Raw genomic sequence first — 144,179 nt, forward strand, 5'->3', positions numbered from 1 at the left:
ATAATTGAGCTCGGCCATATGCCAAATGGACAAGGGTTGAGAGGCTTAGCCCGTTAACTAGGTTGTGCCTAAAGAGTCTGGCATGAGCCATATTATAACTGATTTAAGCTCGACCTGAGTATGAGTTAGGCTTGACAGACCTTTATGGAGCCTTAGTTGAGCCAATGCAGCCCAGATCTGATAAGGTAATCGGGCCGGACCCGTTTGGCCTGTTTATTGGGTTGGGCCTAAAAAGTCTGGCCCCAGCTCGTGTATACGTAGGCCGGGCCGGCCAGATGTCCACCCCTCAATTTTCACCCTTCTCTCTCACAGCAGAAAAATATATAAACTGGCCATTTTTTCTTCTGAAGGTGCAAGCAGAAAGAGGCGTGAATGAAACACTGAGAATTCCACCGACCGTACGGGCCCAAGCCCCCCCAGGAAAAATCCACCAATCATCTCTCTCTCTGGTTCCGTATTTTAATTCGTTTTCCGCTCAATGATCTCCCGGCCGTACGGACGGAACGCCAACCGAGAGCGCCTTCACTTCCCTGGCGACCTTGCTTGGGTCTCGCTCTTTAAACGCCCAACGGAATCCTCCTGAGGCGGAGAATAAAACCAAGCAAGGCAAAGAGGGGAAGCTTTTCCATTTCGCGAACGAGGGAGTGCTGTGTGTGGCTGTCTCGGAGAGAGATGGCTGCGAGCGCCAATCCCTCGCAGGACGGGGGAAAAGGTACCGCCGCTTCCAACGGCCAGGGCAACCCTAACGCCCCGCCCGCAGCGGCAGCGCCGCCGGAGAATTCGGGCCCTGCCCAGGCACTCAAGCATAATCCAGGAATCGCCATCGATTGGAATCCCGACGAGCAGTCCATCCTTGAAGACAACCTCGCCAAGTGAGGCCTTTTCCTTCATTTCGATCCATTTCTTTTCGAGTTAGCTTTGGATTCTCTCGATGTTTTTTTCCCTGAATCTTGTGCGATTTTTTTATTCTTGAATTGGCTACATTTGAATTTTTGTTTTCATACAACGACTATGGCGGGAGGACGATAGCATTTATTAGTTTCTTTTGCTTACAATCTTGTTGTCATTACTGTTATCGTTCTTCTTTCTTGCTCCTCTTCATTATTAATATTATTATTATTATTATTTTCTATTAATATTGTTATTGTTATTATTTTATTTTGTTAGTAGTAATTGTGCGAGGGCATTACCTATTATTTCTTAATGAGGCAAAAAATTCTCCGTTTTCTTTTAACAATTTTAATGTATGTTACATTAGATTTGATGCATAAGAATGTCGAATTATTCTTTCTTAAAGAATCGCTGAGAAAAATGGTGGAAAGGAGTACTCGGTGACAATCTGTTGATGTAGTCTTATGGAATAGTGATAATCTGTTAATGTGCGCCTTGTGCTCGAAGGATACCTTAGATGTGCCCTATGTGCTAGGGTTTTTCTGCCTAAATAGCATTGAGAAAGGACATCACAGAGGAGTGTAAATTGTTTATATTATTTGAACAATCGAGCCAGAAAAGAATACAAAATTTAATGTGGTAATGATGACGAGAAATCAAAGAAGAAATAGATCATGGAGGAAATAAGATGAGCAAGACGGAAGTTTTCAGCAATAGAACTAGACCATGAATTTGCTTAGTAAACGATCAGCAACATCAAATCAAACAATTTCCTTCGATTCTAAATATAAAACACGGAATAATGATGGAACTAAGATTGACCTTTACACTGCATTTGATTCAGTGGACAAATGCCACCTGGATACACCAGGTGATGTTTGTCCAGGACCTGTGAGTCGTAACCCCAGGGTTGCAATTAACAAGTCCCATGGCATTCCTTTGAAATAAAAGGTGTGGGAAGAAAGCGGTCCACACTGGGGCCGCTTGATTCTAGTGCATCAAACGCGGGATAGCACCCGGGCCCTGGTCAGTCCCTGCTCAGGTGCATCCCGTCATTCAAACACGCCCTCAGTAAGAAAGTTGATTCAGGTGCTACATATTCACCATACTTGCAAATTGCAATGGGCTAGTCTCATAATTCTCTGTTCATAATGCATCGGGATTTCCATGCTTTATTTACTTTTGTCATACATTCTCACAGTGTGCATTTTGCCTATGAATTCTGGCGGTAACGCCTTCTCCTTGTATCTTAGATAAAGTCATAGTAGTCCTTGTTCAGAGAATAGGATCATCATAACCTTCCTTGCTAGAGTGATCCTTGTCATGTGTTTGTGGCTCAGATTTTATCTTCTTAGATGTATTCTTGATGTTGTAGGTGCTTAATTGCACATCTTGAACAGTCTGCTTGTTCAGATAACTGTAGTCTTGCCAATAGTGTATTGGTTGTGACCAATGCACTGCTAAAGATCATTTTGTTAGGCAAGGTTGGTTTTTGGACATGAGAAGTATACTGTTACTCAACTAGCGCTAATTCAAAATGATGCCTATTTGGCTCTTTATCTGGATTTAAGTTTTCAACCTTGTCTACTGATATCAGATTCTGAAAACTACCTCCAACAATGATTCATGTTTCAGATTTTGTCTCCAGAAGTAGCGCTAAGGCCTTAAAGATACTTGATTTTGCTGCCTTCATCTTTGTAATTTTTTGTACGATTACAACCTTCACCCTTTCTTTTGGTTTTGAGTCTTTTGACCATCTACTTCCTTAGTTTATGCAACAATCTGTCAACAAGTTTTGATTTCATTCATCTTCTTCATCATCATCAAGCCTTATCCCAACTACATGGGATCGGCTTTGTGAGTCCTATTTTTCCATTCTTATATATTTAAAGCTACAACTTCAGTCATTTTACAATCCTTCATGTCACATTTGATTGCGTCTTTCTAAGTCTTTAGTAGTCTTCCTCTTTTCCTAGTTTTTTCTACTTGTATCATGTCAACTTTTCTCATAAGAGCCATAATATGTCTTCGTGCAACATGTCCAAATCATCTTAAATAACATTCACTTATTTTATCTTTTATTGATCCGACTCGTAGGCGCATTTTAATATATTTATTTCTAATTTTATCCTTTCTCGTAACCTTAGACATCCATCTTAGCATACATATCTCCTCAAGATGCACTCTGTCTTCTTGTCACTTGTTAGTCTCCAATAGTGCTGGTCATGTAGCAGTCTTGTTGAACTGTCCATTCAATCCTAGAGGTACTCTTTCATCACACAGCAAGTCACTAGCCTGTCTCTACTGAACCCAACTGACATTAATTCTATTAGTGGTATTTTCTTCTAATCTGCCATTTTATTGTAATTTAGATCCTAAATAATGAAGCTTATGGCATTGTTGAATTCTTATGGCATTGCTCCCCCTAGCTTTTGTATTAAACTTGCATTCCATATATTCAAATTTTGTTCTACTAATTCTTAAACCATTTTTTTCTAGTATGCTCATCCAAAGTTTTAGTTTTAGTTGCTTCTATATATCGTCTCTATCTTGACTAACAAGTCATATATCATCTACGAAGAGAATACACCAAAAGACTTCTGCCTGGATAGAAGACACTATTTTATCTATAACTAAAGCAAAAAGGTATGAGCTTAAAGCGAACCCTTGATGTAAACCAACCTAATTGAGAACAAACTTGTCTCACCATATGTAGTTTTAACAACTGTAACTGCTCATGCATACATGAATTATTTTAATATATCTATAAGGGATCTCTTTCTTCCTTAACATGTTTAAATTAAGTTCCTTGAGACTGTCATAAACTTTCTCCAAATCTATCAAAACCATATGCAGATTTCTTCCCTTCTCTCTAAATCTTTCTATAAGTTGTTTTAACAATAAAATAACTGTTATCATTGATCTTCCTAGCATAAAACCAAATTGAATCTCCGACATATTTGATTCCCTTCTCAAACGTTGCTCTATTATCCTCTCCCACAGTTTCATAGTGTGAAAAGTTCTGAATTCATTCATGGTACCATAACTGAAATAGCCTTCTTTGGAGCATTTGCTTCTATCTTACATTTCTCTTACATGGTTAGCAATAATATCGTATCAGGCTGGATACCTTTCATATCCATTGTGTTTTACCTTATCCAGCAATATACGTAAATGCAGTGATCTGTGTTACAAAAAGCTTTTGTCCTCTTCTATCTGAGCTTTATGTCAACTTGTGCCTTACTGTAAGGTTTGATCCATATATTAGAATCTCATCCTTGCATCCATCTTATATAGTTTCTTTGTATATTAGTATTTTGCATTCTCTTGATTCAACTAGTAAAGCATTTAACAACTGCATATAATCGGTATGAAGAATCCTCAACTTTAAGATTTGTTATGTCTATTTCCTTGAAGCTATTAGCTTCAGAGCTTGAGCATATCTTGACTTTTTTCTGACAATATTATCAGATCTATGCCACTTTACTACTCTTCAAATTGTTTGTTTTGTATCCTTCTGGGAATAATGGTTTAGGTCTATGTCACATGGGTGCGGGTGCGGGGGTGCGGCAGGGGCAAAAATGTAATATATATATATATATATATATATATATATATATATATATATATATATATATATATATATATATATATATATATATAAGGGGGTCCGGGGGTTCCCCCGACGCGGGTTTTTTCAATTTTCATTTTATATACAGCTGCACGATAGCATACCCATCTCGTCAGGAGAACAGTGAATACTGAATATTAATAGCCAGCAAGGCTACCACCATCATTATCATTTATTATGGAGAGAGAAAATCCTTTACGAAAAAGAAGGATCAGCAAGACTACCACCATCATTATCATTTATTATGGAGAGAGAAAATCCTTTACGAAAAAGAAGGATCAACAAGGCTACCACCATCATTATCATTTATTATGGAGAGAGAAAATCCTTCACGAAAAAGAAGGATCAGGATTGAAAAGGCAGGAGCAGCAGCAGCTGTCAGCAGAATTTTTTTTAAAAAAAAAATTTCGCAGCCCATTTCATAGGGCAATTAAAAAAAAAAAATCCAAAAAAAAAATGGACCTGGGTGCGGTCAACGCACCCAGGATCGGGTTGACCGCACCCGGTACCGCACCCGCACCTGCGTCGACGCGGGTGCGGCACCCTGCTAGCCGAATCCCTGTGACATAGGTTTAGGTGCACCAATGTTACTTTCCATGCTCAGAAAATATATTGATGATTTGGAACCCCACAGCATTGACTGGAGTAAGGGTCACTGTTTACTCTTGGAAGCAGTTCATAATCCATATTTTTGGTTTTGATGTGATAGATCTTTTAATATTCCAAGGGCGATAAGTTTTGTCTGTCCACTTATTAACAGTTCAAGTGTATTCAAAAGCAAAAGTGCTGCAAGTCATCTCAAAGGGGGGGGGGGTAACAATTTGGATCAACATCTTAATGGGGACTTCTATCACAATGGCGATCAACAAGTAACCTGACAGATCCTGTGAGTTTTAAGATGGTTAAACCTTAGGAGGTAGAAGAAGCTGATTCAATGTATTCATCAACTTATCTAGCATTTTGATCTTTAGTTTCCATAGTTATGTTGATATCAATACCTTGAGATGCCAAAACTCTTATATCATGCATGGGCAGCCTCACCTTTGGATCTTCTTCTCAAGGTGCCAGATTCTTATCTCAATTTGTTCTATTGTTGGTATGAACTATGGTGAAGGGCCTATAAGATGGAAATTCTTCACTGATAGATTCATATATGAAACAAGCAAAACCAAATGCTGTTTCTCCTACAAATTGAAACCTAACACTGGGAAAGACAAATAGACATGTTTGGAAAAAGGATTCCTTTCACATACTAAAGTAAATTATGGTACCTTTTATCTCTATGAATTAGTTTTGTCATGTTTTCTTTGCATTACATCAAAGATGTTGGATGTTTGTTTTGTGCTATGGAAAGTTGGATTCAAGCTAGATCCTTACCTTTTCTTAAATTGGATAAAAATAGGTTAGTGTCTAAGATCATCTTAGATGATGGTCTCGTTATCATGATCCAACCAGTTTACATTCCTCATAGAGGTTGAGGAGGAAATCGATTGAAGCGGGATGAAGCAGGAACAACAGCACACTCCGTTGGCTTGAGTGCCTTTTGTTTGGCGTTACTGTTACATCATCAATTTATTTTTTTATTATTTTGAGAGTGTTTTTTTGGGTGTTAATGTTACATGAGAAAGTGTTTTGTTTCATCTGAAAATGAATGAGTTTCTCACCTTATAAGTGTGCCTTGAAAGTTGGACCTCCTTTAATTGCAACAGAACTTAAAGGAAGAAAATATCAAGATGAAATGTTATTCTCTGCCTTTACAGTGCTGCTGTGTCTGTAACGTCCCAAAATCCCGAACTTATAGACTTTTTAGAAAAAATTTGAAGCTTTGCAATCAATCCTTTTTTCAGAGTTTAAAATGGTAGTTCTAGTGTTTGAAATAACAAGTCAACGGACCTTGAGCGCATTACAGACAAACTTTCCTTTACATAATGGATTTGTATCTCCATACAAACATTGAAACCACATAAATTCAAAACAAGGTTTTTGATAATTAAAGTTGATACAAAAGAGGAATTTCAAAAGAAACTCTTACAAAAAATTACAAAACGTGCTCAGGAGCAAAACAACAGAGAAAAAGTGGGATCTTGATATCATCACGTCATCGTGCCATTGCCTGCCATATTGATCTAATCATCACCTGTACCCCATAAAATCGGTCAGACTTATAAAAATTTGGTAGGTACATAAATATCAAAATTTAGAACAAGACTAACATATGCGTTGTTCATTTCGTGATGTGCAGTTCAAAATAAGTAAAATGAACATGGTAATTGTGTTTCGATAATTAACTGACCTGAGGGTACGCACAGGATAAACGTAGAAACAATAGAAACTGTCCGGGGTTTTGTTATTCTATGTATTTTGATACCTCGAACAACTAGCTGAGTCCGCTCTTAAGGGGGCGATCTGTGACCGAGAGAAAATTTTCCAGAGGCATAAATGACAAGGGATGCATTTGAATTTCTGCAGAAGCCAATGAAATCTACCATCTAGGTTAATTTTTGGTAGCCCAGTCCCCTAACTCCGATGACCAGGGACACTGAGTCATTGCTACTCAAGGCGCGTAGTTGTTAACAACTTATCCATCATAGTTTTTGTACCATCTCATCCTCTCTCTTTACAGAACCAAAGAGACGAATGGGTATGTCAGGTCTTATTTAACTGATGACCCATTCTACATGTTCTGCTCTTTTAAACCAAATCTAGCATCTTGCCTGTTAAGGCGATCATCACCATTTATATGGTTTTCTTTTAACCATCGTGCATTGTCACACTATGAGGTTATCATAAACCTTGAGTCCAGTCATCATAGTACTAACATGCCGTGCATGTCTGATAGTACCACTACAATGAGAAGTATATCGGTTTCTCGAAAAGAAATCCCATCATTATTTAGAAAGTTCAAAGTTTCATGCTTTAGGCCAGAGAATATCCGAATCATTTCAGATACCAAAGAAAAAGATCGGACATACACACTACCTAGGGCTATGTAGTCGAAGCCTTTTCATTATGCTGGTTCGAAGAGACAACTCAGTTGCGAATACACAAACACAAAACACTTATTTTGCTTTTTGATACAGCGAACAATGCGAGTTTGAAATCTCGCATGTGAAATCTTTTAAAAATTGAGACTCGGTGAGGTTGTGCAAATCTGCATATTTAAATACATGTAAGCATAATTTTAAAGTAGCCAAGAGTATGCAAAACTACATACTTTATAAAATTATATATGTATATAGAATACATATATAGTAAAGCATAAGCTTGTGCACATTATAGCGCGGCGGCAAAGTAAATGATATAAAGTAAGACTTGATGTGTGAAACCACACATCGAGCTACATAAATTATTTAAGCGATGACTGGTATACGAAACCGTACATCGGGCTAAATAAATTGCATAAACAGGAGCCTATGCACATTATAGTGCGGCGACAAAGTAAATGACATAAAGGAGGGGTCGATGTATGAAACTACACATCGAGCTAAATAAATTACAGAAAGCTAGAGCCTGTGCACATTAAAGCGCAATGACAAAGTAAATGATGTAATTTAAAATGGACAAGAAAACGGAAAACTGTGTCCTCAAGTTAGAAGCATATGTATATATATGTATATATATATAATATAATATGTATAAGTTAGAAGTATTCTGACATTTGTTCTTGTATGCAAATTTTCTCTACCTCAAATCTTTGACGATTTCGAGCGTAGGTTATTAAAGGCTTGTGCCTTGGTAAGTGTGTCATGTTCGTTGTGCCGAATGGTGCGCTGGAACTGGTTTTTATCGTACTGCGAATAGAACAATGTAACAAACTTAATTTAACAGAATAAGCAACGTTTGTGTCACAGGGGTTGAACCTGAATCCAATTCGAGTCAACCAGACCAAGACGAGTTTTGACTTGGTTAAAAAGGGGCACAAAGACTGAGTCGGGCTAGGTCGACTATTGAGCTGGGCCCGGTTTCCTATCGAGTCGGTCTTGATCCCTAATCGACTAGGGACAGAGCTGAACTCGATTGGGCCCGAGCCAAGCCCAAGGCAACACTAGTTGCTGCTGCGTGCGAGGGGCAACAATTAGAAGAAAAAGGGGGGGGGGGCAGGGTAGTTTAGTGGCTCTACTGACAGAAATGGGGAAAACGAGGGGACAGGCGTAGTGGCGCCTGTCTTCCAGCCAAAAGCACAGGGAAAAAGGGGACGGAGGGGCAGAGGGCTCGGCCATTACGCCGAGTCGGGTCTGCCCCCCAAACGAACCGAGCTCAGCTCGATAGGAAAGTACAGGCAGGGGGCGGCATGCACGCAGTCTTGCACAATGATGCGGGTCTGGTGACAATAATGGCGAAGGTGGTGCGTTGAAGCAACAACAATCAGTACTATCCTTAGGTGTTGCCGTAGGTGAAGGCAATGCTGCAAGTAGTAGTAATGGCCTGCACCACTAGTCAAAAGTCACCACAATGGCATGGTCGGCTACTGCAACACCCGTGGTGCGACAGTAGGACAGTGTTAAAATATATATATATATATATATATATATATATATATATATATACATATACTTATATATATATACATCCGTATATATATAAGTATATGTATACATATATGTATATATATACATATTCTATTCTATTGAAATACCCGATAGGGGTATTCTTGTAATTCTGCCAATGTACCTTTTTATTTTTATTTTTTATCTTTTTCTTTTTTCCTTTTTCACTTTTTCCTTTTTTGTTTTTTCATTTTCTTTCTTTAGGATGACCACAAGGGGCCCCACTCTTGTAGTCGTTGGGGCCCCAACGGTCAGATTTCTGACCGTTGGAGCTCCCAACGACTACAAGGGAGCCCCCTTGTAGTCTCTTCTTTAGTGCCTCCCTCCTCTATAAATAGAGGAGGTGTTCTCCTTCTCATGTATGGGTTTTATACCCCTCTCTTCCTTTCTTCATTAATGTTCAACTTATGACTTTAAGTCATTTCCATATTTGAGAGTTTTTGTGTGTGCACATTCGGTGTTTGTGTTCTTGGCTCTAGTGGTCACTCTTAAAGAGTGACATTTGCTCTATTGGTGCTTCCGCCTCTTTTCATTACATGGTATCAAAGCAAGGTTGGTGATTGACCTTTTCTTTGGAACGCGTGACTCATTTATTTGAAGAAAGGAAGGACTTATTGGTGCCGATGGAACGTGACTCTAAAGTAGAGCTTTCTTTTAAGCTAAATGGGTCCAACTATCTCATGTGGGCCTCCGCGATGGAAAATCATCTTAGAGGTAAGAAACTTTGGGGTTTTGTTATGGGAACTACTCCCGAACCCTCTCTTGTTCTCACCAAGATCGAAAATGAAGTTGAAAAGGCTTTAGATGGCGATGAGCGCATCAAAGCTATTAATGATCATCAATCCAAAATTGAGGATTGGGAAAGTAACCATGCCAAAATCTTGGCATGGTTTATGAACAATGTTGACCTTAAAAATTGTGCTAATATAACCAAATTTAGAAGGGCCAATGAGGCTTGGTTTTTCCTTAAGAGTATGTATACCCAAAAGGATCTTGCTCGACAATTTTTTTGTCAAGAAAAAATCCGTTCCACCAAACAAATGTACATGAGTGTCCGGGACTATTTTAGCTCTTTAACTCCCCTTTGGGATGAACTTGCTCTTCTTGAGCCTAAGTGGGTGGCTCCGGAAGATATTGAATTAAGGAGGGAACAAATTGAGAAAGAACATTTCTTTCAATTTCTTCATGGTCTTCGCCTGGAGTTTGAACAAGGGCATCTCTTCTCCATAGAAGCAAAGCCTTACCTATTGAAGATGCCCTCGCCGAGATATGTCAAGAAGAAACTCGACTTGGCTTAAGCATCAAGAGTGATGAAGTTTTGGCCGTTACTAGGCCCGGATCAAATGTTAAAGCGTATAGACCTCCCCATTTTAACAAAAATAATAATGGGCCTAGAAGGGGAATAATATGCCATTATTGTAATGAACCGGGTCACATTAGACCGGCTTGTCCAAAACTCAAAGGAAAGGTTGCCGCGGTTGGGGAAACTTCTCCGAAGAAGGATGAAAGTACCAAAGAAGGAGATATCAAAGAAACTCTAAATCACATCTCCGAAGTTCTTCAACATCTTCTCAAGTCTTCTCCTTCAACATCCGGGGCCGCCATTGCCTACTCTTCATCACCTCCAGGTATGTGGATACTAGACTCCGGTGCTTCTTTTCATATGACATCTCATAAAAATTCTCTTTCAAATATTTTTTCCGAACCTATATCTTCTTGTGTGTCAACGGCCGATGGTACATCTCTAAGCATTGAAAGTATTGGATCACTTGATTTTAAAATTTTTTTTGTTCCTAAAGTAAGAATCGTTCCTAAAATAAATTTAAATCTTTTTTCCGTATCTCAAATCACCGATCATGGATGCCAAGTCTCTTTCTCACCTAAGGATTGTACCGTGCAGGATCTCCAGTCAGGGAAGCTGATTGGGCAAGGCCATAGAAGGGGTGACCTCTACTTAATGGATTTTTTGACTCTTCCATCTAAGCCATTGTGCAATCTTGTAAAAGACAAAAGTATTGGAATATGGCATGAGAGACTTGGCCATCCAAATTTTGTAAAAATGTCTGTTTTTCCGTTTTTGAACAATACTTGTAAAGACAATCACATGACTTGTAAAGATTGCATTTTTGGGAAATCTAAAGCTATTCCATTTCCACAAAGAAGTTACTTTACTACTCGGCCATTTGAACTTATTCATTCCGATGTGTGGGGACCTTCCCCTATTTTGTCTAAAGGAGGCTTTTCGTATTATGTGGTATTTATTGATGATTTTATTCGATTCACGTGGATTTACTTCCTAAGTCGCAAATCCGAAGTTTTCTCCTTCTTTAAAGAATTTCATGCCATGGTCAAAAACCAATTTTTGAGAAATCTATCTATTCTTAGATCCGATTCGGGAGGCGAATATATGTCCAATGATTTTCAAAACTATTTGAAAGAAAATAGAATTTTCCACCAACGTTCTTGCCCCAACACTCCGCAACAAAATGGACTTGCGGAAAGAAAGCTTAGGCACATAATAGAGACCACAAGAACGTTGTTAATCTCAAGACACATTCCAAAATTCTTTTGGGCCGAAGCGGTTCTAACCTCTACATATCTTATCAATAGAACCCCTTCGTCCTCCTTGAAAAATCTTTCTCCATTTGAAAAACTTTACAATATGTCTCCCGATTATAAAAGACTAAGAAGTTTTGGATGTAAATGTTTTGTTTTAACTCACAAGAATGATAAACTTTCCCCTAGGGCTATTGAATGTATTTTTTTAGGATATGGCGAAAAACAAAAAGGGTATCGATGTTTTGATATACTTAACAACAAGCTTTATATCTCTAAAGATGTCACATTCCTTGAAGAGGAAAGTGGTTTTTCGCACCAACCGAATGAAAATATTGATTATTCATTTTTATTTGACTTATTGCCTAAAGAAAACATCATAGATGATCATATTGATCTTAATGAATCCCTTAGTGAAGATCTTGTTGAACATCCAAGCAATGATCAAAACTTAGAAGAAAATGTTTCAAGACAAATTCAAGTCTACCCTAGAAGGAATGAAAGGAATCCTCCTTGTGCCCTTGAAAATTTTTCCCAAAATGAGTCCATCGAAGAGATTTCTCAAAGAAGATCAAATCGGATTCCCAAAATACCCAATAGATTTGTTTCTTATGATTCTTTTTCGCCTAACATTCGGGCATGCCTACTTGCTCTTCACTCTTTTCATGAACCATCTCATTACAATGATGCTAAGCAATATGCTCATTGGAATGAAGCTATGCAACTTGAACTTAATGCTCTTAAAAAGGCACAAACTTGGGAAATCATCGATCCTCCCAATGGCAAGAAACCCATTGGATGTAGATGGGTGTTTAAAGTAAAAACTAAGAGTGATGGTTCATTGGAAAGATATAAGGCTAGGTTGGTAGCCAAGGGATATGCCCAAGAGTATGGGGTAGACTATGATGAAACCTTTGCCCCCGTTGCTCGAATGACTAGTGTTCGAGCCCTTATTGCTATAGCCGCAGTTAAAAAATGGTCAATTTTTCAACTTGATGTCAAAAATGCCTTTTTGAATGGTAATTTAAATGAAGAAGTGTATATGGAACCTCCTCCAGGTATGGATTTAAATGGAAAAATTTTGAAATTAAAAAAGGCTTTATATGGTCTTAAGCAAACACCTAAAGCTTGATATGATAGGTTTAGTAACGTATTAATAAATTTAGGATTTTCTTCTTGTTATACTGACACTGCTCTTTTTGTTAAAAGGACAGGTGACTCCATTATTTTGCTTCTGTTGTATGTTGATGATATGATCATTACTGGGAATGACAGAAAGGGAGTAAATGATGTAAAGTCTATGTTAAAAAAAACTTTTGATATGTCTGACCTTGGTTATTTGAGATATTTTTTAGGGATTGAAGTGGCTTATTCCCCGCGAGGATACATCCTATCTCAGATGAAATTAGCTGCAGAAATTTGTGCCAAATCAGGAATATCTGATGAAAAGAAAGTCGAGACTCCCGAAGTCATTAATGCAAAACTGAGACTTGAAGATGGTGTTCTTCTTGAGGATCCAACCCCCTACCGTCAATTAATCGGATCTCTCACCTATCTATCCATCACACGTCCAGACATAGCTCATGCGGTTCATGCAGTAAGCCAGTTTCAGCATGCACCTACTTCGGTTCATATGGCAGCTGTATTGAGAATTGTCAGATATATCAAAAATACTATATCAAAGGGACTCTTCTTATCCTCTTCCTCCTCCCTTGACTTAACTGCTTTTACTGATGCTGACTGGGGAGGAAATCCCAATGATCGTATCTCAATAACGGGTCTTTGTATTTTTTTAGGTGAATCTCTCATTTCGTGGAGATGCAAGAAGCAACAGAAGGTTTCACTGTCATCCACTGAAGCTGAATATCGGGCCATGGCAATGACAACTATGGAAATCGTATGGCTCAGAAGTCTCCTTGCTGACATGGGCGTCCCCATTTCCACTCCCACCAAGCACTGCTGTGACAACAAAAGTGCGATTTACATTGCTAGTAATCACACCTTTCATGAGCGGACCAAGCATATTGAAATGGACTGCCACTATGTTCGAGATGAATACCTCAGAGGGACTATCTCATTACCATATGTTACTTCAGAGCATCAACTAGCTGACTTCTTCACCAAGGTGCTCCCAACTCCACGATTCATGTTTCTCCTTAGCAAACTTTCGGTCTTCTCCCCGTAAAGTTTGAGGGGGCGTGTTAATATATATATATATATACATATACTTATATATATATACATCCGTATATATATAAGTATATGTATACATATATGTATATATATACATATTCTATTCTATTGAAATACCCGATAGGGGTATTCTTGTAATTTTACCAATGTACCTTTTTATTTTTATTTTTTATCTTTTTCTTTTTTCCTTTTTCACTTTTTCCTTTTTTGTTTTTTCATTTTCTTTCTTTAGGATGACCACAAGGGGCCCCACTCTTGTAGTCGTTGGGGCCCCAACGGTCAGATTTCTGACCGTTGGAGCTCCCAACGACTACAAGGGAGCCCCCTTGTAGTCTCTTCTTTAGTGCCTCCCTCCTCTATAAATAGAGGAGGTGTTCTCCTTCTCATGTATGGGTTTTATACCCCTCTCTTCCTTTCTTCATTAATGTTCAACTTATGACTTTAAGTCATTTCCATATTTGAGAGTTTTTGTGTGTGCACATTCGGTGTTTGTGTTCTTGGCTCTAGTGGTCACTCTTAAAGAGTGACATTTGTTCTATTGGTGCTTCCGCCTCTTTTCATTACAGGACAGAGCAAGTGGTAGTCGTCACCTCTATAAAGAAGGGTGCCATAATAGCAACTAGAGGCAAGGATGGAGCTTGACTCGGCTGACCGAGCTCTGTCAGAGGTTGTTAGGCCAAAGGGCATTTGGCTAAATCGAGCAGAAATGAGTGGGGATGTCCAGCCACCTGCTGAACCAGCAGGTGTGTTGGTGTTTCCGGCGACACCCGAACGAAAAGGGCGGGTGCAGGAGGGGGGAGAAAAAGAAAAGGGCGACACCTGAGTGGTGCCGCCACCTCTTAAAAAAGCGGGGAAGAACGCCACCCGAGTGGTGCCACTACTTTCGGTAGGGTGGCAGTATCGAGCGATGCTGCTGCCACCAAGAGAGAGAGAGAGAGAGAGAGAGAGAGAGAGAGAGAGAGAGAGAGTTGGGGTCGAAAAAGGCTTACGTGGAGAGAGTGGCGGGGCGTTGGGTCTCCAACGTGAGAAGTGGGGCTCCAACGTGAACAAGAGAGTGAGATGGGAGGAAAGGGAGTCGGCGTGAGAGAGGGAGACGAGGGGCAGGAGGCGGAGGGGTTTGCGTTAAAAAGAAACCCCCTCCTGGGGTTTATATAGGCTAATCAAGGGGGGGGGTGGTGAATGTCGATAATAGAGTCGACTTCCCTCTTGGATCCAAACAATTTTTTTTTTAAGAACATGAGTCTTACATTCTACCCCTCTTAAAAGGATTTAGTCATCGAAATTTTACAAAAGTTAAAGCTTAAAGAACAAGTCAGCGTATTTTTCCCTAATGTTGGCTTCTGGTTCCTACGTGCATTCCTCGATTTCATGATGTTGCCAATGAACCTTGACTAGAGAGATAGTTTTTGACCTTAGCACTTGGTCTCGTTTGTCCATGATCTCTACTGATCTTTTTTCAAAAGTTAAGTCTTTTCGAATGTCCACGTCATCATATTCAATGACACACGGCGAGTCGTAAACATACTTCCTTAGCATGGATATGTGAAAGACGTTGTGGATATGCACATACTGAAGAGGCAGTGCTACACGGTATGCTATTTCACCAATCCGATCCAAGATTTTGAAAGGTCCGGCATATTTGGGACTTAGTTTCTCATTTTTCCCGAATCGAAAAACACTTTTGGTCGGGGATACCTTGACAAAAACTCTATCGCCAATAAAAAAAGTGAGTTTTCTACGTCGTTGATTAGCGTAACTCTTTTACCAACGCTGGGCAGTCTGCAGTCTTTCTCGGATCAACAGGACTTGTTAAGTATAGTGCTGTAGTACAATTGGTGAATCCATCGTCCGCTCGCCAACCTCATCCTAATAGACCGGCGATCGATAATGCCTCCCATATAATGCTTCACATAGAGCCATCCAGATGCTAGCATGATAGCTGTTATTGTACGTGTATTCTGCAAGACTTGTATGAGAATCCCAATCCCCCTTTTAGTCCATCATGCATGCCCGAAGCATGTCTTCAGGCGTCTGTATTGTTTGTTCAGATTGTCCATCGGTATGAGGATGAAAGGCCGTACTAAATTTTAATATCGTACCTAAGGCTAGTTGTAACTGTCTCAAGAACCTCGAAGTGAACCGTGGGTCACGATAAGAGATAATCGAGATCGGGACTCCATGCAGTCTCATAATTTCTCTGACATAAAGGTTCGCCAGACTACCCAATGATTGGTTGATGCGGATCGGGAGGAAATGAGCAGACTTGGTGAGTCTATCAACGATCACCCAAATCGCATCGTGTTGCTTTCGAGTTCTTGGCAGACCCACAATAAAATCCATAGTAATATCTTTCCACTTCCATTGCGGAATCTCCATTTGCTGCAGCACTCCGTCAGGCCTTTGGTGTTCTACCTTGATATGTTGACAGGTTAAATATTTTGAGACATGATGTCATATCTTGCTTCATACCATTCCACCAATATCTTCATTGAAGATCTTTAAACATCTTCGTGCCTTCCAGATGAATGGTGTATCTGGATTTGTGAGCTTCTTCTAGAATTTCGTCTCTCAACTTAGGGTCATTTGGAACCCATAAACGATCTTTCCGCCATATACCCTCTTCCACTTTAAGACAAAAAGAGGTATCCTCTTGCTGTTAAAATATATGTAATCAATATATTTATATATATATATCTATATATATATATAAATATATTTATCACACTACCCGATAAGGGGTAGTTTTATAAATTTGCCCAATAGGGGCATTGTAGTCTTTTTCCCCTTTCTTCTTTTTTCCTTTTTTTTTCTTATTTCTTTTTTGTTTCTTTTTTGTATTTTTTGTGCATTAAATGCACATCCATTGGGGCCCCCAACAAAGAGTCGTTGGGCCCCCATCGGTCACAATTGTGACCGTTGGGAGCCCAACGACACTTTGTTGGGACTCCCAATGGTGCCTCTCTCTTTCTTTTCTCTAACTCTCCCTCACTCCTCTCTTGCCTATAAATAAGTGGGGTCTCCCCCTTTGTAATGTGTGGCTTCTCCAAGCCTCTTTGCGCCTTTATAAGATTTTATGCTTTCTAGCCATTATTGGCTTTTGTGTATGTCCTCTTTTGGACTTGTTCTTTGATTTCTATGTGTGAATGTCCATTGTAGGACATACATTTCTTTTCCGCATATTTCATTACATGGTATCAGAGCCTTGGTTGTGCTCTTGATTCGTATAGCTAGTTGACTAGTTATACCTCTCTCTTGGTTTGTCCTCCATTCTTGATTATATGATGGAAGGAGAACAAAAGATTGATCTCTCCTTCAAGCTTAATTGTACTAACTACATGATGTGGGCCGCCGCCATGGAGAACAACCTCAAAGGTAAAAAGCTTTGGGGATATGTTATGGGCACCATTAGGGAACCTCAACTTCAACTTACGAAAATGGATGGTGATCAAGAAAAAGCTCTAGAAGGAAATGCTCGCATGAAGGCTATTGAAGATCACCAATCTAAGGTCGAAGATTGGGAAAGTAAGCATGTAAAAATTCTTGCATGGTTCATGAACAACGTAGAGCTAAAAATTTGAGCCAACATTGCTAAATTCCGCCTAGCAAATGAAGCATGGTTCTTTATGAAAGGTATGTATACTCAAAAAGACCTTGCTCGTCAATTCTTTATCCAAGAAAAAATCCGTACCATTAAGCAAGGTGAAATGAGTGTAAGAGATTACTATAGTACTCTTGGACCTTTATGGGATGAGCTATCCCTTCTAGAACCAAAATGGGTATCTAGTGAAGATGTGGAAATGAGAAGAGAGCAAATGGAAAAAGAACACTTTTTCCAATTTTTACATGGGCTTAGGCTTGAATATGAACAAGTTAGGTCCTCCCTTCTTCATAGATCTAAACCTCTTCCATTGGAAGATGCCATAGCCGAAATATGCCAAGAAGAAACGCGTCTTGGCATGATTAAAGGAGGAGATGAAGTTCTAGCCGTGTCTAAACCCGGCAATCATATGAAAGCTTATAAGCCTCCATACTTTGGGAGGCAAAATAACTATAATGGCAATTATAGAAAAGCCATTTGCCATCATTGTCAAGAACCGGGTCATATAAGACCTAATTGTCCGAAGATAAATGAACCTCCAAAAGGTAAAGTTGCTATTATTGAAGAAACCTCACAAAAGAAGGAGGGGCCAATGAAAGGGAAAGAGTCCTTTTCCCTTGCTCAATTATCCGAAGCACTTCAAATTCTACTCAAATCGCCGTCAACTTCGGGAGCCGCCATTGCCTCTTCTTCTCCTCCAGGTATGTCTTCTTGGATTCTTGATTCTGGAGCATCTTTTCATATGACCCCTATTGAAAATGGACTATCCAATTTATGTACCAACTCCAAAAATTCTTTTGTTTCCACCGCCGATGGTACCTCTTTACAAGTTAACAGTTTTGGAACTTTAGACTTTTCAAAAGATTTTTTTGTGCCAAACGTAAGGGTAGTACCTCCTCGTTTCATGTTTCTTCTCAACAAGCTTTCGGTTGTATCCCCGTAAAGCTTGAGGGAGGGTGTTAAAATATATGTAATCAATATATATATATATATCTATATATATAAATATATTTATCCCACTACCCGATAAGGGGTAGTTCTGTAAATTCGCCCAATAGGGGCATTGTAGTCTTTTTCCCCTTCTTTTTTCCTTTTCTTTTTCCTTTTTTTTTCTTATTTCTTTTTTTGTTTCTTTTTTGCATTAAATACACATCCATTGGGGGCCCCAACAAAGAGTCGTTGGGCCCCCAACGGTCACAATTGTGACCGTTGGGAGCCCAACGACACCTTGTTGGGACTCCCAATGGTGCCTCTCTCTTTCTTTTCTCTAACTCTCCCTCACTCCTCTCTTGCCTATAAATAAGTGGGGTCTCCCCCTTTGTAATGTGTGGCTTCTCCAAGCCTCTTTGCGCCTTTATAAGATTTTATGCTTTCTAGCCATTATTGGCTTTTGTGTATGTCCTCTTTTGGACTTGTTCTTTGATTTCTATGTGTGAATGTCCATTGTAGGACATACATTTCTTTTCCGCATATTTCATTACACCTGCTGGGTTTGAGCTTTTAGCTTCTCGTAAACCGTATCATTTTTCTTTCCAGCAATAATCTTGGCTAGTATCTCGGGTTGAATAGTGATATTTAATAACCTGATCGAACCTTGCTTGCTTGTAAACGACTTCCATGCGACTAAGTCCTCTACTAGCTTCCATCCAGTGCACAAAAGGTTGGTCAAAGCGCCTGAAGTCTTGCGGCTGAGGGCATCGGCTACAACGTTCGCCTTTCCCGGATAATAGGAGAAGATAAAGTCATAGTCTTTGAGGAATTCCAGTCACCGTCATTGTCTCATATTAAATTCCTTTTGAGAGAACAGGTCCTTGAGGCTCTTTTGATCGATAAAAGCTTCAAATTGTTCTCCATACAATTAATGTCGTCAAATCTTCAATGCGAACACTACCGCTGCTAACTCTAAATCATGAGTCAGATAATTTTTCTTATGAATTTTAAGTTGGGGCGAGGTATAAGTGATCACTTTCCCGTTCTGCATCAATACACAACATAAACCCGTCCTAGAGGCATTGGTGTAAATAACAAACCCACCCTGACAAGAGGGAAAGGCTAAAATAGGAGCAGTTGTGAGTCTTTTCTTCAGCATTTGGAAGCTATCTTCGCACTTGTCATTCCATTCAAACTTAATTCTCTTATGTAAGAGTTTAGTTATTGGTAGAGCGATCTTGGAAAAGTCTTGGATAAATCTTCGATAGTATCCAACTAGTCCAAGAAAATTGCGGATATCACGAATATTCTTCGGTTGCTCCCAACTCAGCATTGCGTCTACCTTGGCAAGATCCACAGACACTCCATCTTTAAAAATAACATATCCTAAGAACATAACCTCCCTGAGCCAAAACTCGCACTTGGAGAACTTGGCGAACAAATGTTGCTTCTGTAAGGTCTCTAGAATAATGCTCAAGTGTTCATGATGTTTTTCCAGACTTTCGGAGTACACCAAGATATCGTCGATGAACATGATCTCAAAGGTGTCCAAATATGGCTTGAACACCCTATTCATCAAATCCATGAAAGTTGCAGGCGCATTGGTGAGTCTGAAAGGCATGACGATAAACTCATAGTGCCCGTATCGGGTTCGAAAGGTCGTCTTTGAAATGTTATCGCCCTTAATTTTGAGTTGATGATATCTAGATCTAAGGTCGATTTTTGAAAAGACTTTAGCTATTTACAGTTGATTAAACAAATCCTCGATACGTGGTAGCAGATATTTATTCATTATTGTGACATGGTTGAGCATCCAGTAGTCTATGCACAACTACAATGATCCATCTTTCTTTTTCACGAACAATACAGGTGCTCTCCAGGGCGATACACCAGGACAAATAAATCCCTGGTCCATCATCCCATGTAACTGCTTCTTGAGTTCCTTGAGCTCGATTGGCGCCATCCGATATGGTGCCTTAGAGATTGGCACGGTGCCCAGTAACAACTCGATGTTGAACTCAATTTCACGATGCGAAGGAAGTCCTGACAACTCTTTTAGGAATACATCAGGAAACTCTCAGACTACTTCCAGATCTTTGATTGGAATAAGCATTGGTTCTGACAAGATAACACTGACTAAGAAGGCAGTGCATCCATCTCGCAAGTATTTTTGTGCTTTAATTGATGATATAACTCGGTCCGTAAGGACATGCTTTGAAAGTTTGAATTCTACCTTAGGAACACCCGGTTGAGACAATACAATCTTCCCATCACTGCACAAAACCTTGGCGTGATACTTATGCAACCAATCCATACCTAATATGACGTCAAGCTCAATCATATCAAGTAAAATTACACATCCAGGCAGGCAGATGTTAGTCTGCCAAACTACGTCCAGATTCGGCACATAGGTTGCACAAACTGTGTTTTTCCCGATTAGGTTGTACACATCGAAGACATTATTAAGGGGTTTTGCAGGTATTTGTAATTGGTTAACAAATTTAACAGCAATGAAGGAATGCGTGACACCACAATAAAAAAGTACTAAAGCCGCTTGCCCAACGACTAGAATGGTACCTTGAACAAGTTTTCCTTTGGTCAGCTATTCGATCGTGGTGGCATATACTCGTCCTGCCACCCTCTTTTGGGTATTGAGTTGCTGTTGTCGATGTGGTCGGGGGGGGGGTACTGTGGCATCTCTCTTAAGGTCATTTACTTCCTTTTTGCAGCACTTTGGTATGTAATGGCCCATTTTGCTACAGTATAAGCATCCTCCTGTCTCACGGGGGCATGCTTGTCTGCTATGCACTCGTCTGCATTTAAGGCAGACATCATTCGACTGTTGCCGGGGTTGAGGACCACCTTGTGATCTCTACCTCTTGGTTGGAGGAATGAGCTTCTTTCCTCTGTTGTTCTGCCTTTGGAAAGGTGGTCGCTTAACTTGGCCACCCGAGGGAACCCTTTTCAGATTGCCACCGATGGTAGGTGGTTTCTTATTCAGGACACCCTTAGAATGCTCCCAATCGTCATTTAAAAGAGTGGCTGCCGCAACAGCCGCAGAGAAAGTCGAGGGCATACTGGTGAGGACCCGATGACGGAGTCCTTCCTTCAGTCCTCAAATGAATTTTCCAGCCCGCTCGCGATCATCTTCGAATAGGCTCAAGCAATATCGTTCCAAGTTCTAAAACCTCATGGTGTAATCCACCAGACTTGAGTTACCTTGGCATAACTCCAAAAATTCTATCTTCTCCTTGTCTCGCGCATGTGGAGGAAAATATTTCGCCAGAAAAGCATTATGAAAAGCTTCCCAAGGTATAACTATTGCTCCCAAAAAATGGATACCCCGAGTCGTGTCCCACCATTTGCAAGCATTATCCTTAAGCCAATATGTACCAAAAACTGTCATCTTTTCCTCTGGTATCGACAGTACTTGGAAAGCGCACTCGGTCTCGTCGACCAAATTTTTGGTGAGCTCAGGATCGGCCTTGCTGACGAAGGTTGGCAGATCAAGTTTCAATTTTTTTTCATAAGTGATGGAATTATGATGGTTCGCCTCAGAAGCAACTTGATCCCTTTGAACACGAACTTGACTTTGGATTGCATTGGCAAGGGTGCTGAGGGAATCCATGACGAATCCCCGTTGTTCAGACCATTCGTCAGTCTATTCGTCATTCGTACTTCGCATCATCCTTTATTCATAGCAAAGGATGGTCAAGTTAGGATTTAAAGAACTCGAAAAAAAAGTACGAAAGTCACATATATTACGAAACATCTTACAAAAACCCAGCACTGCTGGTTAATAATGCATAAAGGAAAACTTATCGCAAAAAGATTTCACAGTTTCTGAAATAAAACTACAAGTACCAACTCCCCTCAGGGACGGTTTGAGTAACGTAACATAATTCCTCGTGTTGCTAGTACACCTAATCCTGCGCGTAGGAGAGGGGGGTAAAGTTGAAGTTTTGTTGAGCGCTCTAGGCCTGTAAGGGGGTATTGGCGTATAATGTGGCAAGTCCGGTGAATAAAGGGGTGTAGATTGCGAAGTCTTGCGAGTAGTTGGGTGAGTAGCTGCTTTGCGTGCCCATGATACCTCAACATGCCCGACTATTCTTAGAGCACCCTGGACTGAAGAAGCTGCGTCCTCAAGTCCTTGTGCTGCCAACTGCCTTTTGTCATTACCTTCCTTAAGGTGACATGGAATGCCCCAATTCTCCACAATAGAGACACTCAGTGTTTGAGGACCTTCAATCTCTTGTGTGCCAGATGCAGTCTATTGATTGACTAGTACCTGTGACAGAACACGACCGCTCTACCTAAAGTGCATCGCAGCCCATGCAACGACTAATGGTGCTTGGTAAGGAAAAGGGAGTATAAGTCCCCATGGATCTTTAAAGACAGGTGGGGGTGGTTTGTTAGTTCAATAATTTGACCAGGATGTTCGACGTCTATCATTTCCTATAACATACCCCCTACCCCACATTAGGTGGCCACATATCCTACGTGTTCCACCTCTATGGGCTCTTTCCGCATTGGCTGGCTGTTCCATGCCTTGCATGGATGTCATATGCTCATTGCCAAGTCCGTCGTCAGACATAAGCTTTAAAAGAACGAAAAATTCTTTTTAGCCTTATCAAAACATAAAATATACCACGATGTTTTTCTTAGTATAAAAAATTTAGAAAAAAGAAAAATTTATACTCACAGTGCGATGCAGATGTCGGATGTTCAAGAACTACTATATTCTTTGTCGCTCTGATACCAAAGCTGTAACGCCCCAAAATCCTGAACTTGTAAATTTTTTAGGAAAAAATTGAAGCTTTGCAATCAATTCTTTTTGAGACTTTAAAATGGTAGTTCTAGTGTTTGAAATAACAAGTCAACGGACCTTGGGTGCATTACAGGCGAACTTTCCTTTAAAGAATGGATTTGTATCTCAATACAAGCATTGAAACCACATAAATTCAAAACAAGGTTTTTTGATAATTAAAGTTTATATAAAAGAGGAATTTCAAAAGAAACCCTTACACAAAATTACAGAGAAAGAGTGAAATCTTGATATCATCACGTCATCGCTCTATCGCCTGTCGTATGGACCTAATCATCACCTATACCCCATAAAATGGGTTAGACTTATAAAAATCTGGTAGGTGCATAGATATCAAAATTCAGAACAAGACAAACATATGCATTGTTTTTTTCGTGATGTGCAGTTCAGAATAAGTAAAATGTGCATGGTAATCTTGTTTCGATAATTAACTGACCTGAGAGTACGCACAGTATAAACGTAGAAACATCAGAGACTATCCAGGAGTTTGTTATTTTATATATTTTGATACCCCGAATAACTAGTTGAGTTCGCTCCTAAGGGTACGACGTGTGACTGAGAGATAATTCTCCAGAGGCATAAATGGGAAGGGATGCATTCGAACTTCTACAGAAGCCAATGAGATCTACCACCTAGGATAATTTTTGGTAACCCAGTCTCCTAACTCTGATGACCGAGGACACCGAGTCATTGTTACTCAAGGAGCATAGTTAACAACTTGTTCATCAAAGTTTTTTTACCATCCCATCATCTCTTTTGACAGAACCAAATAGACGAATGAGTATGTTAGGTCTTATTTAACCGATGCTCCATTCTACATGATTTGGTCTTTTAAACCAAACCGAGTATCTTGCCGGTAAAGGCGATCATCACCATTTATGTGATTTTCTTTTAATCATCGTGCATTATCACACTGCGAGGTTAGCATAAACCTCGAGTCCAGTCATCGTAGTACTAACATGCCATGCATGTCTGATAGTACCACTACGATGAGAAGTATATCGGTTTTTCAGAAAGAAACCCCAATATTATTTAGAAATTTTAAAATCCCATGCTTTTGGTCAGAGAATATCCGAGTCATTTTGGATACCAAAGAAAAGAACCAGACGTACGCACTACCTAAGGCTACGTAGTCGAAGCCTTTCTGTTATGCTGGTTCGAGGAGAAAACTGAGTTGCGAATACGCAAACACAAAATACTTCTTTTGCTTTTCGAGACAGCGAACAATGCGAGTTTAAAATCTCGCATGTGAAATCTTTTAAAAATCGAGACTTTGCGAGGTTGTGCAAATTTGCATCTTTAAATACATATATAGTAAAGCATAAGCCTATGCACATTACAACGCGACAACAAAGCAAATGACATAAAGCAAGGTCCGATATATGAAACTACACATCGAGCTAAATAAATTACGTAAGCGATGCCTCGTATAATAACCGTATATCGGTCTAAATAAATTGCGTAAGCAGGAGCCTGTGCACATTATAGCCCGACGACAAAGTACATGACATAAAGCAAGGCTCAATGTATAAAACCACACATCGAGCTAAATAAATTACAAAAAGCTGGAGCCTGTGCATATTAAAGCGCGACGACAAAGTAAATGACGTAATTTAAAATGGACAAAAAAACAAAAAACTAGGAACTTGACTTAAAAGCACATGTATGTATATGCATATGTATAATATAATCCGTATAAGTTAGAAGTATTCTGACATTTGTTCTCGTATGCAAATTTCCCCTACCTCGGAGATGGTTCGAATCTATGACGATTTCGAGCGTAGGTTCTTAAAGGTTCATGCTTTGGAAAGCGTATCGCATTCGTTGTTGCGAATGATGCGTTGGAAATATTTTTTATCGTACTGCGAATAGAACAATGTAACCAACTTAATTTAATAGAATAAGTGACGTTTGTGCCGCAGGGGTTGAACCCGAACCTAATTTGCGTCGACCAGACTGAGACGGGTTTTAACTTGGTTAAAAAGGGGCACAAAGACTGAGTCAGGCTATGTCGACTACTGAGCTGGTCCTAGTTTCCTACCGAGTCGGTCTTAATCCCTAATCGATTAAGGACCGAGCTGAACTCGATTGGTCCCGAGCTGCTCAGTTCTGGCTGAGCCTAAGGCAACACCAATTGCGGTTGCTGCGTGCCAGGGGCAACAACCATTAGAAAAAGGGGGGCAGGACAACTCAATGGCTCGACTGACAGAAGGGGAGGAAATGAGGGGACAACCGCAGTGGCACCTGTCTTTCATTCAAAAGTGCAGGGAAAAAGGGGACAGAGGGATGGAGGGCTCAACCATTACGTCGAGCCGGGTTTGGCCCCCAAACGAAATAGGACCAAGCGTAGGCTTAGTCCTTCAACTGAGGGCACAGAGCTGGGCTAGGTTCAAACCGAGTTCAACTCGATAGGAAAGTCCATGCAGGAGAGGCGGCGTGCACGCATCTTGCACCATGATGCAGTTTGGTGACAATAATGGCAAAGGTGGTGCGACGGAGCAACGACAATCAGTACCACCCTCAGGTGCTGCCGTAGGTGAAGGCGGCGTTGCAAGTAGCGGCAATGGCCTGCGCCACTAGTCAAAAGTCACCACAGCAGCATGGTCGGCTGCTGCACCACCTGTGGTGCGACAATAGGACAAAGCAAGTGGTGGTCATCACCTCCATAAAGAAGGAGGGCGACAGCTCAGCTAGGCTGAGTTGCCCTCCATAATAGCAACTAGAGGCAAGGACGACGCTCGACTCGGCTGGCCGAGCTCTGTCAGAGGTTGTTAGGTCGAAGGGAATTCGGCTAAATCGAGCAGAAATGGGAGGGAGTGGGGATGTCTAGCCACCTGCTGAACCAGCAGGTGCGCTGTTGTTCCCAACGACACCCGATTGAAAAGGATAGGTGCAAAAGGGGGAGAAAAAGAAAAGGGCAGTACCTGAGTGGTGCCGCCACCTCTGAAAAAAGAGGGGAAGAGTGGCACCTGAGTGTTGTCGCTGCTTTTGGCAGGGTGACGGCATTGAGCGATGTCGCCGCCACCAAGAAAAAGAAGAGAGAGAGAGAGAGAGGCGGACGTCAGGTCTCCGGCGTGAGAAGGGGGGCTCCGATGTGAAAAGGAGCGAGGGATGGGAGGAAAGGGAGTCGGCGTGAGAGAGAGGGGGACGAGCGAGGCAGTAGTCGGGAGGTTTGCGTTAAAAAGAAACCCCCTACTGTGGTTTATATAGGCTAATGGGGGGGGGGGGGATGTCGACAACAGGGTCGACTTCCCTCCTGGATTCGGTCGGATCCAACCTGGATCCAAACTTTTTTTTCTTCAAAAACACAAGTCTTACATTTCATGTGCAACTATGGTGTGCCCATAAATTTTGTCAACTCTGGAATGCATCACATAATTGGAAAGAATATGAATGTTTAGATGTGGAAACATCAGACAAAAACTAAAATGAAATGATGGTGAAAGCTTTTTTGTAAAGTGGAAACAGATTTGTTGAATCCAAAGAGAAAATTATAAACAGCTAATTAGTTATTTAGATTTACTTGACAAAATGCCCATATTGCAGGAATGTCCTATTCATGGATCATGATGCCATGGGTCTATACAATTCAACAACTATGTCACATGGGTGCGGGTGCGGCACTTTAAAAAACCTTGGGTACGGGGGTGCAGCGGGGCAAAAATGTAAAAAATTATATATATATATATATATATAATTTTGAAGTTTTAACAGTTAACATTGTTATAATATCATTCATCATGCCTGCAATATATCAAATTAACAATTCTACAATTTTATTCTACATCACAAAAACTAACACCGCAATTAAATCAATCTAAATATCAATTAAATAAGTAAAGCAAAAAATAACTAAATTACATACCAAAAGTATATCCTACGATGAAGTAATGGATCTTAATAATTTCCTGCTTCATCATCAAATACATCATAAGAATGAAGACTGGGCTCAGATAAATCCATGTTTGTCATGTTGAAATCATGCTCTCCCTCGAAGTTACACTCTTCTGCATTTACATCCCAAAATTTGGATGTTCCTTGTTTGCGTTACAAACCTAATTTAAAAATGTTAAATATAATACAAGTATATTTAAATGAAAAACTAAGAAATAATCAAATAACTAAGAGAGCAAATTAGTACCTGTATTCATCATTGGTTTGTGAAAGTAGTTGAAGATTTGAATGAACATATACTAAATCCTCTGCACGCTTGCTGGTGAGTTTGTTTTTCTTCGTGTTGTGAATTTAAGAATATGTACTCCAATTTCTTTCACAACAAGATGAACTAGCAGGTTGCGATAGCAATCTTAATGTAAGATGTTGGATAAGAGGTGTTTCTGATCCAAATGTTGACCACCATGTGATAGGATCTATATTATTCTTCTCTCTTGCGAGTAATGCATGTCCATATAATCTCGAATATGAAAAATTTCTAAACTCTTGTGTGACTTGATTTAGAAGATATGCTTCTGGAAAAATATTTCTATGTCTTGATAGCTCTGAGTCTAAATTTAGAGGGACGCGACCAATACCACCTGCCTGTCATTTTTTTGCATAATATTTTGGATTAAGAGAATGTGCCATGCAATGCAAATGAGTGTTGCTCTTATCCCATCTTCTGACTAAAATTGAATGAAGATGGTTAAAATTTTTTGAATCATCCAATGCAGGATTTTTTTTCTTCATGCTTGAAAACTACAACTTGTATTTTTTCAATCATATTATCCCACATTTCATAAACTCTGTGAAGCATGGGTTCATCCTTATCTTCTCTCACCATTTCCCAAATAGGTTGCGTAAATTGAAGGAAGTATACCACTTTGTCTCAAAACTCATCATCAACAATGAATTTCTTAATTTCTTGAGCTTTGACATCATCATCAGTACGATAGAATATCCAACTTTTATCAGTCACCATGCTAACCAAAGCATTCTTCACTTTTTTAATCTTCTTCACCATCACAATGATGGACGCAAAACGTGTTTCAACGACCTTCAACAATTTTAGGTCAGAATGCCTATTAAATATAGCATTAGCACGATGGTGATTAACAACAAAATTCCTAATGCTTTTGACATTTCTTTCTAAATCTTCAATCCACGATCATAAAGCATATGCTTCTGAATTTTCTTTTTCTTTGGGGTTGCATATGCTTTTTAGGGTCAGATTTAAGCTGTGTGCTACACAGAGAGTCCAAAAAATATGAGGGCATTCACTCTCCAAACTCAACGTTGCACTTTTACAAACTTGAGCATTGTCTGTAATGATTTGTACTACTTTCTGATCACCCACTTCTTTTATGACTTCTATAAATAACTTCTTTAAATACTCTACATTTTTATATTCTCCAGATGCATCAACTACTTTCAAGAATACTGGGCCACTAAGCGAAGAAGCAATGAAATTGATTAATAGATGCCTTTGAATATCTGTCCATCCATAAAAAATAATAGAAACTCCATTTTTCTCTCATGAATATTTTTTAATGTAACGACTCTAACTCATACCCCTTAAAAAGTGCATTTTTTTTAAAACAAGTGCGAAAACAATCCCAGAGACCCGGGCCTTACAGTTAAACACAACCACCACCAAAAGGGATCTTATACTCATATTTCAGACCAAAGCAACCCAAACTTTATTAATTAAAAAGCATATAATTTGAGACATAAGTAAATAAAGCAAAAAGAAAGAGTCATGCCGTCCAAAGAATCTGTCACACAGTCGTGTAGTTCCTTCGTAGCTCTTCTCAAAAGCAAGTCCTCTCCACTAGGCATCTGATGCTGCGAAAAATGCAAAAAGTAGGGTATCATAATTCAAAGAATCCTGCGTATGAATCCCTCTAATAAAACAAATAAGCATAAAGAATACAAATAAGATTCATGCAATAATTTAGAGGGATGCATTTATGACAAATTCACAATTCAATTAATCATTTATGCAATAAAGAACAATTCTTAAGCATGAGGGACAACTTAATAATCAACATGACCACAAGTTAAGCAATATAGACATTTAGCATGCAGTAGGGAAGAAACATCATGCATTCATTAATATATCACAATTAAGGAAACAAGTAAATATGCATGATCTAATGCATAACAGGAATATGCATGATTTCAATAACATGTATGAATACATTATTATCTTTAGTCAAGTTTTTTTTTTCCATATGCATGTCTCTATTAAATGCACATAATTTAAGTCTCTTTTTAATTACCATTGTTCACGGATACACCAAACAGATAAAATTTCCGAGGTCAAGTTAGGTTCCCAAGGTAGCTTAGTAAGCAATTTGTATTTTATTACTGGATTCTAAACTTAGCCCTCGACCGAAACAGCCTTCGGAACATTAGACAACCTATCTAATGTCGGGAACACTAGGGACCACCCATTCACAAGTGTCACTTTTTTTGGTATACCAAAACAACAGCTGTGTCTACACACCACCCCCAGGCAAAGTGGAGGACTCTCCCTAAACCCGTGGTCAGGAGAAACAACCTCAATATCGGGTTCAGGGGCAATAACAATGCACATGAAGTTTTTATATCCTTTCAGTTTTCTCAAAACCGCAACTCCAAGAGTCCCATACTCTCGACGAGACATCTCAGAAGGTACATTACACTGTTCTTTTTCTTTAAGTTATTAGTAATAACCATTTCATTAATTTGGAATTCAGCATGCCAAATTAATACCACAAATTCGTATTTTCAAATGCGAGGCTCATCACGGGACCACCCCCGTGAAAAATATAAAACAATGCAATATAGAAAACAATATAAATGTGATTTTTGCGATGCATGAAAAACAAGTAAATGAGCAACCCAAGTTTGAGGCTCACCAGGCCCACGATGATTCATTTTGATCATCGATGCATCATTTGCAAAAATCATCACAACATGCCAAATATGCAATGATGTCAACATGTTTTCCAATGCACATTCATATGTGTCAATTAAATAATGTCCATGAGCTACCCCATTAATATGCATGTGATCACTATTCATGTGCATTATCATTCCACACACATACATTCACTCATGAATCATCTCAATTTGGACAAGTGAACAATTCATGCATTTATTGTAAAACCCAAAAAAAAAAAGAAAAAAAAACTTGGATTCGGGTCGGATCCGGACCCGACCAGGACCCAACCTGAGGCCACAACCTGCCTCGCGCCTTCTAAAGACAACGAGGCAGGGGAGGGATTTCAAATAGAAACCCCCTTTCCCCTCTCGCTCTCTCGTTTCTCTCTGTACTCCCTCTCTGAAATGAAATGGGGATCTTCGAAACACGAGCTTTGATTAACAAGAGCAAGTGTCAAGAATGACACTAAAGCATAACCCTTAAAAAGGGTATAACTGGAAACAAAATAAAAATAAAAAATGTATTCTTTATTGATATGAAAAACCAATTGCTTAAGAAGCATTGGAGTAAAATACAAGAGGGGCTGCACCCCTTTATATACACAGCTGAAAGAGGACTCAATAGAGCTGTTGGGCACAGTCCAACAGCTCTATTAAGAGCTGTTGGACTGTGTCAGTCCAACAGCTCTATTGCTAGTCAAGTCTGGACAGGACTTGACTAGCAACAGTCATTCTAGTTCAAACTGAACTAGATGACATAAAAACAAAAAATAAAAATAAAGGAAAAAAATACAGAAAAGAAAGAAATTAAAAATGTATTTATATATATATATAATAATATAATATTATTATATATACATATATGTACAGTTTTACATTTTAACACTCCCCCTCAAACTTACGGTACAATGAGCGAAAGTTTGTCTAAGAGAAAGTGAAATCGGGGAGCAGCGAGAGGCTTTGTAAAGAAGTCTGCTAACTGATATTCTGAAGTGACATATGGCAGATCAATTATCCCGTGTAGATATTCCTCTCTGACGTAGTGACAATCCATTTCGATGTGTTTGGTGCGTTCGTGGAATGTTCTGTTACTGGCAATGTAGATCGCACTTTTGTTGTCACAACACATTTGTGAAGCCTTTGTTGCTTCAACTCCCATGTCAGCAAGCAGTCGTCGGAGCCAAACTACTTCCATGGTCGTGGTTGCCATGGCTCTGTATTCAGCTTCGGTGGATGAGAGAGATACCTTCTGCTGCTTTTTACACCTCCACGAGATTAATGATTCCCCTAAAAAGACACAAAAGCCAGTGGTTGAGTGTCTGTTATTGGGATCACCTCCCCAATCAGCATCAGTATATGCAATTAAATCAAGAGAAGAGGAGGAAGATAAGAAAAGTCCTCGTGAAAGAGAGGACTTGATGTATCTGATAATACGCATGACTGCTCCCATATGAACAGAAGTAGGAGCATGTTGAAATTGACTTGCTGTATGAACAGCATGTGCTATATCTGGTCTGGTAATGGATAGATAGGAAAGTGCCCCGACAAGCTGTCTGTAAGGAGTAGGGTCTGCAAGAAGTTCTCCATCATCAATCTTCATTTTAACATTAACAACTTCTGGAGTGTCAACTTTCTTATCATCAGTAATACCAGACCTGAAAACAATATCAAAAGCAAATTTAGTCTGAGATAATAAATATCCTCTAGGAGAATAAGCAACTTCAATGCCTAAAAAATATCTCAACAAGCCCAAATCAGTCATTTCAAAATGAGATTTAAGAAGTGTTTTGATTGTTGCAACTCCCTGTTTATCGCTTCCGGTGATGATCATATCATCCACATAGAGAAGAAGCACAATGATCCCTGCATCAGAATTCTTAATAAACAAAGCAGTGTCAGTTAAACAGAATTGAAAACCAATATCAATCATAACACGACTAAACCTATCATACCAAGCTTTTGGTGCTTGTTTAAGTCCATAAAGAGCTTTTTCTAAGCGAAGGACTTTACCCTTAGGAATACTTAGACCAGGAGGGGGTTCCATATATACTTCTTCAACTAGCTTTCCATTTAAAAAAGCATTTTTGACATCCATTTGAAAAATAAACCATTTTTTGATAGAAGCTAAGGCAATTAAGGTTTAGACAGTAGTCATACGAGCCACCGGAGCAAAGGTTTCTTCATAATCAATCCCATATTCTTGGGCATAACCTTTGGCTACTAAACGGGCTTTATATCTTTCAAGAGTACCATCACTCTTGGTTTTAATTTTATAAACCCATCGACATCCTATAGTTTTCTTCCCTGGAGGAAGATCTTGAATATTCCATGTAGAAGCCTTTTCAAGTGCATCTAATTCAGCTTTCATGGCTTCTATCCATTTGATATCATTTTTTGCTTGAAAATATGTGGATGGTTCTTCATATGAGTGAATTAATGCAATAACTGCCCTATATGTGGGTGAGAAAGACTCGTATGATACAAACTTTTCTGGAGGCCTCGAGATTCGGGATGATTGTCTAGTTGGAATGTTAGAATATTTCTCAAGTGCACATGGAGTATTAGACTCTTGTCGCCTGGAATATTGAATACTAGTATCTCTATGAACTTCTTCATTTTCAACATTAAGATCAATAATTCTGTGATCATCATCAAAGTTACAATCAAGGTCATATTCATCAGATGTTGATGTTAGATCTAGCAAAAAGGAGTACTCAGTGACGTCTTTTAATTTTCTAAAATCAAAGAAGCTCTCCTTTTCAAGAAAGGAAACATTTCTAGACACATATAGTTTATTATTTTTGAAGTCAAAACATCTATAACCTTTCTGGTTTTCAGCATATCCTAAAAAGGCACAGGGAATCGCACGAGGGGAAAGTTTATCATTTTTGTCAGTAAATATGAAACATTTGCACCCAAATATTCTTAATCTAGAGTAGTCTGGAGAAATGTTCATAAGTTTTTCAATGGGAGTGATATTTTGTAACGAAGAAGATGGCATCCTATTAATGAGATAGGTGGCAGTTAAGGCAGCTTCTGCCCAAAAGTCTTTAGGGACTTGATTTGCTATTAATAAAGTTCTAGTGGTTTCTATAATATGGCGATGTTTTCGTTCTGCCAGTCCATTTTGTTGAGGTGTATAAGGACAAGATCTTTGATGTGTGATGCCATGCAATTTAAGATAATTTTGAAAATCTGTGGATAAAAACTCTCCCCCTGAATCTGTGCGAAAAATAGTAATATCATTTTGAAACTTGTTTTTAACCATATTATGAAAAGTTTGAAAGTATGAAAATACTTCAGACTTATGTTTGAGAAAGTACATCCACGTATGTCGGGAGAAATCATCGACAAAAATAACATAGTAAACAAATCCTCCTTTAGAAATTACTGGTGCAGGACCCCAAACATCCGAGTGTATTAATTCAAGTGGTCTTGAAGAGAAAAAGGTTCTGTTCTGAAATGGTAATTTTTTCATTTTGCCGAGAATACAATCTTTACAATCAAATGATTCAGAGTTACAAAATTTCCCTAGATTTGGAAAATGTTGGATTTTGGCTATATGTGGGTGACCAAGTCTCTTATGCCACAGTTCCAACTCTATTTTTTGAATATTATAACAAAAAGCTTTCTTCGGCATTTCCAAAAAATCCATGTAATAGAGCCCTCCTTCTCTATGGCCTTCCCCAATCAGCTTGCCTGACTGGCGATCCTGTACCCAACAACCATGAGAAGAAAAAGAAATATTACACCCATAATCAGAAATTTGAGATACAGATAAAAGATTTAAATTTAATTTGGGAACATGTCTAATTTCTGGAATAAAAAAATTTTTTGTTTTATAAATTTTTTCAAAATTTCCTATTCCTTCTATTTCAAGAGAAGTCCCATCAGCAGTAAAGACCTTTGACACACTTGTTTTATTTTTAACACATTTGGATAGACTTTGATTATTTGGGGTCATATGAAAAGATGCACCAGAGTCAAGAAGCCAAGAAATTTTACCTAAATCAGAAAAAGATGAGGCTGCTGCGCCGGTTGAAGCTTCAGATGAGGAAGAGGCACCTTTGATGAGAGGCTGAAGAATCTCCATTAGTTGGGCCAGGGAAACTGGTGCATCCTGATCTTTAGGCTCCGATCCAGCAATTGCAGCTCTTTTTTCTCTCAGTTCCTTAAGTTTGGGACATTGTGGCCTGTAGTGTCCCGGTTCATGACAGTGATGACAAATAACTTTCTTCTTATCATAGTCACCATTTTGTCGGTTAAAGTGAGGAGGCCTATATGATCGAACATGATTCCCTGGTCTAGACACGGCTAAAACGGAATCATCTTCAATTTTTAAAGAACCTTTCCGGAGACGATTTTCTTCCATTGTTAACTCTTCAATAGTTTCAACAATAGAAGGAATTTTTCCCCTGTGAAGTAGGGCCGATTTAGTGGTTTCAAATTCCGGCCTTAATCCAGTGATAAACTGGTAAAAATGTTCAGCATCGAGTTGTTTCTGACGAAGCTCGATGTCTTCGGCACAATGCCACTTTGGTTCTAAAAGGGAAAGTTCTTCCCAAAGTTCGGACAACCCATTGTAATATTCACGAATAGTTTTGTCTCCTTGTGTCATCATTCGAACTTTTTCTTGGAGGTTGCACACGTGTGCAATATCTTTAAGGGAATACATATTCTTAAGGTATTCCCATGCCTTATCGGCATGATCAAATTTGGCAAGACTTGAGCATTTTTTAATGTCAACGCTATTGATAAGCCATGACATTATCTTCGCATGAGATATTCTCCATTCTTTCCATTTCTTCTCGTATGAGGCAATAGCCTTGATTTTCTCTTCTTCCGATAGAGGGACCTCTTTATCTCCCTCCTTTTTAGTAAGAGATAGCTTAGGTTCCGAATCGGAACCATCCACAATCCCCCATAAGCCTTTTCCCCATATATGGTGCTTCATGATTGAAGCCCATGTTACATAGTTCGTATCGCTTAGTTTCATAGGCATGATGGTGACTTTATCATTGTCATCCATCGATTACAAGGAGAGAAAGAATAGGGATAGAAGAGAAACAAGAAGAAAAATGAGAAAGAAAGAAAAAAAAAAAAACAATACAATAAGATGTGAAATCTTCTCCAATGAAGTGATAAAACACTTCTCTTCAAGTGGCGAACACTTTTGCAAACGGGCACGGAAACCGAGGCAGCTTTTCCTCAAGATTTAGTACTTCCGCGGCTCTGATACCATGAAATGAAATGGGGATCTTCGAAACACGAGCTTTGATTAACAAGAGCAAGTGTCAAGAATGACACTAAAGCATAACCCTTAAAAAGGGTATAACTGGAAACAAAATAAAAATAAAAAATGTATTCTTTATTGATATGAAAAACCAATTGCTTAAGAAGCATTGGAGTAAAATACAAGAGGGGCTGCACCCCTTTATATACACAGCTGAAAGAGGACTCAATAGAGCTGTTGGGCACAGTCCAACAGCTCTATTTAGAGCTGTTGGAATGTGTCAGTCCAACAGCTCTATTAAGAGCTGTTGGACTGTGTCAGTCCAACAGCTCTATTGCTAGTCAAGTCTGGACAGGACTTGACTAGCAACAGTCATTCTAGTTCAAACTGAACTAGATGACATAAAAACAAAAAATAAAAATAAAGGAAAAAAATACAGAAAAGAAAGAAATTAAAAATGTATTTATATATATATATATAATAATATAATATTATTATATATACATATATGTACAGTTTTACATTTTAACACTCTCCCCTTCCACTTCGTGCCGAAAACCTCACCGCCACCGGCGACCTCCTCCGGCAGCCCCAGGTAACCCTAACCCTCTGTCTCCTCTTCTCTCTCCCCCAACCCACTCTCCTCGGGTCTGCCGAGTAGCAGCCACCGACGACACTCGCACGCCGACGACCCTCCCTCCGGCAAGCTCCTCTCCGACGAGCTTCTTCTGGTGAGCTTCTTCCGGCAACCTCCAGGTATGCACCGTCTTCTTCTCTTGTCTTCTTCCTTTTCTTTCTCGTTGAGTCGGTCGGGGAGGGGTCGAGCCCCCTCCCTGCTCCCTTTGATGGCGGGGGAGGGGTCGAGCCCCCTCCCTGCGTTGTCGGCGTTTCCTTCCGGCAGGGGAGGGGTCAAGCCCTCCCTGTGCTCTCTACGGCCAAGGGAGGGGTTGAACCCCCCTCCTTGCACCACCTTTAGCAGGGGAGGGGCCCAGCCTCCTCCTTGCTCCCTTTGACGGCAGGGAATGGCGGTTCGGTAGGGGCTTTAGTCCCTGCCACTTTGCCGCCAGGTCGACGGGGGTAAAACCCGTGCCGCCTGTGAGAAGCGTCTTGGCAGGGGGTTTTGAGGCCCCTGCCTGCCCTTTTGTTTTCACCAGGGAGGGTCGAGACCCCTCCTTGTCTCTTCTTTTTCACAGGGAGGGTCGAGCCCTCCCTATCTCCTTTTTGATTGCGCAGGGGAGGGTTTGACCCCTCTCCTTTTTGTTTGTTTCGGGGAGAGGCTCGACCCTCCATGCCTCTGTTTGTTTTGGGGAGAGGCTCGAGCCCTCCCTGCCTTTGAGCTACACAGGGGGAGGGGTCGAGCCCCTCCCTGCTTCCCTGTTTCGTTGGGGAGGGGCCGAGACCCCTTTCCTCCCTTGGTTTGGGCAGGGGAGGGACTGAGCCCCCTCCCTGCACCCTCTTCTTTAGGGCAGGGGCAATTGCCAGTTTTCGGCAGGCAGGAGCGAACCTCCCTGCCCCTCTATACTTTTCGACAGGCAAGGGCGAAGCCCCTGCCTCTCTCCTTGCCTTCATCAGGCAGGGACGCAAACCCTACCTCTGTCTGAACAATTGGTAGGCAGGGGTGCAACACTCTGCCTCCCTGTTCTTGCTGACAGCGGGTCAGCAGGGGCTCGCAACTCCTGCCCCTGTTTCTTGCACGTAAAGAAGGTTCGCCGGGGGCACGCTGCCTATGCTTCTTTCACGTCAGGACAATGACAACGCCCCTATCCTCTCTACCTTTCTGATTGAGATAACATGTTGACGTCTCTCTTTTGCAGCTCGTACGACGGATCTTGCTCGCGCCCTTCGACCCGAGCCGTCTATCGCTTACACCCGCAGATGCCAGCAATCTCACAACTCTCCAAGGTAGGGGAAGATTGCACGGAGGACTTGGACAATTGAATTGAGTTCAATTAACTAAAAAAGGATAATTAAATAAATATTTATATATATATATATATATATATATATATATATATTTATACGAGTACGAATTTAACTCAAGGACGCGGTTTCATGATCCTTGTCCTTTACATTCTGTCATGTCTTTACTTTGCCGTCGCGCTTTGCGCTCAGGCTCCTGCTTTTGCAAATGTTTCGTTATTGCCTTGCCATTGCAGATGACGCTCACGTTTTCGCTCATTGCATGTTCTATAAAAGGCATCCTCGTGGAGGATGCAAGAGACATTTACCACTCTCCCTCTTGTGACAAGAGTTGAGTCGGGAGCTTAACGATACATCATCGTCTAAGGAAAGGGATCCCTAGCAGGGATCCTGGCTTTTCGAGTGAGTAGTCCTGCAAAGTAGACATGAGAATTTAAGGAGCTGCGCAAAAGCATCAAAGACTGTCCAAATCGAAGTATTTGGAAGGATGTGATTGACTGGTTCTGTTCGTCTATTCGACATATCTCGGCTAACCCTGAATTGGGGCTTAAGCGAACTTCTTAGCGGGGGTTCTGTTGAGAAACCCGTATCCCGTTCATCAAGGCCGGTATCGAGTCATGCGAGACATGTAGATACCACGATAGCGGACGAGATTCTAGAAAATCGCATGCCAAATGTTGGCACAAGTTGTTGGTTGTTTCAAAAGATAAATAATATCAAAAGTAAAGTTTAAGAAACATTACATCATTGTGAAACACTTTTGTTAAGGCTTCTATTGAGGAACTATACCCCCTTTTCATCCTAGAGTACTTGTAGTCATGCACTACATGCTAGTACTACGATGATCGGATGAGACGGCCATGCGACCTCGAATAGAGCTAAATGCACAATGCTGTAAACACATAAAAACGGGATCACCTTCACAGGTAAGATGCTCATTTGGTCAAAAGACCAGAGCATATAGAATAAGTCGTTAGTTAATTTACCCCTGACGCACTCATTCGCTTCTTGTAGTCTGTCAAGGGAGAGGACAGAGCGGTACACTCCAATGGACAGGTTGTTAATAACCACCCTATGGGCAAAGATCCGACCTTCCCGGTCATTAGAGTTAGGAGAAGGGACTACCAGACATTATCCTAAGTGGTAGATCCCATGGACTTATGCAGAAGTTGGATGCATTCGTTGCCAAGTACCTGCCTTTGGAGAGTCCTTTCTCGGTTAAAGCCGTCCCCTTAGGAGCAGACTAAACTAGCTATTCGGGTTATTGAAAATACATAGAATAACAGACGCCCGAACTAGTTTTAGTTGTTTCTGCGATTTGTCTGCGCGTACTCGCAGGCCAGTAATATCGAAAAATAAGTCTGTTCACACTAGTTGATGGGTCGTAAGACTTGCTAGTTGCGTGGTAGTTCACAGCTTACGATCAAATGAATCGTCATGTTGCGTTTGACAGTTGTACTGCTTACTTGCTTTGCACTGCTTACCAGTTTAACTGTTGATTTGTTTTAAACTGCTTAGCATGCTGAATTAAATGCTCTTAACTCAGTTTCCTTTAGTCTCTCTTGTGCATCTACTAGTTTTTCGCGAAACTAACCCATTTCTATGGGTACAAGTGATGATTAGGTACACCACGGGCGATGATGCGATGGCAAGATGACTTCAAGATTTCCTTTTCCTCCTCTTAGCTCGCGTCCTGGACGTTTTTGGGTTTTGTCACGGATTTTTTATTTGGATATCCGAATTTTGTACTATTTGGGAACTTCTTTAAATGAAAGTGGCTTTTCCAAGTGTTCTGCAAGTATCATGTGTAGTGAGTTTTGGTTCTTCTAGCTAACGTGCCTAAAGTTGTCAGCTTGCCTTTCTAAATTCAACAAAAGAATTGTCTTCCGCTGATTACACAAACAAACTTTGAAAGGAAAGATTTTCTTCTACTCTCTTGCCTGTTTTTTGAAAGGTTCACAAGTTTGAAATTTTGGGGCATTACAGATTGGTATCAGAGCTAAGGGAAACAAGGATTCTTGACCATTAAGCATCCGCATCGTGCTGTGGGTATACAATTTCTCTTGCTTTATAGTTGTATTTTGTATTGCTAAGCTAAGTGGCTTGACACATTATGCTTATGTACCAGCATTGCTGGGTTTTTGTAAATTACTCATATTACGCATGAAGAGTACGGATGTTTTTGGCTTCTATCTCGAGCTTCCTGAAATTTCTGATCTTTGGTATCCCTTGTCTACTTCAAGGATGGTAAGGAACTCGAACGAAGATTCTACTGACAAATGGTCAGAACAACGGGGTTTCGTGATGGATTCCCTAAGTACCTTGGCAGAGGCTCTACGAGACCAGGTTCGTTCCCAAAGGGATCAAGCATCCTTTCCTGAATCGAGCCAGCATACTGCAGTGACGTATGAGAAAATTTTTAAGCTTAACCCCCGACCTTCGCCAGTAAGCCCGACCCAGATATGGCCGAGAACTGGGTGATGGAGGTGGAATGAGCGTTTGAGGTCTTGTCAGTCCCCGACGATAAGAAGACGTTGTACATGACTTTCAGGGTGAAGGACAATGCCCGCAGCTGGTGGGACATGGCCCGGGGTGTGCAGTTTCCGAAAATTTCACCAATTCCTTGGGAAGCATTCAGAAAAGCTTTCTTGGAGAACTACTTCCCTCCTCATGCGAGGGAGAAGAAGAAGGTGAAGTTCTTGGAGCTCAGCCAAGGCAATTCGAGTTTGACGAATTATATCGCCGAATTTCAGAGTTTAGAACCCTACTGCCCAACCTGTTCGCGGATAATCGCGAGCGGGTAGGAAAGTTTATTCCGGGGCTGAAGTAGGGGCTCATGTATCGGGTCCTAACTAGTATGTCCTCGACTTTCTTTGCAGCAGTTGTTGCCGCCACCCTCCTGAGTGAAGCCTAGGAGCACTCTAAGAGTACTCAGGGCAGGAAGCCAGCCGCTGCCAGTGGTGAGCCGAAGACACCATCCGGCGGCCCAGGCAAACGGTCGTTCTTTTCCATAAAGATCGAAGGAGGAAAGAAACAATTTCCTCCTTCAAAGCGTCAGCGGCCTCAGGGCAACCCTCCAGCCAGGCAGCAGGCTGGCAATGCATGCCCCAGATGCCGACGATCTCACATTGGGGAGGCGTGCCGGCTCGAGACAGGCGAATGCTTGTATTATGGCAAGATGAGCCACTACCTTTGCAAATGTCGCAAAAAGGCGACTGATGACCTCAGGCAGAACAACGAAGCACCTCTGCTCCCTTAGCCACCACAGCAGCAGCATCAGTCGCCGCAACCGCAGTCGAGCGGTCAGAAGAAGGCACCGAGACGCTTCTACACCGCCACGGTTGAGCAGTTGACCAAGGGCGACCTAGTGCAAGGTACCCTTTTTGTTGCTAACCAAGCGGCCTTTGTGCTTTTTGATTGCGGTGCCACACACTCTTTTATTTCGGTAAATTTTGCCGAGTTTTTTGCACATACCTGTAAAACCCTTGAAGCGTATAACCCGATTGGAAAAAACACAATTTGTGCGGCCTACGTCCCAGAGTTGAATGTAGTCTTGGTAGATCGACATTTACCGGCTTGTGCTATCCTGCTAGACATGACAGAATTTGATGTCATCCTAGGCATTGATTGACTGCACAAGTATCATGCCAAGATCTTCTGCCAAGATAGCAGGATTGTCTTATCTCCACCAGGAATGCCCAAGGTGAAATTCAAGATCGTGAAACCCGTTCGGGCGAGCAAGTTGATTTCGTCGCTAAAGGCATAAAACTACCTGATGAAGGGATACAGGAGCTGCCAGGACTTCCTCCGCCTTGTGAGGTGCAGTTCAGCATCGAGTTGTTGCAAGGTACTGCACCAATTTTAAAGGCTCCATATCGGATGGCGCCAGTAGAGCTCAAGAAGCAGTTACAGGAGTTGATGGATTAGGGATTCATTCGCCCTAACGTCTCGCCCTAGGGAGCTCCTGTCTTGTTCGTGAAAAAGGACAGATCATTGCGGTTGTTCATCGACTATCGAATGCTTAACCAAGCAATAATAAAGAATAAGTACCCATTGCCACGCATCAACATGTTCGATCAGTTACAAAGAGCCAAGATCTTTTCAAAGATCGACCTTAGATCTGGGTACCATCAATTCAGAATTAAGGAAGATGATATCTCCAAGACGACCTTTCAGACCAGATACGGGCATTACGAATTTATGGGCATGCCTTTCAGACTCACTAACGCTCATGCAGCCTGTTAGGAAAACCGCAAGCAAGAAACAACCAAAGGAAGCAATGAACAAGAATGATTAAACAAAATACAGGAAGAACACACAGATTTACGTGAAAAAAACCTCTTTTCAAATCTGAGAGAGAGTAAAAAACCACGGTCGCCCATAGAGAAATCTTATTGCTCTTCTTCGACTGTTACAAGAGGGAGAAAGAAAAGAGAGAATATATACAAGGCAAGGGCAACAACCCTAACCCTAACCAAATCGAGTCTGATCCATAAGAAACCGGGTCTCAAACATAAGCCCCAAAAAAATTTCTTCGAGGGGGGGGGTGCTGCCCTCCTATAACCCCCCGTTGGGGGGAGCCCCCGGACCCCCCTTCCTGCTAAGGCAAAAACTACGAATCAGGCTCCACAACTCATCAATCTCCCACTTGGAGACTAATACAAAGAAGAATTCTCCATCTGTCTTGTCTTCCCAAACTCTTCTCTGCATCTCTGGAACGACAGTCCTACCTCCTGCTCAATGAAGGAGTCCAACTGAGGCAATGCACGACCTCAAATTCTTAGTAGTCACACCCTTTGTCAACATATTTGCTAGATTCTCGGCACCAAGGATCTTCTCTAATGACAATGTCTCATCATTTATCTTCTCTCGAATGTAATGATACTTTAATTGAATGTGTTTTGTCCTTGAATGAAATACTGAATTCTTTGCAATGCACAAAGCACTCTAACTGTCACTGAAGAGAACACTTCTGTTTTGTTCCTTGCCAATCTCCTTTAGAAAATTCTTCAACCACACCATCTCCTTTCCGACCTCGGAAATAACAATATATTCAGCTTCTGTGGTTGAGAGGGCAACACATTTCTGAAGTCTTGACATCCAACTGATCGCGGTGTTATCAAATATAAACACATATCCGAAAGTGCTCTTCGGTCCGTCCACGTCTCCACCAAGGTCTGCATCTACGAAACCTCGCAAGTTTGCACTTCTCCCACTGAAACAAAGTGCCATATCTGATGTTCCCTTTAGATATCTCAATATCCACTTCACAACTTCCCAATGCTCTGGTCCGGGATCTGCCATATAACGGCTCACAACTCCCACTGCATGAGCAATGTTCGGTTTGGTGCACACCATGGCATACATGAGACTGCCAACGACTGAGTCCTATGGGACCTTAGCCATTTTCTCTCGTTCCTCATCTGTCTTTGGTGACTGCTCCTTCGATAGTTTGAAGTGACTTCCTAGCGGGGTGCTCCTAGGCTTTGCATCTTGAACTCTAAACCTTTCAAACACTTTTTCAATATATTTTTCCTGTGATAGGTTTAGAGTTCCCTTCTCTCTATCCCGAGTGATCCGCATGCCAAGAATCTGGTTTGCTGGGCCCAAGTCCTTCATCTCAATCTCTTTTGATAATTGCCGCTTAAGTATGTTTATTTCCTGCATGCTAGAACCTGCAACAAACATGTCATCTACATACAAAAGCAAAATAATGTAAAATTCACCAAAGTTCTTGTAGTAACAACAATGGTCCAACTCGTATCTTCTGAATCCACAGTTACACATAAAAGTGTCAAACCTTTTATACCATTGCCTTGGGCTTGCTTTAGGCCATATAGGCTTTTTTGCAGTTTACACACCAAGTCTCATATTGGTTCATATTCATAGGGTATGACTAAGTTTTTAAGCTGGCTGTCACAGGCCTACCGCAACCCTCCTCTTTTATCCGGGCTTGGGACCGGCAGTGTATAACTAAACAGTTATACACAGGCGGAGTTTAACTGGTAAGTTGGTAGAGTTAGTAGATGTTATGTGTAGGAGAAAGATTGATATTTTATGTCTACAAGAGACCAAATGGGTAGGTGAGAAAGCAAAAGTGATAGAACCTTGGGGATATAAGATTTGGTATACAGGAATAAATAAGAATAGGAATAGGAATAGGAATGAAGTAGGGATTGTTATGAGTCGTGAGTTTATAGATAATGTAGTTGAGGTCCGTAGGAAGGGTGATAGGATTTTACTTATTAAATTAGTATTAGGATCGGATATTATTAGTGTTTATGCACCTCAAGTAGGTTTAGATGATTCCATTAAACGTCAATTTTGAGAAGATTTAGATGGAATAGTACAAGGGATATCTTATGGAGAAAGGCTTTTCATCGGCGGTGACCTTAATGGGCATGTAGGCATTAGTAGGGATGGATTTGAGAGTATCCATGGAGGCTATGGTATAGGAGAAAGAAACGAAAGTGGAGAAAGGATTTTAGATTTTGGTTTGTCCTATGATATGATCTTAGCAAACACTTGGTTTAGGAAGAGGGAGTCTCACCTAGTAACATTTAAAAGTGGGGTTAATACGAGTCAGATAGAGTTTTTCGTACTTAGAAAGAGAGATAGGGGCTGTTGCATCGATTCTAAGGTTATACCGGGAGAAAGTGTAGCTACACAACATAGAGTCTTAATTTTAAATCTTAGAATTAGACAATGCCGCAAAATGGATAGACATAGGATAGATCCTAAAATTAAGTGGTGGGCACTGAAAGGAGCTAAACAAGGAATGTTTATAGAGCACGTAGTTAAGGAAGCTGATTGGTGTCTCGAGGAGGATTCAAAATCAATGTGGAATAAGATAGCGGGTGGCATGAGAAAGGTGGCTAAGGAGGTATTGGGTGAGTCTAAAGGCGGTGCACCGCTAGGTAAGGATACATCGTGGTGGAACGAGGATGTCAAATTAGCTATTAAGGTTAAAAGAGAGTGTTATAGAAATCTAAGTAAGAGTCGTGATAATGAGAATTTGGAGAAGTATATGATAACAAAGAAGGAAGCTAAAAAAGTAGTTCGGAACGCGAGGGATAAGGTATATAAGGAGGTTTATGACAAGTTGGATACCAAAGAGGGCGAGAAAGATATTTATAGGCTTACAAAGATGAGAGATAGGAAATCGAGGGATCTGGGTATTGTTAGATGTATCAAAGATGAAATGCACAGGGTTTTAGTCAAAGATGAGGAGATTAAGAAGAGATGGAAAGATTATTTTGATAAGCTATTTAATGAAAGTCATGCTCAAGATCTTGGAGACTTCTCCATTCCTTTTCATGAGATGAATCGTGACTTCATGCGCAAGATTTAAAAGAAAGAAATTGCAGAGGCTTTGAAGAAAATGAAATCAAGAAGGGCAGTTGTCCCAGATGGTATACCTATCGAGGCTTGGAAATGCTTGGGAGAGAAAGGTTTAGAATGATTGACAAATCTTTTTAACAAGATTTGGCGGACAAATAAGATGCCTAATGAGTGGAGGAAGAGTACTTTGGTGCCTCTATATAAGAATAAGGGTGATATACAAGATTGCACAAACTATCGTGGTATAAAACTCATGAGTCATACTATGAAACTTTGGGAGAGGGTGATTGAGTCTAGGTTGAGAAAGGTTGTCATGATATTGGAGAATCAATTTGGTTTTATGCCTGGAAGATCAACTATGGAAGCTATACATCTTCTTAGACAACTTATTGAGAGAAATAGAGAGAGGAATAAAGATTTGCATATGTTTTTTATTGATTTGGAGAAGGCATACGATAGATTACCTAGGGACGTTCTCTGGTGGACAATGATGAAGAAAGGTGTTTCTCTCAAGTACATTAGTATAATTAAGGATATGTATGAAGGAGTAGTAACCAATGTCCGCACTTGTGGAGGGGTGACAACCAATTTTCCTATAACGGTTGGGTTACATCAAGGATCTGCTTTAAGCCCTTTCCTATTTGCTATAGTGATGGATGAGCTTACGAGATCAATTCAAGAAAATGTGCCGTGGTGTATGTTGTTTGCGGTTGATTTTGTTTTGATTGATGAGTCTAGAGCTGGGGTTAATGCTAAGTTAGAATTATGGAAACAGACATTGGAAGCAAGAGGTTTTAAGTTGAGTAAGAGTAAGATAGAATACATGGAATGTCGGTTTAGTAAGCAACGAAGTAGTGATGGGAGTGTAGTGAAGCTTGGTGAGCAAAAAATATCGGTGGATGATTGTTTCAAATATTTGAGATCTATCATTCAAAAGCATGGAGAAATTGATGGAGATGTAAATCATAGGATAAAGGTTGGGTGGATGAAATGGAAAAGTGCAACTGGAGTGTTGTGCGATCGTAGAATGCCATTGCGGTTGAAGGGAAAGTTTTATAGGACGACTATTAGGCCCGCTTTACTATATGATACGAAATGTTGGGCTGCCAAGAGACATCATATTCAAAAAATGAGTGTAGCTGAGATGCGTATGCTGAGATGGATGTGTGGAAATACAATAAAAGATAAGATTCAGAACGAGGAGATACGTAAGAAGGTAGGCATTGCACCCATTGAAAATAAAATGAGAGAGAATCGTTTACGGTGGTTTGGACATATTCGGCGAAGGCCTAATGATGCTCCAGTTAGAAGGATGGAGAAATGAGAAAATATATTAGTTAAAAGAGGTCGGGGTAGGCCTAGGAAGACATGGATGGAGGTGATAGGAAAGGATATGAATGCTTTGAACCTCACCGAGGACATGGCATTGGATATAAATGATTGGAGGAGAAAGATTCATGTGGAAGACCTTGAATGATTTTCTTTTTTGGTTCATATCGCCGACCCCAATTGTTTTGGGATGAAGGCGTTGTTGTTGTTGTTGTTGACACACCAAATCTCCTTTACCCTCACTTTTGAATCCTTCAGGCTGCACCATATAAATCTCCTCCTCCAAATCTCCATGGAGAAAAGCAATTTTCACATCCAACTGCTCTAGGTACAAGTTTTTTGCAACCACAATACTGAGAATCATTCTGATGGTGGTCAATTTTACCACGGGGGAGAATATCTCAGTGTAGTCAATCGACTCAATCCCCTCCTTTTGCATGAATCCCTTGACCACCAATCTTGCCTTGTACTTCTTGTTTTCATCGGGCTTATCTTTCACTCTGTACATCCATTTGTTGAGCAATGCTTTCTTCCCCTTAGGTAATTTGGTTAGCACCCAAGTCTCATTCTTTTGCAAAGACTTGATTTCATCTTTCATTACTAACTCCCACTTAACCGAATCTTTCACCTGCATTGCCTCAGAAAAATGTTCTGGCTCTCCAGAGTCGGTCAACAGTAAATAGTGTAAAGACAGGGAATACCGAGTCAATGGTTTAGGTACTCTAATAGATCTCCTTAACTCAGGTGCAGGAGTGACTGGCTCTGTGTTACAGTCTACCTCGATTGTCTCAGAATTTTCAACAGAGGTATTTGTTGAGATTTCCTCCAAATCAATCTTTCTCGTCATCTCTCCCTGTTTTCTTGTACACTCATTCTACACTGGGCCTATCCTTATAGAATATATTCTCATTGAATGTTACATCATTAGTTCTTATTACTTTTCGGCTTTGTTCATCCCAGAAACGATAACCAAAGTAATTTGAACCATATCCAATAAAATAACATTTTAGGCCCTTAGCATCTAGCTTATCCCTTTTCTCAGAGTCAATATGTACGTAGGAAATACAACAAAAAATTCTTAAACGAGAGAGATTTACCTTCTTTCCCGTCCATTCTTCTTCTGGCAGCTTTAGATCGAGTGGGACTGACGAACCTCGGTTGATAAGATAAGCTGCGGTGTTGATTGCATCAACCCAGAATGCCTTTGGCAAACCCGCATGCAGTCTCATGCTCCTTGCACGCTCATTGAGAGTTCGGTTCATCCTCTCAGCAACTCCATTTTGCTGTGGTTAATTTGGAACAGTCTGAGTCATTTTAATTCCATTTTCTGCACAGAATGCTTTGAACTCTACACTGTTATACTCACCCCTATTGTTAGACCGGAAGCCCTTGACCTTTAACCCGGTCTCATTTTCCACTTCTTAAAAGTGACAAACACATCAGATTTATTTTTCAAAAAATAAACCCATACCTTCCTAGTGGAGTCATCAATGAAGGTCACATAGTATCGTGAGCCTCCAAGGGAACAGACAGGGGTTGGCCCCCAAACATCAGTGTGCACCAGCTCCAGTTTCTCTACCTTCGGTTCTCTTCCGATCTTGGAGAAACTGACCCGTTTATGTTTGCCTAGCATGCAATCCTCACAGAAACCAACATGTACTTCAGATCTGGCAGTAACCCCTTTGATGCTAACACTTTCATCCCTTTCTCGCTCATATGGCCAAGTCTACGATGCCATAGCTTAGCATCTGCTTCCAAACTCAAGGATGCAACAATGTCCCTATTATTATCAGTCATGTAAAGGGTCCCCAATTTTCTTCCCTGTGCAACAACTAGGATCCCTTTCACAAATTTCCAAGAGTCATTACCAAATACCGTTCTATATCCGACACTATCAAACTGACCTATTGAGATCAGATTTATCTTTAAACCGGGTATATAACGAACATTATGCAATGTCCATTTGGATCCACAAGCAGTCCTAATATGCACATCACCCCTCATAATATCTAACTGCTCATCATCAGCTAAATAAACTTTACTGAGCTTTTCGGCCACGAAGTTGTGCATAAACTCTTTGCACGAAGTGGAGTGAAATGAGGCGCCTGAGTCTAGAATTCACGACTCGATCGGACTGTCCATGCTCAAGATCAAAGCGTCCTCAAATGTCGTTTCTTCAATCGTCGCATTTACGGACTGATCATTCTCCTGGTTCTGGTTTCGTTTCTTTCTTGGGGCTTTGCAATCTCGTTTTAGGTGACCTTTCTTGTCGCAGTTTCAACACACAAGATCACCTTGATGTCTCGACTTACTCCTTCCTTTTGACCTCGACTTTCCACGGTTTGAATTTTGACCCCGTTGAAAAGGTCTTCCTCTGCCTTCGGTACTCAAGGCAACACCTGAGGATTCTCCAGATTCCTTTCTGCGAATATCCTCACTAAGAATTAGGTCTCAATTTTCCATAAGTTTCAATTTCTTTTGCCTAGAAGAACTGTTAACCACAGTTACAGTCGCACCCCAACTCTCGGGTAAGGAGTAAAATAAGGGCTTTTACCTCATCATCAAAATCGATACTCACAGAACTCAATTGACTCGTGATGGTGTTGAACTCATTGATGTGATCGGTCACAGAAGCACCTTCAACCATCTTCAGATTGAACAACCACCGCATCAGATACACTTTATTAGAGGCGGATGGCTTCTCGTACATGTTTGACAATGCCACCATCAAATCCACTGTCGTCTTCTCATTTGCAATGTTAAATGCAACATTGCGAGATAAGGTGAGACGAATCACACCTAGGGCTTGTCGATCCAACAATAGCCATTCTTCTTATCCCATCGTCTCTGGTTTCTTTCCCGATAGAGGCTGATACAGTTTCTTTTGATACAACAAATCCTCGATCTGCATCTTTCAGAAACCGAAATCCTTGCCGTCGAACCGATCGATCTTTATCTTTTCCTCTTCCATTCTTGCTTCGACGAACCTTGCTATGATACCAGTTGTTAGGAAAACTGCAAGCAAGAAACAACCAAAGGAAGCAATGAACAAGAACGATCAAACAAAATACAGGAAGAACACACAGATTTACGTGAAAAAACCCTCTCTTTAAATCCGAGAGAGAGTAAAAAACCATGGCCGCCCAGAGAGAAATCTTATTGCTCTTCTTCGACTGTTATAAGAGGGAGAAAGAAAAGAGAGAATATATACAAGGCAAGGGCGACAACCCTAACCCTAACCAAATCGGGTTTGATCCATAAGAAACTGGGTCTCAAACATAAGCCCCAAAAAAAAATTCTTCTTGGGGGGGGGGGGGGGGGTTGCCCCTCGCCGGGGGGAGCCCCCGGACCCACCTTCCTACAAGGGCAAAAACTATGAATCAGTCTCCACAACTCATCACAACCTTCATAGACCTCATGAACAGGGTGTTCAAACCCTTCTTGGACACCTTCGTGATCGTGTTCATCGACGATATTCTGGTGTATTCAGACCGCTGAGAGTAACATCATGAGCACTTGAGAGTTATTCTCGTAACCTTGTGAAAGGAGCGTCTGTTCGCTAAGTACTCTAAGTGCGAGTTTTGGCTCAAGGAGATCATGTTTTTGGGGCATGTCATCTCCAAGGAAGGAGTGTTAGTGGATCCGACGAAAGTGGAAGCTGTACTGAGTTGGCAACAGTCGAGAAATGTTCGTGACATCAGGAGTTTTCTTGGATTAGCTGGGTATTACCGGAGATTTATCTAGGACTTTTCTAAGATCTCTCTACCCATGACGAAGCTCCTAAAGCAAGAAGCTAAGTTCGTGTAGGCGGCAAGTGCGAAAGCAGTTTTCAGATGTTGAAGGAACGTCTTACGACTACTATTCTGGACTTACCTTCGGGTCAAGGCGGTTTCGTGATCTACACCGACGCTTTCGAGACAGGCTTGAGTTGCGTCCTAATGCAGAACGATAGAGTAATCACATATGCATTGTGCCAACTTAAAATTCATGAGAAGAATTATCTGACTCATGATTTGGAGTTAGCAGTGGTGGTCTTCGCATTGAAGATATGGCGACACTATTTGTACGAGGAGCGGTTCGAGGCTTTTACAGATCACAAAAGCCTAAAATACTTGTTCTCGTAGAAGGAGCTAAATTTGAGACAACGACGTTGGCTGGAATTCCTCAAGGATTATGACTTCACCCCGTCCTACCACCCAGGAAAGGCGAACGTCGTGGCCGACGCTCTGAGCCGCAAGTCTCCAAGCGTTTTCATTAACTTGTTATTCGCTGGGTGAAAACTGATCGAGGATTTGGTATCATGAGAATCGTTTGTGGTCACTCAAAATTCGATCAGTCTATCCAGCATGGTAGCTCAACCTGAGCTATTGACCAAGATCTTTGTCAGACAGAAGATCGATGCACAATAGGAAAAGCTGAAGGCTCTAGCACAACAGGCCGATACCCCCCCCTTCCGTCTGAGTGAGGAAGGAAGTGTATGGCATAAGGATTGTCTCTGGGTGCCAGAAGATCCTATTTTGAGAGATGAGATTCTCGCAGAAGCCCACAAGTCCAAGTACACGATTCACTCTGGTGGCACGAAGATGTTCAAGGATTTGCAGCGCAGATATTGGTAGAGCAGAATGAAGCGAGACGTAGCCGAGTACGTCTCAAAGTGTTTGACTTGCCAACAGATTAAGATCGAGCACCAGCGACCAGGCGAAGTGATGCAGCAGATGGAGATTCCATAATGGAAGTGGGAGGACATCACAATGGACTTCATCGTCGGTTTGCCGAGGACGCAGATGAAACAAGATGCGATTTGGGTGATCGTGGATCGACTCACTAAATCAGCACATTTCCTCCCTATCCGCCTTAGTCAGTCTCTGGGCAGCTTGGCGGACCTCTATGTCCGGGAGATTGTGAGATTGCACGGTGTTCCTATGTCAATCATCTCTGATCATGACCCGAGGTTCACCTCCAGGTTTTGGGGGGTAGATGCAGTTGGCATTGGGCACAAAATTGAAATTCAGCACTGCCTTTCACCCTCATACCGACGGGCAATCTGAACACACGATTCAGACTTTGGAGGACATGCTACGAGCTTGTATGATGGACTGGAAGGGAGAATGAGACTCTCATACCGGATTGACAGAATTTACGTACAATAACAGTTATCATGCTAGCATCAGAATGGTCCCGTACGAGGCCTTGTACGGGAAACCTTGCAGATCACCTGTCTACTGGGATGAGGTTGGTGAACGGACGAAGGATTCACCAATAGTGCTACAACACTATATTCAGCAAGTGCAGATGATCAGGGAACGTCACCGTTCTGCGCAAAGTCGGCAGAAGTGTTACGCCGATCGTCGACGTCGAGAGCTCATTTTCTCAACGGGAGATATGGTTTTTGTTAAGGTATCTCTTACAAAGAGCGTTTTCCGGTTCGGGAAAAAGGGAAAGCTGAGTCCTCGATTCATCGGACCATTTGAGATCCTGGATCGGATCGGTGAGGCGGCTTACCGTATTGCGCTGCCTCCTCAGTATGCTTAGATCCACGTCTTCCACGTATCTATGTTGAGAAGATACGTTCACGACCCATCGCATATCATTCATTACGATGATGTGGACATTCAAAAAGACTTGACGTTCGAGGAAAGATCTGTGGCAATCGTTGATCGTCGAGACCAAATGCTCAGATAAAAAACGATTTTTCTTGTAATAGTACGTTGGCAACACCATGGAATAAATGAATGTACATGGGAGCCTGAGTCAGATCTCAGGGAAAAGTACCCTGACTTGTATTTTGATCAATAAATGCAATAGAAATTTCGTGGACGAAATTATTTTAAGGAGGGTAGGATGTAACAACAACAACAACAACAACAACAACTACGCCTTCATCCCAAAACAATTGGGGTCAGCGATATGAACCAAAAAAGAAATTCATTTTGGGTCTTCCACATGAATCCTTTTCCTCCAATCATTTCTATCCAACGCCATGTCCTCGGTGAGGTTCAAAGCATTCATATCCTTTCCTATCATCTCCATCCAAGTCTTCCTAGGCCTACCCCGACCTCTTTTAACTAATATATTTTCCCATTTCTCCAACCTTCTAACTGGAGCATCATTAGGCCTTCGCCGAATATGTCCAAACCACCGTAAACGATTCTCTCGTATCTTATTTTCAATGGGTGCAACACCTACCTTCTTACGTATCTCTTCGTTCCGAATCTTATCTTTTATTGTATTTCCACACATCCATCTAAGCATCCGCATCTCAGCTACACTCATTTTTTGAATATGATGTCTCTTGGCAGCCCAACATTCCGTACCATATAGTAAAGCGGGTCTAATAGTCGTCCTATAAAACTTTCCCTTCAACCGCAATGGCATTCTACGATCGCACAGCACTCCAGTAGCACTTTTCCATTTCATCCACCCAACCTTTATCCTATGATTTACATCTCCATCAATTTCTCCATACTTTTGAATGATGGATCTCAAATATTTGAAACAATCATCCACGGATATTTTTTGCTCACCAAGCTTCACTACACTCCCATCACTACTTCGTTGCTTACTAAACCGACATTCCATATATTCAGTCTTACTCTTACTCAACTTAAAACCTCTAGCTTCCAATGTCTGTCTCCATAATTCTAACTTAGCATTAACCCCAGCTCTAGACTCATCAATCAAAACAATATCATCAGCAAACAACATACACCACGGTACATTTTCTTGAATTGATCTCGTAAGCTCATCCATCACTATCGCAAATAGGAAAGGGCTTAAAGCAGATCCTTGATGTAACCCAACCGTTATCGGAAAATTGGTTGTCACCCCTCCACAAGTGCGGACATTGGTTACTACTCCTTCATACATATCTTTAATTATACTAATGTACTTGAGAGAAACACCTTTCTTCATCATTGTCCACCAGAGAACGTCCCTAGGTACTCTATCGTATGCCTTCTCTAAATCAATAAAAACCATATGCAAATCTTTGTTCCTCTCTCTATATCTTTCAATAAGTTGTCTAAGAAGATGTATAGCTTCCATAGTTGATCTTCCAGGCATAAAACCAAATTGATTCTCCGATATCATGACAACCTTCCTCAACCTAGACTCAATCACCCTCTCCCAAAGTTTCATAGTATGACTCATGAGTTTTATACCACGATAGTTTGTGCAATCTTGTATATCACCCTTATTCTTATATAAAGGCACCAAAGTACTCTTCCTCCACTCATTAGGCATCTTATTTGTTCGCCAAATCAAGTTAAAAAGATTTGTCAACCATTCTAAACCTTTCTCTCCCAAGCATTTCCAAGCCTCGATAGGTATACCATCTGGGCCAACTGCCCTTCTTGATTTCATTTTCTTCAAAGCCTCTGCAATTTCTTTCTTTTGAATCTTGCGCATGAAGTCACGATTTATCTCATGAAAAGGAATGGAGAAGTCTCCAAGATCTTGAGCATGACTATCATTAAATAGCTTATCAAAATAATCTTTCCATCTCTCCTTAATCTCCTCATCTTTGACTAAAACCCTTTGCGTTTCATCTTTGATACATCTAACCATACCCAAATCCTTCGATTTCCTATCTCTCATCTTTGCAAGCCTATAAATATCCTTCTCGCCTTCTTTGGTATCCAACTTGGTAAAACCCCCCAAAAAAAGAAAAAAAAACTTGGATTCGGGTCGGATCCGGACCTAGACTCGACTCGGACCCAACCTGAGGCCACTACCTCCCTCGTGCCTTCTAAAGACAGCGAGGCAGGGGAGGGGTTTCAAATAGAAACCCCCTTTCCCCTCTCGCTCTCTCGTTTCTCTCTGTACTCCCTCTCCCCTTTCACTTCGCGTCGGCAACCTCACCGCCACCGACGACCTCCTCCGGCAACCCCAGGTAACCCTAACCGCTTTGTCTCCTCTTCTCTCTCCCTCGATCCACTCTATTCGCGTTTGTCGAGTAGCGGCCACCGGCGACACTCGCACGCCGACGACCCTCCCTCCGGCAAGCTTCCGGCAACCTCCAGGTACGCATCGTCTTCTTCTCTTGTCTTCTTCCTTTTCTTTCTCGTTGAGTCGGCAGGGGAGGGGTCGAGCCCCTCCCTGCGTTAACTTCCGGTAGGGGAGGGGCCGAGCCCTCCCTATGCTCCCTACGGCCAAGGGAGGGATCAAATCCCCCTCCCTGCACCACCTTTAGCAGGGGAGGGGCCCAACCTCCTCCCTGCTCCCTTTGACAGCAGGGAATAGCCGTACGACAAGGGCTTTAGCCCCTGCCACTTTGTCGACAGGTCGGCAGGAGTAAAACCCCTGCCGTCTGTGAGAAGGGTCTTGGCATGGGGTTTTGGGGCCCTTGCCTGCCCTTTTGTTTTCACCAGGGAGGGTCGAGACCCCTCCCTGTCTCTTCTTTTTCACAGGGAGGGTCGAGCCCTCCTTGTCTCCTTTTTTATTGTGTAGGGGAGGGTTCAACCCTCGCTGCCTCTGTTTGTTTCGGGGAGAGGCTCGAGCCCTCCCTGCCTTCGAGCTACATAGGGGGAGGGGTCAAGCCCCTCTCTGCTTGTTTATTGCGCAGGGAAGGGATCGACTCCCTCCCTGCTTCCCTGTTTCGCTGGGGAGGGCCCGAGACCCCTTTCCTCCCTTGGTTTGGGCAGGGGAGGGACTGAGCCCCCTCTTCTTTAGGGCCGGGGCATCGCCCCTGCCATCGCCAGTTTTCGGCAGGCAGGAGCGAAGCTCCCTGCCTCTGTACTTTTCGACGGGCAAGGGTGAAGCCTCTGCCTCTCTCCTTGCCTTCATCAGGCAGGGGCGCAACCCCTGCTTGTGTCTGAACAATCAGTAGGCAGTGGTGCAACACCCTGCCTCCCTATTCTTGTTGACAGCGGGTCAACAGGGGCTCGCAGCCCCTGCCCCTGTTTCTTGCACGTAAAGAAGGTTCGTCGGGGGCACGTTGCCCATGCCTCTGCCTCTACTTCTTTCATGTCAGGACAACGACAACACTCCTGTCCTCTCTACCTTTCTGATTGAGATAACATGCTGACGTCTCGCTTTTGCAGCTCGTACGACGGATCTCGCTCGTGCCCTTCGACCCGAGCCGTCCATCGTTTACACCCACAGATGCCAGCAATCTCGCAACTCTCCAAGGTAGGGGAAGATTGCACGGAGGACGTAGACAATTGAATTGAGTTCAATTAACTAAAAAGGATAATTAAATAAATAAATAATATATATATATATATATATATATATATATATATATATATATATATATATATATATATATATATATATATATATATATATATATATATACGAGTACACATTTAACTCAAGGACGCGGTTTCACGATCTTTGTCCTTACATTCTGTCATGTCTTTACTTTGCCGTCACGCTTTGCGCCCAGGCTCCTGCTTTTGCAAATATTTCGTTATTGCCTTGCCATTGCAGATGACGCTCAAGTTTTCGCTCATTGCATGTTCTATAAAAGGCATCCTCGTGGAGGATGCAAGAGGCATTTACCACTCTCCCTTTTGCGACAAGAGTTGAGTCGGGAGCTTAACGATACATCCTCGTCTAAGGAGAGAGATCCCTAGCAGAGATCCTGGCTTTTCGAGTGAGCAGTCCTGCAAAGTAGACTTGAGAATTTAGGAAGCTGCGCAAAAGCATCAAAGACTGCCCAAATCGAAGTATTTGGAAGGATGTGATTGACTGGTTCTGTTCATCTATTCGACATATCTCGGGTAACCCCGAATTGGGGCTTAAGCGAATTTCTTAGCGGGGGTTCTGTTGAGAAACCCGTATCCCGTTCATTGATGCCGATATCGAGTCATGCGAGACATGTAGATACCACGATAGCGGATGAGATTCTAGAAAATCGCATGCCAAATGTTGGCACAAGCTGTTGGTTGCTTCAAAAGATAAACAATGTCAAAAGTAAAGTTTGAGAAACATTATATCTTTGTGAAACACTTTTGTTGTGGCTTCTATTGAAGAACTATATCCCCTTTCATCTTAGAGTACTTGTAGTCGTGCACTACACGCTAGTACTGCGATGATCGGATGCGACAGTCGTGCGACCTCAAACAATGCTAAATGCACAATGCTGGAAACAGATAAAAATGGGATCACCTTCACATGTAAGATGCTCATTTGGTCAAAAGACCAGAGCATATAGAATGAGTCGTCAGTTAATTTACCACTAACACACTCATTCGCTTTTTGTTGTCTCTCAAGGGAGAGGACAAAGTGGTACATACTCTAATGGACAGGTTGTTAATAACCACCCTACGGGCAAAGATCCGACCTCCCCAGTCATTGGAGTTAGGGGAAGGGACTACCAAACATTATTTTAGGTGGTAGATCCCATGGACTTCTGCAGAAGTTGGATGCATCCGTTGCCAAGTACCTGCCTTTGGGGAATCTTCTCTCGGCTAAAGCCGTCCCCTTAGGAGCAGACTCAACTAGCTATTCGGGTTATTGAAAATACATAGAATAACAGACGCCCGAACTAGTCTCAGTTGTTTCTACGATTTGTCTGCGCGTACCCGTAGGCTAGTAATATCGAAACATAAGTCTGTTCACACTGGTTTATGAGTCATAAGACTTGCTAGTTGCGTGGTAGTTCACAACTTATGATCAAATGAATCGTCATGTTGCGTTTGACAGTTGCATTGCTTACTTGCTTTGCACTGCTTGCTTTGAACTGCTTACCTGCTTTGAATTGCTTACCTGTTTAATTGTTGATCTGTTTTAAACTGCTTAGCATGCTAAATTAAATGGTCTTAATTCAATTTCCTGTAGTCTTTCTTGTGCACCTACTAGTTTTTCGCGTAACTAAGCCATTCTATAGGTACAAGTGATGATTAGGTACATCACGGGCGATGGCGCGATGGCTTCAAGATTTTCTTTTCCTCTTCTTAGCTCGCATCCTGGACGTTTTTGGGTTTTGTCACGGATTTTCCTTTGGATATCCGAATTTTGTACTATTTGGAAACTTTTTTAAATGAAAGTGACTTTTCCAAGTGTTTTGCAAGTATCATGTGTAGTGAGTTTTGGTTCTTTTAGCTAACGTGCCCAAAGTTGTCAGCTTGCCTTTCTAAATTCAACAAAAGAATTATCTTCCGTTGATTACATAAACAAACTCTGAAAGAAAAGAGATTTTCTTCTAGTCTCTTGCCTGTTTTCCGGAAGGTTCGCAAGTTTGAAATTTTGGGGCGTTACATTTATGTACATGCGAGACACACATCAATTCATGTATGCACGTGCACTTGAAGCAAACTTCATATAGCATAATACTTAAGCATGTCACATCAATTCAATGCATGTGAAAGTTTTCATTCACAACATGTATTCAAACCCACGTATATGTACATAACCAAAAGCTGAAAATTTATTATGCATATTAAATGTTTAATTCCAGATTTAAATACATCAAGTGTTAAATAATTATTTTTTCTTGAAGTTGGCTTATCAATCCTAGCCGAGACCGTTGACTAGGGTTCAACCCCGACCTGGCTGAACTCAAACAGGCCACCCACCTGTCCAAAACAAAGTCCTTTTTATTTATAAAACTTTGTTTTCGAAATTATATTTCAAACATCACCTTTTTTTTTTGTATAAAAATAGGCCAACACCTAAATAAAAAATATATATTTTTGTGACATGAATAGGCCAGCACCCAGCCGACCCAGTCGGCTGGGCCTGACAAGGTGCCACATGGCCCAGATTGGGCCTAGGCATCGCCTGTCACAGGCTGCCAAGGCCAGGCAGTCAGTCGAGACCACGGTTGCCAGTTGAGGAAGTAAGAAGCAGGAGCGGGAGCGGGAGCGGGAGCGGGAAATGAGGCACTTTCAATTTTTCTTTTAAAAGATCTGGCTAGGCAGGCCTGGCAAGCCATGCCAGGCCAGCTGGACTGTTTCAGCTGGGCCTGGTAGGCCTGTCAAGGCACTGCCAGGTCTGCCCAACCAACCAGGCTGCAACCCAATAAAATCCCATTTTTTTTCAATAAGATGCCTGACCAGAATCTCGATTTCACCAAATATGTATGTATTAAAAGAGGCCACATCCAAGACCGCATGCCTGTTAAAAAATTAAATTTCACATAGATGTATATATACCTCACTTTGTTGGACGGGTGGGGGTAAAGAAGTTAGTCAAAGATCATAAAATTAGGTTAGCCACTTGGAACATAGGGTCTTTAACTGGTAAGTTGGTAGAGATAGTAGATGTTATGTGTAGGAGAATGATTGGTATTTTATGTCTACAAGAGACCAAATGGGTAGGTGAGAAAGTAAAAGTGATAGAACCTTGGGGATATAAGATTTGGTATAAAGGAATAAATAAGAATAAGAATTGAGTAGGGATTGTTATGAGTCGTGAGTTTATAGATAATGTAGTTGAGGTCCGTAGGAAGGGTGATAGGATTTTACTTATTAAATTAGTATTAGGTATGAATATTATTAATATTATTAGTGTTTATGCACCTCAAGTAGGTATAGTTGATTCTATTAAGCGTCAATTTCGGGAAAGATTTAAATGGAGTAGTACAAGAGATATCTTATGGAGAAAAACTTTTCATCGGCGGTGACCTTAATAGGCATGTAGGCATTAGTAGGATTGAATTTGAGAGTATCTATGGAGGCTATGGTATAGGAGAAAGAAACAAAAGTGGAAAAAGAATTTTAAATTTTGGTTTGTCCTATGATATGATCTTAGCAAACACTTGGTTTAGGAAGAGGGAGTCTCACCTAGTAACATTTAAAAGTGGGGTTAATACGAGTCAGATAGAGTTTTTCGTACTTAGAAAGAGAGATAGGGGCTGTTGCATCGATTCTAAGGTTATACCGGGAGAAAGTGTAGCTACACAACATAGAGTCTTAATTTTAAATCTTAGAATTAGACAATGCCGCAAAAGGGATAGACATAGGATAGATCCTAAAATTAAGTGGTGGGCACTGAAAGGAGCTAAACAAGGAATGTTTATAGAGCACGTAGTTAAGGAAGCTGATTGGTGTCTCGAGGAGGATTCAAAATCAATGTGGAATAAGATAGCGGGTGGCATGAGAAAGGTGGCTAAGGAGGTATTGGGTGAGTCTAAAGGCGGTGCACCGCTAGGTAAGGATACATCGTGGTGGAACGAGGATGTCAAATTAGCTATTAAGGTTAAAAGAGAGTGTTATAGAAATCTAAGAGTCGTGATAATGAGAATTTGGAGAAGTATATGATAACAAAGAAGGAAGCTAAAAAAGTAGTTCGGAACGCGAGGGATAAGGTATATAAGGAGGTTTATGACAAGTTGGATACCAAAGAGGGCGAGAAAGATATTTATAGGCTTACAAAGATAAGAGATAGGAAATCGAGGGATCTGGGTATTGTTAGATGTATCAAAGATGAAATGCACAGGGTTTTAGTCAAAGATGAGGAGATTAAGAAGAGATGGAAAGATTATTTTGATAAGCTATTTAATGAAAGTCATGCTCAAGATCTTGGAGACTTCTCCATTCCTTTTCATGAGATGAATCGTGACTTCATGCGCAAGATTTAAAAGAAAGAAATTGCAGAGGCTTTGAAGAAAATGAAATCAAGAAGGGTAGTTGTCCCAGATGGTATACCTATCGAGGCTTGGAAATGCTTGGGAGAAAAAGGTTTAGAATGATTGACAAATCTTTTTAACAAGATTTGGCGGACAAATAAGATGCCTAATGAGTGGAGGAAGAGTACTTTGGTGCCTCTATATAAGAATAAGGGTGATATACAAGATTGCACAAACTATCGTGGTATAAAACTCATGAGTCATACTATGAAACTTTGGGAGAGGGTGATTGAGTCTAGGTTGAGGAAGGTTGTCATGATATCGGAGAATCAATTTGGTTTTATGCCTGGAAGATCAGCTATGGAAGCTATGCATCTTCTTAGACAACTTATTGAGAGAAATAGAGAGAGGAACAAAGATTTGCATATGGTTTTTATTGATTTGGAGAAGGCATACGATAGAGTACCTAGGGACGTTCATTGGTGGACAATGATGAAGAAAGGTGTTTCTCTCAAGTACATTAGTATAATTAACGATATGTATGAAGGAGTAGTAACCAATGTCCTCACTTGTGGAGGGGTGACAACAAATTTTCCTATAACGGTTGGGTTACATCAAGGATCTGCTTTAAGCCCATTCCTATTTGCTACAGTGATGGATGAGCTTACGAGATCAATTTAAGAAAATGTGCCGTGGTGTATGTTGTTTGCTGATGATATTGTTTTGATTGATGAGTCTAGAGCTGGGGTTAATGCTAAGTTAGAATTATGGAGACAAACATTGGAAGCAAGAGGTTTTAAGTTGAGTAAGAGTAAGACATAATATATGGAATGTCGGTTTAGTAAGCAACGAAGTAGTGATGGGAGTGTAGTGAAGCTTGGTGAGCAAAAAATATCCGTGGATGATTGTTTCAAATATTTGAGATCTATCATTCAAAAGCATGGAGAAATTGATGGAGATGTAAATCATAGGATAAAGGTTGGGTGGATGAAATGGAAAAGTGCAACTGGAGTGTTGTGCGATCGTAGAATGCCATTGCGGTTGAAGGGAAAGTTTTATAGGATGACTATTAGGCCCGCTTTACTATATGATACGAAATGTTGGGCTGCCAAGAGACATCATATTCAAAAAATGAGTGTAACTGAGATGCGTATGCTGAGATGGATGTGTGGAAATACAATAAAAGATAAGATTCAGAACGAGGAGATACGTAAGAAGGTAGGCATTGCACCCATTGAAAATAAGATGAGAGAGAATTGTTTACGGTGGTTTGGACATATTCGGCGAAGGCCTAATGATGCTCCAGTTAGAAGGATGGAGAAATGGAAAAATATATTAGTTAAAAGAGGTCGGGGTAGGCCTAGGAAGACATGGATGGAGATGATAGGAAAGGATATGAATGCTTTGAACCTCACCGAGGACATGGCATTGGATAGAAATGATTGGAGGAGAAGGATTCATGTGGAAGACCCAGAATGATTTTCTTTTTTGGTTCATATCGCCGACCCCAATTGTTTTGGGATGAAGGCGTAGTTGTTGTTGTATAGATGTATATATACCTAAATCCACCTCCAAAACATATGCAGTCCTTTACATAAGTGTGCATGGTAATAAGGCTCTTAGATTAGAAATACAAGGATTTATGAATTCATGTTTCAAAAGGCATGGTTAGGTAAACATACACTCATGTATGCACCACAGATCCATGGTCAATTAAGCATGCTAATGCTTGTATTCAATATTGATTCCTCACATATTTACATGCCCCTACACAGTCCCTAACATGGGTCATCCATGAAAATTGATAATATCCTACTAGGACCACTTAACGAACCATTCTTTTATCATTAAATAAATTCTGTTTTAGCATAAAAATAATTATGTACAGAAGGATCAAGATCACATCCAACGGTTCATTCAATGGAGAATCAAGTCTAACATAGAACAAGCAATCTTTGGGCTATTTTAACATGAAATAAAATTCTGTTTTTCATAAAAAGAAACATACACAGAAATTCCTTTTTGAAGAGGTGAATAAAAACAAATCCATGGAAGACGATACCCATCAAAAGAAACCTCTAAATAAACACATCTACTACCAATAAAAAATCTGTTTTATCATGTACAAAATTTTATTTCATAGAAAGAATAAAAAAATTCAAGAATACCATCACGGAGAAAGATCCCTGCATCCTCCTTCATGTGTATTTACAAAAAAATGATTTTAAATACCTTTTCCATGAATTTTCATTAAATTATTGCATGGAAATCTAATCTATATCAATTTGTCACTTGATTCAAGAGAGAAAACCCATACCATGAATAAAAACTTGAAGAAAAATGATGGTGGAAGTTGAAAAACGTGGGTAGATGGTTGGAGAAGTCCAAACTTTTCATCTTCCTCCTTCTTCCTTTCTTTTCCTCTCCTCTCTCATCTTATTTTTTTTCCTTTCTTTTTCTCTTTCCTCTCTCTTTTCTTTGATCCAGTTATAGAGAAATAGGGAGGACACCTCCCTTATCTCTCCCGCACCTCTAGAGAGGGCTGGAGCTAATATCCCATTTAGGACTCTCTCTTAGAATTTAAAAATTTCGGACTCTAAATGTTCTTCATGCACCAAATATTCAAAAAAATATTGTTTTTGTCTCAAAACTTGTTTATGATATTAATGCTTCAGTTGAATTTACTTTCTCTTCTGTTTATGTCATGGATCTTTACACGAGGGATACATTCGGTGAGGAAAAAAGGCGAGGCAATATGTACATTTTTCAAGAAGATCCCTCCTCCACAGTTCATTCCACTTGTTCATCCCTGAAGCTCTATCATCATCCATCATTAGTTTCATCTGAGTCTGTGTTCGTTATTTCTGAATGTAATAAGCCAATCCTTTGGCACAATCGATTGGGTCATTGTGGTCGTCATTTCATTGAAAACTTGTCTCAAATAATTTGATTCCTAAGTCTAGTCTGGGTTCAAAAACAAATGAAATAAAATGTCCGAGTTGTCATTTATGTAAGAGTCATATTTTACCCTTCAATTCAATCAATAAAAGAGCTTCAAGGCCTTTTGAGACCATATGTTCTGATGTCTGGGGCCCTGCCCCAATTGCTTCTGGTTCTGGAAGTTGATATTACCTTATCTTTGTTGACATTCACGTTACACTTGGATATTCTTCATGAAGCATAAATCAGAAGTCTTTGGATTATTTCGAAAGTTCTATTCCTTTATCAAAAACCATTTCTCTGAAAACATTCTACATTTTCAATGTGATGGAGGGGGAGAGTTCTCCTCTAGTGATCTTATTGAATTTCTCCAGCATAATGGAATAAGGAGGAGAGTGTCTTGCCCACACACACCTCAACAAACTGGGATTGCTGAGAGGAAGCATCAACATATTGTTGAGCATGATGCATGATAGTAATCTCCCTATTACTTTATGGACAGAGGCTTTTCACTCTACAGTGCATGCGATAAACCGCCTGCTTATGTCACTGTTGGAAAACAAATCACCATACTTTACACTTTTTGGCATTCATCCTGATTACCATGAATTACGTGTTTTTGGATCTGTTTGTTATATGCACATTGACAGCTCATTGAGGCATAAGTTTCAAGACAAAGCCTTGAAGTGTGGATTTGTGGGGTATGCAGATGAATATAAGGAGTACAAGTGTTATGATCCTTCGAGTAAATGCATCAAAATGTCGAGAAACGTTATTTTTGATGAGATGAACTTTGATAATCAACCAACTAACTCCTCCGGCTCAGGATCCAATGTTGAGGTGTATTATCCATGGCTAAGCTCCGAACTCTTTTCCAACATTAATACTGAATGCCCTCTGGACTGCACTCAGAAGGAAGCATGTGAGGAGTCAGAAGATGCATCACAATCAGAAGAGGTTGATGGTCAACCCTTGGAAACAGGAAGGTATAAGGGCATCGTCTACACTCGATGTGAGAAGGAACTTCCACTTGTCTCTACTCCCTGTCCAGACCTTAATATGCCTCCTACTTCCTCACAGATGTTGGCTGTCAGGAGGTGTACTCAGGCTTGACACCCACTTGACAAATGAGTCAGCTACAAAAAATTTTCACTGGATTTTCAATTGTTTTTGACAGCCATAAACAAAGAAGATGAACCTTTTACCTTTTATCAAGATGCCAACTCAAAGAAGTGGATTGAAGTGATGAATGAAGAAATGGAAGCTCTACATGAATATGGTACTTGGGAGGTTGTTTCCAGACCACCCAATAGAAATGCAGTTGGATCGAAATGGGTGTACAAGATTAAATATAAACCTGATGGGAGTATTGAAAGGTACAAAGCTAGACTTGTTGCCAAAGGATTCACACAAGAGCAAGGGCAGGATTTTGATGAAACTTTTAGTCCTGTGGTGAAAATGGGGACCATTCGAATTGTGTTGGGTCTAGCTGTTGAACATGGATGAATATTAAGTCAGTTAGATGTTAAAAATGCCTTCCTGTATGGAGATCTCAAGGAGGAAGTTTATATGGAGCAGCCCGCAGGATATACAGAATAAGATACTAATCAATACATGTGTAAATTGAAACGAGCGATATATGGTTTGAAACAAGCATCTCGTTCTTGGTTCGAGAGTTTTTCACTTGTTATACAGAGACATGGCTTCTCTAGGTCTATTCTTGACCATTCATTATTTATCTACAAGAAGCAGAGTGTGACCACACTCCTATTGATATATGTAGATGACATCATCATTACAGGTAACTGCGAAACTCATATTGAGGAAGTAAAGAAATTGTTGAATCAGGGATTTAAAATGAAGGATCTGGGAGATCTACGATATTTTCTTGGGGTGAAAGTCGACAAGACATGCAATACACTTACTCTCACTCAACACAAGTACACAGTGAATATTCTTAGCAGAGCAGATATGATGAATTGCAAACCCTTGGCAACCCCAAGTGTCATACATCAAAAGCTGAGCTCTAAAGAGGGAGACTTATATGAAGATCCTACTAGATACCGCACAATACCTAACATTCACTCGACCCGACATAGTGTATTCTGTCAATCAGTTATCTCAATTTATGCATGAACCTCGTACATCACATATGGAGGCAGTTAAGAGAATACTAAGATATTTAAAAGCACTGCCGGCGATGGACTTGTGTACATAAAAAGTGGGCTGAATCAAGGCGCACATGAGATCATTGTTTATGTTGACGCTGATTGGGCAGGGAATCCAGATGAATGCCGATCAGTATCTGGTTATTGCAGTTTTCTTGGGTGAAACCTAGTTTCTTGGAGCAGTAGAAAGCAGAAAGCCATAGCTAGATCGAGCACAGAGGCCAGATACAGATCGATGGCTTCCGCGACTGCAGAGGCTACATGGATAACACATCTCCTCACAGAGATAGGAGAATCGATTGCTCGATCACTCTTACTATGTGACAACCAAAGTGCCATCAATATGTCATTCAATCCTATTTATCATAGTCGAGCAAAACACATTGATATAGACCAACATTTTGTAAGCCAAAAGGTCGAAGAAAAAGAAATTGAGCCCAATTTTGTCCGAACAGAAGAACAAGTTGCAGATATATTCACAAAAGGATTAACAAAGGACAAGTTTTGGATGTTAAAAGGCAAGTTGTTCATGATCCAAGATCATGTACAACTTGAGGGAGGGTGAAAAAAATCGTTTATGGATCTGGATCCAATCCAGACCCGTATCCATATAAGAGTTGTATTATGTTGTAATTTTAAATATTCATTAAAGGGTATTTCTGTACCCTAATATTTGTAATCTCTTATGTACGTATGTTTTGAATAGATCAGTCATGTATGCTTGATTCATCCGTGACCTTCTGCAGCTCTCTTTCTCTTTCACTTGTTTTCCTCCTTGCACATGTAAATCTGGAGTTCACCTCTTAACAGTTCTTTCACTAGTGGATGGACTGTGAAGGGAGCTTGACTATGTAGTGTAGCTCTTTAGCAACTAAGACCTACAACTGAAGTGCATTGTAACTGGCCATCTTATTCAACCCTTATTTAAAATGTGCTTATCTTTTTCTTTTTTCATTAGATAGATGGTTATAACATGTGTGTGTGTCTCTGTACGGGTGCGGTTGCTTATCACTTCTTATTAATGAAATCTTTCCTACATGCTTCTTTCTTTTTCATTGATGATTGCAAAAGTTAACCATTTATTGTGAGGACATGTTATTATAAATTTGCTATGGAAATATGGAGCCAAATCTTGCAGATTTCTGGGCAGGAAGATGTTCGACTTCAAGTAGCACATTAATCTATTTCTTTGACTTTGTGGTGAGATCATGCTTATATGACGAATTAGAGGTGGAAATCATTTACTTTGCTGCCTTTATTTTAATCATAATATATGTTCACCTTCTCTTTATGCTTACATTGATATTCAAGTTCACTGCTTTGCACCTCATGTTATATGCTGCATTTCCTGATATGAGGTTGGTATAATACACAGGTATGCCTCTGAATCAAATATTGTCCGTTATGCCAAAATTGCTATGCATTTGAAAGATAAGACAGTTAGGGATGTAGCTCTGAGATGCAAGTGGATGTCGGTGAGTAGTAGTAGTGGTGCATTTGTTTGCTCTTTGTCTCTTTTATTTCATGATTGTACATTTTTATTTATTATCCACGTGATAATGTTGATAGCCTCAATGTTCTTTGGAAATATTTAAGGGTATGCATTATTGCATAGTTGATGTTTGTCTTATCCATTGTTTAGTTAAAATAAGGCACTAAAGATTATTTCAAGAATATCATTTTTTCCCTCTACTTATGATAACTCATTCATTTCTAATTAATAGTGGTTTGCTGCAAGGTTGTAAAATAGATATTGTAACTAGTACTGTGCATGCTAAATTCGACATCATGAATTATTTCCTGTTACAATTAAAATATATAATTAATAAATGTTTAGAAATAATAAAAAAAGAATTTATGATATGAATGAAGCCAATTAAATTTTTGAAATTGCATTCTATCTTAGATTCTATAGAATATAAGCATTTATATGTTTGTTAACTCTTCCTTTTCTTTCCAAGTAAATCTCTAACATCTCAGTAATTTTATCCTACTTCTCTGTATGCTTGCAAACTTTCCTTGATTTTTGAAGTTTGTGTGGATGTATATTTTCTAATGATGATGGCTGACTTTCTTTCGGTGTTTCTTCTTTAGCATCTTTATGTCCTACCTGCAAGATAACATATCTGTTAAAAATGTAAATGTATATACATATGTGTACATATATGTATTTGTATACACACACACACATATATATATATACATATATGTATATATATATGTTAGGTTAGTACCTAACTAGTAAATAGTAACTAGGTTAGTCTTCTTTTCTTTTACTTTTTAGTTTCTTTTCAGCTAAGAGAGGCATTGGAGAGAGAGCTCAACGGCTCTATTGGAGCTGTTGGGACCTCTCCCAACATCTCTCTTGTAGACCTTTGTTTGTGTATAAATAGGGGTGAAACCCCCTCTCAAATGTAAGCTTCTTTCATGGGTTGAAACCAATAAAAGTATTGTTTTTTCATTCCTTGTTGTTGAGCTGTTTAGTGGGTGTTTGTGAGTGAAGCCATTTGTGGTTCTTTGTATGTTGTTTTTGGTATTTTGGTGAAACTCTTTTGAGTGTCCACTTTTGGTGATTTAGTGAATATCTTCGGAGGAACTCATTTCCTTTCATGGTATCAGAGCTTGGTGATCAAGCTGAAATTGTTTTTGGTACATTGGGAAGTGTGCCACTCCAAATTTGAAAGTGTTGAAGATCTCTTGCAATCTCTATTCAAAGTGCTCGTGATTGGTGGTGTTTGCTTGGTGGTGGATGTTAAAAATATGTATACATGTATGTATATACCTATGGATACATACATATATGCATATATATAGTTATTAATCTTGTAATAGTTAAATTATCTATAGGGGAATTTTAATCATTTTCCTTTATAATAAATGGTTTATTAAAACAATTATTTTTATTTTTTTGCTTTTGTAATTAGAGGAGCCATTAGGGCCTCTATGGTCTTTTTGACCATAGAGTCGTTGGGGGTCCCAATGCTCAGAAATCTGACCGTTGGGAGCTCTCAATGACTCTATTGGGAGCCCCAATGGTCTCTCCTCTCCTTTTTCTCATGTATAAATAGTGGTGTGACCCCCCCTATTCTTTATGCTTTTACTCAAGCACTTTTTCAATAAGATCCTATATTCTTTTACTCTTGTGTTTGCCCTTTGTTCTCTATTTGTATTGTCCCTTAGTGGACTTGTGCTTGTGCACATTGTGAGTTTGATTAGCCCTTAGTGGCATTGGCTTGTGCATTTTTTGTGATTGCCATCTTGTAAGCCCTTAGTGACATTGTTTTTATCACTTTTGTTATTTCATTACATGGTATCAAAGCCATCAAGTTATTGAGGAAGTGTATCTTCAAAGTGATCGTGTGTTCACGGTGATTCAAAGTGAGGAAAAGCTTCTTCAAACATGCTTTTGCACATTATTTCTTCTTCCACTTTCTCTTACTATCCCTCTCTTTAAGAATTGAGCATGAACAAAAAGTTGATCTCTCCTTCAAGGTAAATGGCACAAATTACATGATATGGGCATCCGCTATGAAGAACAATTTTAAAGGAAAGAGACTTTGGGTTTGGAGGTATGTCATGGGCATCATCCCGAAACCACAACTGAAGCTCACAAAAAAAGGAGATCAAGAGAAAGCTTTAGAAGTTGATGCACGTATGAAAGCCATTCAGGACCATCAAACTAAGGTAGAGGATTGGGAAAGTAACCATGCCAAGATTTTTGCATGATTTATGAACAATGTTGAGATCAAATTATGTGCCAAATTTTGTATAGCCAATAAGGCTTGATTCTTTTTTAAGGGTATGTATACCCAAAAAGATCTTGCAAGACATTTTCTTGCAAAAAAAGATACGAACAATCAAACAAGGTGAAATGAGCGTTTGTGATTATTTTAGCTCTCTTGGCCCACTTTGGGACAAATTACCTCTTCTTGAACCCAGTTGCTAGTGAAGATGTGGAGCTAAGGAGAGAACAAATGAAAAAAAAATAAATTTTTTGAATTTTTTCTTGGGCTTAGGCCCGACTTTGAGCAAGTAAGATCTTCTCTTTTCCGTAGAACTAAAGCTCTTACGTTGGAAGATGTGGTTGCCAAAGTTTGCCAAGAAGAAACTCGTCTTGGTATGATTAATAGGGAGATGAAGTATTGGCCGTCTCTAAACTCTACAATCATGTTAAATCTTACAAGCTTCCACACTTTGGGAGGCAAAATAACTATAATGGTGGGTATAGGAAAGCCATTTGTTCCATTGTTATGAACCGAGACACAAGGCCAAATTGTCTAACTTAATGATACCTCAAAAAACAAAGTAGCTTCCGTTGATGAAACTATACCAAACTAAGAAAAATCTATTAGAAGAGGAGACACTTTTTTATTTACCCAACTACCGGAGGCACTCCAACAACTACTTAAATCTCTATCAACTTCGGGGGACGTGATGCAACATCTTCCTCTCATCTAGGTATATGTTCTTAAATCCTTGACTCAGGAAATTCTTTTCATATGACTCCATATGAAAATAGTCTATCTAATATTTGCACTAATTCAAAAGGTTCCTGTGTTTCCATTGCCGATGGAATATCCGTGCAAATTAAAAGATCAAAACTTTTGTGTCCCAAAAATTTGAGTTATTCCAAAATTAAATTTAAATCTTTTTTCGGTTTCTCAAACATCCGATTATGGATGAGAAATCTCCTTCTCATTTAAGGGTTGCTTAATGCAGGATCTCCGGTCCGGGAAGTGGATTGGGCAAGGCCATAGGAGAGGAGATCTCTACTGCATAAAATATTTTAATCTCCCTTCAAAATCATTTTGTAACTATGTCCAAGATAAATACATTGAAACTTGGCATAAGAGACTTGGACATCCAAGCTATTAAAAATGTATCTTTCCCTTTTGGGATTTTTTTTTGTAATGAGAAAGAATTAATTTGCAAGGATTGTATTTTTGAAAAAATGAAAGCTATTCCATTTAAATAGAACATTTGTCTCTAAAAGACCTTTTAAATTATTGCATTCCGATGTTTGAGGACCTTCTTCGATCATATTAAAATGAGGTTATTCATATTATGTTACATTTATTGATGATTTCACTAGATATGTGTGGATTTACTTCCTTAATCTCAAATCTGATGTATTTTCTTGTTTTAAAGAATTTCACATGATTATTAAAAATCAATTTCAAGGCAATATTTCCATCCTTAGACCCGACTCGAGTGGAGAATACCTATCAAATGAATTTCAAAATTATTTGAAACAAAATGGGATTTGTTATAAAAAATCTTGTCAAAGAATTCGCCAACAAAATGTACTAGCCGAAAGAACATAGACATATTATGAAAACTGCTAGGACCTTATCTCTAAAAACGTTCCAAAGAGTGTTTGGGCCGAGGCCGTTTTAACATCAACTTGATAAATAGAATGCCCTCATCATCCCTTCAAAATATTTCTCCATATGAAAAACTATTTGAAAGAACTCCCGATTATAAACGTTTGAGAATTTTTGGTTACTAATGTTTTGTCCTTTTACACAAGAAAGACAAATTATCTCCAAAAGCCATTGAATGTGTCTTCTTGAGTTACGGAGAAAATAAAAAAAGTTTTAGATGCTTTGACTTCAAGAATAACAAACTCTATGTTTATAAGGATGTTACCTTTTTAGAAAATGAAAATGGATTTGAGATAACTAAGGAAAAAGAGAAAGTAGATTATAACTTCTTATTTGATTTCTTGCCACAAGAGGAATTAACCTCTTGTGATGTTTCTTCAAATGATAATTTCTTGAGTGATAATAGTGATAATGATGGGCATTCTAATGTTGAAAATGCCAAATCAAGTAATGATAATATTATTGATAAACCAATACAAGTGTATACCCGATGTGAGCAAAAGAACCCTCCAAGTGTCGTAGAAAAATATACACATGATTCCTCTATAGAAGAAATCCCACCTAGAAGATACAATCGTGTCTCTATTCCACCTAGTAGGTTTGTATCATATGATACTTTGACACCAAATTATAGAGCATGCTTAATAACCTTACATTCCTACTATGAACCATCATACTATAACGATGCTAAAAATATTCCACATTGGGTTGAAGCAATGAATGTAGAATTAGATGCTCTTAAAAGGGCTAATACTTGGGAAGTAACTTCATTACACTTAGGGAAGAAAGCTATAGGATATAGATGAGTTTTTAAGGTTAAAACCAAGAGTGATGGGGACGCTAGAAAGATATAAAGCCGGGTTAGTTTCAAAAGAATATTCTCAAGAATATAGAATTGACTATGAGAAAACCTTTGCTCCAGTAGCTAGAATGACAAGTGTTAGGGCCTTCATAGCAGTTGCTTCAATAAAAAAATAACCGATATATCAACTTGATGTAAAAAATGCTTTTCTTAATGGAGAATTAAGTGAGGAGGTTTATATGAATCCTCCATCGAGAGTTAGTATTGAAAATGGTAAAATTCTTAAACCGAAAAAGGCCTTGTATGGCCTTAAACCGGTCCCAAAGGCCTGGTATGATAGATTTAGTAGTGTCATGTTTTTTTTGGGTTTTCATTCCTGTTATACTGACACTGCCCTTTTTATTAAAAATACAGGTACCAAAGTATTCATACTTCTACTTTATTATGTATATGATATGATAATCACCCTAAGTGACCAACAGGGAGTTAATGATATTAAAAATATTTAAAAAAAATTTGACATGTCTGATTTGGGTTATTTGAGATATTTTCTAGGCATTGAAGTTGCATACTCTCCTAGAGTGTATATTTTGTCTCAAATGAAGCTTGTTGCTGACATTTGCACTAAGTATGAAATTTTCGATGACAAAAAAGTAGAAACTTCTGAAGTGATCAATGCTAAGTTAAGGCTTGAAGATGAGACTCTCCCTGAAGATCCTACACCCTATCATCAGTTGATCGGGGCACTCACTTACTTATCCATCACCATGCCAGATATAGCTCATGCAATTCATTCCGTCAGTCAGTTTCAGTGTGCTCCGACCATTGTACATGAGTGCTATGTTAAGAATCATCCGATACATCAAGAATACCATCACTAAAGGGCTTTTCTTATCCTCTTCTTCCTTTTTGGATTTATTTGCTTATATTGATGCTGATTGGGGAGAAAATCTTAATGATAGAATCTCAACTATAGGTTTTTGTGTGTTTTCAGGAGATTCTCTAATTTCGTGGAGGTGCAAGAAGCAACAAAAAGTATCCTTGTCCTCAAACAAAGCTGAATATCAGTCAATGACTAAAACAAAAATGGAACTTGTATGGTTGCGAAGTCTTCTCAAAGATATGGGTGTAATCATCTCTTTTTCTTCGAAGTTGTGTTGTGATAATAAAAGTGCAATCTACATTCCAAGTAATCACATCTTTCATGAGCGTATTAAACACATTGAAATGGATTGCCATTATGTCAGAAATGAATATTTGAGAGGAACTATTACATTGCCATGTCACATCAGAATACCAGCTTGCAAATTTCTTAACTAAAACTCTTCCTGCACCTCATTTTATTTTCTTCCTTAACAAACTTTTGGTTATTTAACCATAAGTTTGAGAGGGAGTGTTAAAATATATGTATACATGCATGAATATACCTATGTAAACGTACATATATTTATATATATATATATAGTTATTAATCTTGTAATAGTTAAATGCCCTATTGGGGCACTTTAGTCATTTTCCTTTATAATAAAACTATTTATTAAAAAAGTTGTTTTTATTTTTTTATTTTTAGTTTTGTAATTAGAGGAGCCATTAGGGGCTCTATGGTCTTTTTGACCATAGAGTCATGGGACTCCCAACAGTCAGAAATCTGATCGTTGGGAGCTCCCAACGACTCTATTGGGAGCCCCCAATGGTCTCTCTCTTCTCTCCTTTTTCTCATGTATAAATAGGGGTGTGAGCCCCCCTATTCTTTACGTTTTTACTCAAGCACTTTCTCGGTAAAATCCTATATTCTTTTACTCTTGTTTTTGCCTTTTGTTGGCTATTTGTGTTGTCCCTTAGTGGACTTGTGCTTGTGCACATTGTGAGCGTGATTATCCCTTAGTGGCATTAGCTTGTGTGCGCACTTTTTGTGATTGTCATCTTGTAAACCCTTAGTGGCATTGTTTTTATCACTTTCACTATTTCATTACAGTAAAGTGCTCGTGACTTCCACCCTTTACTCTCGTTGTTTTTTCTCTTCTTTCTATACTTCTCTTTATTCTTTTCTTTTGTTTATATCCTTGTAAAATTGAATGAGAATGAAAATGTCTTCATAAAATCCATTAAGCTCAATGATTCAAACTACCTAACATGGGCTTCAATTATAGCACCTTATATAAGGGAAAGGGTCGTGGGGATTATTTGATGGGACCGATCCGGAACCCAAGCTAATCCTCACCAAAGTAGGAGAGAAAGAGGTACCTCTTATGGAGGGTGAGAAAAATAAGGCAATGACCACTTATGATTCGTATTGTTATTATTATTTTATCTATATTTCAAATATATTTGTTTCTTTGTATATTGTTTCATTTTTTTATTTAACTCTGTGTGTGAGTTTTCATTATTTTACAACTCTTGATCTGAGTTAGTGATCCACCCTATTCTCAACCATCTGATTGTTTCTAATACTAAAGAATCTCTGTGGTTTTTTATTATTATATGTTCTGAAAGCAGTTGGGTTATTTAAATGTTAGGCAAATATGCGCTGGTGTTGTTAAAGGTTTTTCCACGATTTATGAATCAGGCATTTGTCCACTGTTTGAAGCTGAAATAATCAAGTTATTAATGACTGGGTGAAACAACTGCTGTTCCATGTCAGCTTTTTGTTTAACAAAATTTCTTCTTTAATATATGCACCACCACTTGTTCTCTACTTCTTGAAGGCCTAAAAGCTCATAAGCTTGTATATGGAATACTTGTTAGATGTTTCTTGCGGTTAAATACTTTGTAATTTTTTTGTCTCTTAGTTGTATGCTAAGTTGCAACCTTTTTATTTTTCTCAGAGAAAGGAAAGTGGAAAGAAGAGAAAAGGTGAGGACTACAGCTTGTCCAAGAAAAGTAAAGATAAGAAGGTGAGATATAGGATCCTTCATGTGGAATCCTTAATTTGTTCATGGTGCCAAGATTTGAAGATTTGGTTATTGTTGGGTCTGATTGTCCTTATTTTTTTTTTCTGATGATGGGTGATGTGGCTTTCTGTGGCTGTTAGGAGATATGTTGTAGCTACTGAGTGTAGTGGATCTTAAGGAAAAAAAGGTTCAATGATTTTATTTCAGATGCATAGTGGTTCCAATAACATTGCTCTTGTTCTTTACGGGAGTTGATTTGCATGATTGGTTTGTGCGTGTGTGTGTGCGTGCACATGTTTGTTTGTCTAATAGTTGCCAATCATTAATATCAGCAAGGGTTTCTATTGGGAGAATTCAAAAAGAATTTTAAAAGTAGCTCATTTTTAGGAAAGATGATTGGTTTCATAAGAAAAGAAAGATATTTAGAAAAGTATCATGATAATGTCACTATATTGTGTGCTTATTTTGCTTGAACTTCAAGCATATACCAAATGGAATTAGACAGCTGTCTATCAGTCTGGCTCTCTATAGACACTTTAATGGTGGTCATCTCATGCATTGGAGTAGAACTGAGAATTGCATCATCTCAGGATATGAAAGGAACCTATAACAGAAGAGATAGCATTCTCTGACAGAATGAGAAATGGTGAATTAAGTAGTTTTCTTTTTTTTCTCCACCAGGAATGTGTGGTCTTTCTGCAACTACTGAGCTACCATAATCCTGTCAAAGTAACATGTTTTTGCTGTGTGTCTTCCAGGAAATGCTATAAAATCTGTTGCAATGAATATCTGGGAATCTGTTCAGACTTGCATTATTAGCATCAAGAGCTTGTTGTTTAACTGACTTTAAATTTCAGTCATTCTTCTGTTGTTTTCATCTACCGAATGCATTACTGGTGGAGTCAACCTTTTCTCCATGTTTATGATACAAAGTTCATTGCATACAAGCCATATGTACTGCTGGCAAACTGATTGATCTTGTGTTATTTTGAAGGAAAAAATTAATGATCCAGCAAAACCAAGTAACTTGGTAGCAAGGCAGAATGTTCCTTCGTATGCCATGGCAATGCTTCCTATGGATAATGATGATGGTATTTCATACAATGGTTAGTAGCATAAATATTTGTACCTTGTGCATCACACCTAAAACTTAATGTGTTGGTTTAGATGCAGATTGTTTGATTTATTGAAAATGCACTAGCAATTTGAACCTCTTATGATTTTATAGAAGCTTATGAGAACCTTATATTATTTCTGATTTGAACATTGTAAAATTTTCGAGAAGTTCTGCAAGTAAAGGGGAACGGCTAACAAATGCAACGGAGAAATGTATATTTGCAAGTTTACTTTTGTGTGGAATGACATTCTAATTCCCTCATCATGGGCATGTCCGGTTGAATTTATCTCTTTGTTGTTGATCTACTTGTGCATTCTATGTAATTCCAACAATTTTCCTTGGTAGTTAATTTGTTCTGTAAAGTTGGCCATTTCTTCCTAGCATGTATGGTACCACACTGGTGGATGTTGTATCCCTTAAAGTTCCTTAATTTTGTACTTCGTTAAAATTTGTTAGCCAGTGATAGATCATCACAAGTATTTTTTTTGTATTCTTTTTCAAGTAGGACCTCACTAAGTGCGCATAAGTACAGGAGTGCCAGAACATGTCCAATCATGTCTAGACTTTTTCCTGCATATATGTCATGCCTTTCTCCTGTGTATCTTTATCTGTATATGGTTTATCATGCATTACAAGCCAGTCAAAGATCCAACCCTCTCTAAATGGCTGCTTACAGTGTTGATTGCTCAAGGGTGAACTTGTGGCATGAATTGAAGATCTTCCTAGTCTTAAGTCTTCCTGCTCATTTTTCTAAGTTTGTTCTTGAAGTTTTCTTCTAAATTATTGATCAAAATTGATAAATTAAGACTAATATATTTTGAAAGGATTTTAAATTAAATGATATCTGCAACTTATCGCAGAAGAAGAATCCAACTGATGTTATTAGAAATCCAAAAGTAGAATGTGGTAGGCACATTTATGGAAATGTAGAGAGAAGTGCATATTTCAGAGACTTGATAATAAGGCAAAAAATGTATCATTGATACATGCATGATAATCAGATTACTGAAAGGATGGATGACATGTTGGGCAGAGGTATGCACATGCTTTTTCAGTTAGATTTATCACTGTTTGAGAGTTGGACAATGAGGTTGCAGCCACAGATTCCACATATGAAGCAAGAAAAATGGATTTGTCACTTTTTATAGCACTTGTTTGGGTTGGTTCAGTCACTTTTTACCCAATTCCACACTGAAAGGTGTTTGGGAAGAGAACCTCCACTTCAATACACCTGCGAAACTTAATTAGGTGGTAGTCCAAAGCACCGTTGGAGTGGATGCCAGAGTGGGTGTCAGTGATGCCTTTTCAAATTACCACCTCCCTATGGTGGCAGTTGGTTCGAAGGGTTAGAGGCACTTCCTATGCGAACACCCTCAAATACCATTTCTTCATTCTCCCAAACAAAACTTGATGCTATGGATTCCACACTTCCACTCTGATGGTGCTCCAATGGTGGGCTTTCAAACAGAGACTGAGATCATTATCCTGTATAACTTGCTATCTGTCTCCATGGCTCCAATAATAGGTAATTTTGGCATCTCAAGGAGTCACTCTATGTAAACCACTGGCATGACAAGGTCCAACATGTTTCTTTAGTGACTTGAACCTAATATCTCGTGAAGGTCACTGTCTATGTTCTTTGCCTGATCAGAATTTTCCAAGCCATCCCTGTACATATAGGAATATCCCAATATACCCTAGTTTGCCCTTTCGAAATTTGTAAGCTCCTAGGCATTCTACAGAATTCCAACATTCACAGCTATGTCACATAGGTGCGGGGTGTGGGGAGGGTATATATATATATATATATATATATATATATATATATATATATATATATATAATTTTTAACAGTTTTAAGTTTACACTACGTGTATGTGTGCATTTATGTATTTATATATATGATATAAAACTGGACTTGGTTAGGATTAACTGAATATACTTTTGGATAGAAATAGACCTCAGTGTGGTTGACTTCACCTGGGACAAAGGAAACCGTGTCCAAGTGTTGCACCCGCATGGATGCGGGTGCGGTGCCCTGTTAGAAGAGTCCGTGTTACATAGATTCACAATGAAAAATGATCATGAGAATGTGAATGGTGTTACCAAAGAAATTCTAATAATCTATTCCTATGTTGAAACTAATTTCTCTCTACAGTTGATTTATCCTATTAATGCTTCATGTTGTGAGATGATAATGATGCATTTTCAAAACAATGGCATTTAGTTAACCAAGAAGGGAAAACAAAGGACATCTAAAACACAGAACGAAACTATGGTCATAAGACAAAAAGTGAAGGTAAAAAATGGAGGGAATACAGAAACGGATAAAAGAAGAAAATGAAGAAGTCAAACAAGTAGAACAGAACTGAGGAAGAAAAGGAAAAGCAAGAGCAGTGGAAGAAGGAGAAAAGAGAAAAGGAGGAAGGGAGAAAAAAGAGAGAGGTGAAAAAGAAATGGAATTAGTAGGTTGAGAAATTAAGAAATTAAAGAGCAAAGAAGAAGAAAATAAAGGAGTTATGGTCATAGTTAAGAACAAATGACCATAAATTTATTATTCTTGACAGTCTGTATTTTTATGCTAATTTCTTTTATCTTCTCTTTTCCATTTTGAGGCTCTGTTTGGGAGCCTTGAATCAGAGGTGTATTGCAGTTTCCATAGTGCTCTCATGCTCTCTTACTGTTTGGGAGTGTGGTGGTATTGCCGAAGACACTGAATTGGGAAGGGTGTTGGCAGCTCCAACACCACATTTCAACACCATTCACAAAGGATTTTTTTGGCAACTTTCCTCAACACCACATTTTGGGAACATATGGAAATGATGTTTTCATCTCAATGCAGGGCTCTCAAACAAAATATTGGAAATGGAAACTTCCAACCACTGGGAATATCTGCAGAATGAGGTCTATGATGTTCCAAAGATATCTTAATTTGCTACAGTATTTAGGTTACTCAGGCTAGGGTAAAGTAATTCCAAGTTTGTCAAGTAGATCAACCTCTACGATTTCTGAGTTGCTGGTATCCTCATTCTCCAACCAAGATCTTTATTTGAAATTTTTACTTAGAATGGAATGATGTTATTCTCACCAATAATCATTTGATATTCCATAACTTATACATGATGGGGCATTGCATTTATATAATTTACTGTGTTCAATACCTGACACTATAAATTTTTTTTTGCAGAGATTGGTGGTGCAACTGGGCAACTTCTTGAACAAAATGCACAGTTTTTCAATCAGATTACAAGTAATCTTGCATCTTTCCAGGTAAACCTTATGTTCAATTCTCTTCTTCTTCTCAAAAGGTTGCATGTTTATTTTTAGACCTGTGAAAAAAAGTATGCTGTGAAGTCCTGTGGCTTTGACGTTAATACACATTACACATTCATGGGAATGCGCTGTCACTATTTATGTAATGCATTCCACTGCTATGCCATATACATCATATGTCCCTCTCTCCCGTATATGAACACACACATGCATACAAAGGCATGCAGATGTTGGAGCCGTCAGCATTGCTTATGCATACTGTTTCATATTCTCAGATGCAAACTTCATACCCACCAAGTTCATTTGCTTGCAGATCCAGGAAAACATAAGTCTCTTCTGTCAAACTCGGGACAACATTCTCACAATCTTAAACGAGTAAGACTCTCTCTCTCTCTCATGCTTGTATTTGTTCATTGAACGTGCATAAAAGTGCTAATGGGTAATTCTTTGCACAGCTTGAAAGATATTCCAGAAGTAATGAAGCAGATGCCGCCACTTCCAGTGAAGGTGAACGAAGAGCTTGCCAACTCCATCCTACCCCCAACCACTCTCCCCATGCCACCTTGAGCGCCTATGTTTTCATTTCTAAACCAACTTTTTAGTTCCTTCGTCTGCTTGTTACAAGTTGCGCTATGAGCGGATCATCAAGATGGCAGGCATGCAGTCCAGTGGCCCTGTGATTGTAGCCTGCATTCTGTTGAAATTGGTACCCCTTTCTTTCTCTGTGGTTAATTATTTTTTCCCCCAAGCTTGTACCAATCATCTTGTTCATTCGCACATAATAATTTGGACATAGTGGACTGGAAGGACAATCTGTTCCTTTTTGGGTGGGTTGGTTGCCATTTTTGGTTTCCATGCTGGAGGAGGTGAGGCAGGTTATATATGCCGTTGCTGAGGAAAACGATCTTGTGTATACACGCTGAGGATATTAGTACATATGGCATTTCCAACCTCTCTCTCTCTCTCTCTCTCTCTCTCTCTCTCTCTCCCTCTTGTATGGTTTAGGAACCAATGTATGTCCAAGTGTTTAAGCAATCTCCTAAGCCCCTACCTGATCCAATCATATAACTAGTTGGATATTGTGTAGGAGTTTTCAAATCCAAGTCTGATGAAAATCCCAAGATATCAAAATTCTGCCTGGGCTATTTTTCATATTTATATCTGAAAAAGTACAGGGGGTTTTGTAAAACCCCCTCCGGCAAAGTCGCCGGAGGGGATAAGCGTTTAAAAAAAAAATGTTTTCCAATTGGAAAACCGTTCGAAGCTTCGAGAGGGGTGAGGATAAACCTCACCCCCGAAATCCGCGGGAGGGTGGGGGAGGTTTATCCTCAGCCCCTCACCCTGCGTGAGGGTTATAAAAACCCTCATGCAGACCCTCCTTCTGCACCCTGCATCGAGAGAGATCAAGAGAGATAGAGAGAAGCACTTACCGGATTCCGACAACGGCGACGACAGCAAGGTGAGCGCCTTCCTCCCCTTCTCCAGCTTCTTCTTCTTCGTTCTTTTTCTTTTTCGTCAAAGCAAAGGGGGTCGGCAGCCATTGCTGCTGGCGAGTTGTAGAAAAAAAAAGATTCTGAGAGAGAAAGAGAGAGAAAGAGGAGGGGGGCGGCCGATGTCGGTGGCCGACCCCTCCTGTCGGGAAAATAGACAGAGAAGGGCTGGCTTTGGCGGCCGACCCCTCTCTGTAAGAAGAAGGGGGACAGAAAGAGAGGGGGGGGGGGGAGACCGGGTCGGTCCAAGGTGACCAGACCGAGCCCGCCGGTCTGGGTCGTGCCTAGACCAAGCCTGTAAAAAAAAAAAAGGGTCGGGTCGGCTTGGTTGCGACCCAGACCGAACCGGGTTGCACCCAGATCGAACTGAGACGAGTTGGAAAAAAATATAAAAATATAAATAAAACAATTTTTTTAAGGTTGGGTGAACCGGTCGGGTCGAACCGGTTCAGACTAAACCAGTTCAGATAGAACTAGTTCTAGTGGAATCGATTCAGACCGAATCGGGTCTGAACTGAACCGATTTGGACGAACCCGAGTCAGGCCGAACCTGTTCGATCTAACTGAATCTGGGTTCTCAGCTTGAATCCAGTTGGATCTGGACCTATTTTGAATCCAGACTGACTGTTTTGGATTTGATTGGATTATTCCTGGATTCATTTCAGAATTGGGTCTAGATCAGACTGTTCTGGATCCATTCAGACAATTCGGGATCCAGTCAGACTGTCTTGGATCCAGTAAGAGGGTATGGATCCTGTTCTGGATCCAGTCAAGCTATTCTGGATCCAATTAGAATATTCTGGATCCAGTCAGACTTTTCTAGATCCAGTCAAATAGTTTTGGATCTGGATAAGTGCTGGATCTAGATCCAAGCAGACAGGGTTTGGATCCAGATTAGAATTGGATTCAGATCGGATCATAAGATAGTCTCAAGTTGTCTCAAAATCCGAAATGACCAAAATATTCAATTGGATACCCGAGATTCATTTCAGTAAAATGGACATATCTTCGCACTCCGAACTCAGAATCAAGTGAGGTTTGGTGCGTTGGATTCGTATTGAAGAGGAGAATCTATTGGTCTATAAAATTCAGTCAAATTAGTAATACAGAAATTGAGGTTTCTTGAGTGAATTCGAGAGGGGTGTTTTCATAATTTTGTAAGAGGTTTTGTGAATTAATTCAATTATGTTGGTTCAATGACCAAATCTTACTGTTAGAGCATCTTGAGACTTGGTTTTGGTGACAGCACGATGTTCGCACTTGAGGTAAGAGATATTATGAGCAATTCTTAGAAATAAATAAACATTTTTACGTTGCATATATTTGTAATGTTATAGAGGTTATGTGATTAACATGATAGTTTAGAATGAGACCATGACATGTATAAAACTTTCATGCTTGACATTATGAGTTGATTTATATACATATTTGTGTTGATATGCATATTATTTGTGATATGTCATGCATGATAGAAAGAAATTGTATTTCAATAGCATGTCTATATGATCATTAATATCATGCATTGTGATGAAACTAAGTTAGATTAGAGTCCCATTTAGTTCATTCATGTAGTATGAATGGATATTGTAAGATCAGCATGCAGGACCCCTTAAATCCCGGAAGTGGCGACCTGTGGCAAGGGCTACCTGGTTCGCGGCCAGAGTGCAACCATCACGGAGAGTGGGCCGTCGGTGATTTAACGATGTAGGGACACTACATCATTGCATGCTAAGTAAGAGAAGGTGTGAGTCCTAAGGTCAGCATGAGATTAAGAATGAGATTTTTGTGATCAGTCACAACAACACTCGTGAGAGAGCGAGTGCATTACAAATTTGTGAATGTGGTTTAATGTGTGAACTTAGTTATGACTTAGGATTTCACTCACACTGGTTTGGGACTCTGGAGAACCATAGATGATTGATAACCATCATGGTTAGGATGTAGCATGAACCATACCGAGATTGAGAGATTGACCTCCCGGCTAGCTACCAGTTGGGTCCCCATGGTGGTTCACTGCAGTGCCTGGTGGTCCGGGGACCACTGAGAGTGTATGGTTCATTGTCTGGCCAACAAGTAGAATTGGGGTGTTCTACGGGGTTGCTACGCCCATAGACGACTATGATCGGTATAGCCGACCTAGTGATAATTTGTTGTGAGAGAGTATTTGAGAAAATCAATGGGGGGGGGGTAATTAAAATCTACAAACTTGTGTGATGTGGTGAAAACTAAAGTAAGACTAGGGGCTTAGAGCCCACTACAGTTGCAATTTTATTTGTCATTTGCTTATAATTATTCCTTATTGAGTTGTAGACTCACCCCCATGTCTAATTACAACTGTAGGTTCCAAACATTAGACCAATCAGGTCGTGAGCAATTTCTCTTTCTTTAGCGGAGTATTTGGTACAATTTCTTTTTCTTATCATTGAAAAAAATGTAATTGCTTTTCTTTTGTTATGAATAATAAACATTGTAAGGAAAAAGTTGATTATGGAAATAAAATAAAATTTTTTTAGCCACGTTTCTCTGTGTAAACTTTGTACTCTTTCCCTCTGGGAAGTAATACCAACTGAGCTCGGACTCTTGAGGTCCCAGATCGGGGTGTTACAAAGTGGTACCAAAGCCAGGTTTACACAGAAAAATGATTCATCATTCATAACAAAATTCAATGACAAGATATAAGTCTCTGCTCGAATAAGGCACGTTAGTGATTAGATTATTACGTGATTAGGAATGACTAACGAACAAGAAAACAACAAAGTCCCAAGGGCTCAAGACTCTGCTAAGCCTCCCATGGTAGGGAGAGAGGAGTTCATTGCTGCAATGGCGATGGCTACCGGGGTCATGGCAAGTATGGCTCAAATAGTCATAGATTTTACACCACGATCGCCGTTAATTTACATCATATCTAGGAGAAGAGATATGTATCGACATGACTATATTGATACTACTTTTGAGCAACAGTCACAGCCCTACGGGTGTGGGACTCACCAGTCCCACCGTCAGAGATCTCAGTTTGTACATGGTCAGATGATGAGGGATTGGATGGCGGCTCAAGGAGGAATCGGGAGAAGAGTATCACCGAACACAAACTTTGTGACTCGAGGAAGGTCTTGTATGACTAGTGTAAGGGGACAACATATGTCCTGAGTCATCTAGGCGACTGTCATGAGTTCGGCTAATCGAGGAGTTTTAAATTCGATCGAGAAGTTTCTTGTTGAAGAAATCAGGAGAGCGATAATTTAGGCCGTAGAGAGAGTATGCTTGCTATATAAGTGAATAGAAGCAGCTCAGGACTAGTTCAAGAATGAGCAACATCAAGAAATTCATGGGAGAGAGGCGAGGATAAAGATCCTACCGTTGATCTCGCCTCACCTACCTACACTCTCACTTAACTCTTATATAATTTGGGTATCCTCCCTATGCCTAATGATCCCACGATTGATTCTACTTTACTCCTATACGACTTGAATGCTCCTCCTATAACCCACCCTTAGCAGACACAAATTAGTTTAAGGAGAAAACCAAGCTTCAGATAGATCGAAGAGTAACATGACGACGAATTTAGGGATACTTAGCTTTATTTAGTTTAGTTCAATTATTTCTTGTTTTGCTTTATTTTCTTCTTATTTGCTTAGTAATATTTTATTTATGTGTGCTTGGATGAGCAATGGAATAAAATAAGATATTTTGAGTAACTGAGTATCATAATCGCTAACATTGTGATAGAATTTTATATGAGTATAAATAAATTAAATAATAAGCCTATTACGTGGTTAATTTAATGTAGCACATGGATTGTTTGACTCTATAACTACACATAGTTTTACTATTTCAACTTTTGGGAAGAGGTTGCCAGTGACACCTTCTCGATTGAGTGTTTCTTACTTAATAGAGACACTTATAGGAGCAACCACCGTAGGGGATACAGTGTATTCTAACTGTGTAGTAAAAATCGAACATTGCTAGTTGCCTGTGGACTTGTTGCAACTCGACTTCAAAGATATAGACGTTGTTCTGGGCATGGATTGATTGTCGGACCATCATGTCACTTTCGATTATAGAAGAAAGTGTGTCAGCTTTCAAATACCCCATACTTTCACTTTTATATATCAGGGTGTTAGGAAACTACCCAAATCGGCTATCATATCTGGTCTAAAGGCCAATATATATATTAAAAAGGGATGCATGAGATTCCTGGCTTACAAGAAAACGGAAGAGAAAGAAGACATCACAATATCAGATGTAGACATAGTTCGTGAATATGATGATGTTTTTCCTAAAGATCTACCAGGTCTCCTTCCTGATCTTGAGATTGAATTTCAAATCGATCTAGTTTCGGGAACAACGCCCATTTCGAAGGCTCCCTATCGGATGAGACCTGCAGAACTTAAGGAGCTTAAAGAACAACTGCAAGAATTATTAGAGAAATGTTTTATTCGTCCGTCAGTATCTCCTTGGGGTGCTCCGACCCTATTCGTTAAAAAGAAAGATGGATCATTGCGCATGTGTATAGACTATCGTCAATTGAACGCAGTAACCATCAAGAATAAATACCCATTGCCTGTAATTGATGATTTGTTCGATCAACTGCAAGGAGCGTGTGATCATCGCAAAATTTTTCCTTTTGTGTTTCTTTCTCTTCATTCTTTTTTCCTTTCCAACCTCCATTTTCTCCTTTTTGAAGAAGAGAAAATAAAAGACAGAAAAGAAGAGAGAAGAGAAAATAAAAGAAAAGAAAAGAAGAGATAGAAACTCTTTTGCGAAGGTTTCACTTGACCTTAATTTTGAAAAGATTTAAAAGGTTACTCGCCTTCATTTTTGAAATATTTGTGGGAAGAATTGAAAGACGGAATTTGCTCGTCGGTACGAGGTTCGACCGTTCCTGGCGCCTTTACCAGGGGTAATCAAACCAAGGATCAAATTTATGCCTTTTTGTTTTGCTGAAATATGATTTAAGAATTTATTCTAAGTCTAAATGCACAAAGAATCATGCTCGTGCAATGCAAATGCAGAAATGTATGCTTTTGAGAAAAACATTTTTGGAAATCTGAGATTTTCCAAGTGAAAACGTGATGATGAAATGATAAATAGTTGAATCTAACTTAGAACTTGAGATAGATCTGAAAAAGATGTTTGAAGTTCTAAGTCTTTGAAATAATCAGAGTTGGGAAAATAAATCTTGAATTAAAAAGAATGATTTGAAGATGAGAGAAAAAGAAATGAAGTTTCAGAGTCAGAAATGGACTTTGAATTTGAATTTTGAACCTGGATTTAGGAGAGGAGATGAAATTTGAAGTGGAATTGAATTCCAGATTTTAAAGTTTGAAATCAGGATGGAATTTGGATTTGAGAAATCCAAATGGAATTTAAAAATAGAAATGGATTTAAGAAGTCCAGATGAGATCTGAAAATGGAATTGGATTTGAAATCTTGAAATCAAGATAGATTTGGATTTGAAATTTAGAATTGGGAATGAAATTGAATTTGAAATCTGGGATCCAAGATGAAATTTGATTCCAAAGTCTGAATCCTAAATGGAATTGGATCCAAAGTCTGAGATCCAAAATGAAGTTGAATTCTGGAACCCTAAATGAAATTGGATCTGAAGTGTGAGATCCAATATGAAATTGGATCCGGAATCTGGATCCAAAGTGGAATTGGGTTCTAACTTTGGATTTGAAAAGCCCAAATGGGACTTTTGAAGATGGATCTGGGTTTTGAAAACCGAGATTGAATTTAAAACTTTAGAAAAAAATCGAATTTTGAGATTCAGAATCAATCTCAAAACTTTGATTTTGAATTTGAGAATCAAGACTCAATGGAAAATAAAGGATGAACTTGATTTAAAGCTTGAGTTTTTGAAATTAGGAGATGAATCAGAAACTTCAAAGTTTAAATTGAACTTTGAAGTTCGAGATGTTTGATTTAAATTTTTTGAAATTGAATCCTGAAAATGAATTTGGAATTTTAAAAGTTGATTTGAACTTTGAAGTTTGATTGGAATTAGAAATTGAATTTTGAATATACAAATGAATTTCAAAGTCAAATTGGATTTTGAATTTGGAATCAGAAGATGAATCAGAAACTTCAAAGTTAAATTGAACTTTGAAATTGAATTTTGATATGTTGAATTGAATTTGAATTTGGTTTTGAATTGAAAATTGAATTTTGAATATAGAAATGAATTTGAAATTCCAAAGTCAAATTGGACTTTGAATTTAAAGTTAGAACCTGAAGATGGTATTTGAGTTTACAAGAGTTGAAAATTGATTTGAGAAGTGAAGAAGATATTTGAAGGAAATCACTTGGATTTCGAAAAAGGATTTTTGAAAACATGATGTAATTCTATCCTAAATGATGAATGAATTTAAGGAATTTGAAATTGGATTTGAAAAGAATATTTCATTCTTTAAATGAATTGAAATAAGATTGAAAATATAATACATCACTCACTATGGTCATTGAATGTATTATATAACAATCATATTTGAATTCAGGTGAAGAATAAAACATATTTTGGTGCTTTTACAGAGTTTAAAATGAAATTAACTCTCAATATTTCCTGACTATGGCCATTGATATATATTTTGAGTTAATTTTAATTTAAACCCTGATTAAAGAAGAAAATATTTAAAAATATGATGATTTTTTGAGGAGAGATCCAGTGTGGATCCAGTGTTATTCCATAAAAGATGAAAATCCTAAGTCTTGTTCACACCCTGACTATGGCCATTGATGCAAATCGTAAACTTAGGATTTAATCACCTTTTATTAGAATGGTGCACGTGCCATTCGTATCCCCATTCGTGAATTTTTGAAAAATAAAAGAGAAAATGATAGGAAACAAGTGATTCATGATATTTGCATTCTCATACATTCTATTCTAATAATGGAAATATAAAAATTCTCATTAGTATCTAACTATTACAATCTTGGAATTGAAATTGAAATTGACATTAAGTTTGCAAAAGTCTCCAACTTAGGAGAGAAAAGTATTTCCTGCAAAACATTGAGTTAGCACAAGACAACTGGCAAATAGAGAAAGAAATATCATATTGAATTGGAGGTACAACTGATGAAATGTTTATGCATATGCTTTGTATTAATGAAAATACAATGCCTTATGTTGACAAGAAAATGTACACTGGAATGCCTATTTGGCATACTTAGCTAATGATGAAATGGATAGCAAGATGAAAAATTAATGTTATGATGCACACGCTCATGTCTATTTATGATACTGGTACTAAATGAGAAAGGCTCACAGAGTCACTTAAGCCTTAATGCCTATAAAGAAAAAAATGATCATACATGCTTAATAGGAAAATGCTTTATACATGCCCAAGGAATTACAATAGCTCTTGAAATTTGCTGTGAATGCAAGTTACAATGTGTTGTGAATGTTGTGTATATTACAGAAAAATGGTGTTGTGATATTTCTTGCAACAGGTGGCAGCCAGTGAGTGGTGAAAGTGTAAAATGCTGTGGAGTAGGTATATGACAGTAGGTAGTGCAATGGGAGGCTGACAGGGTGTTATGCATTATGTGGCAGGTATGGTGGTTACTATTGCAATAGCAGCATGTAAAGGAGGTGGACGCAAGGTGAGGATTAATATAACCGTGTGAGGGTAGCGTGAGTAGCAGTAGTGCACTGTGCTCTCATGGAAGTGGAGATAATGCATATATGGTGGGGCTGGAATAGATGGAGTGATGAGATAGAGGTTGTGGACAAGTGTAGATGGAGTGATAAGGTGCAACAGAAGTATAGGGGTTGTTGTGAAATATGGTATGGTGTTAGCAGCTGTATGAAAGGGGTTGTAGAGTACCAGTTCATGGTAGTAACAGGTAGGTGTGTAAAAGCTGGAAGCACGGTGGCTGGACAACTACTGGGTGCTGGATTGATGTGAAGATGGGTGGATGCTGAAGGCGTGAAGGGGCTGAAAGGGGGGTTTAGCAGGAATTGAGTGACTACAGCAGTGGTGGCTGTGAAGGAGAGGTTTGCGAAAAATATTGTAGTACCTAGGTGTTGCTGTAGGTGAGGGAATACTGGGTACAGGAGATATAAGGCAAAGGACGTGAGAGGATGTAAATGGAAAATGTCACTAATAGAGTTATTAAAAGTGAAGCAACCAGGGTAAAAAGAGTCTTTAGAGGATTAAGCAAGGAAATAGTGAATGCCATATCCATGGACATGAAAAACAAGGGAAGCAAAGGAGCTCTTGCACAATCTGCTACATTTACTTCTGCAATGATAAGGCAAGCCGCACCACTGGTCGCAGACCTGGGAAGCTCAGCAAATGAAAATGCCCCTCAGGTTTAATAAGGAGGGCCTAGAACCCAGACCCGAATGAGTTGACAACGAATAAGTCTAGAGATTTTCCCCTCGAATGTTTTACAATAAAAACAAACTCCTTGAGAATTAACGCACAGGCTTAAAAATACAGATGAAGCCACCATCAAGGTTAGCCCTATAACCTTTATTTGGGACAATGACTAGCCATCATTTGCCCCACCCGCAATAGCTACAATTGCCTCAACAGCTACAAGAGAGCGACCAACTACCTGGTTCAGAGCATATCTTTTTCCCAGGATCAATACAGAAAAGCAAAGCTGCCACATGAAGAGTGTTTGTGACAATATGGATATATCTGGCCCAGGAAGCATTTGAGGTGTTGTAAAAAAAAGCAGAATTTTACAAAGCACTAGACTCAGCCTCAGGAGTCTAAGTTGGTAAAATATCTTGGGAAGAAGGAACATCTGAGGCCTGAATGTGATCACAAATAGGGTTGGTCACTAAAACCATGATACCGATACTACCAACAACTTGTCTAGTACCATTTTCACCAAGCCCACACATTATGATATAAGGCTTTTCTTATGTCAAAACAGGGACATAATGTTTAAGGCACTCAGAATTGAAATCATATGCTACAGGTTTCCTAGCTTTCGTTGGTGATGAAACTCCTTCAACATCGGTGAATATGTGATGAGATTCATTGCATTAACTGATCCCACAAGGGGTTTAAACCTGATTCTGCAACAAGGAAAAGGCATTTTTACAGTAATTGCAGGCTTTTACAGTCAATGGAATAGGATATCATGGCCAATTAAAAAAATTTCAATAGCAAGAAATCAGGACTTACAATAAGTGAAAGAGGGATTTACAGTAACTCAAATACAAACACTGATCCTTCAAACCTAATACAATAAACAGATTAACACATCAAATTTAGATGTCAGACTTTCAAAATTCAAATAGTAAATTGGTTAGCCGATCAATTTCAGACATAAAACTTAAGCCTTAAATTGATTAGCAAACCAACTCTGACATCATGTTCTCAAAGCTTAAGCAGTAAATGGGTTTTTGATGTTCAGGTGAAGGGTAAGCCGATTCCTGCTTGATGCATAGCTAGTCCAATCTACTGGACCATGCTTTGGAGGAAGACAAATCAGCATAGAGCTCATTTCCATAGTAAATCTAGATCATATGTTGGGTGTTACCCCAACTCTGATCTGGATTTGAAAACAAATGACGTTGGGATGGAGGATTGGTGGGATGATGGGGTTCCAAGGATGAAAGCATGTACCCGTGCCAGTTATACTGAGCCAAATTGAAATATGAACATGCCTAAGAGAAAAGGGGAGTGGGAATTGGTACAGAAGGTGTACCACAACCATTGATTTTACAGTAAATAAAACAAAGTTTTCATGACGAAGTAAGTGCAAACCTTTACAATGAATTGATACAAATGACGCTCAAGATGGAATTAAGCTAGAGGTAGCTAGACGTTGGATTTTTTTGAGAGTCATACAAGAATTTTCATGGTAAATCAGGTTGAAAATAGTTAATCAGTAAACCACTATGAATCCAACTTAGTTTGGCATGGCAAAAGCATAATACGATAGGTATTGAAGCTTTTACAGGATGCCGATATACAATCCCTTTTCCTTTTAAATTGAATTCAGTTCCATCGCAGGACACCATGTTAATGCACAGGGGATTAATATATGGTGGAATTGGGTACCACATTACTCAATAGAACAAACACCCAAGTTCACACATCCACAAGGGGAATAAAGTAAAGGATCAGTCAGATCTAATGAAGCCGATAGATCATTGCTTGGTGGTGGATGCGCCATATGATCATCGGTAGGTGGATACACAGTACCCAAGTGTGTATCGTCCGGATGCTAATGGCAGAATGCATTGGATGGTAGGTTGTAGAAATATCCAATGAAAGAGAACAAACTACGAGAAAATTGAGAAATACGAGCAATAAGCTGAATTAATGACAGAAAGTAAAGGCATATGTTTATGCTGCAACTAAGCATAAACATCTGCTGAACATGATGCATGAGAAGAAAATTAAATGAAATCAGCAAAAAGAACAAAGAAAATGAGAAAGACAATGTGATTATGACGAGGTGTAATGGAGTTAATAGTAAATCAAGGGATCTACAAGAGTAAACAACAATTTAAGGGTCATGAAATGAAAAATCTATAGACTAAAAGGGGAATGAAAGTAAAGCACGATGAAGTAAAATACACAGGAGTATCAAGTCGAGAACACAACAAAAAAAGGGAAAGAAATGAATTTCAAAAAAAAAAAAATGTTGGAACACGATCGTTCCATTTGATATTGCACACATGTGGATTGATATTGCTAGCAGCAAATCAATACCACAAGGGGTGCTTTAATGGGGCAAGAATAAGAAGGATCAGGGGAAAACAGAAATGACCGAGAGAGGAGAGAGGCACTTACCATAAATTTGAGGAAATGAGGGGGGAAGATATATTGTTCCTGCCTACTGCTGCAGGAAGGGTTGATTTCCTTTAGATGGGGAGGTGAAGGCGATTCTTAGATGGATCAAGCTTCGCTATGGGGCCATGAGAAATGGTTTGCTTCAATGGCGGATCAAGCCTTCTTCAACCAGGGCCATCAGAAAAACAGAAGAAGGGATAAAAGAGAGTGGAAAAGAAGAAGGAAAAAAAGAATTGAGGAGAGAAGGCGATGGTGGGGTGAAGACGGTTGAAGTAATCGGGAGCCCTGTGTGCCCCTTTTAAAGAGATTTGGGAGAAGGATCGGGAAGGGTCTGGAGAGCTTGAGGGGGAGAGCGCGGGAGACCTCTGCGGCCTCCCTCACAACGGAAAGCTGTTAGGGGATTTTTCAGAGATGGTCCCCTTTTTTGAAAATTTTTCAAAAAGAGGGCCCATCTACAATTTTTTCTAAAAAAATGGTGTAGAAGGCTATATTTTTCAGAATTTTTTCTAAAATTTCTAAAAGATATGAGTAAAATACAAAGGTTTTTAGGAAGATGGGATCCAAAATAAGGTTTTGAAGGATTTTTTGTAAAAATATTACAAGTTTTCTTAAAACGGGGTTTTTGGAAAATATCGGGTCAAATTTTGAAAATTGGGATTTTAGAATGGATCCGGGTCCGATTTAGATCAGAAATTGGGTTAGAAATGAAAATTGAGTCTGGATTTCAGCGAACCCGAGAAATGAATGGAATTTTGGTTAAAAATTGACCCGATTATTCAAAAGATGGAGGTTAGGGGCAAAAAGGTAATTTTTTATATTTTTTGGAAAATTTGGGGTGTTTATAGATGACCCTCTTTGTTGCTAAGCCGGTTGTAAGCCGAGCTTAGCGGCAAAGAAGACACGCCAAATTTTCTTAAAAAAATACTCCAGTCAGAATGTCTGAACTTGCTGTGGAAGAATTGACTTTGAAAAGCTATATTTTTCAGGTTTTGTACCTTATTCTGAAAGGTTTTGGGAAGAGAACAAAATCCTCGAGAATGAAAATAATTTGGACAGAAGAAAATAAGGAAATCGTGATGGGACTTTGGGATGAATATCCCGAAATGGTAAAAGGGAGAGATTTTTGAAGAAGCCTCATGACTGAGACAAAGATAAGAATTTTTTGAAAAGTCACAAATTTAGCCCTTAACCTGGATGAGACATTTTTGAAAAATACCTTGTGAGACGAGGTTCAGGTATAATTCTTATTTAAATGGATATACAAAGCATGGATTTCTTGATGGGGAAGACTATGATGGGACTGGGAGAAATACCTCACCAGAATGAGGCAATTCTCTTTAAAACGATGTCAGTTTGTATCAAAATAGATATTGAACATTTATTTCATTCTTGGATAACCAAAAAATTTTGCCAATAAGATGAAATTGTAGTTGATTCAAATGCTTGAAAGTGTGCATGTATGTGCAAAAGGTATTCCCTCTTTTTACCTAGAGTATTTTCTCCAAAACGAGGTTAACTCCCCGGATTCCAGAGTCAGATTCAAATTTTAAAACTGTTGAGTTTCTTCCTTGACATGAATAGAGAAGAAATATTCTTAATTTCATAAAAGCAAGCAGTGAAAAAGATATTGATGAAAGGATTTTGCATGAGAAAAGATGATTCTTGGCAATCTTGGCAATTTGATATCTTGAAGCTTTTCCCATAAATGGTCTTTCTGGCACTATTTTTGAGATATTGAGCTTTTTGGGTTTCGAGTAGAAGTTTATTGCACCATCCTTCATTTTGGAGATGTCCTGACTTTTCTTTTTTTCTTCGGGGAAGGGTACGTCACAAACTCCTTCATCTTGGAGATGCTCTGATCCTTCTTTTTCTCAGGAATTATATTGGTGATATGAGCTCATTGGTTAAAAATCTCTTGATGATAGCGGCAATCAAATATCTTTTGTGGTTTGTCGGGAGGTTCAGCGCAGTCGCCTTCATCTTGATGGTGATCTGAACATTCCCTGGAAGGATCCATCACAAACTCCTTCATCTTAGAGATAATTCGAATCTTCTTTGGTCCCGGGGGTCGGACTTGCATATTCGTCTTCAACTTGACAGCAATTGAGAGGTCCCCTTTGCGGATATTTGATTGTAGCTTATATGAATGAGGAGATATGGATTGAGTGGATTCTTTTTATTGCTCAGGATATTTCCACTGCCTGATTGCCAGAAAATCATCTTTAAACATGCGTCATAGCTATGATCAATATCGATTCGCTTCTAGCCTTTCAACATCATTGAATATTTCTTTCTCTAATCATACTAAGGATATTTCTTACATCCTCTTGGTTGACCAACAGAGAGAAGATTTGAATTTTACTCTTTTTCGCAAAAAGCTTCACCCTTTTGAAAATAATACTAGAGGTAATCTGAGGTGATTCTTTTGTGCAATAAAATATTGGAATCAACACATATTTTTAGCAAATTGGCAAAGTTTTCGAGAATCCTTTGTGAAATAATCACTCAATATAGATTTTGACAGGACCTCGGGCTGAAAATTTTGATTTTGGCAATTTTGATCAATAAAACTGGTTTTTACAAGACCAACTTAAAAAATGAGGTTAAACAAAGAATTTTGGTAAAAGAATTTGGTAGAAGAATTTGCTAAAAGACCAGTGTTAAACTGGAATTTTGAGAAGGATCTTGGTAAAGGAATTTTCGGTAAAAAGATTTTGGTAAAGGACCAGTGTTAAACTGGAATTGGAAATTTGAAGGATCAATTTTGAGAAAATTTGGAAATTTTAAGGACCAATGTATACATTGGAATTTTGAAGGATCAACTTGAGAAAAATTGGAATTTGGAAGGACCAATGAAAACATTGGAATTTTGAAGGATCAATTTGGAGAAAATTTGGAATTTTCGAAGGACCATTGTACACATTAAAATTTTGAAGGACTAGTGTAAAAACTGGAATTTGAAGGACCAATTTGAGAAGTTGGATTTTGGACATGAAAACATTGGAATTTTTGATGAAGGACCATTGGGAATTTGAAGGACCAGTGAAAAACTGGAAATTTGAAGGACCAATTTGAGAAATTGGAATTTTTGGAAGGACCAATGTAAACATTGGAATTTGATGAAGAACCAATTGGAATTTGAAGGACCAGTGAAAAACTGAAATTTTGAAGGACCAATTTAAGAAATTGGAATTTGGAAGGACCAATGAAAACATTGGAATTTGATGAAGGACCAATTGGAATTTGAAGGATCAGTATAAAACTGGAATTTTGAAGAACCAATTTTGAGAAATTGGAATTTGGAAGGACCAATGAAAACATTGGAATTTTTTATGAAGGACCAATTGGAATTTGAAGGACCAGTGTAAAACTGGAATTTTGAAGGATCAATTGAGATTTTGAAGGACCAGTGTAAAACTGGAATTTTGAAGGACCAATTTGAGAAAATTGGAATTTTGAAGGACCAATTGGGATTTTGAAGGACCAGTGTAAAACTGGAATTTTAAAGGACCAATTTGAGAAAATTGGAATTTTGAAGGACTAATTGGGATTTTGAAGGACCAATTTTGAGAAATTGGAATTTGGAAGGACCAATGAAAACATTGGAATTTGATGAAGGACCAATTGGAATTTGAAGGACCAGTGTAAAACTGGAATTTTGAAGGACCAATTTGAGAAATTGGAATTTGGAAAGACCAATACAAACATTGGAATTTTTGATGAAGGACCAGTGTTAAACTGGGTTTGGAAGGACCAATGTGAGAATTGGATTTGGTGAAGGACCAGTGTTCGACTGGATTTGGAAGGACCAATGTGAGAATTGGATTTGACGAAGGACCAGTGTTGAACTGGATTTGGAATTACCATTATAGAAGGTTGTGCTGCTTCTATGAATGGTTTCAGGATTATCCCTTATCCTGAATGGGAAGCTCAGGTTTATCCCTTAACCTGAAGGGGAAAGAAGGAATTTTGAAGAGAATAAACCTGAAGCTTGAGATTTGGAAGGGATTAGCCAGAAGGCTGGATTTTTGGAAGAAGGTCCAACTTGGCAGTTGGGTTTTTTGAAAAAAAAAAGAGTTCGAGTCGGAACTCGGATATTTAAAAAGAAAGATGGACCAACCTGAGGGTTGGGTTTTTGAAAAAGAGAAGATCCTAAGTCGGAACTCAGATATTTTAAAAAGATGGATGGACCAACCTGAGGGTTGGGTTTTTGAAAAGGAGGATAGCCCGAGTCGGAACTCAGATATTAAAAAAAAAGAAAAAGATGGAATGTATAAAGGGGAGAACTCGAGTCGGAACCCGGATCTTCAAGATAAAAGATAAAAAAGAAAATTGAGTTGAAAAACTCGAATTTTCGACTCAACGATTAGTTCCAACACGAGCATTGGATCCAAAAGGAAGTCCGAGTCGGAACTCGAAACTTCAAACGAAAGAAAAAGGGAAAACCCGAGTTGGAACTCAGATCTTCAAGATAAAAGATAAAAGAGAAAATTGAGTTTGAAAACTTGAATTTCCGAAGCAACGATTGGCTCCAACACAAGCATCAGATCCAAAAGGAAGTCCGAGTCGAAACTCGGAACTTCAAACGAAAGAATAAAGGGGAAAACCCGAGTCGAAACTCAGATCTTCAAAATAAAAGATAAAAGAGAAACCCGAGTTTGAAAACTTGAATTTCTGAAGAAATGATTGGTTCCAACACGAGCATTGGATACAAAAAGGAAGTCCGAGTCGGAACTCGGGTTTTTGACATAAAGTTTTAATCAGAAGATTGAATTTTGAAAAATTGCCAGTGCGAGGATCGGATCTAGGATTGAGAATGACCAGTTCAAGGACTGAATTATTTGACTTGCAATGAAGAAGACCATCATAGTTAATTATATGTGGTCTGATTTTCAGGATTAACCCCTTATCCTGAATGGGAAAGAATAAAATTTCAGAAGGACTGATGAAAAGAGATAGAAATTGATGGAAGATTTGATAAAATGGAGAAAATTTGTGGAAGTTGATGAAAATTTATTTTGAAAAGGAATTCTCATAGGTAGCATTATTGCTCCTATGAGGGGTCTCAGGATTATCCCTTATCCTGAATGGGAAATGAAATTAAAATTGATAAATTTGACAAATTGATAAAAGGTTGATAAAGAATCAAAATAATTGATAAACATTGACAAAGAATCAATAAAATTTTGATAAAAATGGATAAAGAATAAAAATTGATAAAGAATTGACAAAGATTGACAAAGGTCTTGTAAAAATTGGCAAAATTTGGTGGAAAAATTGAGGATACTCGGAAGACGATGAAAGACTTTAGGATTATCCCTTATCCTGAAGGAAGAAGGACCTCGCAGGACGAGGTTCAGGTTTATCCCTTAACCTGAGACTGAAAATTCAGGTTTGTCCCTTAACCTGAGTGGGAATAATGAAGGAGAAAGGAATACCTCATGGGAAAAGAGGCATCAGGTTTATCCCTTAACCTGAAAGGGTAGTTGACATACGTTTTGACAAGGAAAATTAGTAAATTTAATAAAAAACCAACAAAATTGATAAAATTGATAAAGGTGAATAAAATTGATAAGACTGATAAAGATTGATCAACAAGAAAAAGAGTTTGTTTGATCCTGCCTGCATGTGGGATCCTTAAAATGAGAGGAGAATATTCATGAGAAAATCATTTTTGCAAAGAGGATAAACCGTGAGGTTGATTTTGAAGAATGATCAACACGAGAGCTAATCTTTTGGAGAAGAATCAACACGAGGGTTGATTTTGAAGAGAGATCAACATGAGGGTCAATTTTTTGAGAACAGTGGTTAAAAACCGATTTTGAAAAGGAGGATCAACACGCTGGTTGATTTTGAAAAAGATTGGATCAAAATTTTGAACTTTTGGTGATCATGACGAAGATTTTGCAGAAATTTTTCAGATTTTTATGATTTTAAAAAACCCTCATAGGTGATATCATTTATCTCATGGATGATGTCAGGATTGCCCCTCATCCTGAAAAGAATGGGAATTTGATGGCAAAAGAATATTTTGAAGTGTAAATAAAAAGGTACCCCAATATGGCGAAAGAAGTAAGAATTGAACACAAAGGTATGAAGGAAATTGACATTTCATTTATAAGCAAAGACTGAAAAACAAGACTTGAGTATTTACAAGCAAAAGATCATAAAAGACTGGGGCTGACTTGCCCCTATAAAATGACTGGTAAAAGAAAAGAGGAAAGCAAGGAAAACTTTGGCATTATCATTTCTTTGAGTGGTCCGGGAAAGGCATGGTCAGGACGACGGGCTGCTCTTCATCTTCATCCTCTATCAGAAGGTTTTTATCGATGCAGTCCTGGATGATGTTTTTTAGAACGAAGCAATGTTCTGTGTCGTACCCCACTGCTCGGTGAAACTTGCAGAATTTGTCCTTCCATTTTCCCAGGGGGACTGGGGGATCAACAACTCTCGGAAGTTTAATCATATCTTTGCTCAACATATACTCCAGAACCTGCTCGAGGGACTATTCCAGAGCAGTGAATTGGTAGTCATAAGCCCAACCTTCACGTTTTATCTTCTCCTTCTGCTTGGCCGGAACTGGCTTGTCATTTTGCTTGAAGGGTTCCTCTCGCAAACCTGTTTGCTTGTTCTTGCTATCCTTGCTGCTACTGCTGCCAGAGGTGGTCGAGAAGGTATAATTCGCCTTCTTTTTGGGGTCTTGACTGCTCTTGATGAGAGTGATGCCCTCATACATCCCATTGCCCATCCCCATCTTGAGCCACTCAGCTCGTTCAATAAGTTCTATGAATGATTTGGATGGGTAGGTGGAAACAAGGCTTCTGAGAGGCTGAGAGAAGTTGTTCAAAATAATCTGGAGCGCATGCTCCTCTGAGATGGGGGTTCTCATCTTGTTGCAGGTATCTCTCCACCTCCGAATGAAGTCTACGACCTTTTCCTTATCTTCTTGTTTCAGGTTGTATAAGTGATTGAGGGTTGGCAATGCCTCAGTGTTGAACATAAACCGTTCCACGAACAGATTAACAACTTTATCAAAATCGCGTAGTTCAACAAGGTTGATGTGTTCTGCGTACCACTTAGCTGCTACACCTTCCAAACTGTGAGGAAAACACAAGAAGAGGGCCCAATTGTCTTCACTGAATCTGGCACATTCTGCGAAAAACATGGCGAGATGGGCCTTTGGGTTGCCAGAACCATCAAACTTAATAAACTTTCGGGGGAGGTCTTGCAGGCTGTTGTCCCCATCTAGACCGAGGTAAAAGTCTTTCCTAGTGTATACTTTCTTTCCCTTATCTCGAATCTGCAGATCTTTGACCATCTTAGTCAATACTTGAATTGAATCTTCTGCCGGGACCCCATCTTTAGGTTTGTTGACTAATTCGGGCTCTTCTGTCACCTTCTTGGGCTGTCGCAGATGTCTCAGAACGAACACAAACTGTTCTTCCTCGGAATCCTCTTCTGGCGATTCTGTACTCTCTGAGGTGCTGTCCTGCTGAACTCTCTTCTTGTTGATCCTGACATGTTTCTTTACTGGCTTTCTTTTGATCTTGTTTTTAGAGGATGTTTTCTTTGAACCTGCCCCCAGCTTGTTCGGACATCATTTTTGCCATCATCTTTTAGAATATTTTGTACATTACTGGGTCAACATCATCCTCATTTGAATCATGTTTCCGGGAAAATCTGGGAGAATTCACTTCCTCCACCTCACTGTCATCGTGCTGCTGAGCTGCCCTCCTTCCTACTCTTGTTTGAACCATGATGAAATGTCGATGTTTTCTTTAGAATAAAGGAAGGATTTAAACTCGAGGAGTTTTTTGAAAGAAAAAGACGATGAAAGAGATATTTAAGAGAAAAAAAAGGATCTTGGATGGGAAGATAGAATTTTAAAGACATATTTTTGAAGATGGATGACAAGACCTGAATATTTTGAAAAATTGCAGGTAGGATTGAAAGAATTTAAATAAATCAGAAGAAAAGAAGAAAAAATACGCCTGAACTTTTGAAAGATAGGGAAAAACTTAAAGAATGTCCAGGGTTTAAGAAAATTATGAAAGAATAAAGAAATAAGAAAATATACAATCCTGGATTTTTGAGAAAATAAAAGAATTTTTTGTGAAATAAACATCCAGGGTTTTGAAAATAAGAATTTTCAAGATAATATTCATAAAGAATCAAATTATACAAGCAATGATGCACATAATAGCACTCCCTAGAAGCTGACTCTAGATGCAATATTTAAAAAAGGCTCGTAGGACCTTAATCCTAACTCTAAGTTTCAGATCATCTGATTCCAATTAAGATATGCCGATATACCTAAGCCAAAGCTTGAAGTACGTGTTATAGATATTTCTCCGGTTTTAAGGTAATGGCTTCCCAACATCCTTGAGCACCTACCGATATACCTCGGACTATGGCCCTTAGGTACATGGTAGGGGGGCACAAACCCAAATAAGTGGTCCAGTTGTGAGGCTCTCTCCCGAACTATGGTTCAGTGAGACAGCCTAGCAACGTGAAGACCGGGACAACATAGGTAGGGATGTTTTCAAAAATATGTTCAACATGCAAGAAATCAGATGTCTCTAATGCAAGTCCTAAAGAGATAGATTTAAAATGAAGAGAAGCATACACTTGCATACATTGTTTGCATTCAATCCCTAGAATTGAGGAGAGTTGTATTTCAGACCTAAGTCTAATGTGAACATGGAATAATCTCCTCAATATGGTCCTACCAAACCATACTTAGATCCTATATGCAATGATGTCAGCTAGGACAGAGTCTAGGCTCCTAAGGTTTCCATAGAAATGAAGCTGACATTTGTAGAATAAAGATTTAGAAAATATCAAAGCAAAGCAAAAAGACACAAATTCGACCGGACGGAGACGAGTCCCATCTCGGTCGCCAAATCTGTGATCATCGCAAAATTTTTCCTCTTGTGTTTTTTTCTCTTCCTTCTCTTTTCCTTTCCAACCTCCATTTTCTCTTTTTTGAAGGAGAGAAAATAAAAGACAGAAAAGAAGAGAGAAGAGAAAAGAAAAGAAAAGAAAAGAAAAGAAAAGAAAAGAAAAGAAAAGAAGAGAGAGGAACTCTTTTGCGAAGGTCTAACTTGACCTTAATTTTGAAAAGATTTAAAAGATTACTCACCTTCGTTTTTAAAATATTTGCGGGAAGAATTGGAAGACGGGATTTGCTCGTCAGTACGAAGTTCGACCGTTCCTGGCGCCTTTACTAGGGGTAATCAAACCAATGATCGAATTTATGCCATTTTGCTTTGCTGAAATATGATCTAAGAATTTATTTTAAGTCTAAATGCACAAAGAATCATGCTCGTGCAATGCAAATACATAAATGTATGCTTTTGAGAAAAACACTTTTGGAAATCTGAGATTTTCCAAGTGAAAACGTGATGATGAAATGATAAATAGTTGAATCTAACTTAGAACTTGAGATAGATCTGAAAAAGATGTTTGAAGTTCTAAGTCTTTGAAATAATCAGAGTTGGGAAAATAAATCTTGAATTAAAAAGAATGATTTGAAGATGAGAGAAAAAGAAATGAAGTTTCAGAGTCAGAAATGGACTTTGAATTTGAATTTTGAACCTGGATTTAGGAGAGGAGATGAAATTTGAAGTGGAATTGAATTCCAGATTTTAAAGTTTGAAATCAGGATGGAATTTGGATTTGAGAAATCCAAATGGAATTTAAAAATAGAAATGGATTTAAGAAGTCCAGATGAGATCTGAAAATGGAATTGGATTTGAAATCTTGAAATCAAGATAGATTTGGATTTGAAATTTAGAATTGGGAATGAAATTGAATTTGAAATCTGGGATCCAAGATGAAATTTGATTCCAAAGTCTGAATCCTAAATGGAATTGGATCCAAAGTCTGAGATCCAAAATGAAGTTGAATTCTGGAACCCTAAATGAAATTGGATCTGAAGTGTGAGATCCAATATGAAATTGGATCCGGAATCTGGATCCAAAGTGGAATTGGGTTCTAACTTTGGATTTGAAAAGCCCAAATGGGACTTTTGAAGATGGATCTGGGTTTTGAAAACCCAGATTGAATTTAAAACTTTAGAAAAGAATCGAATTTTGAGATTCAGAATCAATCTCAAAACTTTGATTTTGAATTTGAGAATCAAGACTCAATGGAAAATAAAGGATGAACTTGATTTAAAGCTTGAGTTTTTGAAATCAGGAGATGAATCAGAAACTTCAAAGTTTAAATTGAACTTTGAAGTTCGAGATGTTTGATTTAAATTTTTTGAAATTGAATCTTGAAAATGAATTTGGAATTTTAAAAGTTGATTTGAACTTTGAAGTTTGATTGGAATTAGAAATTGAATTTTGAATATACAAATGAATTTCAAAGTCAAATTGGATTTTGAATTTGGAATCAGAAGATGAATCAGAAACTTCAAAGTTAAATTGAACTTTGAAATTGAATTTTGATATGTTGAATTGAATTTGAATTTGGTTTTGAATTGAAAATTGAATTTTGAATATAGAAATGAATTTGAAATTCCAAAGTCAAATTGGACTTTGAATTTAAAGTTAGAACCTGAAGATGGTATTTGAGTTTACAAGAGTTGAAAATTGATTTGAGAAGTGAAGAAGATATTTGAAGGAAATCACTTGGATTTCGAAAAAGGATTTTTGAAAACATGATGTAATTCTATCCTAAATGATGAATGAATTTAAGAAATTTGAAATTGGATTTGAAAAGCATATTTCATTCTTTAAATGAATTGAAATAAGATTGAAAATATAATACATTCCTGACTATGGTCATTGAATGTATTATATAACAATCATATTTGAATTCAGGTGAAGAATAAAACATATTTTGGTGCTTTTACAGTGTTTAAAATGAAATTAACTCTCAATATATCATGACTATTGCCATTGATATATATTTTGAGTTAATTTTAATTTAAACCCTGATAAAAGAAGAAAATATTTAAAATTATGATGATTTTTTTAGAAGAAATCCAGTGTGGATCCAGTGTTATTCCATAAAAGATGAAAATCCTAAGTCTTGTTCACACTCTGACTATGGCCATTGATGCAAATCGTAAACTTAGGATTTAATCACCTTTTATTAGAATGGTGCACGTGTCATTCGTATCCCCATTCATGAATTTTTGAAAAATAAAAGAGAAAATGATAGGAAACAAGTGATTCATGATATTTGCATGATCATACATTCTATTATAATACTGGAAATATAAAAATTCTCATTAGTATCTAACTATTACAATCTTGGAATTGAAATTGAAATTGAAATTGACATTAAGTTTGAAAAAGTCTCCGACTTAGGAGAGAAAAGTATTTCCTGCAAAACATTGAGTTAGCACAAGAAAGCTGGCAAATAGAGAAAGAAATATCATATTGAATCGGAGGTACAACTGATGAAATGTTCATGCATATGCTTTATACCAATGAAAATACAATGCCTCATGTTGACAAGAAAATGTACACTGGAATGCCTATATGGCATACTTAGCTAATGATGAAATGGATAGCAAGAGACGCTCATGTCTATTTATGATACTGGTACTAAATGAGAAAGGCTCACAAAGTCACTTAAGCCTTAATGCCTACAAAGAAAAAAATGATCATATATGCTTAATAGGAAAATGCTTTATACATGCCCAAGGAATTACAATAGCTCTTGAAATTTGCTGTGAATGCAAGTTACAATGTGTTGTGGATGCTGTGTATATTACAGAAAAATGGTGCTGTGATATTTCTTGCAACAGGTGGCAGTCAGTGAGTGGTGAAAGTGTAAAATGCTGTGGAGTAGGTATATGACAGTAGGTAGTGCAAAGGGAGGCTGACAGGGTGTTATGCATTATGTGGCAAGTATGGTGGTTACTATTGCAATAGCAGCATGTAAAGGAGGTGGAGGCAAGGTGCGGATTAATATAACTGTGTGAGGGTAGCGTGAGTAGCAGTAGTGCACTGTGCTCTCATGGAAGTGGAGATAATGCATATATGGTGGGGCTGGAATAGATGGAGTGATGAGATACAGGTTATGGACAAGTGTAGATGGAGTGATAAGGTGCAACTGAAGTATAGGGGTTGTTGTGAAATATGGTATGGTGTTAGCAGCTGTATGAAAGGGGTTGTAGAGTACCAGTTCATGGTAGTAACAGGTAGGTGTGTAAAAGTTGGAAGCACGGTGGCTGGACAACTACTGGGTGCTGGATTGATGCAAAGATGGGTGGATGCTGAAGGCGTGAACGGGGCTGAAAGGGAGGTTTAGCAGGAATTGAGTGACTACAGCAGTGGTGGCTGTGAAGGAGAGGTTTGCGAAAAATATTGTAGTACCTAGGTGTTGCTGTAGGTGAGGGAATACTGGGTACAGGAGATATAAGGCAAAGGAAGTGAGAGGACGTAAATGGAAAATGTCACTAATAGAGTTATTAAAAGTGAAGCAACCAGGGTAAAAATAGTCTTTAGAGGATTAAGCAAGGACATAGTGAATGCCATATCCATGGACATGAAAAACAAGGGAAGCAAAGGACCTCCTGCACAATCTACTACATTTACATATGCAATGATAAGGCAAGCCGCACCACTGGTCGCAGACGTGGGAAGCTCAGCAAATGAAAATGCCCCTCAGGTTTAATAAGGAGGGCCTAGAACCCAGACCCGAATGAGTTGACAACGAATAAGTCTAGAGATTTTCCCCTCTGATGTTTTACAATAAAAACAAACTCCTTGAGAATTAACGCACAGGCTTAAAAATACAGATGAAGCCACCATCAAGGTTAGCCCTATAACCTTTATTTGGGACAATGACTAGACATCATTTGCCCCACCCGCAATAGCTACAATTGCCCCAACTGCTACAAGAGAGCGACCAACTACCTGGTTCAGAGCATATCTTTTTCCCAGGATCAATACAGAAAAGCAAAGCTGCCACATGAAGAGTGTCTGTGACAATATGGGTATATCTTTCCCAGGAAGCATTTGAGGTGTTGTAAAAAAAAGCAGAATTTTACAAAGCACTAGACTCAGCCTCAGGAGTCTAAGTTGGTAAAATATCTTGGGAAGAAGGAACATCTGAGGCCTGAATGTGATCACAAATAGGGTTGGTCACTAAAACCATGATACCGATACTACCAGCAACTTGTCTAGTACCATTTTCACGAAGCCCACACATTATGATATAAGGCTTTTCTTATGTCAAAACTGGGACATAATGTTTAAGACACTCAGAATTGAAATCATATGCTACAGGTTTCCTAGCTTTCGTTGGTGATGAAACTCCTTCAACATCGGTGAATATGTGATGAGATTCATTGCATTAACTGATCCCACAAGGGGTTTAAACCTGATTCTGCAACAAGGAAAAGACATTTTTACAGTAATTGCAGGCTTTTACAGTCAATGGAATAGGATATCATGGCCAATTACAAAAATTTCAATAGCAAGAAATCAGGACTTACAATAAGTGAAAGAGGGATTTACAGTAACTCAAATACAAACACTGATCCTTCAAACCTAATACAATAAACAGATTAACACATCAAATTTAGATGTCAGACTTTCAAAATTCAAATAGTAAATTGGTTAGCCGATCAATTTCAGACATAAAGCTTAAGGCTTAAATTGATTAGCAAACCAACTCTGACATCATGTTCTCAAAGCTTAAGCAGTAAATGGGTTTTTGATGTTCAGGTGAAGGGTAAGCCGATTCCTGCTTGATGCATAGCTAGTCCGTGCTTTGGAGGAAGACAAATCAGCACATAGCTCATTTCCATAGTAAATCTAGATCATACGTTGGGTGTTACCCCAACTCTGATATGGATTTGAAAACAAATGCCGTTGGGATGGAGGATTGGTGGGATGATGGGGTTCCAAGGATGAAAGCATGTACACGTGCCAGTTATACTGAGCCAAATTGAAATATGAACATGCATAAGAGAAAAGGGGAGTGAGAATTGGTACAGAAGGTGTACCACAACCATTGATTTTACAGTAAATAAAACAAAGTTTTCATGACGAAGTAAGTGCCAACCTTTACAATGAATTGATACAAATGACGCTCAAGATGGAATTAAGCTAGAGGTAGCTAGACGTTGGATTTCTTTGAGAGTCATACAAGAATTTTCATGGTAAATCAGGTTGAAAATAGTTAATCAGTAAACCACTGTGAATCCAACTTAGTTTGGCATGGCAAAAGCATAATATGATAGGTATTGAAGCTTTTACAGGATGCCGATATACAATCCCTTTTCCTTTTAAATTGAATTCAGTTCCATCGCAGGACACCAGGTTAATGCACAGGGGATTAATATCTGGTGGAATTGGGTACCGCATTACTCAATAGAACAAACACCCAAGTTCATACATCCACAAGGGGAATAAAGTAAAGGATCAGACAGATCTAATGAAGCCGATAGATCATTGCTTGGTGGTGGATGCGCCATATGATCATCGGTAGGTGGATACACAGTACCCAAGTGTGTATCGTCCGGATGCCAATGGCAGAATGCATCAGATGGTAGGTTGTAGAAATATCCAATGAAAGAGAACAAACTACGAGAAAATCGAGAAATACGAGCAATAAGCTGAATTAATGACAGAAAGTAAAGACATATGTTTATGCTGCAACCAAGCATAAACATCTGCTGAACATGATGCATGAGAAGAAAATTAAATGAAATCAGCAAAAAGAACAAAGAAAATGAGAAAGACAACGTGATTATGATGAGGTGTAATGGAGTTAATAGTAAATCAAGGGATCTACAGGAGTAAACAACAATTTAAGGGTCATGAAATGAAAAATCTATAGACTAAAAGGGAATGAAAGTAAAGCACGATGAAGTAAAATACACAGGAGTATCAAGTCGAGAACACAACAAAAAAGGGAAAGAAATGAATTGCAAAAACAAAAAAAATGTTGGAACACGATTGTTCCATTTGATATTGCACATATGTGGATTGATATTGCTAGCAGCAAATCAATACCACAAGGGGTGCTTTAATGGGGCAAGAATAAGAAGGATCAGAGGAAAACAGAAATGGCCGAGAGAGGAGAGAGACACTTACCGTAAATTTGAGGAAATGAGGGGGGAAGATGTATTTCTCCTGCCTATTGCTGCAGGAAGGGTCGATTTCCTTCAGATGGGGAGGTGAAGATGATTCTTAGATGGATCAAGCTTCGCTATGGGGCCGTGAGAAATGGTTTGCTTCAATGGCGGATCAAACCTTCTTTAACCAGGGCCATCAGAAAAATAGAAGAAGGGATAAAAGAGAGGGGAAAATAAGAATGAAAAAAAGAATTGAGGAGAGAAGGCGATGGTGGGGTGAAGACGGTTGAAGTAATCGGGAGCCCTCCGTGCCCCTTTTAAAGAGATTTGGGAGAATGATCGGGAAGGGTCTGGAGAGCTCGAGGGGGAGAGCGCAGGAGACCTCTGCGGCCTCCCTCATAACGGAAAGCCGTTAGGGCCTTTTTCAGAGATGGTCCCCTTTTTTGAATTTTTTTTAAAAAGAGGGCCCATCTACAATTTTTTCTAAAAAAATGGTGTGGAAGGCTTTATTTTTCCAATTTTTTTCTAAAATTTCTAAAAGATATGAGGAAAATACGGGTGTTTTTAGGAAGATGGGATCCAAAATAAGGTTTTGAAGGATTTTTTGTAAAAATATTGCAAGTTTTCTCAAAACTGGGTTTTTTGGAAAATATCGGGTCAAATTTTGAAAATTGGGATTTCAGAATGGATCCGGGTCCGATTTGGATAAGAAATTGGGTTAGAAATGAAAATTGAGTCTGGATTTCAGCGAACCCGAGAAATGAATGGAATTTTGGTTAAAATTTGACCCGATTATTCAAAAGACGGAGGTCAGGGGCAAAATGAGATTTTTTTTTTATATTTTTTAAAAAATTTGAGGTGTTTACAGAGCGGCATGCTTATTAAAGTTGGATTTGAGATCGGGTTATCATCAGCTGAGGATCAAGAAAAAAGATGTGTCTAAGACAACATTCAGATCAAGATATGGCCATTACGAATTCTTGGTCATGCCTTTTGGTCTGACTAAAGCACCAGCTACCTTTATGGATATGATGTATAGGGTTTTTAGACCCTATTTGGATAAGTTCGTGGTGGTATTTGTCGATGACATCCTCATATACTCTACCTCGAAGGAGCAACATGAAGATCATCTAAGGATAGTTCTGCAGACACTTAGAGAACATCAACTCTATGCCAAATTCTCTAAGTGTGTTTTTTGGTTGGAACAAGTGTCATTTCTTGGACACATTGTTTCCAAAGACGAGATTATGGTAGATACTGCAAAGATTGAAGCAGTCACCAATTGGTCTAGACCCAAGAATCCTACTGAGATTCGCAGCTTCTTAGGATTAGCTGGGTACTACCGATGATTCGAAGAAGGTTTTTCCTTGTTGGCGGCTCCTATGACAAAGCTCACAAAGAAAGACGTAAAATTCGAGTGGAATGATAAATGTGAGCAGAGTTTTCAGAAGATAAAGAAGCGTTTGACCACTGCCCTAGTGTTGGTCTTACCTTCTGGATCCAGAGGTTTCACTATTTATAGCGATGCTTCTCACAAAGGATTAGGTTGTATTCTGATGCAATACGGTAAGGTGATAGCTTATGCATCTCGTCAACTTAAAACTCATGAAGTCAACTATCTGACACATGATCTGGAGCTAGCAACGGTGGTATTTGCCCTTAAGATAGGTGAGCAATTTAAGGTCTTTACCGATCATCAAAGCCTTAAGTATTTATTTTCGTAGAGAGATTTGAACTTGAGGCAAAAGAGATGGTTGGAATTTCTGAAAGATTATGATTTCGAGATAGAATATCATCCCGGAAAGGCAAATGTAGTCGCTGATGCTCTTAGCAGAAAGACAGGAGCACTAGCTAGACTCACAGATTGGGAGTTATTCTCCTCGATGACTCATCAAAAGACAGAAGCTCAATGCTTACCAGGTCGGTTGTTGTTCGTACAAACCAACATGAGATCAGAATTGTGAGATCAAATTAAGGAAAAACAACCCTTAGACCCAAAATTAATCTAAATAAGAAAGAAAATTTCAGAAAATGAAGAGTCAAAATTCAAAGTTGATGATCAAGGACTTTTTAGATTTAGTCACAGAGTGTGCATTCCTAAGGACGATCATCTTAGAAATCAAGTTTTGGAAGAGACACATCATTTTAGATATGCCATCCATCCTGACAGCACCAAAATGTATCGAGATCTGAAAGATACATTTTGGTGGAGTGAAATGAAGAGAAACATTGTTGAGTTTGTTAGCAAATGTCTAGTATGTCAGCAGGTGAAGATTGAGCACCAAAGACCAGGTGGTCTTTTGCAACCACTTCCCATACCCGAGTGAAAATGGGCGGATATCTCAATGGACTTCGTTTCGGGGCTTCCAAAGATGAAGAATTGGATGGATTCAGTGTGGGTGATTGTCGACAGGCTAACTAAGTCAGCTCAGTTTTTGACTTGTAAGACAACTCACTCGTGTGACCAATTGGCTCAATAGTTTATTAGAGAGATTGTTAGACTCCATGGAGTACCCGATTCAATTGTTTCAGATAGAGACTCGAAGTTCACATCACGATTTTGGCAAAGTTTTAAAGAAGCAATGGAAACACAATTAAAAATGAGTACAACTTTTCACCCTCAGTCAAATGGGCAGTCAGAGCGAACCATTTAGACCTTAGAAGACATGCTCTGGACATGCAGTTTGGAATATAGTGGCTCGTGGAATGATATTCCACCAGTAATGGAGTTTGCCTACAACAACAACTTTTAAGCAAGTATAGGTATGGCTCCATTTGAGGCATTGTATGGACGACGATGTCGAACTCCCTTGTGTTGGGATGAGGTCGAAGAAAGGAGATTGTTAGGGCCTGAGATAGTTCAACGAATGGCACACCAAGTGAGATTCATTCGAGAGCGTCTTCTCACAGCGCAAAGTTGACAAAAGAGTTATGCGGACCAAAGACGTCGTGAGTTGGAATTTGAGCAAGGTGATCACGTATTTTTGAAGATATCTCCGTTTAAGGGAGTAATGCATTTTGGTCGAAGGGAAAAGTTGAATCCCAGATATATTAGACCATTTGAGATACTTGCGAGGGTTGGTCAGGCTGCATACCGTTTAGCCCTACCACCTTCCTTATCTCGAATTCACAACGTGTTTCATGTTTCCATGTTGCAGAAGTATGTGCCAGATCCCTCTCACATATTGGATACTGTGGAAATTGTATTGGATATAAAAGAGGACTTAAGTATGAGAGAAACACCCGTAGAGATTTTGGATACGAAAGTGTAAAAGCTAAGAAGCAAGGAGTTATCTCTGGTATTGGTTAGATGGAGCCATCACAACAATAAGAAGGCTACTTGGGAGTGTGAATCTGACATCCGTGAGCAATTTCCATATTTGTTTCCAGGTAAGATTCAGGACAAATCTTCTTTTAAGGGGGGTAGAATTGTAAAACCCCCTCCGGCAAAGTCGCCGGAGGGGATAAGCGTTAAAAAAAATAAAAAAAATGAGGAAACATTTTCCAATTGGAAAACCGTTCGAAGCTTCGAGAGGGGTGAGGATAAACCTCACCCCCGAAATCTGCGGTAGGTGGGCGAGGTTTATCCTCAGCCTCTCACCCTATAACCCTCACACAGGCCCTCCTTCCGCACCTTGCATTGAGAGAGATCAAAAGAGATAGAGAGAAGCACTTACTGGATTTCGGCGACGGCGGCAAGGTGAGTGCCTTCCTCCCCTTCTCCAGCTTCTTCTTCTTCGTTCTTTTTCTTTTCCGTCATAGCAAAAGGGGCCGACAACCATTGCTGCCGGCGAGTTGAAGAAAAAAAAATTCTGAGAGAGAAAGAGAGAGAAAGAGGAGGAGGGGGCCGACTGACCCCTCCTGTTGGGAAAATAAACAGAGAAGGGTCGGCTCTGGCGGCCGACCCCTCTCTGTAAGAAGAAGGGGGACGAAAAGGGGGCGATGCCCTTTTTCTGCCCCCTGTGAGGGTTTTAACGGGGGGGGGGGGGGGGACTGGGTTTGTCTGGGTGCGACCCAAACCGAGCCCGCCGGTCTGGGTTGCGCCCAGACCAAGCCTATAAAAAAAAAGGGTCGGGTCGGCCTCGGTGCGACCCAGACCGAACCCGGTCGGTCTGGGTCGCACCCAGACCGAACCGAGACGAGTCGGAAAAAAAATATAAAAATATAAATAAAATAATTTTTTTTAGGTTGGGTGAACCGGTAGGGTCGAACCGGTTCAAACCAAACCGGTTCGGATAGAACCAGTTCTAGTGGAATCGATTCAGACCGAATCGGGTCTGAACTGTACCGTTTTGGACGAACCCGAGTCAGGCCGAACCGGTTTGATCTAACTGGATCTGGGTTCTCAGCTTGGATCTAGTTGGATCTGGACCTATTCTGAATCTAGACTGACTGTTCTGGATCTGATTGGATTAGTCATGGATCAATTTCAGAATTGGGTCTAGATCAGACTGTTCTGGATCCAGTCAGACAATTCGGGATCCAATCGGACTGTCTTGGATCCAGTCAGTCTGTCTTGGATCCAGTAAGAGGGTATGGATCCTGTTCTGGATCCAGTCAAGCTATTCTGGATCCAGTTAGAATATTCTGGATCCAGTCAAACAGTTTTGGATCCAGATAAGTGCTGGATCTAGATCCAAGTAGACAAGGTTTGGATCCAGATCAGAATTGGATTCAGATCAGATCATAAGATAGTCTCAAGTTGTCTCGAAATCCGAAATGACCAAAATATCCAATTGGATACCCGAGATCCATTTCAGTAAAATAGACATATCTTCGTTCTCCGAACTCAAAATCGAGTGAGGTTTGGTGCGTTGGATTTGTATTGAAGAGGGGAATCCATTGGTTTATAAAATTCAGTCAAATTAGTCATACAGAAATTGAGGTTTCTTGAATAAATTCGAGAGGGGTGTTTTCGTAATTTTGTAAGAGGTTTTGTGAATTAATTCAATTATGTTAGTTCAATGACCAGATCCTACTGTTACAACATCTTGAGACTTGGTTTTGGTGAAAGCACGGTGTTTGCACTTGAGGTAAGGGATATTATGAGCAATTCTTAGAAATAAATAAACATTTTTACGTTGCATGTATTTGTAATGTTATAGAGGTTATGTGATTAGCATGATAGTTTAGAATGAGACCATGACATGTATAAAACTCCCATGCTTGACATTATGAGTTGATTTATATACATATTTGTATTGATATGCATATTAATTGTGATATGTCATGCATGATAGAAAGAAATTGTATTTCAATAGCATGTCTATATGATCATTAATATCATGCATTATGATGAAACTAAGTTTAGATTAGAGTCTCATTTAGTTCATTCATGTAGTATAAATGAATATTGTAAGATCAGCATGGAGGACCCCTTAAATCCCGGGAGTGGCGACCTGTGGCAAGGGCTACCTGGTTCGCGGCTAGAGTGCAGCCACCACAGAGAGTGGGCCACCGGTGATTTAACGATGTAGGAACACTACATCATTGCATGCTAAGTAAGAGAAAGTGTGAGTCCTAAGGTCAGCATGAGATTAAGAATGAGATTTTTGTGATCAGTCACAACAACACTTGTGAGAGAACGAGTGCATTACGAATTTGTGAATGTGGTTTAATGTGTGAACTTAGTTATGACTTAAGATTTCACTCACACTGGTTTGGGACTCTGGAGAACCATAGATGATTGATAACCATCATGGTTAGGATGTAGCATGAACCATATCGAGATTGAGAGCTTGACCTCCCGGCTAGCTACCAGTGGGGTCCCCGTGGTGGTTCACTGCAGTGCCTGGTGGTCCGGGGATCACTGAGAGTGTATGGTTCATTGTCTGGCCAACATGTAGAATTTGGGTGTTCTACGGGGTTACTACGCCCATAGACGGCTATGACTGGTATAGCCGACCTAGTGATAGTTTGTTGTGAGAGAGTATTTGAGAAAATCAATGGGGGGGAGGGTAATTAAAATATACAAACTTGTGTGATGTGGTGAAAACTAAACTAAAACTAGGGGCTTAGAGCCCACTACAGTTGTAAGTTTATTTGTCATTTGCTTATAATTATTCCTTATTGAGTTGAAGACTTACCCCCCATGTTTAATCACAACTGTAGGTTCCAGACATTAGACCAATCAGGTCATAAGCAGTTTCTCCTTCAGCAAAGCATTTGATATAATTTCTTTTTCTTGTCATTGAAAATAATGTAATTATTTTTCTTTTGTTATGAATGATGAACATTGTAAGGAAAAAGTTGATTACAACAACAACAACAACAACAACTACGCCTTCATCCCAAAACAATTGGGGTCAGCGATATGAACCAAAAAGAAATTCATTTTGGGTCTTCCACATGAATCCTTTTCCTCCAATCATTTCTATCCAACGCCATGTCCTCGGTGAGGTTCAAAGCATTCATATCCTTTCCTATCATCTCCATCCAAGTCTTCCTAGGCCTACCCCGACCTCTTTTAACTAATACATTTTCCCATTTCTCCAACCTTCTAACTGGAGCATCATTAGGCCTTCGCCGAATATGTCCAAACCACCGTAAACGATTCTCTCGCATCTTATTTTCAATGGGTGCAACACCTACCTTCTTACGTATCTCTTCGTTCTGAATCTTATCTTTTATTGTATTTCCACACATCCATCTAAGCATCCGCATCTCAGCTACACTCATTTTTTGAATATGATGTCTCTTGGCAGCCCAACATTCCGCACCATATAGTAAAGCGGGTCTAATAGTCATCCTATAAAACTTTCCCTTCAACCGCAATGGCATTCTACGATCGCACAGCACTCCAGTAGCACTTTTCCATTTCATCCACCCAACCTTTATCCTATGATTTACATCTCCATCAATTTCTCCATACTTTTGAATGATGGATCCCAAATATTTGAAATAATCATTCACCGGTATATCTTGCTCACCAAGCTTCACTACACTCCCATCACTACTTCGTTTCTTACTAAACCGACATTCCATATATTCAGTCTTACTCTTACTCAACTTAAAACCTCTAGCTTCCAATGTCTGTCTCCATAATTCTAACTTAGCATTAACCCCAGCTCTAGACTCATCAATCAAAACAATATCATCAGCAAACAACATACACCACGGTACATTTTCTTGAATTGATCTCGTAAGTTCATCCATCACTATCGCAAATAGGAAAGGGCTTAAAGCAGATCCTTGATGTAACCCAACCGGTATCGGAAAATTGGTTGTCACCCCTCCACAAGTGCGGACATTGGTTACTACTCCTTCATACATATCTTTAATTATACTAATGTACTTGAGAGAAACACCTTTCTTCATCATTGTCCACCAGAGAATGTCCCTAGGTACTCTATCGTATGCCTTCTCTAAATCAATAAAAACCATATGCAAATCTTTGTTCATCTCTCTATATCTTTCAATAAGTTGTCTAAGAAGATGTATAGCTTCCATAGTTGATCTTCCAGGCATAAAACCAAATTGATTCTCCGATATCATGACAACCTTCCTCAACCTAGACTCAATCACCCTCTCCCAAAGTTTCATAGTATGACTCATGAGTTTTATACCACGATAGTTGATTATGGAAATAAAATAAGAAGTTTTTTTTAGCCACGTTTTCTCTGTGTAAACTTTGTACTCTTTCCCTCTGGGAAGTAATACCAACCGAGCTTGAACTCCAGAGGTCCCAGATCGGGGTGTTACAGGTTTCCTGCGGGCTGATTCAGGCTAGGCGTGACATAAAAACCATGGAGTGTAAAAGGCAGACAAGGCAATCATCTTTTAACATCAGCAGGCTAAAGCTAAAGGTTATATGTGGGGAAACTTATTTCTTGAGAAACCATTTTTTTTTAAGAAAACAGTAATCATTGGCATTGAAATAGAGAGCAGGGGACAAGGTGTCACCCTAATACCAAAGAAAGAGGAAATATATTGTAGGAAAAATGGAGTTCAAACATGAAAATCATCGACCTTTGAATTGTGGAATGTCGATCCAAGATAGATCTGAATCTGTCCATTTTAATCTGCATCTTTGACGAAGCTCCCACAAAATCATGTCGATAATGATGCCCAAGCTTTTGCATTTACTCTTAAAAATTCTAACATTTCGTTCCAGCCAAACATATCACCAAGCGATAAGAAGCTAACAACACCTCGCAAATGTCAATTGGCTTCCTTTCCTTTGCAACTTAGATGCCAAAAGAACATCCCTAAACGTGAAGGTTGTATCCAAGTGCCTCACAAATGTCAAGCCCGCACAATTGACATTTGCTCTATAAATGAAACCCCTTGTTTTTAAAAAATATGTTTTAATTTTTTCTTGAAGCAAAAGCCAAGCAAAGGAAGATCCCAGAGGAGGTAGGCCCCCCTCCCCAAAGGGTGCCATGTGGGATGGGACTAACGGCGGTTGGGCATAGAGCTTGATAACAAAACCTCACTGAGAACTTACCATCCGACGAGAGCCTTCAACTTAATATGTCTTCCCTTTCACTGAATGGCTGTCTGGGAAAGAGAGAGAGAAATGCTTGGTATTCACAGGTAGCCTCAACATAGGGAGTTCTTCAGAAATCAAAACACTATCTTACACCATCCGACCACATGGTAGCCACAATATGGTTAGAACCCGCCACAACGAGAAATAAGTTCGGGAACCTATGCCTTAAAGGTTGTTCACTCCCCCAAATATCCCACCAAAAACTTGTCATGCTTCCGTCTCCCAACTCTACTTTGATAAACTCTAAGAAAACTGGTAGAACTATGGAGAGGCCCTTCCAAAAACCTAAACCGTTATTCCACTTTGAGTAATAAATCCATTGCCATGGCTATCCTTGCAAACCATATTTCTCCCTAAGGCATCTTGCCACCATGTTGTCCTTTGTGCATATGATCTACCACCATTTGACCATAAATGCAACAATAGAACGATGTATGTCTCTAACACCCAAACCCCCACATTCCAAAGGCATAGTGACAGTCTCCCAACATACAATACTATGAGGTTCTTTTCTTCTTGCCAGCCCAAATAAATGATCTAAAGGATCTCTGCAATCTTCTTGCAATCTTTTTTGGCATGACAAAGACCATCATAAGGTGGTGTGCAATTTCCAACCACAAATCCAATCTCCCATTCACCCTGTCCTCCACCCCTGCCTAATAACAATCTCTAGAAATACCCCTATGCAAGGGAATGCCCAAATATTTGAGAGGCAAAGTTCCTTTGCCACATTCAAACACACATGAAGCAAAGTCTTCTAGTGTCCCACTGTCATCATTAAACACCATTATCTGACTCTTCATCTCATTAATTTGTAACCCAACGAGCTCAGTAAAACATCTCAAAATCGACCATAGGGATCTAAAATTTTCCTCTGACACCTCTCCAAAAATAAGGATGTCATCTGCAAAGAGATGAGAGACGTTTGGTTGTGCACATGCTTCATTAAAAAGACTAGAGAGCCCTTGCATTGCCAAGATGAATAGGAGAGGAGACAATAGGTCTCCTTGCTGAAGACCGCATGATGGTTTAAAAAATCCGCCCTTGTTTCCATTGATGTTAACTGCTATAGAAGTCGACCATAGGATGGCCTTTGACCCATGCTGACCACTTATTCTCGAACCCAGATTGGTACAAACATCTTAGTCAAAATGACCATTTAATTGAATCAAAAGTCTTCCTTAAGTCAATCTTGAAAATAAATGCTTTATATTTAGAAACATGGATAGAGTGAATTGCTTCATGAGCCAAAACTACACGATCATGCAAACGCCTACCCAAAAGGAAGGCACACTGAGATGGATATATAATTGAAGGTAAGACCTTTCTCAAACGGTTACCAAGTGCTTTTGTGACCATTTTAAGGGTAGAGTTTAAAAGAGAGATTGGTCTAAAGATTGTAATCTCATTACTACCTTGTTCCTTAGGAAAAAGAATAAGGTACGATTGGCCTCACCTTGAAGGCAACCTTTCATTGCTATGAAAGTCTTTGAAAGCCTCCACTAAGTCCTCCTCAAATACATCCCATACAACCATGTAGTACTCAATGGGAAAGCAGTCTGGACCTGGTGTTTTCTCCATAGGTGGGTCCCTCACAACCTGCATAATCTCTTCCAAGTTTTGAGAACCTGAACCTTCAATATGCAGTAAAACCAATGAACTCATGTTATAATCATCAAGTCCCAGGTTTAAAAATTTTGACTTAAAAAAATTAGTTGCTCCCTCCACAATTTGCCTTCCTGTGCACACTTGTCCTTGAATTGAGAGATAACCCATATCAGTACCCATTGCACTGAGGACTTGATCCTAAGTGGGGCAACTACCGCTCAAAAGATAGCACATGTATACGCATGCCTCCAAGCATACCTGGTTCAAGATCAGTTACCTGACTCACTAAGTTAAGCAAAAAGTTCAACAATTTTCAAGCAATAGTTCTGCATATGGCGACCGTGAAGGTTAAAATCCAAGAGCTACCCAAGTTGTCCCAGTTCGATGACATCACTCAAACGATGACAATATAAGGTGATCATATTCCTTACAATTGCAAATGTGGTGTACATACTCATAAATGATTGTCCTAAAAAATGGGAGGATGAAACTATTGTTGAAAATCACAAGAGACGAAAGTAAAAGCAAGATGACTTCATGTATTATGAACACATATTGAATACACTCTCCGACACCCTGTTCGACCACTACTCGGAAGTCATTATGACAAAGAAGCTATGGGAAGCCATTAAAAGCAAGCAGAAAATGAAGGATACAAGAAATCATAAGTTTTTGATTAATAAGTATATGGATTTCAAATCCTTTGATAATAAACTACTGCAATCTCAAGTCCATAAGATACAAATCTTGGTTAATCAGATCAAGTTTAAGGGTATGAACTTTGATGAATCAATCTAGGTGACTGCAATCAGTAGTAGATTACCCTTATATTGAAAGGATTATTGAAATGAATTAAAACATAAGAATGAAGAGTTTACCTTAGAACAACTTCTTTAACATCTTAGACTCGAGGAGGAAGCTCGATCTCGAGATAAGAAAGATAACACAAAAGAAGTTCGTACTAAGATAAACATGGTTGAAAACAAACCAAAGTTTAAACCCAAAATTAGGAATACGAACCATAAATTTAAGTTTATTGCTAAGAAAAAAATCTGGTTTCCTGATATACTTGTGAAAAACTGGGTCACTATGTGAGAGAATGCCGACACAGGAAGAAATTTTAAGGTAATAAAACTAGTAAACCTGATGACGACCTGGTGGTTGTAGTAAGTAAAATATTCATGATTAATTTGGATAAAGGGTGGTACATGGATTAGGTGGTGAAAGAACTTCCAAATTACTAGACTTAATACATAGTGATGTATGTGATTTAAAGAAAATTTCAACTCGTTGGGGTAACAATCATTTTATAACCTTTATTGATGATTTCTCAAAATATGCTTTTGTCTATCTCATGAAAACAAAAGTTGAATCATTTGAAAAAGTTAAGATTTTTAAAGCTGAGGTTGAAAACTTTCATAATTATAAAATAAAGTCTTTTAGATCTGATAGATGTGTTGAATATCTGTCAAATGAATTCATTGAATTTTGTGAGAATCATGGAATACATGGATAAAATATCAGTTCATATACTCCTTAACATAATGGTGTAGCTAAATGTAAGAATATAACTCCTATAGATAAGGTTAATTCAATACTTATTAGTTCTGGTATATATTATAATATATGGGGTAATACATTGCTTAGTTCATGTCATATGTTAAATAAAGTTTCATATTCTAAGTTAAACACTACACTATAAATTTTGAAAAAGTAGAAAACCAAATTTAAATTATTTAAAAGTTTGGAGTTGTATTGCTTATGTAAAGCTTACTAAACCAAAATTAACCAAACTTGATCCCAAAACCAGAATATGTGTCTTTATTGGATATTATAAAAATAGTAGAACATAGATTAATGGATATTGAAACCAAAGTGATTTTAGAATATATCAAAGCTGAATTTAGAGAAGATTTAACTTTAAAATCACTTGAAGCTTTAAAAGTCATTGAAAACAATCCAAGAAAAAGAATTTGTGAGCCTGAAAATCCTAAAATTTGAAAAAGTTGAATATTAAGAAAACTAAAAGATTTTGGTCCAGATTTCCATCTCTACAGACAAATAGAAACCTTGTTTTTTCCAGAAGCTATGACTTCTCCTAATGCCCCTTCTTGGAAAGAGGCTATAGAGAGTGAATTAGATTCTATTATCAAAAATAAAATTTAGATTTTAGTTTATTTACTCCTAGGTTTTAAACCGTTGGGATATAAATAGAGTTTTAAGAAAAAAGCCTGAACTGATGGCTCTATTAAAAAGTTTAAAGCTAGACTTGTAGCTAAACGTTTAAAAAAAAACCAAGACTTGATTATTTTGACACCTATATTCCTGCAAGTAGTATTGCATCTATTAGAACTATGGTTGTTTTGGCATCAATTTACAACCTTAAAATTCATCAAATGAATGCTAAAACTATTTTTTTTGAATGGTGTCTTAGAAAAAAATTTATATGGAGCAACCTGAAGGATATATAACACCAGGCCAAGAAAAGAAAGTTTGCAAACTGTTAAGGTCATTGTATGGTTTGAAACAATCACCTAAAAGATGACATAAAAAATTTGATGAAGTAATCATTTCATATGGTTTTAGAATCCATGACTTTGATAAATGCATATATAGCAAAATAGAAAGTAGTAATGTTATAATTATTTGTCTCTATGTGGATGATATGCTAATCGTGAGTAATAATGTGAAATGCATAAATAATACCAAAAGATTTATTTAATCTAAATTTAACATGAAGGATAAGTTTAGCTGATGTTATACTTGATATTAAATTGATTAGACATGAGAACGGTTATGCATTAACTCAATCACACTACATTAAGAAAATTTTAAGAAAATATAATGATTATGATTATAAGCCTGTTGCTACTTCGATTGATCCTAGTGTTATACTATTGGTTTACACTAGAAGAAGTATATTCCAATTGAAGTATGCAAGTATTATTGGCAGCCTCATGTATACTATGAATGAAACTGGACTAAACATAACTTTTAATATGAGCAAGTTGAGCCTATATACTAGTAATCCAGGACAAGAGCATAGAGATTCTATATATCGAGACCTTAAGTATTTTAGAGCAACTCTAGATCATGGGATATTCAATGAGAAAGAACCTATTGTACTTGAAGGGTACAATGATGCAAACTGAAATTCTAATTTCAATAAGTCATTATCCATAAGTGGTTGAATATTTATCCTTGGATATGGAATAATTGCTTGGAGATCCAAGAAACAAACTGTGATAACTCATTCTACAATGGAAGCATAGTTGATAGCACTAGCGTCAGCTAGTCTAGAAGCTGAGTAGCTAAAAAATCTCTTAATGGCGATATCATTAGGAGATAAGTCAGTACCCTTGATAGTTATGCATTGTGATAGTCAAGAAACTATATATATAGCGAAAAGTAATATTTATGGTGAAAAATCTAAACATATCAGTCTAAAGCACAATTATGTGAATAGTTTACTCAAGCAAGAAGTAATCTCAATTAAATATGTAAAATCTTATCAAAACTTAACATATCCATTGACAAAGAGACTTTATCTAGATTTCGTCTTTAAGACATCGAGGAGAATGAGGTTAGAGTGTAAAATCAATCACCGTTGATGGAAACCCAATCACATGATAATGGTCAAACCATGTCGAGTAGTTCAATGAGAAGAACAAGTTTTTGAGTGATTGGATTGGGCACTTAATATTTTCTCCCATTCCTAATGTCAAGTGCTCAAAACCTGTTTATAGAGGTTGAGTTTAAATTGAACTCTTAATAAGATCCATAAGACTTATAGCTGGGGTGTTTCAAATAAGTTCATACCCTTGATGGACTTACTTATGTGAGTATGAAGGTAGAGATCACCTTCTTTGGGACTTGGACTTTGTCTCTAGAGCACCCATGAAATTGGGATACAACACAGGACCTTTAATGTGAGACTTTTATATAAGACCCTTAATGCGCAACTTTTATATATTGGTAGACACACTATGACCACCTGAAGTGAAAATGTGTATTACTGTAATGACCATAAAATTTTTATACAAATAAATGAGGAATATCTTTTTATTTAAATTTTATATAGGCAATTTACTAAATTTTTTGGGAGAATAATAATCAATTACAAGGATAGAAAGAAGATGAAGATCAAAATCATGCATTTTGAACAAAATGAAAGTGATTTTGTCAAAATCGGAGTTCGTACAAACTCAAAACATGAATGATAATTTCAAGTGTATATTGATAATTTCAGTAGTTTTCAGGGATCACTTTTGATGTTAAAAAGGTAAATTAAGAAGTTTATTAGGACCTAGTTAGAAAATTCTAACTAAAAGCTAACTAACAAACCAACTAACCTAACCCAAACCCTATCTAGTTGGGCCAATTGGGTTTTAGATCTAGATCTTGCCCCAAGATTCAAATCCAAAACTCCTCCCCAAACTAGCCCATGGGTTTCTCCCATGTTTTTAGCCAACTTTTCAAGTGTTACTTGGTGTTGCCACTTGACAACACCATAGTCTTTCACCTTCTCCCCAATTTGCCCCTCTCCACCCCTATAAAAGGGGGTCTTCCCCTCCCCTCTAGCCTAAGTCAACCCTTTTTCCTCTCCCTTAGCCACTTCTTACACCACCATTTTGGTGGTTACTACCCCCTTGGCCTAGCCCACTTCCCCTTGGCCCTAGATCACTCGGTTCACCCTCTTTGGCCACCCAGTTCACCCCTTTTACAACCTGGTCCAGCCTCTTAGCCTAACTGATTCACCTCTAAGCCTACTCGGTATGCCCCTAGCTACTTGGTTCCCTACCCCTGACCTGGTTCATGTGGGTCTAGTTCGACTATCAATATCACATGCTTGAGTCATTGCTGCCACATCACTCTTTGAATATTATTTGGAGGAAAATTCCTCCAAAAATATTTTTGGAAATTTTTGCGTCTCTTTTGATTAGGCACACCTTTTTAAGGTAGGGTCTCGTCCCACCAATTGCTCATAAATTATGTAGTATTTAATATATCTGTTTGCATGAAATAGTTACTTAGAACTTATGCTTGCACGCTCTATTCTATGCTTGCATATGCTCACATGCAATGACTTACATAGAATCCATGCTTGCATACAATAGTTTATGTAGAATCCATGCTCGCATACAATAGTTTATGTAGAATCCATGCTCACATACTCTATTCTATGCTCACATGCAATAGTTATGTAGAATCTATGATCACATGTACGATTCTGTGCTCACATGAAATCATTTATATTAAATCATGATTTGTATGCACTAAATGAGTGATTCAATCATATTATTAGGGTTCATAAAACCCTATGAGCCATGCATATACACAACTTAGTAAGAGCTATTATTTATAAACATGCATAAGAAAAATATGGCTCGAGATGAAGCCAAGGTTCGAGAAACCTCTGTATTTCGATTTAAAATACTATGGTGTTATCTGTATGAACTTATGATGTTTTGGCTGTATAAATCAAGAATGTGATAATTGGGATCCACATGCACATCTGAAGTGCTCGCAAATGCCGAAGCGCCAAAGCAATTCTGAAAAATGAATAATATATGCATATATATACACACACACACACACACACTTAAAAGGGATCCACCTTTATAGGCAGAGTGCTTGTACGAGAAAAGGGATCCACCTTCATCGACGATGTGCTCATAAGCACCAAAAGAGCCAGAGCAGTGCTAGATGGAGGGGAACATATAAATAAACTATTAAATATTAGTTACCCAGAAAGGTTACGAGGACACTCAATGCCCCATAATTCCTATAAGAGGCACATGCAATAATAAAACACATGTTAAGAAAGAAAAACTCCCTCTCACCCACCCACGGTTATACCAACCTTGGAGAGGGTAGGTGGTACAACTCCGATTGACGTTGTTAATGAAATATACTCCTTGAGTGGAAATGACTCGATGCCCCTAGTCATCGGAGGTAGGGGACATGATCTACCATAAGTATATCCTAGGTTGGTAATTTTCACACTTCTGTAGAAGGTTAGGACACATCCTTGTTTGTGGCCCAAGGTAAATTTCTCTCCCAGTCATTATATTGTCCCATGTGGAGTTCTAGAGTTAGTTAATTATGTAAGATATTAAAATATATAGCATAATAAACCATCGTATGGGTCTCAACTGCAATTCGAAGTTACCCATGTGAGTTGTAACGACCCCAATTTATAACTCATTTTTTTTCTTAAAACTCAGCGAAAACATGAAAATCGGGATTATCACAGTTGTTGTACCAAACCATTCACTAACTAAATTGTAGAAATGAAAAATACATCATTATAAATTGAATTGAATAAAAGTTCAAATCATCCATAATAGTCCAGATTCGGAACCACCTCCGAACAAAATGTCCAAGCCAAAACCACCACCTCAATAGGTAGCAAACAAAGATCACTGATAGCTGAGCGGGTATAAGGTCACTCGGCCTCCTCATAACCTAAAAATTGTTATAGTAGGATTAGACAACCTGGGTCCGAGAAAGAAATAACATAATTACAATAAATATATGATATTAGAATACAATCAAATACAACCTTGCATATCAATCATACAACACATATCTTAGCAGGCAATAAACATGAAATCATGCTAAATAACCAAATAACAAAACAACTTAGTGCACACACATTCATGCTAAGATTTGCATCAATAAAACAAATTATGTGCATGCACAAATATTTACAAGAATGCCTCAACATATACAATATGCATGAACTTGCTATTTCTGTGATGCGAGTCCTTCATGTATGAGTAGGTTCTTATCATCGATTATCATTTTCTTGCTTAAATGATGCATGCAATGATCAATCTATATGCATTTTACATTCTGGTTTCACTTGCCAATTACACATATGTGGGTACAACACAGAGTCTCTCCAGTTTGGAGGTAGGGCCCAAGCTTGTACATTCATGTAATTGTGTTGTATTAGTCTGCGTGACACCCCAACACTGATCATATCTCTGGAGAGGGATAATAAATTCAAGAGAGAGTTTCCAAACTCCTGTAACTTAATATATCAGTATTTTCTCATAGTCTTACCTACCATACTACAAACAAATTATGGTAGTTTTTCCTAACACCAACTCTATGGATGAGAGACAATGCAACTTTTTGTGCTTAAACAACATCCTTATAGAGTTAATAGTTGTACCATGCCTACTCTCTTAATAAGCCACAAGAGAATTAAATTCATTTTGATTTCTTAATTAACTCTCTTGTTAAGTGTGCCAATGCAAACATGCAACCATATTCTTGGTTCATATGCAATAATATTCATGGCACCATATACATGCTTTTGATTAGTCTCTACCACAAAAATTATACAAATAATGCAATCAAAATACATTTAAACAGTCAGGGTAGACTAATCATTCATATTTATGCATGCATAATTCAAACATGACATTGATTTGCAATTCATTTCATGTATGCAACTTATGCATTTTCAGATCATGCAATTACACAAGATATCATGTATAATTACATGCATACATTCAATTGCAAATTCTATTTTATAATACCTTTACACATGGCACAAATACATTTAAACATTGCCAATATCATGCCTTATATGCTTGCTGCATAATCAGATTACCTGCATCCAATATCATAAATTATGTTTGATGTCATGCTTAACATGAATCACCCACTGAAAAAGACAAGCATTTGAATGAACAAGTGAGGTAAATTCAGACCACTTTTTGCCTATTTTTGTAAAATCAACTAGAAATTGCAGAAAATAGATCCAACTTTTTATTTTTTTACTGGGTGCGCCTTAATATGTTAGGATAAAAACTCAAGAAATAGATCTCAAAAATCAGATATACAAAAATTATAAACATTCTGTAACTACAAACTATTCTGAAAAAATAACAGTCTAGTTCCTATAATCTGCAGAAAATTTGCCAACTTAGAGATTTTTCGTGGATTTACTAGTAAGTCTTTTTATAGAATCCTTTTTTCAGCATCTTCTACTATATGTTGGATCTATCATAATTTTTTTGTGATTTTAAATGAACTGTTTTGAATATGTTTTTGGGATTTTCAAAATATCTGGTTAGAATAACCCTGTAACTAGAGCCAGAAAACTATGTTCTGTTACATCGGATGTTTCTCCCTCAAAATAAAGTCAAATCAAACAAAATAACATGCTAGAATTAGGCTCCAAATGTGTAGAATATCACAATATATATATTTATTTATTTTTATTCATATTCTAAGAGAAACAAAATTATTTTAAAAATTGGTTGGGTCACAAACGAGAACAACAATATAAGGTTATCATAACTCTTGATGAAATCATAAACCATAGGCTAAACGTGGCATTAAAGCATAATTCACCACAATAAATGTTGTTATAACATGAATACAGTACAACAACAACAATAACAATGCCTTCATCCCAAAACAATTGGGGTCAGCAATATGAACCAAAAAAGAAAATCATTCTGGGTCTTCCACATGAATCCTTCTCCTCCAATTATTTCTATCCAATGCCATGTCTTCGGTGAGGTTCAAAGCATTCATATCCTTTCCTATCATCTCCATCCAGGTCTTCTTAGGCCTACCTTGATGAATACAATAAATACATAATAATGTTTAGCCCTTTTTCATGTTGACCCACCATTAAAAATTCACAATTTTAATTGGTAAAGCATAATACAAAATAGATCAAAACTTTAATTCATAACACTAATCACATGATGAATAAATTAAATCATGATATTCTAGATTTTTGCAGACATGATAACATCATTATTCACTTTTCTAACATGGCATAATCCACTAACATGCTCACAATAATCTAATTTAAACAAGAAAACTAATCTTCTAAAATCAATTTTTTTCTTTTCTAATCTACAAAATGTTTTTTGCATTTAGGGTTTTAAAACTAGGTTTTTCCAAAAATATTTTCTCAAAATTGATTTACCTAAACACCGTTTGGGTTTTCAAAAGTCTTTTTCATGTAGATCCATTAGCCATAGATGATTCTAGGCATAGATCGTATATAGATCCAATCTCTAGACTAAAAGAAGGTATGCCAATGCATCATGAAATAGAATAACATGTAAGTCCATGATCTCAACTGGGTGCTCCTCTGTGGTAGAATATTCTCATACCTCTTCATACTGGATCACGTGTGACGGGTCCGGTACATACCTCCTTAACATTGACACATAGAACACTATAAACACCCCAAAATTTTCAAGTCCATTCCATACTTCTCCTTTTGCAGATGCCAAATCCCATGCAGGGCAGTATAGAGTCTCACCCCTAGGTTTATCCTGGTCTAGAGGTCAGTTTATCCTGTCTTGCCAATAAAATTACCATTTTACCCCTAGGTCACCCTTAGACCTTTCGTTAGTTAGGCCCAACCAAGCTCATTTTTAAGTTCAGAACAATTAGAATGTCTGTCATTTCAAGCTTCCCTAAGCTTACGATGAGCGAATCCTGACCATTTCAGCTAATTTAGCTCATTTCAGGCAAAATAAGCTCATTTTAGCTTGAATCTTAACCAAACTATCCCCGAGTCAGTCAAATCCATTAGATACCATCCCAGTGAGTCTAATCTAAGTTCACCAGGAGTTCGAATAGCTTAGTTCCAGTTCAAAGTCACTCAGACCTTTGTTTCAGCTCATTTGAGCTCATTTTAGCAAGTTTGAGCTCAATACAGTCTAGATCGAGCTGACTCCAGCTGGTTAAGCTAGTGTTCTAGCTCTGGATTCAGTTCATCTGAGTATAACTAACTTTGAATTTAGCTCAAATTAGTTTATACCAGTTTAGTACCGTGTTTCTAACCCTGCAGAGCAAAAATAAAAAAATATAAATTTTCTCAGAATGGTGTTTCTACCAATTTTTCCAACTGGGATAAGTCCCAATTTAGACTTGGATCAATTCCTTCACCTAATATCTTATCAATATCCGAGATCCAATCCATTTCAATTCGAATATTAGATCCAATGCTGGATCTAGTGTCTAATTTCTTCTCGGACCTAGATTTTTCATCTGATTCATTCAGAAATCCATATTTAGAGTCCAATTTATTCTTTGAAACCTGAAACATCTCATCAGATATCCATGATCTAATTGAACCATTTCAGATCCATTTAGGAGTTCAATCGAATCAATTTTTGAACTCAAATTCATCTAACATCTGAGATCCAATTTCCACTTCTTGGATCCTGATTTAGATCCAAGATTCAATTCCATTTTCTAAATTGGATCCAAGATCCAAAATCAAAAACCCAATTTTCATTATGAATTTGGGGTTTTTTCATTTTTAATTCTTCAAATAACCATATTCAGGGTTCAATTTCCATTTCGAACCAATTCCCTTCAAATAGAGATCCATATTCAATCTTTTTCAAAACCTCAGATCCAGATCCTTTTTAAAATTCAATTTTTATCCTAAATTCAAAATAAATTTTTAGATTTTCAAATTCAAATACATTATTTTATAAACTTCTTTTGAAAAATACCCTGGATCCAGTTCAAAAATCAGTTTGGATTTTGAAATACCAAAATGGATCCAGATCCATTATCAAAATCCAATTTTTATTCAAAATCAATTTGGGAATTTCAAATTCAAAATCAAAATCCAATTTTTATCCCCAATTTCAAAAATAATCTTTGAATTTCAAAATCCAAAATCAGAATTTTTGTAAAAATTCTCAAAATTTAATTTGTATCCGATTTTTGTCTAATTTGGATTTCATAAATCAAAATTGGATTTTTGAATCCAATTATTTCTGAATTCCTCTTTTCATTTATTATATTTTATTTCCCTTTTTATCTTAAATTTCAAAATAAAAAAGGAAAAATATTGTTTTCAAAAGGGGCGCCACTTGGCATTTTCAAGATCCAAAATCAAAATTGTTTTTCAATATACCTTTAAAAACCTTTTTACTTTTAAAATCACACATGGACATCACTTGCCAAGTGATGCCATGTGTCAAATTTTCAAATAAATGTCTACTTTGCCCATCTACAAAACCAAAAAATGCCTTACATGGGCACCCTCTTGCAAGAGGGTGCCGTGTGTCAAAATATCTCACAAAGGGCACTTTTGCCCTTTCAACAAACAAGTATTGCTCACATGGGGTTGGCGCCAACCCCTCCCCCATGTGAGCCTTGCCACATCAGCCCTAGGGCTTAGAAATATCTCAAATTTGAGATGCCCAAAGTATCCCCAAAGTAAGCTATAAATAAACCCCTTGGGGTCTCCCTTTTCCATAAGTTGAAAATTTGAGAAATTGAGACAATAAAAAAGAATTCTCTTTCTCTTCTCCTCTCCTCTCTCTCAAGCATTCCTCCTCTTCTTGGGCTCCTCTCATGGCGGCTGAAGTGAAGAAGCAGAAGGAAGTCCTTCAGCCCAAGATAGGCCCTCTCTCTTCTCTTTTCTAATTTTTCTCTTTTTTTCTATATTTTTTCTTTCAATTTCTCAAAATCGCCCCTCTTTCTTCTCTTATTTCTTGCAATTTCTTTTCAATATCATGTAATAGCAATGTAGATCTATCTTAATTTCATGTTAATTTCCATTTTTATGTTTTTTGATCCATTCAAATTGCTATTTACTTTGTGCATTTTCATTTTAACCATTTAGAATTGAGATTTGATCTTTCATAGATCAAATCTCACATTCGATAGGAAAAATCAATTTCAATTTATGCCCAATGCTTTTTATTTCATGTTTAGATGGTTTATTTCTATTTTTATATCATTTTCATCATCATCCATGGTTTAAAATAATGGATCTCACGTTTTGATCATTAGATCAATTCATTAATGAGATGCTATTCTACTCAATCATGCTTAAATGATAATTTCAATTCTGGTCTATTTTTTATTTCATCATTTCGCATATAATTAGGTTTTATTTTGATTTAATTTTTTTACTTCATATTCACTAATGTATTTTCAGGATATCCACAAAAAATCATATCATTTTGAGTTGGTTTGATCCCTAAAAAAATCAGGATTCGAACCCCATCATTTGGCCTCGCCCGAATTTGACCCGAAATTAGACCAACTTGTTGAAGTGATTTCTCCCTAACAAGAGATGATTTCTCAAATTTGTAAAAAGGGATGTCTCTATCATTGAGTATAGTTTGTTGATGCCAAATTTCATCAATTTTTATGGTGTTTTCATGCCCAAGTTTAGTAAAAAACCGCAACCCTATGGTACTGTATCACTTTTATAGTCTGGTTTTTAGCCCATTTTGTCAGAGTCATATCTCCCTAATGGGAGATCATTTTTGAGATATGTAATAAGATTTTTCTTCATATGAATGTATAGTTAATTTCAGTAAAATTTCATCCATTTATATGAAGTATTTGTATTTCTTTTGCATTTTAAGTGAAGATACTTTTTGTTTGCAATCCCAGGCATTGCTCAGACCCAAGATCAACTTGTTGCATTCATATCTTCCTAATGGGAGATCATTTTAAAAATATGTAAAAAAGAAATTCTTCCTTAGAATATTTAGTTTATTCATGCAAATTTTCATAAACTTTCATCAACTTTTTATCTGTCATTTGAATAAAAAACCAAAACCCTATTGATTTTCTTTTATAGGTTTTTCACAGGTTTTGACCCAAATTGTTTAGATTGAATCTCCCCAATGAAAGATCATTTTTTAGATCTGTAGATTGGAGATTTTTTATTAAAATGTCTATTTTATCTTCATAAATTTTTAACAATTGTTATAAAGTTTTCATATCTGCTTTGATCGAAAATCAGAACACTGTCATTTTGCCTCATTAAGCATTTCTTAAATTTTATTTCGACTTGTTTAGATGTGTCCTCTCTAATGAAAATTTATTTTCAAAATATGTAAAAAGGGTTTTATTCTATTTTAAGTCTAATTCATCCATATAAAATTTTATAAATTTTTATAGTTATTTGTCCTTCATTCATTGCATTTTCCAAAACCGATTTCACAAAAGGCATTATTTTGTTTAAAATGAAGTTAAGTTAGGCATTTTAACAATTTAAAATTCAATTCTCAAATACAATTCATGAATTTCATGAATTGGAAATACTTTTTATCAACTTAGAATGCCTTAACTTCATTTTAAACAAATTTTAGAGTTTATTTTCTTTTTATTTCAATCATTTTAAATGTATTTTCATTAAAACCTCAATTTCAAGGTTAAATTCATTTTGAATTCAAGTTTTAAAATGAATTTATATGTTTTAAACACTAATTTTGAAAATATAAAACTCCAAAAACATATTTTGAAATAATTTTGCAATGGTCACACATCATTTGCATTTCTTTTATTTTTCTTTACTTTTTGGGGCATAAAAAGGCTAAATCATGGATTTTCTTCAATTTTTCAATAATTGAAGAAAATCCATAAATGCCTATATTCATTTCTAACATGTTTGCTCATTTTGAAGGATTTTATTTTTCTTTATTTTAATTAATATAATTTATTCAAGGGTTGTAATAATTACATTAATGAAAAATGTCATTTTATGCTTAGTTTAGAATGAATGAACATGTAAATTAAAATTCCATAATTGATTTATTTTATTTTTCTTTTTTTTTTTAGAAATACACTATCATAAACATGAATGCCACATGCATCATCTAATAAAGGATAAATAACGCTAAGTAAAGTTTGTATTTTTGGCCCTAGTCAGAATACAAATAATACTTAGAGTTATTATTCTTTATTAAATAAAAATTTGACCTACACTTTTAGGTCATTTTCGAAATTCATTATTTCTTTCAAAATTAATTCTCTTTTCTTTCTTTATTTGAATTGAAATAAAGATTAATTCCAAATGTATTCGTGGCCCTAGTCATGAATATATTAAAATTAATTTTGTTTTAATTCTATAAAGGCACAAAATCTATTTTCTTTCTTTTTCTTTATTAGAATTTTAAATAAAGATTAATTCAAAGTATATTTGTGGCCCTAGTCATGAATATATGAAAATTAATCTTGTTTTAATTCTATAAAATATAAAATTCTCCTTAAAATTCAAATGAATTTTCAAAGAAATAGCATATTTATCATTTAAGATAGAATTGCATCATTTTTTTAATTATTTAAGTTATTTTTAAATTTCCAAGTGATTTTCAAATTAATTTTTGAAAGACAATTTTTATTCAAAAATTCAAAGTCACTTTCAACTTCTATTTAAAAATTCAAAGTTATTTTTCAAAATTTATTTTCAATTTCATTCAATTTTAAATCCTATTTCAAATATCTATTCTTAATTCCCAATTTTCGATTCTTATTTTCAATTCTAACTTTCCATTTTCGAATTTATGATTTCAACTTTGAATTTCATTTTCAATTCCAAGTTTTAATTTTAATTTCCAAATTTCAAATGTTAATTTTATTCGAATTTTAGATATCAATTTTTATTTTCTATTTTCGAATTTCAAATTTAAACTTTGAATTTCATTTTAATTTCAAGTATCAAACTCAATTTTCTATTTCTTTCAAGTTCCAAATCTTGGATTTTACTTCAAATATCAATTCTAAATTTTCCATTTTCGAACTTTAAATTTCAACTTTGAATTTCATTTCAATTGCAAATATCAAATTCAAATTCCAAATTCAAATTCCAAATTCTGAATTCTCTCTTCATTTCAAATTCAATTTCAAATTTTCCATTCTAAAACTTTAATTCTTAATTTTGAATTTCATTTCAACTCTCAATTTTAATTGCAAATCAAATTTCGAATTTCATCTTGAATTTCCAATTCTAAATTCCAATTTCATTTCCAAAATTTTAATTTCTTTAGTTTAAATTTCAATTTCAATTACATTTTCAATTTCAGATTTCAAATTCTTCAATTTCAAATTAAAGTTCAAATTCAATTTCAAACCCAATTCTGATTTTCAACTTCAAATCCTAAAATTCTAAATATAATTTCAAAATTCCAATTTTGATTTCTGAATTCAATTCTCAATTCAAAAATCAAACTCCAATTTTGATTTTCTATTTCAAATCAATTCAGATTTCAAATTTCAAAACTTAACTTTGAATTCAATTTCAAAATCTTCAAATTCAAAACTTTCAATTCAAATTCATTTCAAATTCCAATTTCCCAATACAAAATCGATTTCTGAATTTTAAAGTCATTTCTTAAAGGACATTTTCATATTCATTCCAAAATCACTTGGAAATCCAAAATTTTGAAGCATTTTCAAAAGCATACATATTTTCAAGCTCAAATTCATAGCACAAGCTTTGATTCAATGTGCATTTAGGACTTAAAATAATTTCTTAGGCAAATTTAGGCAAAGCAAAGGCATAAATTCGATCATTGGTTCGATTACTCCTGGTAAAGGGACCAGGAACGATTGAATCTCGTACCGACGAGCGAGCCCCATCTCTCCATTTTCTCATAATTTTTCTAAAAACAGAGGCAAGTAAATTTTTAAAAGGTCAAGTAGACCTTGAGAGAGTTTTTCTCTTTCCCTAAAAAGGAAAAAGGAAAAAGGAAAAAGGAAAATTTTTGCAATGATCACAAACACATAATGGATCTTTGCATACTGGGGTGGTAACTTCACTCTATATGATGTTGTGCCTACCTTCTCTAAAACTTAAATGGTCCTACAAATCTGGGACTGAGCTTTCCTTTTTTTCTAAACCTGAACACACTCTTGGTAGGAGAAATCCGCAAAAAAATAAAATCTCCAACCTCGAATTTGAGTTGTTGACATCGATGATCTGCATAACTCTTTTGTCTACTTTGAGCCATCTGTAGTCTATCACGAATCCTATACAACTACTCAGTATAGTGTTCTATCACTACTGGTGTGTCTAGAGTACACACACCAACCTCATCCCAATATACTGGTGATTTGCACGGTCGTCTATACAAGGCATCGTAGGGTGCCATGCCCATACTCACTTGGTAGCCATTGTTATAGGCCAACTCTACCAACCCAACATGCTTATCCCACTCACCCTTCCAATCCAAGGTACATGCTTCCAACATATCCTCTAGAGTTTGAATCGTCTTCTCTGACTGACCATCTGTCTGAGGATGAAAGACCGTACTAAACTTTAACTAAGTCTCTAAAACCTTTTACATATGTCTTCAAAACTTCAATATAAAATATGGTTCTCGATCCGAGATGATTGATAGAGGTACTCCGTGTAGTAGCATGATATCCTGCATATATAAATTTGCCAGACTCTCCAAAGACTGGTTGGTCTTGATGAAAAGAAAATGGAACGACTTGGTGAGTCAATCTATAATCACCCAAATCGCGTCCTTACCCCTACGGGTTCTGGGTAGACCAATGAAAAAATCTATTGTGATACCTTTCCACTTTCACTGAGGGATCTCTATTTGCTGTAGTAAACCTCCAAGCCTTTGATGTTCTATCTTCACCTGCTGGCAAGTCAAGCATTTTGAAACATATTATATTATATCCTGTTTCATTCAGCTCCACCAATAATTCCTTTTCAAGTCTTTAAATATTTTTGTACTACCAGGGTGTATGATAAACTTGCCCTTATGCGCATCACCAAGCACTTCTTCCTTGATCTGAGGGTCGCTAGCTACCCATAATCTCTTTTCATACTAGATGCCTCCATCTTCTTGAAGGTGCAGAGCGAACTCATCATCGTGACATGCAACTACCATCTGCAAAAACTTGAGATCATCCTTCTGCTTCTCTATAATCTGCTTCATAATCTCTTTCATCACAGCCATACTGGCGATGTTGATCCTACAGTCCACAGCTCTAAAGGGTCTCCACTCAATGAGATCCTAAGTCAAACTCTATAAGCTTGCTAAAACTCCTCCTGCCTTATGGCTAAGAGTATCCACTATGACATTCACCTTCCTTGGATGGTAAGCGATCGTGAACTCATAATCCTTTATGAACTCAAGCCACCTCGTCTATCTCATGTTTAACTCTTTCTTCACAAAGAGGTACTTGAGCCTCTTATGGTTTGTGAAAACCTCAAACTTTTTACCATGCTGATAATGGCTCAAAATCTTGAAAGCAAAGACCACTACCACCAATTCTAGGTCATGAGTAGGGTAGTTTCTCTAATAAACCATCAACTGATGAGATGTGATCATGCATATATTTTGCATTTTATTCATACTATTTTATGCATGATCTGCCAAAAAAATTGCATTAAAAAACTCATTCTTATCAGTGTTTTTGAAAAACTTTTTTAAATTGAAAATAAAGGAAAACCATATATTTAAACCCTTCCCTACAATTTTCAGAGTTGTAGTTAGTTTAAAATTTTTTAATGTATAGTCTAACTAGATTAGGAGTGTATTGATTAGTTTTAATTTGTTTAGAATTGTATTTTTCTTGAAAACACATTTTTCTATAGGTACTATTTTGAAAATTCTAAAAATTAATTAGGCCTTTTAGAAAATACATTTTCTAACCTATTTTTTAGTACAAATAGGATTGTTTCAGCCATATGGGACATTTTTGCCTCTTATGAAATCACTGACCTCTTCTCCCTCTTCTCTTCTCTTCCTCCTCCTCATTCTCAATCGGTTCTCCCTCGATCTCTTCCTTTCTTCTCCATTTTTGTCTTGCTTCTAACATTTCTCTAACGTCGATTCTTCTTACCCCTACTTGACGGAGGCAAGTGCAGCTCGAAGGTAAGACCACTTTCTTTTTCTCAACCCCTCCATCAGAAACAGATCAGAACGTACGTTTCTTCTCCCCCCGTCTCTCGGTAGTTTTGTAGTTTTAGTTTCTGCATGTAGTTTATCATATCATTGCATATTTATTGCATAGATTAGGTTAGTTTTATTTTTATCATATGAAAATATAAAAAGAAAAAAATAAAATAGCTTAATGTAGTTTAGCCATTTTTCTTGACTCTTCATGTAGAATAGTATTATTTTATTCAAATTGATAGATTTGCTATAGAGTAATTATTTTTTTCATGATTTCTAATTCAGTTTAGTTCCAGATTCAGGTTTATATCAGATTTTTTATTTTTGGCATTCGTTAAATTAATTAATTAGAAAAATATAGGTTAGCCGATGTAAACACTCTAAATTTTCCAGGTCCATTCCAGACACACCGTTCTCACAGATGCCAACCTCTGTAGATCAGTGTAGGAGTCTAACACTAGGTCCGTTCCAAGTTTATGTGTCATTTCATCCATTTTCTCAATAAAATTACCATTTTACCCCTAGGTTACCTTAGATCCATGTGAGTTAGGTTTAACCCAGCTCATTTTAAGTTCAGAAGAATTAGAATGTCAGTCATTTCTAGATCCTCTGAGCTCACGATGAGTAGTGTCATTCTATTGCAGCTAAATTTGGTTTATTTTTTGAGAAATGAGCTCATTTCTAGCTCGAATCCAAGCCAATTGTCTCTTTGTCAGTAAATTTCCGTCGATCATATTTTCATGTGTCTAACTTGAGCTCATAAGGAGTTCAAGTGGTCCAGTTTCAGTTAAAATTTGTTTCCCATATTGTTGGAGTTCACTTTAGTCCATTCCAGCTCATTTCAGCTGAAATTAAGCTAACCCGAGTCTGTCTAGCTAGTGTCTAAGCTTCAGATTTAGTTCACCTCAGTATAACTGACCTTCATTTTAGCTCACACTCAGTAAACCCTCGTTATTTTTCATTATTTTACTGAGAATTGTATCATTTCTCGATCATCTGATCTAGGAATTTAGTTAAGTTAGTGTCTTTTTAGTTCGTCCGAGTTAAAAAACCCTAGAACCTAGTTCAATTCAGTTTAAACCAGTTCAAACCTCATTTTTCAGTGTCACTCTTCACTTTGCAGGGCAAAAATCATTTCTCGATCATTTGTATTCAGAACCTTAATTTTGACTATTTCTAAGCAAGAGTGATTCCCAATTTGGATTCTTATTAATTTCTTTTCTGGAATTTCAGCTATATTCGAGATCCAAATCATATTTGGATTGGATCCAATATTGAATCCGATATCTAGTATCCAATTTCTATTTCAAACCTAGATCTTTTATTCAATTCATTCTACTACTTATATCCAGGATCCAATTTGCTTTCTGAACCTGGATTCTCTAATCAGATATCAAGAATCCAATTATTTGCCATCTCGGATCCGTTCTCTGATTCAAGATTCATTATCACCTTATTGCTGATCCAGGATCCAGATTTTGAATCCATCTCTGATCCGGGAACCATTTCATCTGCTTTATCAAGATCCAAGATTCATTTTCCAAAATTCCATCCAGGATCTTTCATCATCCTCAAATATGGACCAGACTCATGGTTTGAGATCCAAACCCATTTGTCATTTTAAAGCTTTAGATCCAGATCCGAATTGAAAACTCTCTCTTTATCCAATTTCAAAACCTAGGTACCAAATTAATTTTTATATTTTATAAACCCAGTGATTTACATTTGATGCTTTGAAATGCTTTTCAAAAACATCATTTTTCAAGGTATCAGATCAAGATCGATTTTCAAAATGGATCTTATATTCAATCCATTTCATCTTGGATGGGACCCACCTAGGTGGTGTCACATTTTGATTCCTTTCTTCATTTTATTTCAGAAGTTTAGTCAGTTTAGGACTCCATTTTCATTTTTAACTTTTGATTTTTATCTTGTGATTTTAACTTTGTTTTAAAAACCCCCTTTAAAATCTTTATTTTAATCTCTTTAAAAACCAAATGTGGGGACCACATAGGTGGCACCACATTTGGAGTTTTCCAAATCCATTTAGGTCTTTTCGTCAGAATTCCAATTAGGTTAGAGTAGGAAAAGTCAAAATGTGAATTCAATTAGGACTCTATTCTTGTTTTTAAACCTCTAGCTTTATTTTCATTTGTTTTAAAACCCTTTTTAAAAAACCTTTATTTATTATTTTAAAAACCAAATGTGGGGCCTACATAGGTGGTGCCACATTTGGATTTTTTTATTAGAATTTTAGCTAGTTTGAAATTGAAAAAAGTCAAAAAGGATTTCAATTAGGGTTCAATTAGAAAAACCGCCCCTCTTTCCTTTATCTTCTTTAATTAAGAAGAGTTCCAACTAGGTTGGAACTCTTCACCCTAAGTAAAAAAAATCCTTATAAATAGACCACATAGGGGTTGACACCCCCTATGATTTCCAACTTCCTCTCTCTCCTCTCTCAAGCCCAAGCTCCCTCCATTATCCCTAAGGTATATTTTCTTCCTTTTGTTCTTTCTTTCTTTATTTTTATTTGTTTTCCTCCATTGTCGCCCCCCTCTTTTTCTTTCTTTCTTCTTCTTTAATGTGATTTTTGTGTGGTAGCCTCCATGACCAATCCAACTACAGGTAAATCCTTGTTTTCTATGTTTTTATTTTATATTTTTGATGATTGAATATCGATTTTATTTCAGCCACACGAAAGAATAAGATCCGATCTCTCATAGATCAAATCTTTTTTTCTCATGGATATATTAAAGTAAAATCCCATGCAATTTCATTTTCTGTATTTTTTTATTTTTATATGCATATTAAATTTAGTTTTACATTATTTCATTCATAAAAAAATTGAAAAATATTGCATCTATAGCTTTCTTTAGGTTTTATGCATGTTTAGATTAGGGTTTTTAATGTTCTTTACAGGCCTACACAAATCTTGATTATGGCCATGTGTTAAAAGTGTTATTTCATGTGCATTTTTTATCTTTTAGATTTGATTTTTTTTATGAGGGTTAGATACATATATTTTCTTGAATCTGTGAAATTTTCACAATTTTTAAGTATCATATGATTCCTTTATAAATTCAAGAACCAAAACCTGTTTTCTACACCGTCAAAATGTAGTGCAGAAATATGAGCTATTTGCTGGAGTTATATCTCCCTCACTAGAGATTATATTTTAGATCCATAAAAATTTGTGTCTTTTTCTGTGTGTCTAGTTTATTTTGCATAATTTTTATGATTTTCTACAATCGTTTACTATTTTATTATCATCTGACATCAAAACTTATTCTTCTTGAACCGACAGGCATGGTTCAGATCCAGGTTCATTTTGCCAGAGTGATATCTCCCTAACTGAAAATTGTATTTCTGATTCGTAAAAAGTGACCGATTTATTTGTGTGTCTAGTTTTGGTGGTGTTATTTTTATGATTTTCACCATCGTTTAATTTTTTCTTGAAACCCAAAATTGGAATCTGTTCTTCTTGAATAGCCATGCATGGTTCAGATCTTGGATCATCTTGCTGAAAAGATATATCCCTAACCGAAGATCGTATTTATGATCCGTAAAAAGTGATCTCTTTGTTTATATGTCTAGTTTTGCATGTGTGATTTTGGTAATATTTGCAAGTTGTTTGTTATGTTATTTTAACTAGGAACTAAAATCTGTCTTTCTTGAGTCGTCAGGCGTTGGCCAAAATCAAGCGCATCTTGCCGGAATTGTATCTCTCTAACCGGAGATGATTTTTCTGATCTATAAAAAGGGTTGTTTTTATTGAGATGTCTAGTTTATATCAATTAAATGTCATAAATTTTAATTTCTATTTGATATTTCGTTATGATCTGACACCATGATAGGTACAAAATGGCATGTTTAATAGCCTATTTTCTCTTTTTTATTTAATATTTATTTTTTGAATAATCATAAAAATTTATTTTTTGATTGTATACTATTTTTAGGGTTGTTAAAAATGTCTATATCAATTTTTAAAATTTTAGAAGTCATTTGATATCTTATCTAGTTGTTTCTAAAAAATCGGATGCCCGTAGAGTCCTATTTTGCTGAAACACGGGCAAATTTATTTTTTTTTTTGTTTTCTTTATTATTTTCATGCATTTTTTTCATAATTTTTTATTTTGATCATGTTCTTAATCATGTTAGGGTGATTTTCACCCGATTTGACATCATTTTGAATCTGTTTGATCCCCGAATTAAGGATATTTCAAAGATCTTTTATGAAAAACCTTGATTTTAACCCTGTTTTGCAATTAATATCATTTTCCCCTCAATTCTGAATTTCTAACTTTATAATTAGTTTAGTTTCATATTTTATTTAAATCATGCATCTATATTTTAGTTTATTTAGCATTTTTATTTTATTAAGGCATGGGAAAAATGCTTATATCAGGATAAAACCTTTAATTTTCAGATATTGTTGGATAAATCTAGAAAAGCTGACATATTTCTACTAACATGTTTGCTAATTTTGCAGGAAAGCTTAAGATTGTATTTTATTTATTTTTCCTTTTTATTTCTTTATTTATTATTCAAGTATTCAATGTAAATTGTAATCAAAATAAAAAATAGTGGAAATTTCTTTTTCTGCATAGATTAGGGTTGCATTTGCATATAGTTTATTTTCAATATTAATTGCTATGGTTGATGATTCATATGCACATATTTCAAATTCACAATGGTCAACACGAATGACACATATACCTTCTTCTAAGAAGTTAATAAACTCAGTAGAGTTCGTATTTGTGGTCATAGTCAAAATACGAATAAAACTCAGATTTATCATCTTCTTTTAAGTTACAAACAACCTACACTCTTAGGCTATCTTAAAAAATTATTGCATATTTTCAACACTTTTATTTCAAAGCCCTCCTTTTAGGATTTAGTGAGATATATTCAAAGCATATTCGTGGCCATAGTCAGGGATATGTAGCGAATTTATTTCATTCAAATTCTATAAGACACAAAAGCCCCTTTTATACAAAATAAATTTCTGAAACAAATGGGGATTTCTCAAGGATTTTTATCAAATCTTTCTCCGAAAAGAGTTTTGATAAAACTGCATCCATGCATTATCTAGTTTAGGCTACATCAAACATAAGCCTATAAGACCACACGCCCTATCAGTTGCACCTTTCAAAAATCCTTCTTTAAAAATCGATTTTATCTGAATATCTTCATTTTCAAAAGAATTTTCCAACAATTTCAAGCATGCATCATATTTTTAAATAGTATTTTTCAAAAATCATAGCACATATATGATTCTTTGTGCATTCTAGAACTTAAAAATAATTTTTCAGACAGTTAAGCAAGCAAGGCACAGTGTTCGATCCTTGGTTTGATTACCCCTGGTTATGGCACCAGGAATGGTTGAACCTCGTATCGCCAGGCGAGTCCCATTCTCTCTCAATTTTCCTATATTTTCAAAATAGAGGTGAGTTTTTTCTTAAATCTTTTCAAAAAGTCAGTTTGACTTGCGAAAGTAAAATTTTGCATGAAAACAGGTTTGGCGACCGTGATGGGATTTGTCATCGTCTGATCGACCCTGTGCTTTGCCTTGTTTGACTGTCTGAGTTATTATTCTACAATGTTAGCTTTTTACTTGTGAACCTAAGAGCCTAGAATCTAACCCAGCTGACATGATGCATATAGACTTAGGCATGATTTGGTAGAAATGATTGAGGCGATCTATTCATGTTCACTTATACTTAGGTCAAATGCAACCCTCCTCAATCTAGGCGTTGAATGAAAAACCTTGTATGCAAGTGTATGCTTCTTATGCTTTTCAAAATTCTATCTCTTAAGGTCTTAGAGTCCTCTGATTTCTTGCATGCTGAATCCTATTTACAAAGCATCCCCTACCTATGTTGTCCCGACCACCACGTTGATGGGCTTTCTTCTTGAACCATAGTTTGAGACAAAGCCTCACAACTAGGCCACTTATTTGGGCTAATAACCCCCCTGCCACGTACCGAGGGCCATAGTCCAAAGTATATCGGCAGGCACTCAAAGATGTTGGAAAACCATGAACTTAGAACTGGAGATATAGTTTTATGCACGTATATTGAGGTTTGACTCGAGTATATCGGTACAACATGATTGGACACAGATGATCTTAACCTTAGAGTCAGGTTAAGGTCCTATGAGCCTTTTCGAAATATTTGCATGATAGAGTCAACTTTTAGGGAGTGTTGTATGCATATCCTTGTTTGTGATGTGAATGTGATTCCACAACTTTTGTCTTCTACATTTTCTCACATTTTTCTGAACTAATTTTCTCAAAACCCTGGAAGTCTTTTAAAAAATTCCTTTATTTTTCAAAAATCTAGGCACCCCTTTTTCCTTCTTCTGGATCTCAAATTCTTCAAATCTTGATTTTGCCATATTTTATCTTCGATGAATGGAGCCCTTTTATTCTTTCTATCTTTCCTAGACCCCGTGTGTCTTTTGAATATCTATAGTGGTGGGAAATTATCTACCCACCTTCCTTTTGTCCATGATATTCAATAAAGATTTCTTATTTTCTCATATGGATCGTTTGTCAAAAGGCATTTCTTTTTCAAAACTTTGGCATTTTCATCATGGTTGACGACCTCACCTAGGTAACAAGGCACATCTTAGTTGTTTATTTTTTGTCACAGAATAACAACGCAATTGTCACAAATTTTATGATGACCCAGTTCCTGGTAACGGAACAACCTTGCTTAATTGCCAACCTGATTTTTGTCAACTGTTTATTCATTCCTCCATTCTATCCATATGGCATCTTTAAACTCGTTGACAACCCCACCTGGGTAACAAGGCTCATTTTAGTTGTTTACTTCCTTCCCGAAAATAGCAACGCAATTGCCATCATTTTTGTGACTACCCAATCCATGGTAATGAGAAATCCTTTTTAAATTGTCAACCTGATTCTAAATCATCATCATCCTTCTCATCAAAATCTTTCATCAGCCTAACCATCTCCTTTGTTCTGCAAAGAGCTTTGGCATTATCGCATGGTTCAAACAAGGTCTGGGAAGAAGACTGTCCCACTGCAGTACAACAACCGCATAGAAAAGATGAGTTCCCTCAGAGGACAGGGCCAACAAGGTGGGGATGACATCGATCCCATCATGTATACCTTATTTTAGAAGATGATGACCAAGATGTTGTTAGAGCAAGCTAAGGCTAGCTCAGAGAAAGTGCCCTCCAAGAAGAAAGTCAAGGGCAAACTGGTGAAAAAGCATATCAAGATAGCCAAGAAGAAAATCCAGCATGATAGCGCTTTAGAAGGGGCAAATTCAGTGAAAGAGGTCTCTAAAGAAGAGCATGAATTGTTTAAAAAGTTTATTCAAGATCTTGAATCTGTTAACCAGTTGAAGATTTAGACCCCAGCAGCTGAAGATCCAATCCAATTGCAGCTCAAGGAGATGACTCATATGGTCGAGGATCTTTAAGCCCAAGACAAGGGCAAAAGGGTTTACACTAGTGAGGACTTTTATGATGGCCTCGAAGGGGATGATAGTCTGAAGGATCTTCCTCAAAAGTTTATCAAATTCAATGGGATTGACGGTCCCAAGGCTCATTTGGCCATGTTCTTTGCAGAATACAATCAATTTAGAAAAGACAACATGACCCTATTTAGATGTTTTCCTCACAGTCTGGAAGGCACAATAACAAAATGGTATGCAGAGCACATCAATTCGATTGAGTTGCGGGAATAAGATAAGGTTGTCAACTTGTTTATCGAGCGATTTCTCTTCAACACTGAGGCTTTACCAATCATGAATCATCTCTACAATCTCAGGCAGAAAGAAAACGAAAAAGCCAGAAATTTCATTCGCAGGTAGAGATCCACTTGCAATAAGATGAGGAATCCGATCTCAGAGGAACATGCCCTATCCATCATCCTGAATAATTTCTCGCAACCTCTAAGAAGTCTTATCTCTACCTCCCCATCGTGATCTTTCATCAAACTAACAGAGCAAGCAGAATGACTCGAAATGGGGATGAAAAATAGTGTGTATAAGGGCATCACACTCTCAAAGAGCAGTCAAGACGCCAAGAAGAAGGCACATGTCACCTTTTCAATGAACACCACCGGAGACAACCATAATGGCAACCATAATAAGGGTGGTAAGAACAATAACAGTAGCAACTTGGGGGGCTTCAATCCCATCAAAAACAACAATGAAGGCAAAAGGGGCTACACCTTTAAGCAGAATGATAAGTCTCACCTGTACAACTCCCAGCAGAAAATAAACACTCAAGAAAAGTTGAACCGCAATGAATGGAGTAATGACCGCAAATTCACCCCCTAGATCAGCCGCACAGAAAGGTTCTTGAATATATGCTGACCAAGGAGATGGTTAAGCTTCCAAAAGTCCCTGATCCTCCCACTATTATAAGAAAATTTAAGGATCAATTCTACAAGTTCCATCGAACAATGGGGCATGACACCGAACACTGCTTCATCTTCAAGAATATAGTACAAGACTGCATCAACAAGAATCTTCTTGTAGAAGATGAGGAGGAGAGTCAGTCAGGCGTCAACTGATCTGGAAAGACTAGTGCAAAGGAGCTATTTTTGTCAAGGGGACGAATTAAAAGCTATAATGCCAATGTTTTCTTATTCTTTTGTCATTTTGTAGGGACAATGTAGTCCCAGTTCCTTTTTATGTTCTTCTTAGTTTGTCACTTCAGTCCTCAGTCATTTGCTAATACTTCATCAATAAAGTATCATTTTTCTTCATATTTATAGTGTCCAACCTCCTTTTCCTTTGTTACACTGGGGCATCTTTTATTATGAAATCTTGTTTTCGCCCAGATCATCTTGTGTACATGGCAGGATCGAGAGATTCTTTATCATCAATTTTCAGGATAAGGGACAATCCTGAGATCATTCATAGGGGTTTGTCCCAAAATCGTGAATCTTTTTGAAATTTTTTGCAAAATCTCTATCATGATCACCGTGAGCTTTCAAAGTACCGATCATTTTCAAAATCATCCCTCGAGCTGAGTCTTTTTTTATCAAAACTAGTTAGTACCAGTCTTTTTCCAAAATCAACCTTCGGGCTGACTCTTTTTCGAAAACTGGTTTTTCACCAATCTTTTTTAAAATCAACCCTCGGGCTGAGTCTTTTTATCAAAACTAGTCAATACCGGTCTTTTTCCAAAATCAACCTTCGGGTTGACTCTTTTTCAAAAATTTGTTTTTCACCAATCCTTTTCAAATTCAACCCTCTGGTTGAGTCTTTTTCAAAAACTGGTTTTCCCACCGGTCTTTTCAAAATCAACCTTCAAGTTTACTCTTTTTCATCAATCTTTTTCAAATTCAACCTTCAGGTTGATTCTTTTTCAAAAATTAGTTTTCACCAAATTCAACCTTTAGGTTGAGCCCTTTTCAAAAACTAGTTTCTCTGATATTTTCAAATTCAACCCTCGTGTTGATCATCTTTTTATCAAAATCAATCTTTTCAAATACAGCCCTCGCGTTGAACCTTTTTTCAAAAACTAGTTTCCACCGATCTTTTCAAAATTTGACCCTCGGGTTGAGCCTGTTTTTATCAAAGCCAACTTTTATCGATCCTTTTCCAAATTCGACCCTCGGGTTGATCATCTTTTATTAAAATCGGTCTTTTTCAAATTTGACCCTCAGGTTGCTCATCTTTTATCAAATTCAGTGCTCATGCTGGTCTTTCATCAAGTCCAGTGCTCGTGTTGGTTTTTCATCAAATCTAGTGCTCATGCTGGTCAATTTTGAAATCCAGTGCTCGCGCTGGTCTTTTATCAAATTCAATGCTCGCACTGGTCTTTTATTAAATCCAGTGCTTGTGCTGGTCTTTCATCAAATCCAGTGCTCATACTGGTCTTTTGTCAAATCTGGCTTGCGGGCTGATTGTCTATGAAATTCAATTTTTAGGCTAACGTTTTATCAAATCCATTCGACCTGCGAGTTGAGCTTTTTATTCAGCTGATTTTCAAAATTCAACTTCTAGGTTGAACTCTTTTTATCAATACCAATTTTTTTCAAAGATCCAACCTTCGGGTTGAACCGGTTTTTGAACTGGCTAAATATCTCAATCATTTTCAAACTTTTGCAAGGGACCCTTTTTCCAAGGAGAGTTTGAGGGAACTCGCTCCTTCTGTAACTATCATTGTCTTGTTCGCAAGAACCCTTTTTTCAGGGAGAGTTTGAAGGGACTCGTTTCTTCGTGGACCATTTGCAAAACAACAACCTTTGTCTTACACAAGAAACCCTTTTTCCAGGGAGAGTTTCGATGGAAGCACATTTTCTTTGTGGCCTCTTTGTTAGCTTATTTTGGCCTCCCTCTTCATAGAGGATCCCTTTTTCTAGGGAAGAGTGTGATGGAACTCGCTCCTCTATGATACCTTTTCAACCTTTTATTATTGAACACTTTCAAAAAAAGAAGCCTAAGATTAGGGAGTTTTGACGAAAACTTAATTTCTCCTTGAAAGACTCGTTTTGCAAACACCTCCTCTCTAGGGAAAGATGAGTCCTTTTTATCACTCGTTCAGGTAAGGGTTTAAGCCTGAGCTCTTTGGGGAAAGAGAAAGGTCCAATCAAGTCAAGGATCTCATCAATTTGATGTCAAGTAATTCTTTTATAAAGGGTCACTGGATTTATTGCCAATTTGTTATCAGAAACATTTATTGATTTAAAAAAAAATTCATTGCACAAAGATTCACCTAGAACTACCTCCCATGTTCTTTTTAAAAGGGTGAAACTTCTGCAAGATAAGTAGAAAATTCAAGTTTTTTTTCTGTTGGTCAACTAAAAGGGATAAAGAAAAAATCCTCGGTATGGCCGACAGAGGAAAAATTCAACAATGTTGAGAAGCCAAAAATGAATTAATATTGACTATAGCAAGGAAACAATTTTAAAGACAGTTCTTCTGGAATAAGGCAGTGGAAATATACTGTGTCATAAAACCTACTTCATTTCTCCAAACATTTCAGCCTAATGAATTACCTGCAAAAGGGATCTCTCAAGTATCACCAAGTTGAAGGATGATATGAGAGTTAGATCCCAAGAGACAAAAGACAAAAATGACTCAGACAATCTCCAAGTTGAAGGAGGATGTGACATGTGCTTACCAAGGAAAATTTGTGACTGTCACCAAGATGAAAGATGACCTGAGAGTCTAATCT

The 144,179-nt window shown here is 38.0% G+C and overlaps 1 protein-coding gene across 1 annotated transcript; it reads left to right on the forward strand.

Annotated features, from left to right (window-relative positions):
- The first annotated feature begins 345 nt into the window (after positions 1–345).
- LOC149811790 (uncharacterized) lies at positions 346–78,899 on the forward strand. The gene is made up of 7 exons (XM_089993733.1): positions 346–872; positions 65,858–65,957; positions 73,494–73,562; positions 74,554–74,665; positions 77,864–77,946; positions 78,263–78,324; positions 78,405–78,899. Exons 1-7 carry the CDS (start codon positions 673–675, stop codon positions 78,514–78,516), a joined length of 738 nt encoding a protein of 245 aa, XP_089849859.1. The 5' UTR covers positions 346–672; the 3' UTR covers positions 78,517–78,899.
- The last annotated feature ends 65,280 nt before the right edge of the window (positions 78,900–144,179 follow it).

Source organism: Nuphar pumila, chromosome 17 (genome assembly GCF_984573655.1).
Source record: "Nuphar pumila chromosome 17, dmNupPumi1.hap1.1, whole genome shotgun sequence".
Lineage (NCBI taxonomy): Eukaryota > Viridiplantae > Streptophyta > Magnoliopsida > Nymphaeales > Nymphaeaceae > Nuphar > Nuphar pumila.

What these genes read in the sequence shown, in the direction of transcription:
- LOC149811790 (XM_089993733.1), top strand. Translation starts at nt 673, where the DNA reads ATGGCTGCGAGCGCCAATCCCTCGCAGGACGGGGGAAAAGGTACCGCC. An exon ending in CTTGAAGACAACCTCGCCAA is followed by an intron (nt 873 to 65,857) that starts GTGAGGCCTTTT and finishes TATAATACACAG; the next exon opens with GTATGCCTCTGAATCAAATA. An exon ending in GTAATCTTGCATCTTTCCAG is followed by an intron (nt 77,947 to 78,262) that starts GTAAACCTTATG and finishes ATTTGCTTGCAG; the next exon opens with ATCCAGGAAAACATAAGTCT.